This window comes from Euleptes europaea, chromosome 8, assembly GCF_029931775.1.
Source record: "Euleptes europaea isolate rEulEur1 chromosome 8, rEulEur1.hap1, whole genome shotgun sequence".
Classification (NCBI taxonomy): domain Eukaryota; kingdom Metazoa; phylum Chordata; class Lepidosauria; order Squamata; family Sphaerodactylidae; genus Euleptes; species Euleptes europaea.
Genome location: NC_079319.1, coordinates 92,098,197 through 92,242,375, shown reverse-complemented (window position 1 = coordinate 92,242,375; position 144,179 = coordinate 92,098,197).

Genomic DNA, 144,179 nt, shown 5'->3' with positions numbered 1-144,179 from the left:
TCCTATTATTGTTAGATGGATCTGCAACTGGTTGACAGATCGTACCCAAAGAGTGCTAGTTAATGGTTCCTCGTCCACTTGGAGAGAAGTGACTAGTGGAGTTCCTCAGGGATCTGTGCTGGGCCCTGTGTTGTTCAACATCTTTATAAATGATTTGGATGAAGGAATAGAGGGGATGCTTATTAAATTTGCAGATGATACTAAATTGGGAGGGGTAGCAAATACGGTAGAAGATAGAGCCAAGATGCAGGATGATCTTGACAGGCTGGAGAAATGGGCTAGAACTAATAAAATGCACTTCAACAAAGACAAATGTAAAGTTCTGCATTTAGGTAGGAAAAATCAAATGCATAATTATAGGATGGGGGAGACTTGTCTCAGCAGTAGTGTGAGAAAAGGATCTTGGGGTCTTAGTAGACCAAAGACTGAACATGAGTCAGCAGTGTGATGCTGTAACTAAAAAGGCAAATACAGTGTTGGGCTGCATCAACAGAAGTATAGTGTCCAGATCACGCAAAGTGATGGTATCACTTTACTCTGCTCTGGTTAGACCTCACCTAGAGTACTGTGTTCAGTTTTGGGCACCACAATTTAAGAAAGATGTAGACAAGCTGGAATGTGTCCAGAGAAGGGCAACAAAGATGGTGAGGGGTCTGGAGACCAAGTCCTATGAGGAAAGGTTGAAGGAGCTGGGTCTGTTTAGCCTGAAGAGGAGAAGACTGAGAGGGGATATGATAACCATGTTCAAGTACTTGAAGGGCTGTCATAGAGAGGAGGGTGCAGAGTTGTTTTCTGTTGCTCAACAAGGTTGGACCTGAACCAACGGGTTGAAATTAAATCAAAAGAGTTTCTGTCTAGACATTAGGAAGAATTTTCTAACAGTTAGAACGGTTCCTCAGTGGAACAGGCTTCCTTGGGAGGTGGTAAGCTCTCCTTCCCTGGAGGTTTTAAAGAAGAAGTTAGATGGCCATCTGTCAGCAATGCTGATTCTGTGACCTTAGGCAGATGATGAGAGGGAGGGCATCTTGGCCGTCTTCTGGTCACTAGGGGTGTGGAGGGGGGAGGTAGTTGTGAATTTCCTGTATTGTGCAGGGGGTTGGACTTGATGGCCCTGGTGGTCCCTTCCAACTCTATGATTCTATGATTCTACCTCATAGGGTGTCTGTTAGGGGGAGGAGAAGGGAAGGTGATTGTAAGCTGCTTTGATTCTCCCTTAAGTGGTAGAGAAAGTCAGCATATAAAAACCAACTCTTCGTCTTCTTCTTCTTCTTCTTCTTCTCCTCAAAGAGCCAATTGTTGTTTTCTTCCATTGGAAAAGGGGGTGCTTTTGAAGAGTCCTGGAGAGATATTGGTGTCTGCAGGGAGCACCATTTGGAAACAGTGGCTGCCAGCAAAGAAGGATGCTTGGCTTAGAACGTGTTCACATTCTGGGGCACCTTCCATAGTTTTGTGATTGGACTAGGGCTGTTGAAAAAAAAATCGGTATTGTTCGGCTTCGGCAAAATTCGGCCCGTTTTTATTTGGGCCGTGCTGAAGTCCGAACTCCCCCGCTTCGGATCCCCGGAAATTCGGGGGGATCCGGAGTTTGGGGAAAAATTCAGCCCCCCACGCACCTTCAGGGGGATTTCCTGAAGGCGCTCGGGGGCCCTTTAAATAGATCTGCGCCTCCCAGCTGGGAGGCGCAGATCTGTTTAAAGGGCACCCCGCGCCTCTCCAGGGAATCCCCCTGAAGGGGGGCGGGGTGCCCTTTAAACAGATATGTGCCTCCCAGCCGGGAGGCACAGATCTGTTTAAAGGACACCCCGCGCCTCTCCAGGGAATCCCCCTGAAGGGGGCGGGGTGCCCTTTAAACAGATCTGTGCCTCCCGGCTGGGAGGCGCAGATCTGTTTAAAGGGCACCCCACGCCTCTCCAGGGAATCCCCCTGAAGGGGGACGGGGTGCCCTTTAAACAGATCTGTGCCTCCCGGCCGGGAGGCACAGATCTGTTTAAAGGGCACCCCGCGCCTCTCCAGGGAAGCTCCCTGAAGGTGCGTGGGGTGGGGGAAAGGGCCCGAATCGGCCGAATTTATTCGGGAACACCCCGAACTCGGCCAATTCGGCTCCTCGGTTCCCTCCCCTTTTTGAGTTTGGTTCGTCCAAACTGAAAAACCGCCGAATTGAGAGAAATTCGGCTGTTTTTCGGTTCGGGCTGAACTGAATCAACAGCCCTAGATTGGACCCCTCCCTCATGGCAGCCATTTTGTTGGGGTGCTCTTTGCCAGTGATTAGATTGTTGGACTGTGGCTGGGGAAAGCCCCTCCTTTTCAGTAAAATCTTCTTCACAGAGTTGTCGGGTGAAAGAACTGAAAAAAAGGGAGCCTTTGTGTGACATCCCAGTCTTCTTGAAGGAAGGACAAGATAATGATTAGGTTTGTTGTAGTACAGAATTTGGCAGCCGTGCTTTCAGCCTTAAAATCCTCTCTGGGATAAGACGCAGTAAAAGAATCAAATGATCAGAAACACCTGGAATAAATATAGAGGGAAAGTAAAGGTATAATCAACAAAAAGAAATGAAGAAGAGCACATTTGCCCATCCCAAAGGGTTCTGCACCTGTCAGATCTGTAGCAGCAGCATCCATTTTGTAAAAGAAATTTCGGTAACAATTGTAACTTTGTGACAAAAACCTCTAACCATTGATCTAAATATTCAATAAATGTTAAACCCTTCCTCAGAGTGTCTCCCCCCCCCACAAGTAAATCCAATAACAATACAAATGGCGGTACAGAACTTTGGCTCTTTACCACAGAGAGCTTTAACTTAGGTGTGGTCCATTTATTTATGTGACCATGAAAGAATTATGTTGTGGGATCATGGAAAGGAAGAAAACATGAACACTGGAATGACACAAAAGGATACCTTTGTGAATCACACACACTCAGCTGGCATTTCTCTGAGAGGCCTTGTTAAGCTTCATTAGCTGAAGGGTTTCTTTCCCCTCTTGCTATTGGGGTAGAACACATCAGCACAGGGAGCAGTGCCCGTTCCACTCAGCTGAAAAGCTGGTGCTAATATAAATTTGATCAGACATCAAAGTCTGTGGCCATGGCTGTACACATATGTGAACCACAATCTATATTAGGCCTCTCCCTGATGTTTCACCAAAAAATAGTTCATAGAATCATAGAGTTGGAAGAGGCCACACAGGCCATCTAATCCAATCCCCTGATCAGCACAGGATCAACCTAAAACACCCATGACAAGAAGGGCTGTGCATATCAATATTCCATTTTTTTAAAAAAGTTGAAAAATACCCTTTTGGAATGCGGGGGGGGGGGGGTTTCCAGCAAAAATGGTAGCAAAAAATGGGTGTCAAAAAAGTGGCCCCGAATAATGCCAAATTTATTCAGCATTATTCGGCCACTTCTGCCCCACCACCATTCTCCGGACTCTGGAAAAGACCAGTGAAGACACCTGGGGAAGGCCCAATCCGACACACAGCTTGGAGAGGAGGGAGCATTCCTACTAGCCCCCTCTTACTGTCACTTCCATGGAGCTGGTTTCCACAGAGTTTTAGAAGGATAGTGCTAGAGTGTCCCATGCACTCCCAGACCCATCTGCAAGAAGCTCCCACCAGTGGTGAAGGAGGACTTGGCAACCCTACACATGCAGGAAGCACATCTTGTGTGATTGTCCTATTGTCTTTAAAAAATCTACTCAAAACCTGCTACTTTCTTGGTACTTAGACATTATCCCCACAAGTCACCTACACCACACTATATTAGACCATTGGGACTTTCAGACAAAAAAGTTATCAAGAAGTTCCTTGGATTTGGAAAATGAGAGGGATTTGTGTACCAGATTTGCTGCTGGGGTCCCCAGTAAGGAAGAGATTAAGACTGCCACCACCTAACAGGAGGTTGCATGTGGAAGTGTGGAAGAAACAGGCATTGCACTCACTGCTGGAGGGTGAGAGTAGTCCTGTCTGTCTAGAATACAGTCACCTGATGGACACCATGGCAGTAACCAAATCTGCAGATCTTCCTGAGGTGAAATCTTTCCACTGCTGATACACTCCCAGGCGCAGGCAACGAGGCTCCCACAGGAAGGTTAGACCAGTTCACCCATTAGGAGGGTGCCCATCACCTACCAGTGATGTGGAATTTGCCACTTACCATCAGACAGCCACCAAGAGGAGCTACAAGCCCAAAGACAAATGTGCCCTTTTCCAACTTTGCAATGGCAACCAAGGAGTTCATTAATACTTTTGATAATGGGCACCTCACACCAAAGAAACAAGTCTTGCTGATGCATTAGCAGCATGCTAGGACTGGTCATTACCCAGATTTTATTTTTTTTAATTCCTTCCTTACTGAATTTATATGTTATTCATACCTGAAGCAATGCTGAATGTAATATTAGTTTTTTATTTTTTATTTTTAATAAAGTTTAAAACAAACAAACAAAACATCTAGATGGAGGAGGCCTACCTTAATGTTTTCTGGGTTAATAATGCTTATGCTTTCTAAAGAAAAAAATCTCTAGTTATGTCAGCAAAGTCATAAAGGATTTATTCAAGGATTCATTGAGTGTGAATAGAGATATGAAAAACCATGTGGAGACAATTTTGCTAACCTTTTAGAAACTGTTTACTTTCCTTAAAATACCTGCTGACATTCTGCCCAAGCAAAACCCTCCATAAATTCACACTTGTGCATAGAAACAAATGATATCTTGAAGATTGAGTTTTTCCCTCCCCCAATTTCCTAAACACATTACCAGTCTCACTAATTCTCTTTTGATTCCCTTAACACTCATTAGGATTAGTATCCCCCTCCAAAGTTCCACAGTGTTCACTCTAGGTGATATTTTTTTGGGTGGGGGCAGCTGTATTGAGAATCGTCCAGCAAATCCACCAAGCAGCAGCATGCAATCTGAAACATGTGGTGAAGCAGCCTGGTTTCATCATCCAAGAAATAACAGCCTCAAGAAGGCTACTGCTCCCAATATGGGGAGGAAATAACTGGAAGGTATGCATTTACAGAAACTGTAGAAGAAAGACAGGAAGTGATTGGCTGCCAAGATCCCTGGTGAGCAGCTTGTGTTTACATTGACACCTTCATATTGTTAGCAGCAGATTTATGCCTCAAAACATTCCATGGAGATTCCCTGTCAGAAGACCCCCCCCACCCCAGATTCAACGAAGTGAGGGGAGGGGAGAATTTGGCTGCGGTAGCGTGAAAAGAGAGCCAGTCCTCTTGCATCTTCTGGCCTGACGTGGGAAGAGGGCGGGCCTGGGAAAAGGGCTTAATAGCGCCGGGTGGAGATTTCCTCCCTCTTTTGAAGTGGACGGAGCAGACATCCCACCCTCCCTCTCCTTGTTTCAGAGTAGGCACAAGCTGGTCGCCCATCTGGGGTCGGGTAGGAATTTTTTACCCCCCAGGCACCATTGGCAACTAGCCGAAGGGGTTTTTCCTACCCTGCTCTGAAAGTGATAGGTAGCATGCAAGAGCAGTGCGGGAAAAACGGTGGCTTCATGGTTCTTGTTACAACTCCGGTGAGCACCCTGAGGCATCACTTGGGAAGATGAAGGAGTAACCCTCAAACCAGGACTGGGGCCTCGGTGCCTGGCAGGGACCTGGGACAGGAACTCCTTGAGGGGTGCCGCTATCCTTTACCTATAGACCTCGCAGCTAGGGTGGATTGGACGCGGCACACCTCCCTCAAGCACTAAAAAGGCTTGGCAAGGAAGAGCAGGAGCCGTACCACATGTGACGGCTCGGAGCTCAGAGCCAGGGTGGGTCTCACCCTTAGAATGGGAATGCAAAAGCAAGAGGAGGCCTGACTCTTCAGCATCCCCGCAATGGCTCGCACGGCAGTCAGTTATTGGGGATGTTTTGGTTTTGTGCACTGCAGATCCCTCTTGAATGATTAAATAAAGTTGGCCCTTTTATTATCCCAGCTCTGGTGTCAGCTCTCATTATTTATGCATCCGCGGACAATAAACAGTGGTGAAATTAAGGTAACCCTGATGATGCTTCCACCAGACAAATAAGCATGAGAAACTAAAAGTCAGGAGATAATACAAGAAATAGAAGACCATGCTAAGGAAATGAGTAAAAGAGAAGGTGGATAGGAAGAAGTCAAAAGAACAAAGAACAGAAAAGGGAGAATAAGCATGTTAACAGTTATCACTTAAAGAAAAAACATTTTTAGGAGGGAGGGCGTTCTCGTGATTTGGGAGGAACCAAAGACAGCAGGCACAGATGAAGCATGGAAGATAGAGTTGCCAGCTCCAGGTTGGGAAATAACTGGAGATTTGGGAGGTGGAGCCTGAGGAAAGTGGGGTTTGGGGAGGGGAGGGACTTAAATGCCATAGAGTCTGCCTTCCACAGTGGCCATTTCCTCCAGGTGAATTGATCTCTATTGTCTGGAGAGCAGTTGTAGGAGATCTCCAGCCACCACCTGGAGATTGGCCACCCTAATAAAATATAATATACAAACCTAATGAAAAAATTAACAGAACAAAGGGTGTGAGGGAGGGAGGTTAAGGGAAATCAAGACAGATAAACATCATTTGCAACACAGGGTTGCCGGACAGCAATCATTTCTGCATCTTTCTAATGTAAGTACTAGATAAACAAGGTGTTCTTGGCAATGCAATGTCTGAAACAACAGGTATTGGGTTGGTTCTTGCCAGCTTTTCTGCTGATGGAAAAGGAAGCAGGAGTCCCCTTTGACCTTCCAAAAAGGCTATGCTGGGGATGATAAGCCTGTCTCATCGTATCAATATTCAATCACAATAAAACAGTCGGAAGTTGATGATTCAAAGCAGTTTTTTTTTATTGGCCAATACACAAAAAGCTGGTGAAAATTGCCTAAAGCGCCGAGCAATTTCCACACACATCAAAGGGTTGCAAGCATGAATATAGACTTTGATAATGGGTAGTTACAGAGGTGTAATACACACGTAAGACTCAACTGCCCAATAAACCCTTATAGACGTATAAGCAACTATTTGCATATCCAATAGAAAATGCTCTTCAAGGTGTTCCCTAATGGTTAGCGAGGAAACAAAAGTTTACATTCCAGGATGACACTTCTTGTCTTAAATCAAAGCTCCAGGCTTAATTAGGGAACTTGCCTGTACCAAGTGAGATCAGCTGACTTGCAAACTGCTTGCTGGGTCAACCTGACCCAGGCCTCACAATAGTGAATCTCTTTGACCAAAGATTGCTACTTTACCCATCATGCATAGTGATTCTAGATCTGTACATAAGAATGTATATATGTGTGAAAGAATATATGTTTTCCCCATAAACTAAGTTAATAAGGCATTACATTCCCCCCTTGATTTGAACATTTAAATTCTTTTAAAATAAAAATAAAAACACTTGAGGTGTGGGTGCAGATTAGCGAACTGCTTTGGGTAGGAAACATAGAACCATTACGTTCCCTGGTGCCTTGGGTGAGGGTTGATCAAGGGGCATTGTGACCATGGGTGAGCTTTGGAGAACAGCTCGAATGAGATACATGAAACAGGGGATACAAAAGGGCTAATCATTGGGGGGGGGGAGCAGACATGGACACAGGTGAAAAGGAGGCATCCACAACAGCAAAGCCGGTGTGGCGAGTTCCATTGACACATAGGAAGACCCATCTGTCCAAAGGACAAGTTCACAGTCAGGGGATAGGATCACATCAGAGATCGAGGTGCCCCCCCCCACCCAAGTGGCTTGTAAAACTTCCATGCAATCCTGAGCGGGGAGGGAATTCTGTGCTTCAGCATCTGGGGCTTCTGGCTGAGCTTGCATCGGGAAAAGGGTGGCTGGATTCAGGCGCTCTGAGTGGGTGAGGGAAATCCTTTCCTGTTCCATGAGAATTGCCATGTATTTGGAGAGGCGATCAGATGTAGCCCAGACGGGAGCCTTTCGTTCGAGGAGGGTGCGCACAGAGTGGGGGCAGTGGACTTCTAGGGACCCTCCTAGGGTGATTTTCCGAGCATCTTGCACCAGGAGGGCAGTTGCCGCCACTGCTCTTACGCAAGCTGGCCAGCCCCAGGCAACAGGATCAAGGTGTTTGGAGAGACAGGTGACTGGCCGGGGGATGGAAGCAAGGCATTGAGGGAGTAGACCCACTGGACACCCAGAGTTGTCAGTTGCAAAGAGGAGGAAGGGTCTCTGAGGATCAGGAAGAGCAAGAGCCACGGCTCTAAGAAGAGCTGAGAACAGGGAATCTCAAGCATCATGGTGAATCTGTGTCCATTCCCAAGCTTGATCTACTCTGAGGAGAGCATAGAGGGGTTGTGCTAAAACTGAGAAGGAGGCAATCCAGATCCTGGAGACTGTTCAGGATTGGAAGTCCAGAGCAGAGTCATCAAACCCAGCCATCTTATAGGAAAGTGTCTGCTGATAAGGAGCGCAGGCTGACTGAGAACCTATGCTTGAATAGGGAGCAGCATTGGAGATGAATGGGTTAACAGAGCCGGCAGAGGGATGTCCTCTCTGAGAAGCGCGGCCCCGAGCTGGGCGGAAAGAAGCGGGTGCTCCGTGAGGCCAAGAGGGGGGTGGCTGAAAAGAGTGAGAGGGGCCCAGGGAGGGATCCCAATCCGTGGGTGATGCTTACTGTGGGCAGTGATTTTGCCAGTGGCCACCGCAAAAGGAGCACTGATTTCTGCTGAGGGTGGATCCCCCCCCTTCCTCTTCCCCCTACTCTGGCTCGGATGGATGGGTCGGAAGGGAAATCGTTGTGGATCACGGCTGCCAAAAGGGTCGCTTGCTGCTGCATTGCCTTATCCTCTTTCTTCTCCCCGGCTTCCCCCCTTCGGTTATAAAGTTGATAAGTGGACTGCATTAAAGTTTGAGCTGTGGGAGCTTAGAGACGTCAATTTCTGCGGGGGGGGGGGGGAGGCGAAGGGAATGGGCCAAGCACTGGCAGGATCTCCACCCGCAGCGACTTTGTCTTCCCGTAGCTGCTGTTAAAACTTGTCTGGCAAAGTTGCCAGCAGGGCATGGAGATCTGAAACCGTGGGTTTGTGGGTGGCCATGATCCTTTGCGCCAGATAGTGTGGATGAGGACAAGGCCATCCTTGAATGGAACGTGCCGCAGCGGGGCTTGAAGACTGTAGGGTGCCCCAGAGCTAGTGGCTGTGGGGGAGGTGGAGGGGCTGCCAAGTGCCAAGACCTCCCAGGAAAAATGCGGGGTGGAGGTCTGAACGGGGGCATCTACAGGTGAGCCAGCCTCAAGGAGCCGAAGCTCTGAGCTCGAGCGAGGCGTCTGCTGAGGGGAGAGGGCCCGATCCGCAGACAGGCACGAGGAATGGTGCGCTCTGGCGCGGCTAGGCTGCTGCAGGCGCTCCGGCTGAGGAGGAGAAGAGTCGCCCCTTGGCATCCAGAGTCGCTCATCGTGCAAGGAAGCAGGGGAGGGTGGTGGAGCGTAGGGGGGGAAATCCTCTTCCTCTGCATCTTCTGGAGACATGACCTTCAGAGGTTTACAAATCACAACAAAAACTTGTGGTGCTCCAGAGGGAGGCACTGCGAGGCCAGAACGGGCTGCCAGTTGGGTGTTGTCTCGGAGAGCCCAAAAAGGGGCAAGATAGCCTTTTTCGCAGTACTTCCCTTGCTTGGACATAAAGAGATCTAAGAGGGGGGGGACAAGTAGGATCTAAAGATCCAGTAGATGGCGAGGATTTCCCCTCTGCTAGTTTATATTGTGGCCAAGCAACCTGACAGGAGAACACGAAGAACTTTATGGAAAGCCCATCATTACCTCTGAGAGTATTCCAAGTCTTACAAACACATTCTAAAAGGGGCCAGAAAGCTTACTCTGGTTCTGCCCCATGCTTTAACTCCAGAAATTTTCACACCCCGTCGGGCGGACACGAATGAAGTCCCGCTACTCTCTGAAAGGGAGAACGTGCCTTTTCTATCACTGTTAAAGCTACCTACCTAACTCTTCTCTCGTGTGCCCACAGTGGCCAGGGGCTGAGGCGACGGCACAATCACACAGACACGAGACACAGGGGAAAAGGATTGATGTGGAGTGGGGGCTGCACACCAGAGTCAAGGGAATCTCAGACAGCAGTCACTTCCTCTGCCCACACACGCCGCCGCCACATACAACAAGCACGCCGTGTATAAATTTCACCAAGATACTCACACTTGCATGACACAAAGGAGCTCTTCTCTTGATCGCACGTGCAGGTCAACTTCCAAGGGGCAGCGTTCAAGGGGCTTGCAGCGGAATCTGCCCCCTCCCTGGGGCGAGCAGACTCCGTCTCTCCCCGATGAAAGAGCAGGGTGCGAGCTGAGATGGGTGTCGCCCAAGGGAGGTGGTTTGAGCCCTGCTGGCCTCCGAAAGGCTCATGGGGTTTAAAAGCAACCCTCACGTCCCAACTTTTTGTGGCTTCTCAAAAAGTTCTGGTGGGATCCGGCCAGGAGACCGATGCCCTGAGAAACACACGCTGGGAGCCAAAATGATAAGACTGTCTCATCGTATCAATATTCAATCACAATAAAACAGTCGGAAGTTGATGATTCAAAGCAGTTTTTTTTTATTGGCCAAATCACAAAAAGCTGGTAAAAATTGCCTAAAGTGCCGAGCAATTTCCACACACATCAAAGGGTTGCAAGCATGAATATAAACTTTGATAATGGGTAGTTACAGAGGTGTAATTCACACGTAAGACTCAACTGCCCAATAAACCCTTATAGACGTATAAGCAACTATTTGCATATCCAATAGAAAATGCTCTTCAAGGCGTTCCCTAATGGTTAATGAGGAAACACAAGTTTACATTCCAGGATGACACTTCTTGTCTTAAATCAAAGCTCCAGGCTTAATTAGGGAACCTGCCTGTACCAAGTGAATTCAGCTGACTTGCAAACTGCTTGCTGGGTCAACCTGACCCAGGCCTCACAATAGTGAATCTCTTTGACCAAAGATTGCTACTTTACCCATCATGCATAGTGATTCTAGATCTGTACATAAGAATATATATATGTGTGAAAGAATATATGTTTTCCCCATAAACTAAGTTAATAAGGCATTACAGGGATAATGGGGTCATTCTGCATCTATAAAAGCAATGTAAGATGGGAGCTATAGTAAGGTGTGTGATTGGCTAAGACTGCATGAAAAAAGCTGGTGGGATCCAATCTATTGAATATAAACAAAATATACATTGCAAAACAATAGAACATGTTCTGCTGCAATGTCCCTTCTACAACAACATAAGATTGCAGTACATTCTCCCCATATTGTCATCCTTTCCTGGGAAATCGGAAGAAGCTAAAGTTTCCCTTCTCTTAGCAGACTCCTCTCAGGAGATAACCATTCAAGTAGCCAAATTTTGCCTCCAGTCTAGTGGGATTCGTAAATGGTTGATTGAAAACATTTCCCCATAGAAGATCTTTCCTCCTCTTCTTCAAATCATCCCTCCCAGAATCATCAATGTTTATTATTTTATTTTATTATTTTAACCTAACTTAGATCTTTATTCAGAGCTGATATTGTATCAAAAAAAAAATTTGATTGATTGACATTGCAAAATTATGTCATGGAAAAATAACCAAAAAAATCCAATCACAAAAAAAGCTAGACTTTGAAACAAACAATAACAGTAATACCTGCATTACGCATCAAACCTAACAGCACTTAAAAACATTTGCACGCAGAGGAGTAAAACAGAGATCAGTCAAAACCATATAATAATAAAAAAAAGTCTGCAAAAATCATCCTCTTGTGGTTCAGCCTCCTTCAAAGGCCATCTGGGAGTGAATAATCTTTACTGACTTCCAGACGTCAGGAGAACAGAGAAGACTGTAGCTCACTGATTGTTAAATGCGATTCACAAAGTGCTTGGGAAACGCAGTTTTGCTGCCTGGCCAAAACAACAACAACAACAAGAAGAAAAGGTGGACTAGGTTTGATACAGTGGATTGCAAGTTGTGCATCCATTGTCATTAGTGGGACTACTCAATTAATTAAGATAAGCATGGCTCACATTAACCTATACCTAGTAAACACCAGCTGTTAGAAAGTAATCCTGGTACATACTCTAAAGATCTCCCCAGAACAATTCTCAGCACCAACAGCTGGAAGATAGTTTCCAAGATGCTTGTTGCCTTTTTACATTCTGTCTCCTGCACATTTGTTGAGTTTCTAAAATGTTAGGCAAAGTATTGGCTGCTTTGTGTCTGTTTTCAATTTTCCCCCTTTACCTTTTATGTTTAGCAGATGTTAGTCAAAAACAATTAGGCAAAGAGCCAGAAGTCTTAAAAAAAAACTTCAGCAGTAAATTATAGCATAATATCTGTGAGAAAATGTACATTAGACATGTTCTTGGAATAATTGTGAAACAATTGTTTACTAATGACGGTTCTAAGTTTCTTCTGACAGATGTCCACAAAGTTAAAGTACATCAGATCATAGTTAATCAGCAACCTTAACAGCCACAGCATCCATGCTCATAAGTCTGTTCTTGTGCCTTGGAAGTTCAAGTTGATCCACCTAGGGTCAGATTTGCATTTATATTTTTCTAGTCTGGAATGAGTGGTTTTAGGGCACCACACTGTTAAAAGATACTGCTGAATCACCCTAAGAACTCAAACCACCTTACACTGATCAAGACCATTGGTCTGATTAGCTCAGCAGTTTCTTCTGATTGGCAGTAGCTTCCAAAGTCTAACACAAAGGTTTCGGTTTGGATAGATTCACCTTTGACTGAGCTGGGTTTTTTTTAATTGCTAATTTCCAACTTGATATTGTGCTGAGATAGGGTTGTCAACCTCCAGGTACTAGCTGGAGATCTTCTGCTATTACAACTGATCTCCCGCCGATAGAAATCAGTTCATGGCTGCTTTGGCAATTGGACTCTATGGCATTGAAGTCCCTCCCCTCCCCAAATCCAGCCCTCCTCAGGCTACGCCCCAGAAACCTGGCAACCCTAAGATGAGAACATTAATCCCTAATTAAAGCAATTAAAAAAACACCTGTTAACCACATGATATTGTTCTTGTTCTTTATTTTATTAGATTTCTCTCTTTCCCAGCCAAGGAAGACGGCATAACATGTCTAAACTTGGTTTACTTGGCTTGTACACTGAAGTTCCCCACCTTACAACAGCTTACCCATTCTACCAGAGTACTAATTGTGTTGGAAAGTACCCTTTACATAAGAAACCACAATACCTCATCTTCAGGCATCATTATCTTGAATTTCACATCCATTTATTGTAGGAGTGAAAAATTGCTCAGTGTAGGTTGTCATTAAATGTATGAGAGCTTGCTCTTATTTTACACAAACTTGCCTTACAATTACTCGGTGAGTAAACAATGTACCTTTCCTGCTCTGAAGGAAGGGCATCTTGATCTTTGGGATCTCCAAGAGCAATGAAATAACGGGTGGGAACTCAGTCCTTATCATCTTCCAACTCGTGCTGTAAAATACGTCTGCAGAATGCTGCTTCGGCGGATGCCATAGTATTGATTCGATAACGTCTAATGAAGGTAGTCACTTTGGACCAAGTAGCCGCTTTACAGATCTCTTCAGTCAAGGCTTGTTTGAAAAATGCAGCCGATGTGGCTGCGCTTCACAGTGAATGGGCTGTGATCCCATTTGAAACTTGGAGACCACTGGCTAGGCAGGCTTCTCTGATGCATTGTCTAATGGATGTGCTGATAGACTGTCGGGACATGTGAAGTCCCTTGTTGGGTGCAGAAATGGAGATAAATGGCTTCAGTTCTAGATATATAAATATGAATAGCTCTACGCAGGTCCAAGGTGGGCCAACTCCGCTCTCTGGGAGTAGAAGGATTAGGACAAAAGGAAAGGAGGTGAAGTTCCTGAGACTGATGAAACCGAGAACCCACTTTGGGGGTGAACGAGGGATCAGTATGTAGCATGACTTTATCTTTGTGAAAGATACATAAATCTTTGCGAATAGAGAGGGCACCCAATCCTGAAACCCTCCTGGCAGAGGTTATGGCAACTAAAAATACAGTTTTCATCCTTACTAATCGTAAGGGAACTTCTCTCAGGTTCGAAGGGACTTTTGGTTAGAGCAGAAAGTACAGTGTTCAGTCTCCAGGTAGGGAAGCAGTGAGTCACTGGAGGGGTAAATTTAATAAAAGCCTTAACCTGAGGGTGCGATGACAGAGGAATCCCATCAGTATCCGGACAGACTAAGGCAATAGCAGACACTTGCTTTCGTAAGGTTGCCGCTCTAAGGCCCTGCTGCACATCATTCTGTAAAAAGTCCAGTAACTGAGGTAGCTTAGGAGAGATAGGGTTGAACGTCTTCCGGTGACACCACCTGGAGAAGGCTTTCCAGGTGTATTGATATATCCTTGCAGTAGAAGGACGTCTGGCTTTAAGGATGGTCCCCACCATCTCCACGGAAAGCCCAAGGGCTAAGGCCCTTTCAGCCTCCAAGCCCAAGGGCTAAGGCCCTTTCAGCCTCCAAGCGGTCAATTGAAACCATCCAGGATCTGGATAAATCATTGGTCCCTGTTGAAGGAAATCCGAGGATGTCGGAATCTGCCAAGGTGCCCTGGTGGAGAGCTCCATGAGTGCCGGAAACCATGGCCGGCGTGGCCAATTGGGAGCGATCAGGATGACTTCCGCTCTCTCTGCCCTTATCTTCCTGATGACTTTTGGAAGGATAGGCAGTGGTGGAAAGGCGTATAGGAGACCCGGAGGCCACTGAGTCAGAAGAGTATCCACTTGCTCTGCTTCCGGAGAAGAACCTTTCCACCTGAGGATTCTGGACTGAGGTGAACAGATCCACTGTGGGCGTTCCAAACCAGCTGGTGATGGCTTGAAAGACTTGAGTATTCAGCATCCATTCCCCTTCCTGGAGGATCTGACGGCTTAACCAGTCTGCCTGAGTGTTGTGGATGCCCCGTACATGTTCTGCCCTCAGAGACAAAAGGTGCTTTTCTGCCCAGATCATGATGGCCGATAACTTCTGGTGCAGGTGAGAGGAGCAAGACTTACCCTGCTTGTTGATGTGTGCCTTGGTCGCCACATTGTCTGTCCTGATTAGCACATGTTTGTTTTTGACAAGGTCGTGGAATTTGATGAGAGCTAGGCGTACTGCCCTGAGTTCAAGGAGATTGATGTGGAGAGATGTTTCTGACTGGCTCCATACCCCCTGAGCAAAGGACTCTGCCACCGTGGCTCCCCATCTCTCAAGGCTGGCTTCTGTAAACACCTGGACTGGCTGTTCATGTAGATACAGTTGTCCGACTGTTAGATTGTCGACTTTGGTCCACCGTAAGAGGCTTGTCCTGGCCACCGGACTGAGGGAGAGGATCTTGTCTGTCTTGTGTGTGATGAACAGCTGGAATGGACGCAGCGCTGCTTGAAGTGGTTGGGAGTGGAATTGAGCCCAAGGAATCAGGCCTAGACATGATACCATGATACCATGAGGCCTAGGAGCCTTGTCAGAGCCATCAGTCGATGTCGTGGTGACTTTACCTTGGACTTGGCCACCGCCACAATTTTGTGGGCCTTGCCTGTTGGGAGGAATACTAAATTGGTGGTGGAATCTATGACCACTCCCAGATGTAGGATCTTCTGCGACGGGCTTAGCAAGCTTTTGGCTTTGTTTATAAGAAAGCCGTACGTTTCGCGTGCCATGATGACTTGAGTGGTGTGCTGAAGTGCCAGGTTGTATGAGGGGGCGCATATGAATAGGTCGTCTAGGTAGGGATGTACTTGGATTCCTTCCTTCCTTAACATCGCCACAATAGCCACCATCACTTTGGGAAAAACTCAAGGGGCAGATGTCAACCTGAATGATAGTGCCCTGAACTGAAAATGAAGGTTCATATAGTTGAATCTCAGAAAGTGCCGGTGGGACTGATGGATGGGGATATGCATATAAGCCTCTATGAGATCTATGGATGTCATGAAGGTGTTTGGACGCAGCACCTCTATGATGGTTCTCAGTATCTCCATGCGAAAATGTTTGGCTTGGATGAATCAATTGAGAAATTTGAGATCCAGGATAGCCCTCCAGTCCCCATTCTTTTTGGAGACTGTGAAAAATATGGAGTAAACTCCCTGGAGATGTTCCTGAATAGGTACTTCCTCTATGGCCCCAATCCGGATCAAGTGAGAAATGGCTTCCATAGTTCTCTGATGCTTTACAGCACTGCGGTAGCATGGCGATGCGACAAAGCGATCTGGAGGCTTGTGATGACATTCTATTAGCTATCCCTGCTGAATTATTTGTAGTACCCAGGCATCCGTCTGGGAGTGGCACCACTGTGGAAGGAAAAGTTGTAACCTTCCCCCCACCATTGGATCCCTGGCGTCACTGCTTATTTCCTTTGAATAATTTGTCAGGTTTGTCCACCCTAAAGGACTGTGGTTGTGAGGGGCGGTTGAATCTGTTGAAATGTCGAAAGGACCCTCTCTGAGGAGCCCAGGGTGGGCATCTCTGATCCTGTCTGAACCTGGATAAGGTATGGTAGCATCGAAAGGACTGAGAATTTTAGCCAAGACGGGGTCCTTTTTATGGGATTTAAGGATCGCCTTATTTTTATCCTTAATTTCGGAGAGCATCTTATCTAGTCTCTCTCCAAATAACTTTCCACCCTTGTATGGGTGACCCATTTACATGGTCTTGGACCTGTACTCAGCCGACCATTGCCTTACCCATAGGGCCCTGCGAATGGCCGTAGTGGAGGCGACTGCTCTAGCAGCGAAGATCACTGCGTCCAAGGAGGCATCTGCCATAAAGGAGAACACCTTTAGCACCCGAGACAGGCCCTCGGCTTTTTTTTTTTTTTTTACCTACAGTGGGTAGAAGCTGAGCGAGCTTCTTTATCCAGGCATTTGAAGCCCTAGCCATCAGTACTATTGTGGTATTGGCCTGAATAGACACTGCAGCTGCCTCATGCGCCTTTCTGGAAATAAATTCCATTTTCCTATCGAGCTGATCTTTAATAAAGCCCACTCCATCCTCTGCCAGGAAGTCAGAGGATTGAAGGGCAGAGATAGGAGCATCTACCACAGGCAATTCCAACATATCCATTGCATATGAGGCCATATCATATCGTTTCTTGGCATTGCCATATAACTGTTTATTATGTAGGGGTTTGTCCCATTCAGCTCTAATAACTTTCTCAAAGTATTCTGGTAAGGGGACCTTAATAGTCTGGGCCTCACATTGTGGGAAATATTCCTTGGAACCTTTAGGTCTGGATTTAGGCTTAGATTCCTCAGGAGCTTCAGCTTCATCAGATAGGTCTAAAGCAAAAAGTGCCTTGGCCAAAAGATGCTGGAAATCATCAGAACAGAACAGCCAAGGCTGCTGTTCTTGAACAATGGGGAGTTCTTTGTCTGAAACAAACTCTCCTCCCTCCTTATAGTCAGCCCCAGAATCCCTATCCACAGGGTAGGTTTAATTTCTCTGCTCTTGGTAGGTTTAATTTCTCTGCTCTCGGATAATTGGCACTGCTTTCGTAGCTGCCTTAGTGGGCCACTGCCTAGAGGGGGCACTTTGGCTGTAGCCAGGCTCCTCCTGCATGGGTTCAGATATGACTGAGGACCCAGGGGAAGATGTCCAACTATATGAAAACCCTTGAGGAAGTGGCTGAGGGAGTCTTTGAGGAGGGTAACCCTGCTGCAAGGGTAGGATAAGAGATTGGAGCCTCTTAAAATGTCTTTCCATGGAGCCCTCTATCATATTATGTACCTGTTCAAACGTGGGGTTCTTGGGGGATCCCCCTTCCTCAGAAGGGTGGGTTACTTTACCCTCTGTAGGTATCCTGGGCTCCACATCCAAAGGTGCAGCAGAGGATCGGGCAGAGACCTTAGAGGTCGAAGCGGAACTCTGCTTAAGCTGGCGCTTGCAGTTGCCGCCTTTCCCCCCGCCATTAGACTTGTTTTTCTTCAGCGATTTTCCAGCCAAAGTAGATGATGGCGACAACTTTCCGGTCTCCCTCTCCGATAGTCTGCCAGGGCGGCTAACGGCAGGAGCTGATTTTAAGGCCAATTCTTGATCTGCATCAGAAAGGAGCTTGATGTCCTCCGATGCAGATTCTTTGGCAGCCATTTTGTTTGCCGCATCTTTCCCGTGGCTTAACTGTTTCTCCCGCAACTCAGCTGATGGTCGGCAGAGCTGGGAGCATAAATTAAAAAAAAAAAAACTTACCCAAATGAGAGGGAGGGTAGGGAGGGAAAACAATTGGATACGGCAAGGTAAGGAAAAGAATCGATTCTAACCTAATTTCACTAGACCTAGGCAGCAGCTATGGCTGCAATGCTCTCACCCCAGCGAAGGCAAGAGAAGAACTGGAAGGGGAGGTGTTCCTCGCCAGGAGACAGGAAGTTGTTAGTTTAGTCCTGCCTACCCCTAGCAATGGGTGAGAAACACCCAAAGATCAAGATGCCCTTCCTTCAGAGCGGGAAATATCCTCTCTTCTCACAGAATAAAAGACATATCCTGTGACAAATGGAGCAGACCTAGCTCTTTGAAATAAATAAGGTACTTCACCCAGAAGAACATATGCAGCATTAATATGAGGCTTGTGTTGATTATAAAACATTAACAACTGAACAAAAATGCTGATATTTTTCTTCATTCACTATATAAAACTCATAACAAAGTGAGTACTAAAAATAATACAGACATCCAGTCATGAGGACAGAGCCTATATAAGTACAATTTGGTTAGCCAGTGTGGTGCAGTGCTTAAGAGCAGTGGTCTGGAGCGGTGGAGTCTGATCTGGAGAACCGGGTTTGATTCCCCACTCCTCCACATGAGCGGCAGAGGCTAATCTGGTGAACTGGATTTGTTTCCCCACTTCTACACATGAAGCCAGCTGGGTGACCTTCGGCAAGTTACAGCTCTGTTAGAGCTCTCTCAGCCCCACCTACCTCACAGGATGTCTGCTGTGGGGAGGGGAAGGAAAGGCGATTGTAAGCCAGTTTGAGTCTCCCTTAAGTGGTAGACTGTCAGGCCTGCTCTCTTCCCCCTGCATTTGGAGGTGTTTTGTCTTCTCGCAGATGCTTTGCTCAAGGATTGTTTATCTAACTGTTGCATTCCTCTCCAGCCTTTGATGCCCGTGGGAGCTGGCTTCTACCATAGAGTTTTGCCCAAATATCTGACCATCCCCATGCTTGTCATTGGTGTGATGATGTCACTTCCAGTGCACGCTGGAAATTGTGTCACCATGTTCCGCCACTGAAGGCCTCGGATGAAGTTTACTGCTGGTGAGTACCCCACGCCCCCACCAGTTGCTGGGGGTATCTGATAACCCTAGCCAGACCCCAGTAGGGAAATGCCCCCGCCTCTCACTTCCTGCTGCTGTTCGGAGTTGTGGTGGGGAAATATGTTAAAAAATGGCCACCAGGCTGATGGTGTTTTGTCATTTCTGGAGAAAACCTGGAAGTGATGTCAATCCTCTATAGGAATCGCCAGATATGCTACCTCCAATGTCCCTGCACCCTGGTCTCCTGCTCCCTGGCTGTGCCTGACAACCCTAGTCACATGTGAGAGGCAGGGCCAGCATACTTGCTCCTGCTTTCCCTCTGTGCATGTTGCCTAGGCTGTAAATATATCATAGGTGCAGGGCTATTGTTAGGGTTGGCAACTCCAGGTTGGGAAATGCCTGGAGTTTGGAGGTGGAGCCTGGGGACGGTGGAGTTTGAGAAAAGGAGCTCGGCAGAGATGTTACACCATAAAGACGGAGGGAGCTGCCATTTTCTCCATGGGAACTGAAGATCTGGAGATCAGTTCTAATTCCAGGATAATGCCAGGCTCCATCTGGAGGTTGGCAAACCTAGCTTTTGTAGTTGTGGTTTTTGTTTTGGATTTAGTTTTGTTTTTGAAACTTTGGTGAATGGCAGGACATAAGAAATTAAAAAAGGGGAAAGATATTAATCACCTTGTGCTCTTCATATGTGTGTGTTAAGTGCTGTCAAGTCGCTTCCTGCTCATGGCGACCCTATGAATCAAAGTCCTCCAAAGTGTCTTTGACAGCCTGGCTCAGATCTTGCAAATTGGGGGCTGTGGCTTCCTTTATTGAGTCAATCCATCTCTTGTTGGGTCTTCCTCTTTTCTTGCTGCCCTCAGCTTTACCTAGCATGACTGTCTTTTCCAGTGACTCTTGTCTTCTCATTATGTGACCAAAATACTATAGCCTCAATTTAGTAATTTTAGCTTCTAGGGTCAGTTCAGGCTTGATTTGATCTATAACCCACTGATTTGTTTTTTTGGCAGTCCATGGTATCCGTAACACTCTCCTCCAACACCACATTTCAAAGAAATCTACTTTCTTCCTATCAGCTTTCTTCAATGTCCACCTTTCACACCCATATGTAGTAATAGGGAATACGATGGCATGAATTAACTTAATCTTGGTGGCCAATGACACATCCTTACACTTCAGAATCTTTTCTAGCTCCTTCATAGCTGCCCTTCCCAGTCTCAAGCTCCTTCTAATTTCTTGGCTGCAGTGTCCTTTATGGTGGATGATGGAGCCAAGGAATAGAAAGTCTTCAACAATTTCAATTTCCTCATTGTCAACCTTAAAGTTGTGTAATTCTCCTGTGTGTGTGTGTGTGTGTTAAGTGCCGTCAAGTCACTTCCGACTCATGGCGGACTCATGTAGTCATTACTTTTGTGTTTCTGATGTTCAGCTGTAGTCCTGCTTTGGCACATTCTCTTTTAACTTTCAGCTGTCGTTGTTTCAGGTCTTTGCTATTTTCTGCCAGTAATGTAGTGTCATCGGCATATCTCAAATTGTTAATGTTCCTCCCTCCAATCTTCACTCCACCTTCATCTAAATCTAATCCAGTTTTCCTAATTATATATTCTGCATATAAATTGAAGAGATAGGGAGATAAAATACATCCCTGTCTAACACCTTTGCCAATTGAAAACCATTCAGTTTGTCCATATTCTGTTCTAACTGTGGCCTCTTGTCCAGAGTACAGGTTGCACATCAAAACGATCAGATGTAGTGGCACACCCATTTCCTTTAAAACCAGCCATAGTTTTTTGTGATCCACACAGTCAAAAGATTTGCTGTAATCTATAAAACACAAGCTTAGTTCCTTCTGAAATTCTCTCATATGCTCTAATAACCAACATATATTTGCAATATGATCTCTAGTGCCTTTTCCTTTTCTGAATCCAGCTTGAACATCAGGCATTTCTTGTTCCATATATGGTAACAGCCTTTATAGCCTTTCACTATGTAAATCCAATTCTCCCTCCTTCCTTGGTTTATAAACATACATCTGGCCTCTGTAAGGCAAGCATACATCTGGCCTCTGTAAGTGGAAGCTTTTGTAAAGGGGAATTAGAAATAATTTCCATGTTCCCCCAAACTGGTCCCCCCCACCTCTTATGAAGGAACTTAACATGTTTATTTACATATTATAAAATTCGGGCCTAGAGGCTCTAACTGCAAGCAACACCAGCTCCCAGTTCATCCTTCCAGACTCCACCAAGAGGCAGATGGTCTCTCCTCCAAACATGAATCATTGTGTAATCCTTCCATATACTCTTCCCCATCCCCTTTACCCTCTAGAATGGCTCTTTCACTACCTCACATGTTGGCATTAAGAAAACACTACAGAAGCATCTTGATCTAATCATACATTTATACACACTAGTTTGAAGATTAAAGAAGCAGCATTTCTATCCCAAATGTCCTATCAGCCACATAACATCCTCATTCATTACGGTACATTTTCAAGCAAGAGCCCTTTTGGGGGGAACATTCAGTTAAGTTACACTGCTCAAGTCAAATGCTGAGACTTCCAGTGAGATGTTCTAACAGTAACACAGCCAATTAACAGAGTGCTGGAGCCCCATCGGATAGCATGACCTTCTTAGTCATGTTTTATTGATGTGACAAGCACAAAGGCAACATGGCTGAGCATCCTAATGATGCTTTGACCTAAATCTATATAATTAAACTTTCAGCAAGGTACAATGCCAGGCTAAGACATGAATGCAATTGGAAAGGCACTTTTAACATAAAAAATACACAAATGTGAAGTTGCACTTCCAAATTCACATTTTGTTTCAAATCGAAACAGTTACAAAGCTCTCCTGAGAAATTTTTGCAAAGGTCACTTTAATTCTTTATATTCCTTATATGTTTCATTTGAGGGAGAACCTATAACTGGTATCACAATGTTATTTAGAATGTTCCGGGTGCCACAGAGCTCGAAGTGCGAGTCTAGTGATTAGCCACCAGCTCACTGCGTCACTGCAGATGCTTTTTGGAGGGGGAGCATCAGACAATTCCAGCTCTGAATCCTTTTGGTGGAGGCAGTCAGGTAGTCAGACTGTTCTCCCCCATCCTTCTAACTGCCTGTATTCAACTGCAGGCACGTCCCAAATTTCCGTCAGCTTCCATTGACTGCCTCTGGAAAAAGCAGTACTGGACCCATTGGCCAAAAGTCACTAACCGACTTCCTCTGTGCCACTAAACTGTAACTGCCACTAAACTGTAATTGCAACCTACCTGGCTACCTCTTTTGAGTCTACTTTCACTCTGATATTTTTCTGGAAGCCAATTTTGAGTCAGCTTTTTCCTAGTGTGTAATGTTTCTATCAGTTTTTTTTGTCTTGCTCACTCCCACCCACCTCCAGCCCCCTTTTCAATATTTGGACATTCAACCACTCCTTGTACCCTAGGGTTTCCAACCTCCAGGTAGTAGCTGGAGATCTCCCACTATTACAACTGATCTCCAGCTGATAGAGATCAGTTCACCTGAAGAAAATGGCTGCTTTGGCAATTGGACTCTATGGCATTGAAGTCCTTTCCCTCCCCAAATGCCACCCTCCTCAGGCTCTGCCCCAAAAATCTCCAGTTATTTCCCAACCTGAAGCTGGCAACCATACTGTCCCCACCCCCAGGACAGTGATTTCATTTTTTTAAAAATGGCTGTAAAATACTGATATAATGCTGTAGTGTTATGATGATAGTTTAAGCAGGTTTTCTGAATTCTCAGCTTACATTTTTTTTTAAAAGTTATTCTCTAGGTGCTTCCTTCTCAGAGATATAAGGAAAAAGGCATATCTCCAACAAGGAAGAAGACAGAGACTTATTTTAAACAAAGGAAAGAAAAAGTAAGCTGGGAATTCAGAACACCTGCTTAAACTATCATTACAACACTACAGTGTTAAATAGATACTTTATGGACATTTTTTTTTTTAAATGACAGCAGTCTCCTTTGACAAATCCACATTATTTAAGCCATGTGAAAAAAAAAATAAACTGGTTCCACAACTGTAAAAATATACAGGGAGGGAAGACGTGCGGAACAGCCCTGCCCAGACCGATTCCAATGCATGTGGATCAACTTCCAAGAACATCAGGAGTAAATCCAGCATGAGGAGAAGGTCTTTATCTTGCTGGCATTTTTCTCAGGGTCTTCTGATGCATTTCCATCATTCATTATCACATTGTCAAAAAGAGTACAGAGACCAAAAACAAAAGGTGCTCACTTTGTCATTGAAAATATTAAATACATTTACTCTCTCCCCTACTGTGTTCAAATTGTTCCAGCTCATAAACATCTTTTTTTGGGGGGGGGAGGAATAGGTTGAGCTCTTGGCATATTTAGCTCCCATTAGGATGAGTTGTCTCGTTTTCTGGCAGTTTATTTCATTATGGAAATGACGTGTGAAGAACACAATACAATGTATTAAACCATAAACAGTTTTCACATCCAGGAAATAATAAATATGTTTTTTTAATTGGATGTTCTAGACACTGATCTGCTGCTCAGAACTGGTGTAACTGGATTGACACCAGTAGATCTGTGCTGATCCATACAGAGGGTCCAAGCCATGCTAGATGTTCTCTGACAAGTTTTGTGTTTTTTCCATTGTCATTATTCACAACCTTTATATCATATTTTTTTCTGCCCTCACATACCAAAAGCAGTACTATCATCACTCTCTTCATATCTGTGTCTCAGGGAGCAAGTCTAAGCAGGTCTACTTAGAAGTAAGTCTCAATTTATTTTACTGCCAAGAAAGTATTTTTTTAGGATTGCAGCCTCACTCAGTGTGTGGCCCATACATTTGTTCCCATGTCATAAGATCTTTGGGCAGAGCATTTCTCACCCAATCAATGAGATTTGTTCAGCACGGGAATAGGCCTGCACTGTTTCTAGGGGTAAGCAAGCAAATTATTTTGGAGTTTGAGTATTTTTTCTTTTTTAAAAATTGAGTCACTTTCTTTCATGACATTATTAGCCGATTTGGTAGTTGTTTCCACATTTCTGGGTGTAACTTTTCTCCTTCTTCCAACTGGAATGAACAACAATAAACAAATTTTAATCTTTCCAATTGGTATGAAATTTTCATTGATTATACCCTCACCCAAGGGACCATCCCTGCCAAATTATTGATAGGAAAAAGTTTCCCCATTTCGATAGGAATTCTAATTTCTCTTGCAGAATGCTAGCATAACAACACTAACATGTGATTTTTTGTTCCTCTTTGGAAATATTCAAGCAAAAGGTTTAATATACAAAAATACTTGGGCAAAGGGAATTAAGCTCTGCCTCCCCTTCCACTCTCTTACTCTGCAGTGCTTAATTGATCAGCATGTTCTCCATCCTAGCTGAATGTGAATATTTGAGTTCAGATGGGAGAACATATGCTTCAAATACTACAACTCAGTAAGCTAAGACATGATATAGTACAAAGTTTAATCCCTCTCATCCATATGCTCATATTTTTTTTAAAAAAATACCCACCTGACTAGGGTTGTGCATATCGATAAACCCAAACCGGAAGTAAACCCAAAAAAATCCCTTTCAGCTTCTTTCAGATTTAAAGCCAAATATTAAAACTGGGAATAAAGCCAAAGCCAGATAGCCGATCACTGAATTAGCCGAATAGGTATTCGGCTTTTTTTTTTGCTTTGGATTTTCCCTATGGAATTTTTTTAAATGAGCTCTGGGGGAGGCATTTTTGGAGGTAGAGTTTCCAAATTTTCAGGGTAGCTTCAAGGGAGTCTCCTTGCATGAACCCCTAAGTTTGGTTAATCAGGTGTCCATGGCAATGTATGGCTTATAGCTTGAAAGTAGGGCTGCCAGCTCTAAGTTGGGAAATACCTGGGGATTTGGGGGGTTGAACCTGGGGATCAGCTCCCCTGGAGAAAAAGGCTGCCTTAGAGGTTGGACTCTATGGCATTATACCCTGCTGAGGTCCCTCCTCTCCCCAAATCTCATCATCCCCAGTCTCCATCTCCAAATCTCCAGCAATTTCCCAACCTGCAGTTCATAACCCTAGACAAGGGAAACATTTCTTGAGAGAACTATACCTAGAGAGTGAGGAATAAAAACAGTTGCTGTTTCACTCATAACTTTACACGTAGCTCTCCCTTCTTCTTTTGGAAAAGGAAAAACCATCTCTTTAGCTTCTAACATGCATAAATCTCTAAATTCTTGCAAAGCTGGAAATAATTTTAGTGAGCGATGTGTTAAATCTAATTAATGAACCAGGGCCCATCCTGATGCACACATATTCATTGGAGTAGACCTCTGTTTGTGATGCCACAAAAATTTGGGGACAAGAGTGGTTGGGACTCTAAAGCTGACTAGGTCAGAACCAGGGCCAGATTTAGGTCTGATGAGGCCCTAAGCTATTGAAGGTAATGGGGCCCTTTATATGTCCAGCTGTCCTTTGTCAACAACAAATTGTCGCTGTTTTTTGTGTTGAATATATGCTATATGGTAATTTATGGACCTAATAGGTATCTAAAGCCATTTGCACATTACAAAAGCTTTTGAGCTCCATTTTTGTAACTTCTGGTTGATATTTTATATAATTATAATATTTATATATAGTATTATAGTAGCAAGTGGGGGTAATAGGGAACTGTACTAGTAAATAATAATATAGGCCTACTACTACATAATAAAGATGAATATTTTTCTAAAGTAATTTTATAATGGGATCAAAATAAATAAATTATGTATTCCATGAAATCAATCAGTAGGCATAAGACTCATACCCTTAGTCTATGCTGCCTGATCATCAGTCTACAAGCACTCTTTAATATTAGATAACAGGTACAACAGCTTGACCTACATTCAACTGTGCTGCACTGCAGTCTGCAGCTGCATGCTACATGTTGCCATGCAACCAGTCCATGCTGAATGTAGTCACCCTATATATAGAAATGAGCAAACCAGTGATATTTAGGGAGCAGGCTAGCAGGCGGGGCCCATTACTTACATCATAGGAGCCTACACAACACAAAACACTGTTGCTGTACGTAGGTTTTATTTTATTTGTTCTTTATCTTATATTTTGGAAATGTACATCCAGGTTTTTTTCCTTCAGATTTTTTTGGGGCCCCCAAGAGAGTGGGCCCCTAAGCTATAGCGTGTTTAGCTTATACGTAAATCCGGCACTGCTCAGAACTGTGCAGTGTGATGCCTCCAGCATTGGTTGCCTGCTTAAATCATGATCCAAGCCCAATCACAGAGAAATATTATGTTCCTGGTCCCAGTCCAACCTTTCCTATCCATTTAAGTGACTTTGTGGTGGTGGATGCAACAACAAAGCTCAAAGAGCCAGGATAACAAGAGATTCAGAGACCTGAAAGTGTTCTTTTTTTCCCTTTTGTGTCATTAGGAATGATAGCATGTCAGATTCTGGGAGACAGGTGTTGCTAGGTCTCCCACCAACCCAGTATTTTGCCCGCCAACCTAGTGTTTTTCCCTGGGGGTGTGAGTTTTCACATATCTTAGAGTACCCTGTGATGTCATTTCCGGTTTTCACTGGAAGTGATGCCAGCATGCCAGCACAACACCAGCGCACCAGTCCGCACCCTTACATTGGCCTGGGGGTTGCTAGATGCTGCCTGGCATCCCTACTGAAACATGTAGTGTTCCTAGAATGCCAGAATCTATGATACCTTTCCTCTAGACAGACATGGTGCAAGAAAACTACATGTCCCAGAGTCCCTGGTACCTGGGACACTAGCATTCCAGTGTCTAGGGTTGCCAGCTCTGGGTTGGAAAAAATCTGGAGATTTTGGGGGCAAAGCCTAAGGAGGGCAGGGTTTGGGGAGGGAGGTCAATGCCATAGAGTCCAATTTCCAATGTGGCCATTTTCTCCAAGTGAACTGATCTCCATCTGCTGGAGATCAATTGTAATAGCAGGAGATCTCCAGCTGGTACCTGGAGGCTGGCAACCCTACATGTGTCAAGAAGTATGGATGGGGTCCTTTAGTCCTCCAGATCATTCTTTCTAGCCACTCCTTCCAGGTCAAATAAGTAAAGGGGAAGCAGGCAGCAGTGGTCATTATTTGAGGGTTTATGGGGATATTCAGAAATTCAATTGTGTACCTCAATGTTTCAAATGTTGCAGTTAGGCTCACAAAAAACATCTTTCTTTATTTGAGAAAATAGCCTGCTTTACTGAGTCCTATTCCACGTTGAGCCCAGGGGACTTTGCTCATTAGTAATGACTAAGTATTCAGGGTGACTGTCAAATATCTCAGGGAATGCAGTTGCTGAAATTAAATTGATTTCCCTCAATACTCTTGGGTTCTTGAGATTTTGCTGGAGCAGAACATGGAGGAGAAGTGCAACTTAATCTGTCTAGTGTGCATATCTCCTGGTGCTGCTTGACAGTGAATGGACATGTACTGTTGCAATATTTGTGGGCTGTCAACCCATTTTAAAAAGTTGAATTAATTAATTGATTACTTATATTTGCTGCCCAGCGCCAGCTGCTTGGCTAGTGACATTGTATCTTACTGTATTTTTATCGTAACTTTACAGCACTGTGATTCAGCAAGAAGTCCAGTTTCAATTTCCAGTAGAGTAGCAGTTACCTTTGCTCATCCTTCTCTTTCAGATAAGAAAGAGGTCAGCACAGAGGTCAGGTGCTTCATCTCCTTGGCCATTCAGGGGTTGTCCTGGGCCAGGTTTATATGCATGCACTGCTCCTTGGTCAGCATTTGTCTTTTGGATCTGACCCATCCTTTACAGATTGGCTATTGAAAAGGTCCTTTCCTCTGTTTCACTCTGCTGAGTATTTGGGTGATTATTTAATTATTTTTTTTGCTGCCAAGCACAGCCAATTTATGGCGACCATATAAGGTTTTCAGGGTAAGAGGCATTCAGAGGTGCTTTGCCATTGCCTACCTCTGCCTCACGACCCTGATATTCCTTGGAGGTCTCCTATCCAAATACTAGCCAGGGTCGAGGCTGAGAGTGTGTGACTGGCCCAAGATCACTCAGCAAGTTTCCCTGGCAGATTGGAGATTTCCCAGATCCTTGGTTTCCCAGATCCTTGTCTGACACCTGAATCACTACACCACACTGTCTGTCATTTGATTAATAGGCTTGGTTTAATGACTGGTTAGGACCTGACTGGATATGCTGGAATCACACACATTTCTGTTTAAGGATTTTGGGCAATCACTGTGAAGGGGATGTTTCTAGAACCAGCATTAATGGTTGATCAGACATGGGGTCTGTGGAAGAAACCCCACAGTTTTAGGACTTCACCATTAGCACTCTAGTGCTGTCCTGCTTGAATGAGTGGTAGATGATCAACTTCTCTTGAGATACCATTGTGTTTACAAGTGTGGAAAAGATACATGTAGCTGTGATGATTCTTGAAACTTTGATCCATGGTAGGATAGCCCATGCTCTGACCTGGATGGCCCAGGCTAGCCTGATCTCATCAGATCTCAGAAGCTAAGCAGGGTCAGCTCTGGTTAGTATTTGGATGGGAGACCACCAAGGAATGCCAGGGTTGGTGTGCAGAGGAAGGCACTGGCAAACCACCTCTGCTAGTCTCTTGCCATGAAAACCCCCCAGGGGTCACCATAAGTCGGCTGCGACTTGACAGCGCTTTACACACACAAACGCTAGCCCATAATGTTGGCATGCCTTCAGGCCGCCTTGAGCTAAGAGAGGATGGGGATAATTGCAGATCAGCTGTAAACTTACTAGGGTTGCCAGGTCCCTCTTCACCACCAGCGGGAGGTTTTTGGGGTGGGGCCTAAGGAGGGGAGGGTTTGGGGAGGGGAGGGATTTCATAGAGTCCAATGGCCAAAGCAGCCATTTTCTCCAGGGGAACTGATCTCTGTCACCCGGAGATCAGTTGTAATAGTGGGAGATCTCCAGCCACCACCTGGAGGCTGGCAATCCTATAGCTTACTAAACCTTGTTAAATCCAATTCTAGTGTGTGACGTTTATGATGATGTGCCATCAAATAATTGTTTTCAGCTCAGAAGACAGTTGTTGTTTCTTCTCAAAGACTCAGGAATAAGCAAGGTCTGAAACCAGAGGAAGAAGTAGAAAGTACAAAGCAAAAAGACTTAGCCATATTGTGTCCTGGATTTTCCAGACAGTGTTCAGGTAAATGAACAGGTCCTCGTTAAACAATAAAATACATTTTCTCACAACACAGTTAAGTATTAACTCTCACAATCTTAAGCTATACCACCAGTCAATTATTAGATCTTGGGGTGAAGAAGCTTGATTTGGATTGGGCTGCAGAGAGGGCAAAGAAGGGTTTGGCTTTTTCTTTTGTTCCATTTTTCTGACTGAAACTACCCGCCCCCAGTTACCTTCATTCATTCAGCCTCAGTGGGGAAAGGGGAGTGGCATCCCGTCTTTCCCTTGTTTCTTTGGTCCATTGGCATTCGTACCTGCCTGAAATGGAATGGGTTTGGGTGGGGAAATGACCTGGGGAGCAGGGTTACCTCCCCATCCCCTTGACACACACCATGACCCTGATGTGAATCAGGTCTCTCAAAGTGGTTCATTAGGGGGGATTGTTGGGAAGCCCATGTTGGTTTTTGTTTGTAATCTGAATTTAGCAGAGAGCACAAAGGCTATGGCGTGCAGCAAAGGCCATCTGTTCTGTGTGCTGTGCTAAGAACAAAGTTACATGGAGCCTCTACTATCTATTCAAACAAGGAGGAGGAGGAGGAGGTGTTGTTTTTCATAAGCCGATTTTCTCTACCTTTTTTAAGGAGAATCAAACTGGTTTACCATCTCCTTCCCTGCCTCTCCCCACAACAGACAACTTGTGAGGTAGATGAGGCTGAGAGAGTTCAAAGAGAACTGTGACAAGCCCAAAGTCATCCAGTAGGCTACATGTGCAGGAGTGAGGAAACCGGTTCATCAGATTAGAGTGTGCTGCTCATGTGGAGGAGTGGGGAATCAAACTCGGTTCTCCAGATTAGAGTCCACTGATCTTTACCACTACACCGTTGCTGGCTATAATATGCTTCTTTTATTATAGGAACTCCATTTCTAAATAGGATAGGGTAGAGATAGATTTCTTATCTAGTTTAGCTAACAAGGATGGGTGGAGATGCAGGATCCATGTCCTACTCTTATGGTGCCAAGATGGAGAAAAATGTGTGTGTGTGTAGGTGTGAAAGCAAGAAGGAAGGAAGTTTCCCAGTGAGTATCAGTCTACATATCAAAGGGATAGTGTCAGAGCAGCAAATAAAGGATTCCCAGTGCCTTGACCTCTCTATCTCTCTGACTCTCTAGTCAAGTCCCCCTCTGAAGTCTTAGGTTAAGAAACAGGGCAAAGTTCTTCATTTCAGCTGAAGTGAGCCAGCGTGGTGTAGTGGTTAAGAGCAGTGGTTTGGAGTGGTGGACTCGAATCTGGAGAACCAGGTTTGATTCCCCATTCCTCCACATGAGCAGCGGAGGCTAATCTGTTGAACTGGATTTGTTTTCCCACTCCTCCACATGAAGCCAGCTGGGTGACCCTCTCTCAGCCCCACCTACATCACAGGGTGTCTGTTGTGGGGAGGGGAAGGTGATTGTAAGCCAGTTTGATACTTCCTTAAGTGGTAGAGAAAATCAGCACAAAAACAAACTCTTCTTCTTCTAACAATCCACACATCTCCAGTGTAATATGTAGTCTGGCCCTGAGGTCTATCCACACCATGGTACCTGTGATACTTACTATATTGTAAGTCAAACACACTAATGTATCAGTAAAGAATAATACACCACCTCCTCTACAGCAAAATGGCTTACAAGAATGTTCCAGCATTGTAATGTTTCTCTTCTACCAGTCTTTTCTCTTAATGGTCTAGTATATATGCCAATAAAGGTATTGAATTGAATAATGGTCTAATGTCAGGCCTGTATCTCAGTTGATGTTTACTTTCGCTTTCCCGCCGACCAGAGCCAAGGACTATTGTGCCTACTGAACTCCGTTTGAAGCTCTGGGAACTCAGCTTTGTTTGTGATTTGTAATCTCTTGCCTTTTCTGTGCTTTTATATTACCAAGTTCAAGCCAGCAAGCTTCATTGCTGTCACCCTTTTCTTTATGCTCTGTTAACCTATTTTGACCAGTAAAACCAGCTTCTTTGGACCTGACTGTCTCTGATGTGGTTTTTGGTTCAATTGGGCCAAGGGCTTACATTGTGACAGCAAATCACCAATCCTTCATCTTCTGCCAGGCTGGAGCCCCGGAGGGTTCGCCTGCCACTCGGATGGGAGCGAGGAAAGAGTTCTCAGAGTGACTCGTGGCTGGAGCCCCGTGTGGTTCTCCCCAGGCCCGCTGGACCTGATCCCCGGGTAGCGGGTTCCGGCTGAGAACCCTGGAAGACGATCCCGACTTCGTATGGGACGTTGTAGCTGAGCTACGGAGGACTAGCATGGAAGTCAGTCGCCTACATGGATTAATACAGGCCCAGTGGCGTTCTCTGGCGACAGCCCCCTGTATGTCCGACGTTGAGGATGCCAACGCCTGCTTAGACCTCCAAGCACTTGATCGGTTGGTGGAGGATGCTCGGTTGGCGGCTGAGGATTTACAACTACTAACGGACTTGTTAGACAGGCTTATTGTTCGTGAGACCTCCCCTGATTTGTCCACGGCCCCAATCCGCCCAGCCGAATCCCGAGCCATGGCGGGATTGGAAGGTGTTTCATTGGTACCGAATGCGGCTGAGTGTCAAGCAGAGGCTCAACAGATCGCAGTTCAAATGGCGCTACTGTTTGTGGGACTACCTAAGGATACCACAGTAGCTGACCTATCACAATTGTTAACCCCAACTTTCAGAGCTGGGCACCCACGATAGCGGTCCAGGTTCAACCGCTACTGGGCGGGGAGTCTAAACCGCTCCTCGCCCTATTGGAAAAGGAACTTCTACCACTTGTTACCATGGCTGCTGCCCTGAAGCTCGAGGCCGCCCAAGCTCTCGCGGACAAAGAGGCAGCTGCGGCGACTGAGGCGGCGGCCAAAGCTCAGGCCGAGCGAGAAAGAGAGCAGCAGTTGGCTGCAGAACGGGCGCGGGCGGGTGTGCGCCCCAAAGACACCGGGCGAACCGGCCCCTCGTGGGGGCCAACATTTTATCCGGCTTTTGCTCCGTCTCGCACCACCTAACGCGTGCGTCGCCTCGCAGAACGGCTTTGGGGCTCCGACGATTCTGACGAGGAGGACTTGTATGGGGACGGCTCCCATTGGGCCACTGGTTTGCAGTCCAGTCGAGCGCATCGTCCGGGTGGTCCTGAGGAGGAAGTGCACCTATTGAGGGCTCAGAACCGAGAGTTATACGATCGTGTAGATCGCCTCCAGGATCAACTGGAACACTTGTTTCTAGACAACGAGCGCTTGCAACAGGTGCTGACAACTCCAGCGCAGCCAGTTCTCCCTGTTCAGCCGGGTATCCCTGCTCAATAACCTGCAGCACCAGTGCACCCCCAGCCGGGTGTACCCGCTCAACCACCTGCTCTCCCCCTAGTTCAGGGAGCCCCGGCTGCACCAATTCCCGGAGCACCCGTACTACCGGGTCAACCTATACCCGGTCTATGGAAGCAACCTTGGCTGAAGACAACATATGATGGTTCACTCAAAACTTTACCCTGTTTTCTTCATCAAGTGGACAGTTATATGAGAGAACAGGAGCAATACTTTCCCACTGAGGACAGCCGAGTCCGTTTCATAGCCTCTTTATTGACGGGGAAGGCAGCTGACTGGATGGTCCTCCAATTTGACACTAGATCCCTATCTATCCGCTCCCTCAACAATTTCATGCTTGCCTTGCGGAGACGGTTTGAGGACCCCTTTATGGGAGAACTAGCCAAGGCAGAACTATTACAACTCAGACAGGGCTCCTCTCCAGTCCGGGAATTTGCGGATGAATTCCAGAGACTGGCAGGCAAGATTGTGGATTGGCCTGAGGCCACCCTTATTCATTATTTCAGGGAAGCCTTACACCCTGACATTCTGAACTGGTCGTATATGCAGGGTGATCCTGAGACCCTAGAAGATTGGATTTTGCTAGCTGAGGAGGTCAAGATCCACCGACGTTTCATTTCCCTGGTCCGACAGCGAAACAGGGATAAGAGCGCCCAAAAACCCCCATCGAAAGCGCCGCTTTCCAGCCTACGTAAACCTACGCGGCCACCTCTGGATAGCGAATCGAGGTTCCAGAAAGGGGCTTGCCTTGTTTGCGGGGAATTGGGCCACTTTGCAGCGGCTTGCCCTCAGCATCCGGAGGCCACTCGCCCCAGCATACCACCCCGAGCTCGAGGGAGACCTCAACGCAGAGGCACCGCGGCCACCCGCAGCGCAGCGCCGGGACGACCCACACCCTCTGCACTTCCCGTTGAGGAATCGGCTAGCCTTTCTGCACCAAACGACCCCGCAGGGTCTCGGATTACAACTCTCCTTCTTCTGACGAGGATAACCAATGGAATGCTCCAGCTCTAAACCTGGAAACCCCTCTTGATCTGTCAAAAAACAGATTCGGTCTGTGGTGAGTGGAGCGTCTCCACAGACCCCTGCAGAATCTCCTGCTAAACCCAAAGCTCCCGTCAAGGTGAGTGAAGTGGAAACCACTGTTTATGTAGACGCAGTGTTGCAACACTATAGAGGGGGTCCCCAATTGCCTGTCAAGGCACTTATTGACTCTGGCTGCGGCCGCACCTTAATTAGTGAGGCCACGTTTGCAGCTCTCAAAGTCAAGTCCGAAGCTTTACCAGCTCCCGTCCAATTCGCCCAGATGGATGGGAGCCATTTTAAGGGGGGACCAGTCGATCGTCGCACATGGGGAGTAGCGATGGGTATTGGTTCTCATTGGGAACAAATCGACTTTACCATAGCCCCCATCCGGTTCGAAGTTGTCCTAGGGATTAATTGGCTTAAAGGTCATAGTCCCTGTATAGACTGGGAAACGGACACTATTACCTTTGCCAATCCCAATTGCGAACAGCACCAACAGGAAGTCGCGGTGGTGCCTCCACCCGCTCCGGCGTTAACCTCTGACCCCTCCTCGCCAACGCCTTTGACCGAAGCATACAGGGACTTTGCAGATGTCTTCGATATTAAAGAATGCGATGCCTTACCCCCCCACCGTACCACAGACTGTGCAATTGAGGTGGTAAAAGACTGCACACTGACTAAGAGCAAGATTTACCCCATGAGCGTTTCCGAACACGCTGTGTTACGTGACATTTTGGATAAAAATCTTGCTCGAGGGTTCATTCGGCAATCGAACGCTCCCAACTCAGCCCCGGCGTTCTTTGTCCGAAAAAAGAAGGGTGATCTGCATTTATGCATTGACTTCCGAAAGCTTAATGCAGTTACCCAAGCCAACGCTTACCCCATACCATTGATTTCAGATATTTTGGGACGATTACAGGAGGGACGCGTTTTTTCCAAATTGGACTTAGTGGAAGCTTATTATCGCATCCGTATCCGTGAGGGGGACGAACCCCTCACCGCCTTCTCTAGCTGTTTTGGAATGTATGAATTTCTTGTGATGCCTTTCGGATTAAAAGGGGCCCCGCGGGTCTTCATGCAACTGATTAACGAAATCCTCCATGATTTGCTATACCGCAGCGTGGTAGTTTATTTGGATGACATTCTTATTTATTCAAAAACCATTGAGGAACATGTTGCTCTGGTCAGAGAAGTTTTGCAACGTCTGCGTAACCACCAGTTCTATGCAAAACTGTCCAAATGCGAATTTCACCAAGAGAAAATAACTTTCTTGGGGTACATAAACTCTCATCGTGGTCTTAGCATGGACCCCGCTAAGGTCCAATCGGTACTTGACTGGACTACACCCTCCATCCGCAACCAAGTGCAGCAATTTCTGGGCTTCGCCAGTTTCTATCGCGGTTTCATTTCCAATTTCGCTCAAGTGACGCTGCCAATCACTGACCTACTGAAAACAAAAGGTAAAGGGGTTTCTGCAACGTTGCCCTCTGCCAAAATACTGTGGACTGATCAATGCCAATCTACCTTTGTAGCCCTCAAACGGCTTTTCACTTCTGAACCTGTGCTGCAGCATTCAAATCCGAACCAAATGTTTGTTGTGCAAGTCGATGCATCCGACGTAGCCATGGGGGGGGGGCTCTTCTCCAGAGAGGACCGGATGGTCTCCTTCACCCCTGTGCCTACTTCTCAAAAAAGTTTGCGCATGCCCAATTAAACTGGCCCATTTGGGAAAAGGAGGCATCAGCCGTCCACCATGCCCTTACTCTGTGGAGGCAATTCCTGAAGGGATCCGGGGTCCCCTTCGAAGTCTGGACTGATCACAAAAATCTAGCTGCCCTCACGGGGACCCATAAATTGTCCACAAAACAGCAGTGTTGGGCGGACTTCTTTGCTCAATTCCGTTTTGTTCTTAAACATGTGCCCGGAAAACAGAACGTGCTTGCTGATGCCCTATCCAGGTTGCCTCAATACCTAGTAAAACGTGATCGGCCGACAGACTCTTTATTCACCCCGGCACAAAGAGGAGCCCTGCCCCTGATGGCCGTGCAGACCCGGTCCCAAATCCGACCCCAGCATGGGAATCGCGCAGTGGCCGACAAGGTGTCCAGCTCTAACCAGCAGGCTCCCTTGCCAGCCCCCCTTGCGCCAACTGTATCCGGCGCCCCGCAGCAACCAGTTTCTCCCCCCCCAACACTACCAGCTCCTGGTTCACCCTCTCCCACGAAAGGAGGGGGGGGTGATCATCTCCAACTCCTTCCTGGACTCCCTTCAGGCTCAGTGCTTAGCCGAACGCACTGCCCAGACCCTGCCCCAAGGTGTACTTGAGCAAGGTGGTTGTTGGTACAAAGACTCAAAACTATACGTGCCTAGGATACTTCGAAGGGAAGTCCTGCAGTTGGCCCATGGAGCTAAAACTGCGGGACACTTTGGGTTCCTGAAAACCCTTCACTTGTTGCACAGACAGTTTTGGTGGGGGGAATGCGTTCTGATGTGGACTCCTTCATTCGCAGCTGCCCTATCTGTGCCACAGTCAAACGATCTCAAGGCAAACCCCCAGGACTGCTGCAACTGCTGGAAATTCCCAGCAAGCCCTGGGAAGTAATTGCTATGGATTTCATGACGGATCTCCCCCTTAGCGGGGGCAAAACTATACTATTGGTTGTTACTGACTTATTTTCCAAACAGGTACATTTCGTTCCGTGTGCGGGTATTCCCTCCGCCCCCAAGTTGGCCCGCCTCTTCATGTCACATGTTTTCCGTCTTCATTCGTTCCCGCGCAAGATAATCTGAGACCGCAGAAGTAGTTTCGTGGCTAAATTTTGGAAGGCTTTCCTCAAGTTGGTGGGGGTGGAGCAGGGGTTGTCGAGTGCTTACCATCCCCAAACAGATGGACAAACTGAACGTGTCAATGCTGTATTGGAATGTTATTTACGTTGTTATGTCAATTACCACCAGGATGACTGGGTAGAACTATTGCCTTTTGCAGAATATGCGTACAATAAGGCTGTCCATCAATCTACAGGGTTCAGCCCTTTCTATGCTGTGTACGGTCAGGACTTCAGTCCTATCGCCCCTATAAAAGTACCAGAGGGGGAGGGGGATCCCGATGTAGCCTCTTGAGTGCTTGCCCTCCGCACCACATGGCCCTGGCTGGTGAGCAACTTAGATAGAGCCAAGCGCAAATACAAGGTACAGGCAGATAACCATTGTTCCCCCAGCAAGGATTTCCAGGTTGGTGAATTAGTGTATCTTTCCACAAAAAACCTGCAATCCACTCGACCTTGCCACAAACTCAGTGCCAAATACATTGGACCATATCCCATTGCGCGGATCGTTAACCCTGTCACTGTGGAACTGACTCTCCCCAAAACCCTGAGACGTATCCACCCGGTCTTCCATGTCAGGCTCCTTAAACCTCATGTCGCCTCCTCGGAATGGCACCCAGAACCGCCTCCCGAGCAGCCCATGATGGGGGGGGGGGAGCATTTTGGTGTCAAAGATCTTAGATTCACATATACGGCATGGATCCCTGCAGTACTTAATTCGCTGGAAACTCTTCCCCTCTGCCTACGATGAGTGGGTGCGTGCACAGGATGTCTCTGCCCCACACTTAGTGAATGCCTTTCACACCGCCTACCCGGATAAGCCGTCCCCCTTGCAAGATGGGAGGGGGCCTTAAGGGGGGCAGAATGTCAGGCCTGTATCTCAGTTGATGTTTACTTTCGCTTTCCCGCCGACCAGACCCAAGGACTGTTGTGCCTACTGAACTCCGTTTGAAGCTCTGGGAACTCAGCTTTGTTTGTGATTTGTAATCTCTTGCCTTTTCTGTGCTTTTATATTACCAAGTTCAAGCCAGCAAGCTTCATTGCGGTCACCCTTTTCTTTATGCTCTGTTAACCTATTTTGACCAGTAAAACCAGCTTCTTTGGACCTGACTGTCTCTGATGTGGTTTTTGGTTCAATTGGGCCAAGGGCTTACATCTGGTGTGTTTTATGCTTCCCTCTGAACCCCCACCCTGGCCTGTAAACGATGTGGAGAAAAGTGTCACTGATGCAGCTGTGGTGAGGTACTCAATTGTCAGTGACAATCAAACTGAACTAAATTCTTCATTTTCCACTTTTAACTTTGGAAAGGTCTTCTTGCCTTTCTCAGTAAGACCCGTTCATCTTGCACAAGCTTCCTCTATATTACACTAATCCTTCTAAAACTAACAATGGGATTTAAAATTATCTTGCCTGAACCTAGTGACAGAGATATCCGAAGCCTCAAATTAGCCACAGGACATGGGAGATAAAAACTGTGACCTGTTCCCCTACCTCCAAATAGACTTTGAATCTGTCCCTGTCATAGTTTTATTATATTGTTTCTGACTGTATACTTTTGGACCATTTTTTAGTACCAAACTTAGTGAATATGACATTAAGAATTATCCATGGACCCCTTATTTTCCCTTTGCTCTAACTGGAGGAAGAAAACAGCTTCATTTGTATTGCCAGCCCCAGCATAGAGAGGTTGTCTCAAAACTGCCATGAGTTTGTTCATACCATTTGCCTTGGCACAGGGACGGGCTACGGTCTGGGTGTGTGGCAGGCTACTCAGAAACAAACTGCCTGACAGGGCAGGACAGGCCATTGAGCTCAGCAGCAAGACCTCGATGGAGCAGGGTGGGACCAAGGGCAGAAAGCTGAAGTCAGGATAGCCTAGGGTTGCCAACCTCCTGGTGGTTTAGAATTCAAAACAAACCTCATGGTGGCAGGAGATCTCTTGCTATTACAACTGATCTCCAGCCGATAGCGATCAGTTCACCTGGAGAAAATGGCTGCTTTGTCAATTGGACTCTATGGCATTGAAGCCCCTCCCCTCCCCAACCCCCCCATCCTCAGGCTCCACCCCAAAAACCTCCCACTGGTGGCGAAGAGGGATCTGGCAACCCTAGGATAGCCTGAGCAACAGGACAGCCTGGCCCAGGGAAGCTCAAAAAGTATATAGCCAATGAGCAAGCCTGGGTGAAAGAAAAATGGCTCTCTGGGCCCAAGTGTTTTGAGGCAGGGCAGGGAAAAAAGGAGAAGAGGGTGGTGCTTAACTCAAGGGCCAGGTGTCAGTCTAGGGCTATAAAAAGGGAGGAAGGGATGGAGGGAGAAATGGGAGAAGGCTAGCAAGTGAAGAAGAATTGTGGAACTCCCTGCCCCAGGATGTGGTGATGGCTGCCAACTTGGAAGGCTTTAAGAGGGGAATGGACATGTTCATGGAGGAGAGGGCTATCCATGGATACTAGTCATGATGCATACCTATTATCTCTCCAGTATCAGAGGAGCATGCCTATTATAGTAGGTGCTGTGGAACACAGGCAGGAGAATGCTGCTGCAGTCGTCTTGGTTGTGAGCTTCCTGGAGGCACCTGGTTGGCCACTGTGTAAACAGACTGCTGGAATTGATGGGCCTTGGTCTGATCCAGCATGGTTTTTCTTATGTTCTTCAGAAGGCAGAAGTAGGAGGAAGGTTGCAGTGTCATGGTTCTTCTTCTATGTGTAACCATGAGGTGAATGAAGTGAACCACAAATTCAGGGGTCTGGATTGATAAAGCACCCTGCATAAGGAAACAGTGCCTGGGCTCATGATCTTAAGACTCCATGGACTCCAGGTGTGATGTTCCCCTGCCCACAGAAGGCACTACAGAGTGCCCCAAAACAAGTAAAAAAATTGTCACTGGCCATCACAGAATGAGCCAGTTGAGGAAGCAGAATAACACCTCATTCAGTCATGCTAACTGAATAGTTCTTGAAAAATGTAGCATATCTGCCCATATGTTAAAAGAAGTAATTAGCTAATCAAATTAACTTTACAGCATCCTTACAATAATCCATGCAAATGATATAATTGATAAGAACAGACTTTCTAAAAAAGCAGGTGGAAAGAGAAGACAGGCACTGAGGCAAGAGAAGAGAAAACATTTCAGAAGCAATTTGAAATGAGTTGGAGAGCTGATGATCCAAAGAGATGCTGGAAGACTGTCTTGTGAGGTATAATGTGCCACTTTTGTTGGAGCAACATGTACTTTTTATTACACAGGGCTTGAAAATACATGTATTTACCCTTTGGCTATCAGCATGTTAGACAATTCAAGTACTGCAGCAAACTGTAAACTCAATTCTCTCTGGCTTCAGAAAGACTTGCAAGAAATAACTTTTTAATATTTGCTGAACTTTGCAAATGTTCAGGGTTGATTCAATTCCTAAAGATCCATCCCAGTAACAATTTGATCCATCTCCACTCCAGACAATTTGTTCTGAAGATGGTCTATTGAAATTCTGAAATTTTAGGCTGGATCCAGCCAGCTTTTTTTGCTCAATCTTACCAAATCCCCCTCCTTGTTAGAGCTTCAATCACATGTGGATTTGCTCCATGACCCGCAGCATAGCTGTTTGGGTGGCCAAAGGGGATCCCCTTCTTCCTTTTCAACAGTAGAAAAGCTGGTTGAATCCAAAGCTGTTAAATGGAAGCCCTGGAGTAGAGAAGGAAGGGGCGAGTCCACATGAGTGGTGTACTCTAATCTGGTGAACTGGGTTGGTTTCCCCACTCCTATACATGAAACCTTCTGGGTGACCTTGGGCTAGTCACAGTTCTCACTGAACTCTCAGCCCCAAGGTGTCTGTTGTGGGGAAGGGAAGGTGATTGTAAGCCAGTTTGATTCTCCTTTTGGTAGAGAAAATCAGGTATGAAACCAAACTCTTCTCCTCCTCCTCCTCCTCTAAAGGTTCCACTCCAAGCTTTGGAAAGCTCCCTCTGCTTTCACCCGCCAGGACCTATCTATCCAATTATCTACCCACTTCTCGCTCTCTCCTTTTTAAATTCTCCTCTTCTTGTTCATTTTTCCTTGATGGATCCTACCTCCAAGATTTCCAGTTCACAATCTGGTCTCACATGCAAAATAATATACTAAATGTTCTTCCAATATATTGAAAATGGAGTAGCAACTGATAGACTTATCCTCCATGACTGTCTCTAATCTCATTTTAAAGCTATCAGTTGTGGCCATGACGTAATCTTGGGACAGTAAATTACATATGCAAATGAAGTGTTGTATGTTGTATATACCAGCCAGTGCGGTGTTGTGGCTAAGAGCAGTGGTTTGGAGTGGTGGACTCTGATCTGGATAACCCGGTTTGATTCCCCACTCCTCCACATAAGCAGCAGACTCTGATCTGGTGAATTGGGCTGGTTTCCCCGCCCTCCACATGAAGCAAGGTAGGTGACCTTGGGCTAGTCACAGTTCTCTCCAAACTTGCTCAGCCTCACCTACCTCACAGGGTGTCTGTTGTGGGAAGGGGAAGGGAAGGTGATTGTAAGCTGGTTTGATTCTTCGTTAAGTGGTAGAGAAAGTCGGCATATAAAAAACAACTCTTCTTCTTCTTGTAAGGAGGAACTATTTTGTCTGTCCTGAAGCTACTTCCCATTGGTTAACCCAAGTATTCCATTCTGGGAGAGGGAGAAAAAGGGTTTCCCGATCCACTTTTTCCATTCTGACCCCATGTCACCATTTGTATAAGCAAAAAAGCTAAAAGTGCTTTAGCCCTTGTAGGGAAGGTTTTCCCACTATTTTTGTCTGCACTTTTCTGCACCTTTCCAAGTCTCTAATACGTTATTTCCCAGACTTAGTAATCATAACTATGAGAGGGAAGAGAGCATGGTATCTCATCAGATCTCCAAAGGTAAGCAGGCTTGGTATTTGGATGGGAGACCACTAAGGAAGACTCTGCAGAGGAAGGCAATGGCAAATTACCTGTGCTTCTCACTTGCCTTGAAAGCCCCTTCCTAGAGTTTCCTTAAGTCGGTTGTGGCTTGACAGCAGCTATATACTTACATAATCATAACTATAAATAGTATTCCAAATGTGAGCACCTCATAGATCTATATAAAAGCATTAGAATCAGAGTTATTTTATTTTCATTGACTTTAATCGTAATTCCTAGCATGGAATTAGCATTTTTAGCACAGTCGAACACTGTGTTATTTCCATTGAGGTATCCACCATCATCCTAAGATCTTTTTCTTCATTTGTGATTGCCAATTCAGACCTCATCAACAAGGTTTTTTGTACATTTTTCTGTAGAATTAGGTTTTGCCCCAATATGCTTCATTGTTTACAATTACTGTAATTCTCATTTGTCATGTTATTTCTCGCTTACCCAGTTTGGAGAGATGCTGTTGGAGGTTTACATACTCCACTTTGGTTTTTACCCTCCTTTGGTGTCATCGAAGAACTTAGCCATTTCACTGGACTTCATTCAGCCACTTCACTGCTCACCTTCACATGGAAGGTAGATCTATTGAGCTAGGGTATTAGACTTGATAGCTACATCATACCCTGAGATACCAGATTCTGGCATAAAAACATTTCAGAGAGCTTCTATCTGGCCACTCTTGGGAACCAGACGCTGGCCTAGATGGACTCTTGCTCTAATCTAACAGGGTTTGGCTTATGTTCTAGTAGCAACTGTGTTTCATAGACAACTCTGTTCCATAGACAACAACATTTTTTTCCCTGAAGGGTAGACAGCATGAAGATCAAGTTGTGGAATCTGCCTGTTTAAATCTTCAGAGGAATCTGTCATCGTGTATGTTGACTGAAGTCTGCGCCCCACATGGTACATCTCAGGAGTGACACCAGAGATCATATGCTAAAGTCAAATCTAAAGCTGAAATCAAACTCTTCTTGCCTTTGTCTCTCTCTTTTTGACAGCTGCCTGAATATGAAAGCGTAGGATACAAGAACAGTGTTCACTGATGCTGACAGCATGATAAAGAATTGCAATCGAGCACGTCAGACATTCTGAGCACTGGTATGATAACAATGATTGCTTGCTTCTCTGTCAATCATTACTAGAAACTACCTATAATTTTTTTGGGTACATCTATGCTACAGATTAGAAATTGGTTCTAGAGTTGCTGCTGACATTTATTCCCCCTGAAATCAAATGTAAAGTGGGTCTGAGGGATCCTCCTCAGGCAAAATATTTCAGCAGTTCCTAAAGTAGCCAGGAAGAGTTAGAGAGGTTCGTGACATTTTTCAGAGGATGCTTTGTTGGTCCCTCTCTCCAAGGCTGCTGGGAGCCTTACAAGGGCCTGATTATATTAGCTACAATCTTCTGTTTGAAAGGGTCTAGATAGTTTATCACCAGAGATAGTCTAAATATTGCAGAGGAAACAAGCAAGGCTGAATAAATGAGCTTATTATTCATAAGGAAATTTCAGAGGTGTTTTAGCAAACTTCAGCTAAGATGAGTCAATTTGTCATAAAGTGCTGAACTATGACAAGCAAGACCTGTGTTCAAATCCCTGTTCAGGTAGAAGGTTCATTGGGTGACCTTTGGTCAGTCACCCTTTTTTAGTCTAGACTATCTCACAGGATTGTGTGAGGATAAAGCACAGGAAAAGAGAGTCATGTCAATTACCCAAGCTCACATGAGCAGTGGACTCTAATCCAGAGAACTGGGTTTGATTCCCCATTCCTACACACGAAGCCTGCTGGGTGACCTTGGGCTAGTCACAGCTCTCTCTGAACTCTCTCAGCCCCATCTACCTCACAAGGTGTCTGTTGTGAAGAAGGGAAGTGTAAGCTCCAGCCCTGCGGCGAACCCATAAACAGATTTCAGCAGACGGCAAATCCACGAAAGCAGTTTTATTGGTTAGAATCGACAGGTTTCAGAAGCCATATTCAAAAGGACACTAGTAAGGGGCAAAGGCAAGGTGCACAGCATGTATGGAAAAGCAAAAGGAGATAACTGGTAACCTAGGCAACCTCCCTCCCAGAGGCAGGAAGGAGCACTTGGCGATTCCCACAGTATGGGAATCTATGAAGACTAAACACGGGGCAGAGACTGGCCTTGGACAGAATAGCACAACAGCACCTGGGAGCAGCACAATCGCACTACCGCATACCATCCTCATGGCTTGCTCCTGACAGGAAGTCAATTGTAAACTGGTTTTAGTCTCCTTAAAAAGATAGAGAAAATCGGGGTATAAAAACCAACTCTTCTCCTCCCTCTCCCTCTCCCTCTCCTCCTCCTTCTCCTCCTCCTCCTCCTCCTCTTGCTGATAGGGATGAGCAGATTTTCCATCCTTTATCTGTTACCTTTTAACCCTTTCTTCCTCCATTCCTCTATTTTAACCTCATAGCAAGCCTATGAAGCACGTTAGACTGAGAGAAAGCAATTGGCTCAACGTCACTGCAACAGCTTCATACGTAAGCAGGGATTTGACCCTGGGTCCCCTCAGGTCCTAGTCCAACACACTAACCACTAGGCAACATTTCTTCTGCATTTGTTTATTGTTTTGTGGGATTGGTATGCTTTGTGTCCACCCAGCTTTTGAATTCCAAGTGAAAAGGGGAATTGATAAATTATTTTCAACATTGGAGTATGTGCAGTTTCCTGCCACTTTGAATTGTGTTGTTTTCCTCCTCTGCATTAATGAGTCACAAATGCACATTAATAGAATACTGCAAAACAAACAAACAACACACACAAAAATATGCTAGGTTGTATCAAGATTATTATGATTTTTTGCTGTCTTCTGAACTGATAATAGAGGGGGAAGGGAAAGACACAAAGGCCACCATGGAAAGTCCTAGTGGGCTGATACCCTGGAGGGATACACCCCCTCTGGTGAGCCACCTAGGCTCCAGGGTTGCCCTGCTTGAGGTGCGGGGGGGGGGGAGCCACCGCCTCAGTAAACTGGCAGTCCCTGCCTCAAGTTCAGTCTGGAGAAGAGGAAGTTTATGTGGGACATGATTAATCTCTTTAAGTTTTTGAAGGGCTGTCACCTAGAGGAGAGCAGGGAGGTGTTCTTGTTGGTAGCAGAGGAAAGGACTCACAATAATGGGTGGAATATTGGCATAATGTTAGGAATCTTTTTTTTTTTTTTTTTTACAGTAAGAGTAGTTCATCGGTTGAATTGGTTGCCTAGGGAGGTGGTGACTTCCCCCTTACTGACAGTCTTCATGCAGTGGCTGGACATTTACTTGTCAGGGATTCTTTAGGCTGATCCTGCATTGAACAGGGGTTTGGATTTAGGGTTGCCAGCTCCAGGTTGGGAAATAACTGGAGATTTTGGGGGCAGAGCCTGAGGAGGGTGGGGTTTGGAGAGGGGAGGGACTTCAATGCTATAAAGTCCAATTGACAAAGTGGCCATTTTCTCCAGGTGAACTGATCTCTATTGGCTGGAGATCAGTTGTAATAGCAGAAGATCTCCAGCTAGTACCTGGATGTTGGCAACCCTAGTTGGATTCGATGGCCTGTAGGGCCCCTTCCAACTCAATGATTCTACATCAGGTGATTAGGAGCTGTTGCGGCTGTGGTAAGAATTTTAAATATTTGGGCTAAGAAGAACCACATACATATATATACATATATATATACATACATATACATACATACATACACACACACACACACACACATACACACACACACACACACACACACACACACACACACACACACACACAGAGTGAGGGGGAAAAGTATTTGATCCCCTGCTAAATTTGCCCGTTTCCCCTCTGACGAAGAAATGACCAGTCCATAATTTTAATGGTAGGTTTGTTGTAGCTGTGAGAGACAGAATAACAACAGGAAAACCCCCAGAAACCCAGAAGACAAAAGTCAGAGATTGGTGTGCATTATAATGAGTGAAATAAGTATTTGGTCCCCTGTCAACCAGCCAGGTTAGGGTTAGGGTTCTCCTGTTGACAGAAGCAATCAATCCAACAGATTCCAAACTAGCCACCATGACCAAGACCAAAGAGCTGTCCAAGGATGTCAGGGACAAGATTGTAGACCTGCGCAAGGCTGGACTGGGCTACAAGACTATTGCCAAGCAGCTTGGTGAGAAGGTGACAACCCTAACCCTAACTGTCAACCTCCCTCGGTCTGGGGCTCCATGCAAGATCTCATCTCGTGGAGTTGCAATGATCATGAGAACGGTGATGAAGCAGCCCAGAACTACACAAGGGGAACTTGTCAATGATCTCAGGGCAGCTGGGACCATCGTCACCATGAAAACAGTTAGTAACACACTGTAAAGAAAAGCAATCTTGCTCTTCTTCTGATCACCAAACTTTGGTTCATTCTGTGGCCTTCTATGTCTTCAATGTCTTGATATCAAACTGGGAGCTGATGACCAGATCTCTCACAAACCATTCCCGTGAGAAACCATTCCCATTTCCCATGGGAAGCCACTTCACTTCGGGGGGGGGGGGGGAGGTGTGGAGACCGGAGGCATTGCCACCTCCACTTCAAAGCACCTCCATTTCAAAGCCTTCCTATTGTAAATCAGCTATCTGTTCTTCTGGTGACAATCCTGTTAGAAGCCTGACATCTCAAAAGCTTGAAGGAGCCCAGATGTTTTGTATTGCTGCAGAGATGCAAATACATCTGTAACTTCAAAAGGCCTAGAGGTGTCATGCCAAATATCTTAGAAGTTTATTGCATCCCCAACATCTCATTGGGCGGAATGGCCATCACCCAATGAGATGGGAGAGATAAATATGAACTCTGTTCTAATCAAAATCATGAAGCTTGGGAGGAAGACATGCTGGTCATGTCTCCAAGCGATCATCATCTGGGAACCATGAAGGGCTGACACTCTGCGTGTTAGGACCAAAACTGGGTCTTAGTAACTATAAATCAACTAAAACCTTGCATTTGTTACTCTCTTGGAAACTTTGCCTATTTTGCCTGAAACTTAAAGAACTACTGTGAAGTTAGAGATTGCTAAGATTTCTTGTTTTTATGCTATCTGCCTCACAAACAATTTCCTTTCTGTAACAAGCACATTTTATTAAATAAACTTATAGACTTTATATTGAAGTCTGAGAAACCTTTTTTTTTTGGGTCTCAGGGCTAAATCCAAGTGCCTGAGTGTGTGTGTGTGTGAGAAACCACCTACCCTAGTGTTTTGTGGCAATAAGCCTCCCCTGGCAGAAGCTCTACTCTGCAGGGACGGTTTTTGCTTGTTTTTGACTTTTGGGAAACTGGCTGGGGAAGAGTAGCTCTCAGCTCATCCCTGGGAAAGCCAGCCTTTTGGAATTGAGAGCCGGTGGTAGAATCTACCTACATTGTGCTTTAGGGAGAATCCTGAAGCCCAGTGGGAAGTTTGGGTTTCCTTAGGGAAACATTTGGCAACTTTTGACCCAAGAAGGAACCGGTTTGCTGGAGGGCAGGCCGGACCTCCTTGACACACACTACGCCGTGAAGGACTGAGATCTTGCAGAGCCCACAAGGTCCCCTTGGTCAAGACAGCACATGTACAGGCCCGTCTGCAGTTTGCCAATGCACATCCAGAGGATGATCCAGAGGAGAACTGGGTGAAAGTGTTGTGGTCAGATGAGACCAAAATCGAGCTCTTTGGCATCAACTCAACTCGCCGTGTTTGGAGGAGGAGGAATGCTGCCTATGACCCCAAGAATACTATCCCCACCGTCAAACATGGAGGGGGACATATTATGCTTTGGGGGTGTTTTTCTGCTAAGGGAACAGGACACCTTCACCTCATCGAAGGGACGATGGATGGGACCATGTATCGTCAAATCTTGGGTGAGCACCTCCTTCCCTCAGCCAGGGCATTGAAAATGGGTCGAGGATGGGTATTCCAGCATGACAATGACCCAAAACACACGGCCAAGGCAACAAAGGAGTGGCTCAAGAAGAAGCACATTAAGGTCCTGGAGTGGCCTAGCCAGTCTCCAGACCTTAATCCCATTGAAAATCTGTGGAGGGAGCTGAAGGTTCGAGTAGCTACACATCAGTCTCGAAATCTTACTGACTTGGATAGGATCTGCAAAGAGGAGTGGGACAAAATACCTCCTGAGATGTGTGCAAACCTGGTGGCCACCTACAAGAAACGTCTGACCTCTGTAATTGCCAACAAGGGTTTTGCCACCAAGTACTAAGTCATCTTTTGCAAAGGGATCAAATACTTATTTCACTCATTATAATGCACATCAATCTTTGACTTTTGTCTTCTGGGTTTCTGGGGTTTTTCCTGTTGTTATTCTGTCTCTCACAGCTACAATAAACCTACCATTAAAATTATGGACTGGTCATTTCTTCGTCAGAGGGCAAACGGGCAAATTCAGCAGGGGATCAAATACTTTCCCCCCTCACTGTATATATATGCCTTATAACCTATAGCTTAGAAAGCCTGACTATGGCTTTTCTAAAGACAACTGACCCCAGCTCTCAACTGGGCCTCTGACCTTAGAAGGTACATTAAGTGTCTGAAAGTATGTTCAAGGATGGGAAGGCCATTTGGACAGGCAGCAAGATTTTCAGCTTGCGAATTGTTTATCTACACAGACGGACAGAACAAGCAATATCAGAGACTCTGAAACTTAGTAACTAATTTGGAAGAAAACATTATTTAGCCATTGGTTCTTGTAGCCTTCGACAATATTATTTAGCCATGATTTGTGAAAAAAGCCCATCTCCTGAACAATGTGAAAGGGAGGGGTCAGGCTGAAACCCTTTTCTCAGCGTTTAGTCAAACTTGACCAGCTCTTTGTCATTCTGGGGAAAGAGATCAGGCTTTCCATTGTGGTTGCCATCTTTGTCTTTCCTCAGGGTGATACAGAGTGCTCTGACTTATTGTTTGTCTGTCCGTTTGTTTCTGTGTGGGATTTGTTAAATCTGTCACGTATTATTCTTCTCTTTTGCCTTATAACATTTGTAAGTTCAAATAAATCTATCTGCTTTACTGCTATATGCGTGTGTGTGGATTGGTCCTAAGTCTATGGTCTGTGTTTCTACATTGTCTGGCTTTGCTTTGGTGAGTAGCAGGCAGAGGGAGATTCCAATGTAAAAGGACCGAGGACAGGGAAAGGGAAATTCTCCCCACAGCTGCCACCAGCATAGCACACCTCCCTGAATCCAGCAGCCTCTACCACACCCAGAGTGTGCAGAAGTTGCCACTGCCATGAGACAGGCACAAGGTGCTATGGCATACCAGTGATTCCCACCTGGACAAGACACGCAGGAGCTACCACTGTCCCCCTCTGGCATAAGGCAGTATGGATGAGCTAGGCAGGACCCAAAGTCAGCCTGATCCTTTCCATCCCCCCTCCCAGAGTGGGCTGTCATCATGCTTCCCACCCCTGGGGTCAGATCAGGGGCTAGAGTTGCCAGCTCCGGGTTGGGAAATATCTAGAGATTTTGGGAGTAGATTCTGAGGAGAATGGGGTTTAGAGAGGGAAGGGACTTCAATGCTATGGAGTCCAACTGCCAAAGTGGCCATTTTCTCCAGGGGAACTGATCTCTATCGCCTGGAGATCAGTTGTAATATCAGGAGATCTCCAGCTAGTACCTGGAGGTTGGCAACCCTACCAGGGGGCAGGGGCCTTTTCTAGAGCAATTTTTGCCTCCTGGTCTGTCTCGGCATATGCACAGTTCTCTTTGCAGCATTTGGAAATAAAACACAACGAAACATGAAAGATTTCTAACACATGCATTCCTCTTTGGAAACCAGGCCTGGTCATTTTGAATGTGAAAATAATGTCCTGTGATCTGATGATAGGTAGGGTTGCCATTGACAGCTCCAAGATGGAAAGTACCTGAAGATTTGGGGGGTGGAGCCTGAGGAGGGTGGGGTTTGGTGAGGGGAGGGACTTCAGTGGGGTATAATGTCAAAGAGCTCACCTTCCAAAGCAACAATTTCCCCCAGGTCAAGTACTCTCTGTCGCCTGGAGATCAGTTGTTATATTGGGAGATCTCCAGCTACCACCTGGAGGCTGTTGTATATAGAGGCTGGCTAATCTCCTATTAAGGAAAATATCCCAACACGCAGCCACTTCCAATTCTTTTGTTATTTTTATATTTTTCCCATGCTTAGTATCTCTTTAAATACCAGTTCACAAAGTTTTCATAACACGATTATCAATACTAAATCACCATAGACAAAATAGATAAATGTCCACAATGTCCTGCAATCCAAGTCCTCAAAGAGAAATTACAGATGTCTTGCTGCACAGTGTCGTCTTGCAATATGTCTTCTAAAAGTCAGCTGACAAGCTGACCAATAGGATTTCTCTTTTGCACAGCCGTTTAACAATCCATACTCAGTATCCACCGTAGTGAATATATGCAGACTAATGCAATGATATTATGACAAGCAACCGGTTATGCCTTGTTTCGCTGGATTTCTGCTTCTTCAGATAATTACAATTTCATCTAAAAATACATAATAGTATAGATAATATAATGCTCCTTACATTTATCAATTATAAAAAATATAATATAATTATATATAAGTATTATTTTACCAATATTAATATCCTCTTACCCGATCACAATTTTGTGATTCAAAGTTCCATGCTCATGAGCCTTATAGGCACCTTAGATTCCTAAGCTTAACTGTTCTATTTTAAAGATCACACAGCAAACGACAGGTGTATGCATTCAACTTCCTTGTAAAAGGTAAGTATTCTGTTGTACTTAACATTCACTACAGCCCTAAACTATGATCTACCCCATGGGATTCACAATTATAACTATGGATATGTTCCATAATATCTAGCACTCATTTACAAAGATGTCTCCATGTCACTTATAATGTCAGGCTACTTCTCTTTTGCATTGTATAAATTCATACAGGTGATATCATTTCATTTCACAGGTACACCAAGGGATAATTCCATCTTAATTGTGATTTTTCAAGGTTAACAACTATAATTCACTCCCCTTTGAATTACAACCTGTTATGTAATTTCATACATGTAATATCATTTCAATCTACAGGTACATCAAGGGATAAATCTTACAGTCAACTCTTTTACGAAAGGTAAGTACTATCTATGATCTACTCCCTTTGAATTACTGCCTGTTGTACACATTCAAAGTGCAGGTAATTCAAAGGATAATTCTTACATTCTACTACTCTTACACAAGAATAGTACTCTATTGGTATTGTAATTCCCTCTAGCAATCTATAGCATTCATTTACAAAGATGTCTCCATATCACTTAAAATGTCAGGCTATTTCTCTTATACATTGTATAAATTCACAGGTATAACAAGGGATAATTCCATCTTAATTGTGATTTTTCAAGGTTAACAACTATAATTCACTCCCTTTAAATTACAACCTGTTATATAATTTCATGCATATAATATCATTTCATTCTACAGGTACATCAAGGGATAAATCCCACAGTCAACTCCCTTACAACAAGTAAGTACTCTATATGATCTACTCCCTTTGAATTACTGCCTGTTATACACATTCATAGTGCAAGTAAATCAAGGATAACTCCCACGTTATCCTACTCTTGCAAAAGAATAGTACTCGATGTTGTAATTCCAAATGGCTACCACTACTTTCTCTCCCTTTAGAATTACAACCTGTTATGTGCAAAACCTACTTATTCATTATTTACAAAAAACAGGTGAGGTCCAAGGAGGAATTTAGGCCAAATGGCCGAACCGAATTGAACATATGGATAAAACGTGCCTCCTGCTGGCACAGCACTCTCTCTACATCAGTATGCATATCTTTGTGTAATTGCCAAATGGCAATAAAATGTAGATCTGTATCTTTATGTCCTTTCTCTACAAAATGTGAGACCATAGGGGCCTCTAAATTCAGATTACGAATACGGGAACGGTGTTCCCCGATCCTATATTTAAGAGATCTAATTGTCTTACCCACAGAGATGAGATTACATGCACATTTGATTATGTAAATTACCCGCTTTGAAGAACAATTAGTAAAGGATTTCAAAGTAAACTGAAAACCTGTTTGACTACAGGTGAATTCTTTTACAGGTAAAGATAGAGAGCAATTAATACAATGCCCACATGCAAAGTGTCCTATAGTACTCAATTGAGGATTTTGAATATTTCTAATATCAGAATGTATAAGTTGATCTTTTAAGGTCTTAGTCTTCCTTAAACCTATTCTAGGTAATTGTTCGCAACCCGGGATAGTGTGAACTAAATGCTAATTTCTATATATAATGCTTTTTATGGCTGGGGCCAAGTGTGTATACTCTAATGAAAATGTTAGGATCTTATGTGTTAATTTTGGCTTGTTGGTAATTATCTCCTTCCTATCCATATTCTGCACTTTATGTAAGGCTTGTCTAATGATTCTCTGTGGATATCCCCTATCCAATAGTGACCTGGAGAGGTCCTCAGCTGCTTTCTTAAAATTCCCTTCTTCAGAGGAATTACGTTTAAGCCTGATAAATTGGCTATATGGCAAGCTATTCTTGAGATGAGAAGGGTGGAAAGAGCCATAATTAAGTAATGAATTCCTATCTGTACTTTTTTATAGGGATGTATCCACAATTTCAGATCGTCACTAATATAAACCTCTGTGTCCAAAAATGGCACTGACTTTTCAGAAATCTGCCCTGTGAACTTGATATTATTATGACAATTATTCAAATGTTCCATAAATTGTCTGTACACCTCCTGATCTTTAATAATGATGAAAATATCATCAATGTATCTAATAAACTTATACACTCCCTGTTTGAAAATGTCATTATCAAAAATGAACCTCTTCTCAAAATAATTCATAAATATATTTGCAACAGATGGTGCACACAATGAGCCCATTGACACACCTCTTATCTGTAAAAAATATTCTGAATCAAAACTAAAATAATTCCTTTCAAAAATCAAATTAAGAACATCAAGGAGGAAGGAGGTAGGTGGATGTTGTATATCTCGTCCTCTTAATAATTCTGCTATTGCTACTCTCACCTCCTCTAATGGTGTATAATGAGCTGACATCTATAGAGGCCAGCATATATCCCTCCGGTATTGTTAATCCCTCAATTTTCTGTATAAAGTGTTTAGTGTCAAGCACATAAGATCTTGTATCAATTGCAAATGTATGTAGTATGTTCTCCATGTATTTAGCCAATGGTTCAAGGACAGACCCAGAGCCTGATACCAAAAATGCGCCCCCTGCAGCCACAGAAAGAGAAAAGGGGGGAGCCGATATTTCTGCCCCCACTGAACCCATCTTTACAAAACTTGGGTGGTCTCTTAAGAAGGATTGTCTGAAGCTATGATAAAAGTTTGGGGGCTGTACCCCCAAAAAAGCACCCCCTGCAGCCACGGAAATGGAAAAGGGGGGAGAGGAAAAGGGGTGGAGCCGATATCTCGGGACCCCCTGACCCAATGTTTACAAAACTTGGGGGGTCTCTTAAGAACCCTTGTCTGATGCTCTGCTGAAAGTTTGGGGTCGGCACACCCAAAAATGCACCCCCTGCAGCCATGGAAAGAAAAAGGGGGGAGCCCATATCTTGGGACCCCCTGACCCAATGTTTACAAAACTTGGGTGGTCTCTTAAGAAGGCTTGTCTGAATATCCCCTGAAAGTTTGGGGTTTGTACCCCAAAAAATACGCCCCCTGCAGCCACGGAAAGGAGCGAATGTGCACAAGCACCCCCGCACACACACACAAGGATTTCCCTCTCTCTCTCTCTCCCCGGCCGGGCCGCACATCAGCTGATTCTTCCAGTACTCAATCCTGACTGATTGGCTAGAAGAAGACCCAGCTTGGCCACCGATTGGCAGGGGGAGGAGAAAGCTGCTTACTGAAGGTTATGCTGCTTACTGACGGCCCCGAATTTGCCGGATTTATTCGTGAACTCCCGAACTCGCTGAATTCGGCCCCCACCCTTTCCCTGCCATTTTTGAGTTCGGTTCATCCCGAAATAAAAACCACCGAATCAAGGGAAATTCGGCTGATTTTCAGTTCGGGCCGAACCGAATCAACAGCCCTAGTCTGTTAGATATTCTCTGACATAAAGCTATGCTGAGTTTACAGTACATATATCAACAGTAAAGTGTTCATGTTCCCTTTGTTTATGGTATCCACACATTATGAAGCTAGTCATATGAACCTTTAGGGTGGAATGATCTGGGAATAGTTTCTGTAACTGCACAAAAGCACCTTATACTAAAGCAGAAGTTGGCAAATTGAGTTGAGATTAACTGAGTACTTACTGCACTGAAATGGTAATAACCATTCTAATTGCAGCTTTCAAGGGGCTGACTGACTGATCATGCCATTTCATTACTGTGCTAATGATTCTATCACTGCCAGATAGATGTTCGGTGGGACAAAATGTCATCACATTTCAGTTCAGGAAGCCAAGAGAGGTCGTCCTCATTCTGCACCAGCGCAACATGAAACTGTTGTAAGATTCTCAATCAGATGGGAAATTAGAGGTCATTTATGGGGATGATTGTGAACTCCAGTGAGAGAAGATTCCACACAAAAATGGAGCCAGCATGGTGCAGTGGTTAAGAGCATCTGCCTGGGATGGGACAGTGGTTAAAAGTGTGTGACTGGGATCTGGGATTTTAGTCTTCTGGATAGTGCATTGTTCCTCCTTGCAGAATTTAGTCTCCTTGCAGTGCATCCAGATACACTGTATCTCTATGGAGGCATGGGGTGAAATTTCCCACCATTTAAAGCCCGGCTTCTCCATTGAGATACATTGCAAAGATCACACTAAAGCATCTGAACACAGCCACTTTGCCAATGTTAAGCTGCTGTACTGCATTCAAAGCTCTGCTCATGACTTGAGTTTGATCCCAATGGAAGTCGGTTTCAGGTAGCTGGCTCAAAGTTGATTCAGCCTTCCATCCTTCTGAGGTTGGTAAAATGAGTAAAGTATAGATGACTGGGGAAGGCAATGGCAAGCCACCCCATAAACGTAGACCGACTACTAAATGTTGTGATGTGATGTTACCCTATGGGTCACCTTTACCTAGGACACAAAGGGTGTAATAGAGTCTTCTGTTGTTAGTATCTCATTCAAACATTTCCTTAGGGTTGAACAATTTTTCTTTTTTGCCTGGTTGTTGTTTTGAAAGTTTATGGGAAATGGCTACAGAGTTTATAACTTTATATACACTTCATCTGTTTGATATCCTTAAAGTTCTACCTGACAACTTTTCTGAGGCAATGGGCAGCCCATTGCTGACCCTTCAGCGGCCAGGGACAGCGTGGCCAAGGCACTGCCGTGGATCCTCCAAAGCCATTTCCCAACCACTGAAAGGCTTTAAAAAATCTTTCGGAGGCTTTTAATTTTTTAAATGGGGCGTTTTGCCCCATTGAGAACAGCGAGCCTGTGCCAGCAAAAAAAGCAGGAACAGCAACGCTGTTCTCCCCGCTGGCATGCCGGACCGAAAGGGGACAGGAAGCTGCCTACTAGAAGCTCCGCCCCCCACCCTGCCTCAGGAATGCCCCCCCCCCGGGATGCTGGTGGAATGCCCAGATGGTGTCCCTGGGTAGTGCTGCCGTGACAGTGCTGCGAGACTGGCATCCAGGTCCCCCCACCGGCCTCCAAGCCTATCTGGATGGCATTAAGTGGGATGCCAGTGCATCGCTTTTTGACCTCCAAAGGACTTCCGTTCTTTGAGGTCAGAAATGGGCTGCCAGAGCTTCCCCCAACATCCCTGAAGTTGGAGCTATTTTAACAGTACATCTTCCCCCATCCTGCACATTACTTTAACTGGAAGACTTTCTGAAGTTTAAATTAAGATTTTGAGTACTGCTGAACTTTGGAATTACATTATCAGATATATTATACCAGCAGGTCGATGCCAGTAAAAATGCTAATTATTACTTAAGTCCAAATGTAACTTGAGTTTTCAAAATGCAATAAAGTCAGATTTGCTAAGTATTTTTATAATGTCCTCTTCCAAATGTCATAAAATTTTAAGATACTAATAATTCTCCTTCTTCTGGCAGCATTATGAATTATGAACAAAGCAGAATCCCGTCTTTGACACAACTGTTGAAGGTTGCTTTTAGTGGAAGTAAAAGCAAAACTTTTAGTAACTTGTTTCTTTAGTTTGTTCTGGAAACATGGGATTTCCATTGTCACCTTAAGTATGAATGATGAGTATGCACTGAACATACTGGGGTGAAATGGAAAAGAAATGTTCAGATGAACATAAGAAGAGATAAGATACACAGGCCCAATAAATGCTATGTTTTATTTTCCAAAAATATCAAAAACATGGCAGAAAATGCAACTTCTGTGTATTTTAGATATTTGGCAATGATATACAAGCTCTTCTCCAAGTCTACGATCTTAGTGCCAAATCAGATTAAAGAAGCAGGAAATCCATGGATAGATCTCCCTCAATTTTTTAAAAAATTAAGTATTATCTTGAAGGGGTAACTCTGATTTGGACAAGTTTTTATTGTTATGCTGGTCAATGACTATATTTAATAGATGTACAATTTCAGGAGGTGAAAAGGGTTCAAGCCCCATGTCGGGTTTTGTATTCTAACCTTGCAACCCTATGCAGAGTTACTTCCATCTAAGTCCATTGAGGTCAGTGGGCTTGGAAGAGTGTAACTCTGCTTAGAACAGCACCGTAAATTGCTCCTCTGGAGGTACTACTTGCTCCAAAGGGAGAAGGGAGGTTAAGATGCCTGAATAGTTTCCCATGGAGCACATAGCAGTTATAGGGGGGTGGAACTAAAATGGTGAATATAGCCTGTTGGGGAAACATTAGCTGTCCCTCCCTCCCCACCACAGCCTCATCAAATTGCCCCCTGTCCTAAAAATCCAGCCTGAGCCACCTGGCAATCCTAGATGGCCATGTAGGGTTAACTTATGTTTGTATGCCAGTTTTTGGCAGAAACAGCATATACATTGGGGCCAGCACCTTGGTTAAAATGTGACATGTGATACTTGTGATCTCCATATCAACAAGGTTATTGTGCACCTCCTTTGCTTTTAAACTGAACCCAAAGAGAATAGTTATCTCTTACTGGGGAGGGGCCATGGCTCAGTGGTAGAGCATCTGCTTGGCATGCAGAAGGTCCCAGGTCCAATCCCTGGCATCTCCAGTTAAAGAAACTAGGCTAGTAGGTGATGGGAAAGACCTGAGAACCTGGAGAGCTGCTGCCAGTCTGAGTAGACAATACTGACTTTGATGGACCAAGGGTCTGTTTCAGTATAAGGCAGCTTCATGTGTTCATGTGAGTTCAACCCCTTCAGATTATTGTTGGTTGTTGTATCTGCTCTAACAGTTGCAGACTGAAGTTATTCCATAAGTGTGTATAACTGGCTAATAAAAAAAGAAGCTAAGGATAAAAGAAAAGGTAAGAGGTTGGAGCCCTTGGTCAACAGAATTATCTATTATTCTCACCTCTCATAACTTTCTTAGGGGCACAAGAGTGTATGAAATAGGTGGAATTGCTACCCTGGGTAGGTAGCCTGAGTCCGACTACTCACAGAATAGTTTCATACATATGTAAGCACTGTCAAGTTGCAACCAACTTATGGCTATCCCAGCAAGGGGCTTTCAAGGCAACTGAGAAGTAGATGTGGTTTGCCATTGCCTTCTCCTGCAGAGCCTTTCTTGGTGGTCTCCCTTCCAAGTACCAATCCTGCTTAGCTTCCAGGATCTCATGAGATTGGGCTATACCATGTTGCCTTCCTTCCCATAGTTCCATAGGCACTCAGTTAAAAAAAGAAAGAAAACATATTAATAGAAATGTTAGGAAATAAGTGAAATAGTTCCTCATATACTTTCTGAGCACATTAGAAGTCTGGTAGGAAACATAGGTGATATAGTATTCTCACTCTCATTATTCCAGTGGAATCTAGGAAATATTTATACTGTTTTACCATAGTAGCTCATGGACACTGGATTTCAAATTCTAAGGTCTTCTAACTCTGCTGCTGCTCCCAAAGCTTTCCAGCCCTCTGTGACATCAAAGCAACTGAGTCAATGGCAGCTAGAGATGTGATAATGTCACAAAGAATAAAATGCAAGGAGGAAATGAAGTATGAGAAGGGGGAGGCTTTTGTTTTAGGAGAACTACAACATAGATTGTCATGCTAATGGATTCTTAGAGCCCATTCCTGAAAGGTGGTGGTTAAATGGCACCCTGAGCAAGCCAAAAGAAAAAAGAAAAGAAAGAAAAGCGCAATTTAGAAAAAAAGCCTGTGGAACTCCCCTTAGAGTTCTGCAGGGCTGTGCCATGATTTTGCAGGCGTAACTGAATGCCTACAAAATGGACTGTTCCCTATCCGGGAGGGCTTAGGGAATGCCCCGGGAATGCCCCTGTGTGGGGGGAGATACACTAGGAACATTCCAGCAGGAGGCAGTGCTGGTGCCTGCGTACCAGGGTGGCTGGTATCAGTCGCCCTGCACCGGCATTCTATGAGGCTCCGCCCCCTTTAGGAATGGGCTGCCCAATGGTTTGTTTCAATGTAAATTAAAATGCTGAAATAATAACCTTGATAACAATAATAGAAAATGGTGTGTTGTTTCAAGGTGATGTTGGTAATCTAAATGCTTTCCTTGTATCTGATTCTTGTGACCACTTTTCATATCCATTTCCCCAAAAGATTAAGCATTGCCCTAATGCTGCCATATATAAAAGTATGTTTTAAAGAAACACTTTGCAGACATTTAAAGAATTTTAGAAAAGAAATGCATGGATCATTTGGTTTTGTAGTGGAAAACATAATTTCTACTCATGCTGCTTTCACCACCGTCTAAGTATACCTTACCCCTTGATCCATTTTGTATTATCTTTCATAATCCACAGTGGCTAACTTTCCATTTAGTCAAATTTATTCTGAAATTTAAACCACATCTCATCCCCAGGTGGCCAAGTGCCACCCCCCTCCCCAGTATATTAATTTATGACAAAGATTGTCAGCTTTAACTCAGTTAATTTCCAATCCCCAAAAGTGCCTTGAGATTTTGTATGGTTTTTCCCCTGGTGCTAATTACTGGATTTCTATATTTATAAGAGAACTGGCACTTTATGAATATCATATTGTACTGATCTCTCCATATGTACTTGTTATCTTTCTAAATATAGAAAAGTTGTAATTAGTGCAAAACAGACCCATAAAAATACAAAGGCTGATAAATAAGTAGGAACACATTGTTTATGAAAGTATAAAATGAAGTCGTCGTCCCCGCCCCCCGTCCCCCCCCCCCCCGTAGTTTGGTTCAGTTAACACTACTTGATTCATTAAATCCCAATTTAAAGGGGGGGATGTCTTGGATGGAACTGCCAGTTATATGACATACCATTCTAACAGTACAACCTGAACAGTTGCTCCCATTTAATTTCATTGAAATCAGTGGTCTTAGATCAGTAAAAATCTTTTTCAGACTGTACTGTGAATAGCTTCCCAAAATATAATGCCTTACCTTCCTTAAGCAACAGCACCTATGATAGAAATGTGTATGTACCAGTGTTTTTATTCAAGCTAAGTATTAGGCCATCCTATCAACTTTGAGGCATGAATGGCAAATAATGCATCTGGGGGCCTAAACTGAACCCACAGATGAGACTTCCTTATGCTCAATAATGTCAATCTAGCTCACTGCTGTCTACTGCAATTGGCAGCTGCTCATAGATGCCTTAGGAGGAAGCTCCCCTCCCTGAGATTCTTTAATCGGAAATGCCAGGGGTGGGACTTTCTGTGTGCAAAGTTTGTGTTTTGAAGGAGAGCTTCTGCCCTTCAAACCACAAGAACTCTCCTAGCTGTCTCTCCATCTCTTAGATAAGTTTGTGCTGTGTTCAAGGCAGCAGGAAAGACAGTTACTTATTATGTCTGGAGCAGTCAATTGACTTCAATTAAACTTTGTGAGGGCTATCTTGAAGTGAGTGGGTTGACAATTGCAAACTCAGGAACCAGCTTTATTTATTTTATTCTATTTATCTTTAGACTCGTAGTCCTCCATCCATCCAAGGCCAGGCTCAGAGCAGCTCACATCAAGTAAAAACAATACATAATAATATACAAAAAAATACAATCCTAAGTAAATATTAGAAGCCCCATGGCGCAGAGTGTTAAGTCGGTTTCAGGTAGCCGGCTCAAGGTTGACTCAGCCTTATATCCTTCCGAGGCCAGTGAAATGAGTACCCAGCTTGCTGGGGGTAAAGGCAAGATGACTGGAGAAGGCACTGGCAAACCACCCCACAAACAAAGTCTGCCTTGGAAACGTCGGGATATGACGTCACCCCATGGGTCAGGAATGACCCGGTGCTTGCACAGGGGACCTTTACCTTTAAGTAAATATTAATTTCCGAATTTAAAGAAATTTAAAAATTTAAAAACAATTTAAAACTGTGGCACTCGACTATCCACATACAGGGCTAGAAACAAGCTCAAGGGGGCAATCAGGGTTCCCTACAAAAGTCAGATGGTGGGGAAGAAGAGGGGGAGGCAGGCCAGCCATGATGGTAACCATTGCTGCCCTCAGCCGTAAGCCTTTAGGAACAGTTTGGTTACAGGTCCTGTGGAACTGTGTTAAATCTTTCAGGGCCTTAGTCTCATTAGAGAATAGGGTTGCCAAGGTCCCTCTTCACTACCAGTGGGAAGTTTTTGGGGTGGAGTCTGAGGAGGGCGGGGTTTGGGGAGGGGAGGGAGTTCAATGCCATAGAGTCCAATTGCCAAAGCGGCCATTTTCTCCAGGTGAACTGATCTCTATCTGCTGGAGTTAAATTGTAATAGTGGGAGATCTCTAGCTATTACCTGGAGGTTGGCAACCTTATTAGAAAGAGAGTTCTGCCAGGCGGAGACCAGGGCTGAAAAAGCCCCGGCCCTGGTCGAGGACAGCCAGACACTTCTTGGGCCAGGGACAACCAGTAAGTTGGTGTTAGATGAGCGCAGTGGTCTCTGGGGGCATACCAGAAGAGATGGTCCCATAGATACAAAGGTCCCAGACCGTGTAAGGCTTTAAAGGTTAAAACCAGCATGTGAGAAGTGGATAGTAGGAGGACTAAAGTGAAGTGGCCCAATAAAGTGTAGATAGTAGGAGGACTAAAGTGAACTTCCAACTTTGCTTTGTGGACTGCAAAACCTCCCCCTAGGGCAAATTCTTGAGGGATGGTGTACTGAGATCAGGAAAGAACCTGTATTGAGCCAAATTGGACCTCTTCATGGATGTAATTTCCTTTTTAAAGGATTTTGTAGATCCATGATTTCTTTCCCTTCTATTTGACTCTTATGCATGTGCCATCAAGTTGGGAGAGGGCCTTTTCAGTCACATGGCACCAATGCTCTGGAACTCTTTCCCCAAGGAGATTTGTCTGTTGCCCTCTTCTAACAGTGACTGAAAACATTTTTGTTTCATTTGGCATTCCCTCAATGACCCCTCCTTCCTAGCCAATCTTTTAAATGTTTTGTATGTATTTTAACTGTTTTGTATGTGTTCTAACTCTGTTTTAAAACTCTTTTAAAATTGTTTTAATGATGTATGTTTGGAAGGGGGATGATTTTAATGGTTTTATAATGTAATCATATTGTGTATGTTTTAAATTGTTAGCTGCCTTGGTGGCCCTTGTAAGGGCAGAAAGGTGGACTATAAATTTTGTAAATAAATAAATAAAACCAACTTATGGCAACCCTAGCAAAGGGTTTCCAAGGCACGTGAGAAGCAGAAGTGGTTTGCCATTGCCTTCCTCTGCACAGCCTTCCTGGGTGGTCTCCCTCCCAAGTACCGACCCTGCTTAGCTTCCAAGATCTGACGAGATTGGGCTGTACCATGCTACCTTCCCTGCCAACTGATCTGTGCACGTAAAGTGCTGTTCAATTGCAACTGACTTATGGTAACCCCAGCAAGGGGCTTCCAAGGCAAGTGAGAAGAAGAGGTGGTTTGCCATTGTCTTCCTCTGCAGAGTCTTCCTTGGTGGTCTGCCATCCAAGTACAGACCTTGCCTAGCTTCTGAGATCTGATGAGATCAGGCTAGAGCATGCTGCCTCCCTTCCAGTTTAATCCTTTGGTGGGGTGAAAGAGAGTTAGAAGTAGAATGGTGCACCCCCTTGTTTCTATGTCCAAAAGGACTATAAATATCCTACCCTAATAATGTCATCAACATCCTTCTTCATTGGTTTCTACATACATCACAAGTTAAGGCTGCCATGAGGACTTTGTATCACTTGTACACTGGAAGTTTCATGTCTTTGAGGCCTGCAGGGGCTGTATTCTGATCCTGAAATGAAAAAGAAGAGTTCCTTCCTCCCCCGTGCCATTTTCATGAACTGACATTATTTATCATTTAAGTCATTTAGAATGCATTCCGGGGGCGGGGGGCTTTACAGGAGCCAACATAGGACACCTTACAGGACACCAACATAGGTGTCACATTATCACAGAATAAGGTGCCACTTATACTGCTGCAGGGGTAAACATGGTGGCGTCAGGGAGCCATGGAGCTCCACTGACCTCTGCCGCCAGCACAGATACACCAGCAGGGATTTCCCAGAAAGAAAACCCCGTTCCGGCATCGGGGGGGGGGGCTTCCTGGGGCATTCCAAGGGGCAGAGCTGATGTTAGTCAGCGTCCTAGCCCTTTCACCCTGGGAACGGCCCCTTGAACTGTAGTGAAGCTGCACCACCTTTTTTGGTGGCACAGCCTCACTCTTTGCTATGGGGCATTTCTCCCTTTTAATTTTTTTCCTTTAAAAAAAGGTTTTTTCCCTCCTCCACAGCAGCCAGAAAGCCTCTGAGGAGGAGGCGTGGCTGCACCACTCCCAGCTGCCGTGGATACACACCTTCTCTCAGGAATGGGCTGAGAAGAACAAGAAGAAGAGTTGGTTTTTATATGCCGATTTTCTCTATCTTTTTTCAGGAGAATCAAACTGGCCTACAATCTCCTTCCCTCCCTCTCCCCACAACAGACACCTTGTGAGGAAGGTGGGGCTGAGAGAATTCTGAGAGGGCTGTGACTCAGTGGTAGAGCATCTGCTTGGCATGCAGAAGGTCCCAGGTGCAATCCCTGGCATCTCCAGTTAAAGGGACTAGGCAAGAAGGTGATGTGAAAGACCTCTGCCTGAGACCCTGGAGAGCCACTGCCGGTCAAAGTAGACAGTACTGATTTTGATGGACCAAGGGTCTGATTCAGTATAAGGCAGCATCATGTGTACTCATGTGTGTGACTAGCCCAAGGTCACCCAGCTGGCTTCAAGTCGAGGAGTGGGGAATCAAGCCCAGTTCTCCACATTAGAGTCCACTGCTCCTAACCACTATACCATGCAGACACTCTATCCTTCTATGCTACCTTTCAACCCAGTTCAGGGTCCCTGAGATGAAATTGTCCCCAAGAGCCATTATTTGTTTAGTTGGGAACCTTACATATAATGACATACATGTAAGTTTCCCAGTTTCCCTGGGGCTGTTTGCAAAAATGGCATGGGGATGGGGGAGAGCTGTGCCCCTTTATCCATGTGCCCTGTGGTCATGATCAGAATATGGCCCTTGCTTTCTTGAGCAGCACAAAACTCCTGGAGCATGTGACTAAAAAGTCCTCAAAGTAGCCATGAGAACTTTGTGTCATCTGAATTGGCCCTCACGTTCTGATTTACTGCTCCATTTTGAATGCTCCACAAATCCTAATTTTCTCTCTTTTTTGTTTTTCTTTGTTTTGCTTTCTCTCACACACACATACACAAAGGTGACTAGATGTCAAAAATGATACATTAGAACTAATACTAATGTATTCATATAGAATAAATGAGGGACAGTTAGTTGAATACTTTGTGGACTGAAATAAAATAAATGACACAATGCTCAAGAAGCATCAGTTAGAATTACATGATTGTCAGTCGTGTATGGTGTTCCAGGAGGCAGGTCTCCAATTATATGAAAAATTCAAATGCATCTTTTTACATTAAAACGAAGTCAGTTGCTCTATTAATTTTTTAACCTTTGTTGAAAGATGCATTGCTATATCCATTTCCTGTTGCAGAACAAAGGGCAGGGCTGCTCAGACCAGGGGGCCGGGGAGAGGTTAAGTAAAAAACAGATAATGAGTAAAGATTGTTACAGCTAATTTGCAAGTCTGAGAAAAAGATTCACCCAACAAGTTGTGATAATGAGGCTAATTGGTATGTTACACAATTCATTTTTACATTCTTAATAGATGCCAAAGTATACCTGATGGATCTTCTGCAATAATTTTGCAGTATGGACTAGGTGTGGAGTGGTTAGAGTAGTGGTTATTATGCATAGTGGTTATGCATAGTGGTTATTATGCTTAGTGGTTATTAACCACTACTGCCCCTTAAGTATGCAACATTATAATTGATACTATTTGGAGGATGGCTAATCTATAGATTCCACATTGGAAGCAAAACCATGCAAATTGGAGTCCCCCACCCCCCGAAAATGGAGAGAAGTTTGGATGAGAATGTCAAAAATCTCTCTAATGCAAAATTAGAAATCTGTTGCAAAAACAACTGTTAGACAGTCTGACATGCATAGATGCAAACTTATTTATGAGAAAGCATCTTTGCAACAAAGTGATCAGCAACTAACAATGATACAGTAGTGTGTACAAAAATAGACACTGATTACGGAGCTGTAATTACAGCTTTGAAAAGTGTATTTGCAAGTGAAATTTATGTAGCTTTCATCCGGCTGCAACAACGTTCAAGTATAAAGTCATTTATTTGATTTGTAGCACATTTATTTTAAAGGGAAATACAGTATTGTCAATCAGATGCCGGTTTTCTCTCCTTTTTAGCTAACTAGAACATTGGGAAAAAATACAATGAAGTTTACATAAAGGAGACTAAATTAGTTACAGTTAGTGTCATAAATTAATTTTAAGCCATTATCTGTTGAAGACATATCACTTTGGCGAAGATCATCATGATAAACCTCAATACCGTGTATTTGCCCTTATATAAAAATTTATATTTATGCCTCATCTTCAAATTAGTTGTCATGCATTGGCAATTCATCTCCCTTTCATGAATGTACCTGTCAAACACAGAAAAAGGTACACATTTTACAGAATAGCAAGCAAATAACTCTGGAAGAGCAATACATTTTAAAGAGAGAGTGTCATTTTAATACATCTTATTGGATTACTATAGTTAAGCATGTACACTTTGAGCCAGGACAGGGCTAAAAGAGTTCAGAGGCAGGCTTCTATAAGCATCTTTCTAGCTGGTTGGGGAATGATACATACAAGCAGGCACTCTGGATAAGGGATGCTGGAACCACCTGCTAGTTTGGCACACAGCCTGTTTGCCAGTGGTATACTGACTGACAATTTTTTGCTGTACCACTTGGCTGTTCGTTAACAGCTCAAGCCTGTTTTCATGTTGTCAAAAGTGCAGCATAGTGCATCAAACAGTGTTTCATGCATGTGCATTCTCAGCCCAATGGTGGTCTTAATTTCTTCCTCTCTCCCTTCTACCAGAAACCTGAGTCTCCGTGTGCCTTTCAATAGCCATATAAATAAACAGTGAGCAATCTGGTTTCAAACCATGCCAACAGCTTTGCTAGCTGGACGTTACTCCCAAACACCATGGGCCTCTCGTCTATGCATCTGTGGAGCTGCGGTTCCAGAGGACCCAATGCATTATATTTTATTCTGTCATCTTTATACAGAGCCCAAATCTAAATTTCTCACAGCACTTCTAAGGGGCCTAAATCTCCTTTCAGATTCAGAGAAGCTGCTCTTTCTCCTCTCTGATGCTGATCCAGTTGTCTCCTATAGAGTGTCACTCTTTGCCCAAGCAGCTAAGAAAATTAGGGCCAAAGCTGTTTTTAATCAGGGTATTTAGTGCATTTTTGGTCAGATTGTTTTACCGTTATCATTTATTACTAGCTTTATTACCAGATTGTAATGGCTGGCCACAAACAATAAACTTTATCATATTGTATCATAATAAACAGTGAGCATGCCAATCTGTTAGATACTGATTAATAAACACTATTTTTAAAGTGTTACTGTTTAGTGTTAGTTTATATCTGTTGTCAACATTATTTCACATGTGCATTTTCGCACAGCCTTATGGGAGGCATAGTTACCCCCCATGTCATTTAATTACCTGATACAACCACTCCTGTGATCCTGGATAGCATCATCTCACCTTCTGTGCAGTTGCAAAGGCCCTGGCAAGGCAAGGAAATGAAACTCCCACATCAAAACTACCATGCAGCTACAAAATTGTCTGATAACCACATGAGACAGGCAGTAGACAAAGAGCTCAGACATTCAGCTCATGAAAGACTGTGGGTGTCAAACATGGTAAGTTCACCTGTTGGATGTGTTCACCATGTGTGGCATTCTTACTCTGGATGTGATTCCCCTTCCTGCTCCAACAACTGGGGTCCTGTGTTGCCCAGCAGTAAAAGGTTCTTTTTCCCCACAAGGGATTTTAAAAGCGATGAGCACACCGATGACAGAAAAAAAGCAGGCCTATTATTTACAAACTGTATCCATAAACATAGAAAGATAGAGTATTATACCCACACCCTTTTCTGCTTCTGGAACACCGATGATTGGCAGCAGGTAGACGCCTGGGTGTCTGCCAAAGTGCTCAGCACCATTCTGCAGCTTGGTCTGAGCTGAGGTTACAAAGGGAAAAAAGTAGACCTCCTTAATATATAGACTATAACATGTGCGTTAGGGCTGCACATTCGGTAAAACCTGAATAAAAAATATACCGAAAAAAAGCCCTTTCTGTAAATTTTGGGTTTACTGAGTCCGCAAAACCACGGAGATCGGCAAAGCCAAATTTGCAAACCCAAAAAAGCCAGGTAAATACCCGGCTTTTTGGGGAATGGCTTTCTTCGGCTCCTGGGGTTGGGCATTCTTGCAGGTAGAGCCCCCACATTTTCAGCATGTCTCCAAGAGACTCTCCTTGCAAGAACCCCCCAGGTTTGATGAAGATTGGATCTGGGGGTCCAGAGTTATGGGGTCTGGAAGGGGTTGCCCCCATCCTCCTCCATAGAAAATAAAGCGCAAAGTGGCTGCATTCCGATCCTTTAGTGTGATCTTCGCTATGTATCTCAATGGAGGAGCTGGGCTTTAAAAAGTGGGAAAATTCCCCCTGCTCCTCCATAGAGATACAATGTATGCAGAGAGACAGGGGGCCATGCGGACAGGTCCTCTATCCTCTCTAAGGAGGGCTATGGAATAGTTTAAACAATTAGCACCATCAACGTGAATCAAAGACATGGTCTACACATATGCAGCAGTATGGCAATATGGTGGGCAGAATGTTATGGCAGTAAAATGGACTGTACCATTTCAGACTGAAGGGGGAGTTATGTTTTTCATATTTCAGATGCTCTCCCACTGAGCCCCACCTTGCCTTAGTCAAATGATTGAAAATAGTATTCTTCACAAATTTAAGAAAAGGAAATGAGAGGGGTCAAGTGGTATTTGATTCTTTAATCCCATTTCTCTGAAAAAGAGATCAGTGCCAACAGTTTGGCTGGAGCTGTTTGCACAAGGCACTTGCTGCGAGACTGAGATTGCCAAACCGTGAATTGGAGCATAGCAAAGGATACACGATCCGAAGCAAGCTTCCACACGTATAGCTGTATCAGGGGAGAATGAGCAGCATGGATTTGACATGACGCTCACAGTGCAGTTCTTGCAATGTCACCCAGGTGACATGCTACTCTTTCTTTTGCAGGCAGGAGCCAGATAGATAATTTAGTTGGTATTAAAGTACATATTTTCCTTTGTAGCTCCAGTTGCTAATCACAATAGGGAGCAAAGAACTAAACAGCTGGTGCACAATATAGTGGTTATAATTAGCACCCTGTGTACCTGATCAGAATTAGGTAAAGAAAAAATCGTTACTCTTTCTTACCTGGTATCCAAGGAATCCAGAGGGAAATGAAAATGGGACATTTGGCTGGAAAGCTATACAGAATAAATGGCAAAGTTTTAAAGGTGCCTGAATTTGAGCACGGTAATCAAAAAGTCATTTAATGCAAATTTCCACAGCAGTATCAACACAGAATTAGAAATTTGACAGTGAAGAGCCTTTTATAAATAAATAGTTAAAGGGAGGTTAGGATATCAGTGTCTCTTACTTTGCATCTATTTGCTTGTCAAACTCCTTCCTCTTTCATTCAGAGATAAAACTAAGGGTGTCAGAGCCCATCTGTTGTGAATGTTATTGTAGCTTGTGAATTTTTTAAGCATTTCAAACTTATTTCAGCCTGTCACTGTCTCTTTATAAGAAAGCAGTAGTCATTAATATAAAAGAAATCTATTTATCTATTTGTCTGTCTTTCTGGATTCCTGATCTGGATAGCCCAGGCTAGCCCAATCTCTTCAGATCTTGGAAGCTAAGTAGGGTCAACTTGGAAAGTACTTGGATAGGAGATCACCAAGGAAGTTTGGGGGTTGCTACACAGAGGCAGGCAATGGCAAACCATCTCTGCCTGTGTCTTGTTTTAAAACCCGTATGGTGTCATCATAAGTTGGCTGTGGCTTGATGGCAGTTTCAGACCAGTGGTCCATCTAGTCTAGCATTCTGGACACCTTGAATACCTGGATGTTTCTCAGCTACTTAGAAGCAGGACATGAATGTGACCTTCTGATGTTCACTCCCATTATCCGCAGCACATTCCAGGATAAGACTAGATTTGGTCATATAGTCATATGAAAACATCCACTCTCCTGGAGAAATTTTACCAGTCTTTATCCCCTTTTTGCTGCCCCCAAACTCCCAGGGTTGCTACACAGGGGCAGGCAATGCAAACCACCTCTGAACATCTCTTGCCTTGAAACCCCTACAGGGTTTCCATAAGTCAGTTGTGACTCGATGGCAAAATAAATAAATAAAAATGCCTTACTTTTGTTTTCATCTAAGCATGGGGGGAGAGGTTGTTTGTTTGGATCACAACTGGAACATGATTCAGCCCTGAAGCCAGTGATGTTGGTCTTTCAGCCCTTGCTGGAAGTAAAATATGGTCTATTTTAAAATGACTTGCTCGCCAAGGCATTGAATTTTCCAGACAGGAAACCATTTCATCAGATTTTCAAGAATATATCTTTCAAAAATCTCTCTTCCCCCCCACCCCCACGTTTTTAGAAACCTGTTGCAGAAAAATAAGTATATTACATGGTCTGGGGTTTTGCACATTTCCTAATATTTGGATTCCACTTTCCCCCAGTATACTGAACAGATGTGGTGTCAACCATCTACAATTGTGAAATTTCCCCAAATGCTGGGAAGAATATTGGGGAGTCAACATTTATTATATAGGGCACCTTCACACATAATGCCCTTTCAATCTATTGTCAATGCACTTTGCAACTGGATTTTACTGTTTGAAATGAAACCATCCCCTTGCAAACAGTTGCTAAAATGTATTGAACGTGCATTAATCAGCACTTATGGAAGTATTTCTCTCAGTTCCACCCGACTGTAAGCTGGTTTGAGACTCCTTAAAGGTAGAGAAAATCAGGGTATAAAAGCCAACTCTGCCGGGTATAAAAACCAACATCATACCAACCTCCAGCAGTAACTGAGTTGATTTTAATAACGGCATGTGTTGCAAGTGGCCAGTAAGGTAATGCTGGGTACATGTGTATATAATGCATAAAATAGGTACAATATAATTCTAACAATAAAATCTACCAATAAAACCAGTTGGTGCCTATTAATAGCACACAGGTCCATGGCAAGTCTGGGGAGAGGTAGTCGGGACCCCCTTAAAATGCAGTAAATTGGAAACAGAAGTAAAGCAGGGGGGAGGCCAGTTATATTACACACCGTTGCTACCTTCAAGCGTAGGCCTGGTGGAACATCTCTGTTTTACAGGCTGTGACAGATACAGGGTTAAACTCTGAGACTTGATAACCTTCAGCCAATGTGAGGAAGCAGTGGGGGGAGTCTGGAAAGTTGAGAGGCTTCTTTTTGGAGGGAGAGAAGAGATTTTGAGGAGTTAGCTCTTTGGAAAGGAGATAGCACTGAGCTCCTGAACTGTGTGGTGGTGTGGAGAGACTCTGAGAACACTAGTCCAAATATTTCCTAGCTTGTTTAGAACCAGACCTGAGTAGTGACCAGGGGAAGATTGTGGCCGTGTGTGATGATGGCCCCTTTCTTCCGTCCCTTGGTGGGAGGGGGCTTCTGAAACAGGAAGACTCCTGACTCTGTGTTTTGGGGAAGAGAGATTTGTTTCCACAGGAGGTGGGCAAATCTAAGGAGTGGGAAAGGTTGTAAGCCCTTGGTCCAAATGAACCAGAAACCACGACATAGACAATCAGGTCCAAAGAAGCTGGTCTTTACTGGTCAAATAAAATAACAGAGCATAAAGGAAAAGGTGACCGCTATGGGGCTGTCTTGCTGAAACTCGGTAATATAAATGCACAGAAAGGGTAAGAGATTACATATTGAAAACAAAGTAGGTTCCCAGGACTTCATACAGAGAGTGGTAGGCATAACAGTCCTTGCAACCTTGGCTGCGGTTCAGTAAGGACAACATTCCTTGAGTCTGGATGACAGGATGTGAAAAGGGTGAACAACACTGATATGCCTGACATTCTGCCCCCCTTAAGGCCCCCTCCCGCCTCACAAGGGGGACGGTCTATCCGGGTAGGCGGTGTGGAAGGCGGTTACTAAGTGCGGGGCGGAGACATCCTGGGCCCGCACCCATTCATCGTAGGCAGGGGGGAAGTGCTTCCATCGAATTAGATACTGTAAGGATCCACTCCATATACGTGAATCTAGGATCTTTGACACTTCGAAATGCTCCTCCCCCCCACCATCACGGGCTGCTCAGGAGGTGGCTCCGGATGCCAGTCTGAGGAGGCAACATGAGGCTTAAGGAGGTTGACATGGAAAACAGGGTGGATACGCCTCAGGGTTTTGGGGAGGGTCAGCTCCACAGTGACAGGATTGATGATCCGGGCAATGGGATAAGGTCCAATGTACTTGGCACTGAGTTTATGGCAAGGTCGGGTGGACCGTAGGTTTTTAGTGGAAAGATACACTAATTCACCGACCTGGAAATCTTTGCTGGGGGAGCGATGCTTATCTGCCTGCTCCTTATATTTGCGCTTTGCTCTCTCCAGGTTGCTTATCAGCCAGGGCCAAGTGGTGCGGAGGGTATGTGCCCAAGAGGCTATATCGGAATCCCCCTCCCCCTCAGGTACTTCTACCGGAGCAATAGGACCGAAGTCTTGACCGTACACAGCATAGAAAGGGCTGAACCCTGTAGATTGATGGACAGCATTATTGTATGCATATTCTGCAAAAGGTAATAGTTTTACCCAGTCATCTTGATGGTAATTAACATAACAACGTAAATAACATTCCAACACAGCATTAACACGTTCGGTTTGTCCATCCGTTTGGGGATGGTAAGCACTTGACAACCCTTGTTCCACCTCCACCAGTTTAAGGAATGCCTTCCAGAATTTGGCCACAAAACTACTTCCACGGTCGCAAATTATCTTGCGCGGATACGAGTGTAACCGGACCACATGTGACATGAAGAGGCGGGCCAACTTGGGGGCGGAGGGAATACCCACACACGGAACCAGATGTACCTGTTTGGAAAATAAGTCAGTAACAACCCAAAGAACAGTTTCCCCCCCACTAAGGGGGAGATCCGTCATGAAATCCATGGCAATCACTTCCCAGGGTTTGCTGGGAATCTCCAGTGGTTGCAGTAGTCCTGGGGTTTTGCCTTGAGATCGTTTGACTGTGGCACAGATGGGGCAGCTGCGAATAAAGGAGTCCACATCAGAACGCATTCCCCCCCACCAAAATTGTCTGCGCAACAAGTGGAGAGTTTTCAGAAACCCAAAGTGTCCTGCAGTTTTAGCTCCATGGGCTAACTGTAGAACTTCCCGTCAAAGTCTTTTAGGCACGTATAGTTTTGAGTCTTTGTACCAACAACCCCCTTTCTCAAGTACACCTTGGGGCAAGGTTTGGGCAGTGCGTTTGGCCAGGCACTGAGTCCGAAGGGAGTCCAAGAAGGTATTGGAGATGGTCACCCCCTCTCCTTTCGTAGGAGAGGGTGAATCAGGAGTTGGTGGAGGTGGAGGGACAGGAGGGACTGGTTGCTGCGGAGCGCTGGAAACAGGTGGCGCAAGGGGGGCAGGCGAGGGAGCCTGCTGGTCTGGGCTGGATACCTTGTCAGCTACAGTATAATTTTCCTGCCGGAGCCGGGTTTTGGCTCGGGTTTGCACGGCTAGCAGGGGCAGAGCTTCCCGTTGCGCCGGGGTAAATAAAGAGTCTGTCGGTCGATCACGTTTTATTGGATATTGAGGCAACCGGGATAGGGCGTCTGCAAGCACATTCTGTTTCCCGGGCACATGTTTGAGAACGAAACGGAACTGAGCAAAGAAGTCCGCCCAACGCTGTTGTTTTGCGGATAATTTATGGGTCCCAGTGAGGGCAGCTAGATTCTTGTGATCGGTCCAAACTTCAAAGGGGATCCCGGATCCCTCTAGGAATTGCCTCCACAGTGTAAGGGCATGATGGACGGCTGCTGCTTCCTTTTCCCAAATGGGCCAGTTTAGTTGGGAATGTGCAAACCTTTTCGAGAAGTAGGCACAGGGATGCAGGAGACCATCCGGTCCTCTCTGGAGTAGCCCCCCCCCCATGGCTACGTCGGATGCATCAACCTGTACAATAAACATTTGGTTCGGATCTGGGTGCTGCAGGACCGGTTCAGAAGTGAAAAGCCGTTTGAGGGCTACAAAGGCGGATTGGCATTGATCAGTCCACAGTATTTTGGCAGAGGGCAACATTGCGGAAACCCCTTTACCCTTTGTTTTCAGGAGGTCAGTGATTGGCAGCGCCACTTGAGCGAAGTTGGGAATGAAACAGTGGTAGAAATTAGCAAAGCCCAGAAATTGCTGCACTTGCTTGCGAGTGGAGGGCGGAGTCCAGTCAAGTACCGATTGGACTTTAGCGGGGTCCATGCTAGGCCACGATGAGAGATTATGTATCCCAAGAAAGTTATTTGCTCTGGGTGAAATTCGCATTTAGACAGTTTTGCATAGAGCTGGTGGTTACACAGTCGTTGCAAAACTTCTCTGACCAGAGCAACATGTTCCTCCATGGTTTTTGAATAAATAAGAATATCATCCAAATAAACTACCACGCCGCGGTACAGCAAGTCATGGAGGATTTCGTTAATGAGTTGCATGAAGACCCCCGGGGCCCCTTTCAATCCGAAAGGCACCACAAGAAATTCATACATTCCAAAACAGCTAGAGAAGGCGGTGAGGGGTTCGTCTCCCTCGCGGATACGGACGCGATAATAAGCTTCCACTAAGTCCAATTTGGAGAAAACGCGACCCTCCTGTAATTGCCCCATAATATCTGAAATCAACGGTATGGGGTAGGCGTTGGCTTGGGTAACTGCATTAAGCTTTCGGAAGTCAATGCATAAACACAGGTCACCCTCCTTTTTCCAGACAAAGAACGCTGGGGCGGAGTTGGGAGAGTTCGATGGCCGAATGAACCCTCGAGCAAGATTTTTATCCAAAAAGTCACGTAACACAGCGTGTTCGGAAACACTCATGGGGTAAATCTTGCTCTTAGTCAGTGTGCAATCTTTTACCACCTCAATTGCACAGTCAGTGGCACGGTGGGGGGGCAAGGCGTCACATTCTTTAACATCAAAGATGTCTGCAAAGTCTCTGTATGCTTCGGGCAAAGATGGTGGTGATGCGGCATCGGAGGTTAAAGCCGGAGTGGGTGGAGACGTTACTGCAACTCCTTGTTGGTGCTGTTCGCACATAGGATTGGTAAAGGAAATAGTATCCATTTCCCAGTCTATATAAGGACTATGGCCTTTGAGCCAATTAATCCCTAGGACAACTTCGAACCGAATGGGGGCTATGGTAAAGTCTATTTGTTCCCTATGGGAACCTATACCCATCGCCACTCCCTGTGTGCGATGGTCGACTGGTCCCGCCTTAAAAGGGCTTCCATCCATCTTGGCAAATTGGACGGGAGCAGGTAGCGCCTCGGACTTGACTTTGAGAGCTGCAAATGTGGCTTCACTAATTAAAGTGCGACCGCAGCCAGAGTCAATAAGTGCCTTGACAGGCAGTTGGGGGGCCCCCTTATAGTGTTGTAACACTACATCCACATAAACAGTGGTTTCCACTTCACTCACCTTGACGGGAGCTTTGGGTTTAGCAGGAGATTCTGCAGGGGTCTGTGGAGACGCTCCACTCACCACAGACCGAATCCGTTTTTTGACAGATCAAGAGGGGTTTCCAGGTTTAGAGCTGGAGCATTCCATTGATCCTCGTCAGAAGAAGGAGAGTTGTCCCCCATTGGGGCACTTATAATCCGAGACTCTGTGGGGTCACTTGGTGCAGAAAGGTTAGCCGATTCCTCAACGTGAAGTGCAGAGGGTGTGGGTCGTCCCGGCGCTGCGCTGCGGGTGGCCGCGGTGCCTCTGCGTTGAGGTCTTCCTCGAGCTCGGAGTGGCACGCTGGGGCGGGTGGCCTCCGGTCGTTGAGGGCAAGTCGCTGCAAAGTGGCCCAATTCTCCGCAAACAAGCCCCCCTCTGGAACCTCGATTCGCTATCCAGAGGTGGCCGCGTAGGTTTACGTAGGCTGGAAAGCGGCGCTTTCGGTGGGGGTTTTTGGGCGCTCTTATCCCTGTTTCGCTGTCGGACCAGGGAAATGAAACGTCGGTGGATCTCGACCTCCTCAGCTAGCAAAATCCAATCTTCTAGGGTCTCGGGATCACCCCGCATATACGACCAGTTCAGAATGTCAGGGTGTAAGGCTTCCCTGAAGTAATGAATAAGGGTGGCCTCAGGCCAATCCACAATCTTGCTTGCCAGTCTCTGGAATTCATCTGCAAATTCTCGGACTAGAGAAGAGCCCTGCCTGAGTTGTAGAAGTTCTGCCTTGGCTCGTTCTCCCATAAAGGGGTCTTCAAACCATCTCCGCAAGGCAGTCATGAAATTGTTGAGGGAGCGGATAGACCGAGACCGAGTGTCAAATTGGAGGACCATCCAGTCAGCTGCTTTCCCCGTCAATAAAGAAGCTACAAAACGGACTCGGCTATCCTCTGTGGGAAAGAAGTGCCCTTGTTCCCGCATATAACTGTCCACTTGATGTAGGAAACAGGGTAGAGTCTCGAGCGAGCCGTCATAGGTCGTTTTCAATCGGGGTTGTTTCCATGGACCGGGTATGGGTTGTCCCGGTTGTATGGGTGCCTCGGGAGCTGGGGCAACTGGCGCTCCGGGGACCAGTGGTTGAGCGGGGAGGTTAGCTGGTGGTTGAGCGGACACCACCGGCTGAACTGGTGGGTGAACTGGTGCGGCGGGCCTGGGGAGGATGGGCTGCACCGGAGTTACTTGCGCCACTGTAATCGTTCGTTATCTTGGAGCAAACGTTCCATTTGTTCTTGGAGACGGTCTGCACGATCATATAATTCTCGGTTCTGCGCTCGCAACAAGTGCATCTCGTCCTCAGGTCCCCCCGTACGGTGCGCCCGGCTGGCCCGGAAGCCCGTGGCCCAGTGGGAGCTGTCTCCATACAAGTCTTCCTTGTCAGAATTGTCGGATCCCCGAAGTCGTTCTGCGAGGCGCCGTGCGCGTTGGGTGGTGCGGGGCGGGGCAAAAGACAGGGAAAATGTTGGTCCCCAGGAAGGGCCGGTTTGACCGGGATCCTTGGGGCGCACACTCGCCCGTTCTCGTTCCGTAGCCAACTGTTGTTCCCTGTCCTGTGCGGCTTGAGCTTTGGCCGCCACCTCCACCGCCGCTGCTGCTTCTCTGTCCACGAGAGTTTGAGCGGCCTCGAGTTTCAAGGCAACATCAGCGGTCACAAGCGGTAAAAGTTCCTTCTCTAAGAGGGCGAGGAGCGGTTCGGACTCCCCACCCAACAGCGGTTGAATCTGGACCGCGAGCGCAGGTGCATTAGTCCCGAAAGTTGGGGACAACAATTGTGATAGAGTGGCTACCGTAGTATCCTTGGTGAGATCCACAAATAGAAGCGCTGTTTGGATAGCGATCTGTTTTGCCTCTGGCTGACAGTCGGCTGCATTCGGCACCAAAGAAAAACCTGCCGGTGTGGCTCCCGCCATGGCTCCTGTTGAGTGAGTTTCACGGGTAATAAGTTTATCCAACAAACCGGTTAGTATTTGTAAATCCTCCGCTGCTAGTTGGGCATCATCTACCAACCGATCAAGGACTTGGAGGTCTAAACAGGTGTTGGTATCCTCAACGTCAGACATCCAAGGAAAAGTCACTAGAGAACGCCATTGGGACTGTAGTAATCCATTCAGGCGACTAACTTCCGTGCTAGTCCTGCTCAGCTCAGCTACAACGTCCCGAAAGAGATTGGGGTCGTCACCTTCCAGGGTTGGTCCAGACACCCGTAGTCCGGGGATCACAACCAGCTGGTTTGACACGAATCGCACGGCGCACTAGCCCCTGTGGGATCCCTCGGAGAGCGCTCTCCTCGCTCCCATCCGAGTGGCAGGCGAACCCTCCTGGGCTCCAGCTTGACGGAGGAAAGTAGATAGGTGGGATAGAGATAGCTGTCACAATGTAAGCCCTTGGTCCAAATGAACCAGAAACCACGACATAGACAGGTCCAAAGAAGCTGGTCTTTACTGGTCAAATAGAATAACAGAGCATAAAGGAAAAGGTGACAGCTATGGGGCTGTCTTGCTGAAACTCAGTAATATAAATGCACAGGAAGGGTAAGAGATTACATATTGAAAACAAAGTAGGTTCCCAGGACTTCATACAGAGAGTGGTAGGCATAACAGTCCTTGCAACCTTGGCTGCGGTTCAGTAAGGACAACATTCCTTGAGTCTGGATGGCAGGATGTGAAAAGGGTGAACAACACTGATATGCCTGACACTGGATGAACCTCCACTCACTGGTATTTTTTGTGCGTGCTAGGTTAGTCTGAGTCTACACCAAGTATTTTGAGGCTATGAGTATTTTTAATAACATCTAAATATCCTGAAGAAACTGAACTTTGAATTAAGAACTGTGCCTGAAACCATCTAAGATTTTGAACCGTCTGTAACCATTTAAGTTTTTTGCCTCTCTGAAAGAATAACCAACAATCTAAAAACCTTTCTGTTCATTTTTATTCATTCTTTTAAATTCAGCTCCAGCCTCCAAGCCTTTCTATTTCTACTGGGGGGAAGGAAAAGGAAACTCTCCTCATAAAATCAAAAGGTGTCAGCCTGTTGGGCAGAAAGAGCATTAAATCCTCCTCTCAGCTACTGGTAACAGGGAGAAATTTGTGAGGGTCCATAAAGGTGGGGAAACCAGAACAGAAACTCTTCCGTGCTCCCTCACACAGGCCCTGCGGAACTGCACCAGTTTCTGCAGGGCCCTCATCTCAATAGGCAGAGAGTTCCACCAAGCTGGGGCCAGGGCCAAAAAAGCCCTGGCCCTAGTTGAGGACAGCCAGACACTCTTCAGGCTGGCAACCACCAGTAGGTTGTTATTTGCCGAGCATAGTGCCCTCTTGGGGGCGCCCTGAAGATACGATCAAATGATGCCCTGAGAGCCAGCATGGTGTAGTGGTTAAGAGTGGTTTGGACTGGTGGACTCTGATCTGGAGAACTGGGTTTCATTCCCCACTCCTCCACATGAGCAGCGGAGGCTAATCTGGTGAACTGGATTTGTTTCCCCACTCCTACACATGAAGCAAGCTGGGTAACCTTGGGCTAGTCACAGTTCTCTTAGAGCTCTCTCAGCTCCACCTATTTCACAGGGTGTCTGTTGTGGAGAGGGGGAGGGAAGGTGATTGTAAGCCAGTCTGATTCTTCCTTAAGTGGTAGAGAAAGTCGGCATGTAAAAACCAGCTCTTCTTCCTCTTCTTCTTCTTGCTTTTTGAATGGGCCATTTCACAATCCACCATCAATGAACCTTTCATTTCAGATCACATCACTTCAAACATAATAGAGTTTCTTCAGAGTCATTACATGTACAGAAATCAAAGGAAGAACCACGTTTGAGACATTCCACTCCCCAAACTGTCCGGAGAAATGGCATTCTCCTCTGAAGCTGCTTTACTAATAAATATCTGGAGTTTGACCTCCCACTCTTTTGACTCACTCACTGCATGACAATAACAGATTGATGATCCAGAGGCAAAGATTACGCAAGGCAGGTGGCTTGTATTCTAGAGAGATACAGTAAATACTAACAGATGGTGAAGACGCTTACTCAGTGGGAATTAGCTTGTATGTAATACAACCCATCTGACAGCTGTTAAATCTCAATTTTTCTATTAATAATTAATTAATACTTAATTAGCAGATTGATTATCCTTAACATTCCAAGTGGATTGTGTAGTTAAAACCTATTGCCATGCTTGATTTACTGTGTTTACTTAATTAAATTGTAGATTTAAAAAAAATGGTGTCATTTTCCGATCATATAAAGACAAGAGAACCTCATGAGAGCAAGTAGATGTAGGGTGACATTTTTAAGCATGCTGCCATTTATAGAATCATAGAAACATAAAGTTGGAAGGCACCTCAAAGGTCATCTAGTCCAACCCCCTACACAATGCAGGAAATTCACAACTACCTTCCCCTGTCCACTCCCCCAGTCAGCCCAACTCTATGCCCAGAGGAAGGCAAAAAACCTCCAGGATCTCCAGCCAATCTGGCTTGGAGGAAAATTGCTTCTCCACCCCAAAGTGGCAATCAGCATTACCCTTGGCATGTAGGAAACGGTCACGAGAACCAAGCACTGACTCATCCCTTCCTGCCCTCCCTCTCATGATCTGCCTATGTTCACAGAATCAGCCTTGCTGTCAGATGGCTATCTAGCCTCTGCTTAAAAACCTCCAATCAAGGCATCAATACATCTCTGGATATAAAACTGGGTATACAAACTTGGGCATATGTTGCCATTTTTAACTGAAATGTTTCTTTATAATCAAAACATAGTTGGCTATCATACTATTAATATATTTTCTTGCACAGCAGTTAGATACCGTTCTTTGAGCATTCTCTTCATTCCACTCATTCTACAAGCAGTGACTTGGATTCTGTGATGTGCAAGCCAAAAAGTAAATGAACTTAGCATGGTCCTGCTTGTGCAAGCTGCTGTGCAACTCCTAGTCATTTCCTTACTGTATCTAGTTCCCAGGAATTGCTTGCACAACATTTTGTGCATGTGGGGAAATGGCTCAGGATACTCTATGCTCAACTCCATGTAAAGGGCCAGCTTGATGTAGTGGTTAAGAGTGGTGGACTCTAATCTGGAGAACTGGGTGTCGTGTCCCAGGGCCAGAGGCAGGGAAGCAGGGTCAGGAGCTGTCCGAAGTCCCGCTTCTTGCCTGAACATATTTTCACAAGGGGGGTAGTGGGAAGAAGAAAGGTTTCACTTTAAAAGGGGCCACCTGGGAAATCTGGGGAAGACCTGTGAGAGAATGTGTATGACTGAGAGAAGAGACATACTAGATGGAGAGAAACGATAAAACTGACATGAACACAGACTACCCAACAAACCAGGAAGCGGTAAGAAATGTCTGCCTATATCTTTAACATCACAGAGGTAGGTTTAGATCTAGGCAAAGAGGATTGTGTGTTTACATTTATTTCATTTATTTTTTTGCCAGATGTTTTAGTTGCAGTTCAACTGTACTCTTTTGCATCTAGGGAAAGCTGGTACATAGGGTTGCCAGGTCCCTCTTTGCCACTGGTGGGAGGTTTTAGGGGCAGAGCCTGAGGAGGGTGAGGTTTTGGGAGGGGAGGGACTTCAATGCCATAGAGTCCAGTTGCCAAAGTGGCCATTTTCTCCAGGTGAACGGATCTCTATTGGCTGGAGATCAGTTGTAATAGCAGGAGATCTCCAACTGGTACCTGGAGGTTGGCAATCCTAGTTGTACTCATTTTTTCTTGGCATTTTCTTCTGAAATGGGAATTACTGGATTCTTGTGTAGCCTCATGCCTTGGTGCATGATTTACAAAGTATGAGAGAGAAGCTGGGAGCACCTGCTCAGTTGAGAATATTTCTACAAGTGAGGTTTTGAGAATTTCCCCCCTGCCATCACACTGGCTGAACAAAGGAGGGGATTCTTATAGAAAGTTTGATGGCTGGCGGACAGATGGGAATTCTATTAATGTCAGTAGGGCTGTCAAAAAAAAAATTCGGTACAGTTCGGATTCGGCCGAATTTGACACTTGTGGGGTCGGTACGTGCCGAAGTCCGAACTCCCCCACTTCGGATCCCTGGTAATTCGGGGGGATCCGGAGTTCGGGGGAAAATTCGGCCGAAGCGCGCCTTCAGGGATTCCCTGAAGGCGCGCGGGGGCCCTTTAAACTGATCTGAGCCTCCCAGCTGGGAGGCGCAGATCAGTTTAAAGGGCAGCCCGCCCCCCTTCAGCGGCCTCCGCTGAAGGGGGGCGGGCTGCCCTTTAAACTCATCTGAGCCTCCCAGCTGGGAGGCGCAGATGAGTTTAAATGACAGCCCGCCTCCCTTCAGCGGGCTCTCCTGAAGGGGGGCGGGCTGTCATTTAAACTCATCTGCGCCTCCCGGCCGGGAGGCACAGATGAGTTTAAATGACAGCCCGCCTCCCTTCAGCGGGCTCCCCTGAAGGGGGGCGGGCTGTCATTTAAACTCATCTGCGCCTCTCGGCCGAGAGGCGCAGATGAGTTTAAATGACAGCCCGCCTCCCTTCAGCGGGCTCCCCTGAAGGGGGGCGGGCTGTTATTTAAACTGATCTGAGCCTCCCAGCTGGGAGGCGCAGATCAGTTTAAAGGGCAGCCCACGCCTTTCAGCGGGCTCCCCTGAAGGGGGGGCCAAATTGGCCGAATTTATTCGCGAACTCCCGAACTCGCTGAATACGGCCCCCCCGGTTGCCCGCCAGATTTGAGTTCGGATCCGTCCGAATTGAAAATCACCAAATCAGGGCAAATTTGGTTGATTTTCAGTTCGGACCGAACCGAATTGACAGCCCTAAATGTCAGTGGAGTGTAAACCCTCTTTGGTGAAAGGGAATGAGTGGATAATCTGGGAGAGGTCCGTTCCTCACTGTGGCCTAGCTGCTTGTTGGCTGGGCCAAAAGGTTGCCAACTTCCAGGTAGCAGCTGGAGATCTCCTGGAATTACTGCTAATCTCCAGACAAAAGCAATCCCCTGGAGAACATGGCTGCTTTGGAGGGTGGTGTCAATGGTATTATACCCTGCTGAGGTCCCTTCCCCCCTCAAACATCCTCAAGTCTCCAGGAATTTCCCAACCCGGAGTTGACAACCTTACCAGGCCAGCTGAGTAAATCCCTCATTCTCTGTGGTAAAACCAAAAGATCTGAGCAGTCGTTTTACCCAGTTTGCCTCATTTTCTGTGCTGCTGCTGGTGATTCTAATGTTTCTTTTATGCCACTGGTCCCATGTCACCATGTATATACAATCCTTGCAAAAATAACAATGTGTTCATTTCCAATGGAAAGTTTGGTAAAAGGAATAAGAAAGGGTTGAGAGAGAGAAAAAGATTTGTGGCTTTCTTTCTTTTTTCTTCTCACGAGGGATAAACGGAAACAAAATGGTGATATACAGACCAACTCAGATTTCAAAACTTAGCCTCTCCCCTATTTCTGAATGCCAGACATGTTCTCCATTACTGAGTGAGAGCTCATTACTCTCCCTAAGGAACGAGGGAAGGTAGTGATCTTTTTCACAACTGGCTCTCTCTTGAGTTAAAAATAATATACTCTTGTTTGTCCAGTACTGTAATTTTATGTCTCTGAGAGCAGCTCTAAATTTAATGCAGACTTCAATATAAATCTCATGGGTGATGGGGCTGGTATATATTTCTATTTAGTATGCAAAGAGATCCAAGGGAAAAAAGTGTTCTGAATTTTCTAGTATAACCATGAGTTAGTAGAAAGGAGAAGAAGGGGTTATTATTTCCCTAAAGACTTTTAACTTGTCTAATTGAACTCAGTTTGAAAGTAAATGCATAATTAAATCACAGGGCAAATGATTGCTGAGGAATGCCAGTTAGGGACACACACACAACTTTGAAATAAGTGCCTGAAAGCATAAACATAAACCTGTCCATAATGATAGAACATTTATAGCTGACAATAAAAGTGGTAGGCAATACATTTTTGTGGGATAACAGCTCCAGATCTAAAAAAGTGTGTGTGTGTGGGGGGGGAAGGGGCTGGTAGCTTCATTTACAAATACATTTAATATATTCAATGATTTCTACTTTTCTGAGGTGAACATTACATTGCAAATAAGTGTCCCAAATGCAGTAAAGGTTTTAAAGGATACTCTCCATTTGATGCATGGGTGAAAAGGGAATTCACATTGCAAGAGAAGTTGTACCCTAGGGTTGCCAACCTTGGGGTGGTGGCTGGAGATCTCCTGGGATTACAGCTGATCTCCAGAGCTCCATGAACCTTTAATCCACACAAAGATTAAAAAATTCTGTGTAAGACCCCCTAGCTTGGAGGCTAGGGAAATCTAAGAACTTCCAGTCCATAAGGACTGGAGAGCTCTTTGTGATAACCCACGAAAGGGCGGGAGAAACCTTAATCCATGCAAAGATCAAGGAGATCTCACTTCACTGCCTATTTGCCCCTCTTTTATATGTTTCCAATATCAATTTCATCTGATTTGCACTCCGAGATGCACACAACTGCATGCTCCTTCAGCTGCATACTCCCTGGATATTACCATGTAAGCAGTTCCTCTTCCAAAAGGGTCATTTGCTGGTCAAAGCAACATCTACAAAACGGTCAGTTTTTAGTGTCAATTCCATACATTTATAATATTAACTCCATTAACATTCATACTACAAGAAAGGTGGTTAAGATGAGCATATTATCAATATTCTACGAAAACTTTATAATGTTTAAATCTTAAGCACAGTATAACCCTTGTGTAACATTCATTTTATAAGAAATGGGTCAACAATCTCCATCACAGAATATTCTTAAGGCAAAATTATACAGCATCGCATTTAAGGTGCCTCTCCTCCATGAACATGTCCACTCCCCTCTTAAAGCCTTCCAAGTTGGCAGCCATCACCACATCCTGGGGCAGGGAGTTCCACTATTTAACTATGTATTGTGTGAAGAAATACTTTTATCTGTTTTGAATGTCTCACCCTTCCGCCTGGCTGGGGTGGGGGGAGAGTTCTCCCTTTTCTTTCCACCCAGCCTGGGCTGGGCAAGAGGCAGGAGCTGCCCTTTACTCAGCCCACACGAGAGGCAGGCACTGCCCTTGGCTGGCTTGGGAAAAGGGATGTATTAAAATGAATGAGAGGATTGCCCATTTGAAACAGTGGGAGTGGCTGCACAGCCCATTGAAGATAATGGGAGCCAGGATTGCCCATTGACTTACAAGGGCCCCATTGAAATAGATTACAGCACAAAAAGAGTTGCAAAGAAAAAGTGGCATGGATATTCCATTAAGGTCTCTGGGCCTAACTACATTACTCTGGGCCTGGAATGACAGCTCCCAGAGTGCAATGACAGCCCCCAGGACTAGTAGAAGTGTTCTGGGACTGGAATGACAAGCCCTGGAGTGGAATGACAGCCAGTTCCTTCCCCAGTCATCTTCCCTTTACCCCCAGCAAGCTGGGTATTCAGCAACCTGGGTACCCCCAGCAAGCTAAGTACAATAGTCTTATAAAAATCATGCTGATTTATTGAAGCACAATTGATGTTGAAACTGCACAGTGTTTACAGGAGAAATGTGGCACTAGGAAGCAGAAAAAAGGTGCAAAAATAATCACAGGTTTGAGTAATACAACTGAAAAGCAAAACAGAAAGGAAAAAAAATACATAAATAGTATGCAATGATTTCATTGCCTTTAAATGTAAGACAATACCCAAGAATGCTGTGATCTGAATAATATGCAAAAAACACATATCAATTTTTCCAGAAAAATGTCCTCAAAGCAAAATTGTGTTTTTGGGTGATGTAAAAGATTTCATGCAAATAATAAGTAAATGTTCTCAGAACCTTATTTTCAATAATGGAGCTTAACTTGAAACACCAAACCACCTCTTAAAGAACAAAACAACACGTTTTTCTTATAAAGTTTTTTTTTAACTTTGGAAGACCTCTGCTCATTTATGTTAGTTAATTAGAAATGATTGATTAGTTCTGATTAACATAACCAAATTACGGCATAGCAAGTTAACAGAAAGATGAACTTTTTGTAGACCTAACAACAACTACTAGCTGTGATTTCATGGTTCTGTGACCAAGTTCATCATACAGTTTTCACTGAATTAAATTAAACCCCTACAACTTAATATTAAGTACTGACTTCAGTATCATGGTATTCTGAGAACTTAGTCGGCTAATTAAGTAAACAATTAAAATCCTGCTATAATGATGAGTTAATTATAACAGATATCACTGGGATTGATCCATAAACCAATATTTTCTATACTTAGAGCAATTAATTCTCTAATTATACTTAGATGTTGCACAAATTAGAATTATATCAAAGTGTAAAAGAGTCCTAGACAACAGCTTCTTAGCCATTTATGTCCAATCTAAATGACCTTTGATGTTTATTATGTTTGCTGTTCCTCTGTGTGCCGTCAAGTCACAGCTGACTTATGGTGACCCCGTAGGGTTTTCAAGGCAAGAGATATTCAAAGGTGGTTTGCCATTTCCTGGCTCCATATGGGCTGAGAGAATTTTCATAGGTCCAAGGTCACCCAGAAGGCTTCATGTGGAGGAGTAGGGAATCCAATCTGGTTCACCAGATTAGAGTCTGCCCCTTTTAACCACCACACCACACTGGCTCTCGTTGTGCTTGCTACCTTACCTAAATTGGAAAACATGAGGTTTGATCCCACAAGCTTTTCTGCTGGTGAAAAGAGGTCTCCTTTGGCCATCAAAAAGGCTATTCTGGGAATTATGGGATCTGCAGGTACAAAGGCCAAGTGGCATGGGCACTGTAGAAGGAAGGGGAATCAGGCGAGTGAGTGAAAAATTGTACTGGATCCAGCCCAGCCCTGCAGCCTGAATAGTACATGCCTTCCAGACATCTTTTTATTCAAACATGTTGTACAAATTATTGCTCCTTGTAGAATGTTGCTGGATTGATATGGAATGAAAACTGAGCAACTAGTGTTGTGTGCCCTGTAGGCACCACAGAGATTGTGCTAGAGTCCATGGTGATTCTACTATGTCTCCAAGATACATCATCTTTACTTACAACAAATTCAGCCAAATCATTGTATTAGATGTCCCAGTTCTTTTCCAGTATAGGCATTGGTTTCCTCACATATATTTGTATTTGATATATTTTCTTTCCCCATCTCTAAATCTCAATGGATAAGCAAGTTCCAAACAGCTTAATCTGGCCAAGGCTTTAAAATCTCATGGTAACAGAAAACAATCAAAAGTCAGGGAGATGATTTATCACAGTAGTCCATGGGTAATAGTTGGTAGCAATGCAAATATGCTGAATTCAGTTCTAAACATTATGGCTCTGATCAGTCAGATCACTGGTGATAATTCTGACCATCTATTCAGGGGAATAGCAGGGACTGAATTCAGCTTCAGGATTTGAGTAAATGATCTATTGGGATCTTAGCAAGTGAGATAAAAGTGTCTAACTCCATGAAACAATGAATAATGTCCCAATGGAAGAGGTGAAGGGCTTCTCTGCTTTAGCCTATTTAAAGCTGGACTATAACAGTTCTTCAGAGAACAATCCCACAGAGGTATGGAACTGGATATTTATTAAACGTTTTGCATCCATGATTATTAAGATTCAGCCCTATATAATAAAGATTACCTTCTGAGCTTTACCTCTCAGATCAACAAGACTCTGAAGAATAGTCATTCTTCTTATTAACATTAAATGCCTGCGAAAGCTAAGAAGTGTATGATGAAATCCCCAGTGGATATAAAAAACATGTAAGCTCTGAAGGGCTCAAAAGGGGGATCCATTTAGCCAATATCCAGTGAGGTAGCTGTGTTAGTCTGCTACGGAGAAATCAAAAGAAGGGTTCTGTGACACCTTAAAAATGAACATTTACTGTAGCAAATGCTGCTTTGGCAGTCTTCGGTCCATGTTGGCAGATGCAGTGGTTGTACAAGAGCAGTGAGGTGATTTTTGACAATACCAACTTCCCATGGCAGATCCTGACACTTTCCCCAAGGATCCTTCAATCCACAAGAGCTGCTGTTTGTTGATGTATCATATCTTTACTTTGTACAGGGCAGCTAACAGTCATGTATAATAATAAAAGGAGCCATCCATCTGCCTGTCTGTGGCAGGCATAACTCAGAAAATAGAGCTTTGGTCCTCAGCATTGAACATTGGCTTCAGGATGATCACGAGAGGTGAGAGCCAAAGAAGACAGGAATCGGAAGATCCCGGCCCTCGCAACCCCCAGCCACCCCCACCCTCCGGTGTTTTTGCTTTGAAAACTATGGTTCTCTCTGGAAGGCATAACTCATCATAAAGTAAAGCTAGGAGTCCAAAAATTGCCCACCATCTTCAGAATGATGGTGGAACTTGCAGTGTCAAAAATGAAGAAAATTGGATCATCCTGGCACAGATTAGCTCCACAACACCTCTCTGGTATTTGCAATAGATGCAAATATTTACTCACAAGAAGCTAGCCAGGGCAGGCAGCACAGACAGGGAGAGTACAAAATACACCTCTCTGTCAAAACAAATAGACTTCCCTGATCTTTCAGAGTCTCTGTGGTGTAGTAGTTAGAATGTCAGGCTAGGATCCAGGAGATCCAAGTTCGAATCCCCACTCTACCATGAGAGATTGCTGGCTAACATAAAAACAACCAGCAAGCAGGCTAGAATTCGTGGTTGTGCGCACTGAATGTTTCAGTTCTCATTAGTAAAAGACTTCCAAGAATACCATCATAATGAAATGTGATTTGGAGTACAGAGAAACTGAGTGGGAAGAGGAAAAAAGTGTATCTGCTCAATTAAGGAACAAAGAACTAAATTGGATATATGAATTTAAAATTATGGGTCTTGTGAATCTAGACGAGACTGACTTTGTAAAAGTTGTTTTTAGGATGCTCTTCTGGATGCCACCGAGATGCGGGCACGTACTGTTTTAATAAACTGACATGAGTTCGCCTGTCAAATTCCAATCAACAGACGTCCAGACAGAGTCGTCTAAGAAGTAGTTTCTTTGGGAAGCATAAGGTGTATAGCAGTAACTTACAGGAAAAGGTACGAGGACTCAAGTGGGAGGAAGCGGGCAGGTTGAAACATATACATCAGAAAGGCACCGTTGGATACCAGGCTGAGCCTGGTTCCCATGATAGATTACAGTTATCGCGCCGGGGCACAGGCCATCATAACAAACCTCTGAGCTACTTGACCTTGACTTCAGCTGCGCTCTCAGTCTGGAGCTCACATTCTGCCCCCCCTAGGGCTCCCCCCTCCCCACCTCAGCCGATGGGGCGGGTTTATCTGGATATGAAGCATGGAATTGACGCAGTAGGCGGGCAGAGATGTGACGATGTTTAACCCATTCATCATGGGCGGGACTGAAATGTTTCCAACGGACTAGGTACTCCAGCCCCCCCCCCATGAATGTGGGAGTCAAGGATCTTGGAAACCACACAGTACTCCTCCCCCCCACACCATTTCGGGAACCTCTGGAGGCTCTTCTGGATGCCACTGAGATGCGGGCACGTACTGTTTAAATAAACTGAAATGAAATACTGGATGGACCCTTTTCAACTTCTTGGGGAGTTGCAACTCCACCGTGACTTCATTAATAACTCGGGTGATAGGGAAAGGTCCGATGTATTTTTCACTCAGTTTTTTGGAGGGTCGCAGAGACCATAGATTTTTGGTGGACAGATATACCAAATCATCTGAGAGTCCAGCTGGGGGACTGATGCTTGTCCGCTTGAGCTTTATATTTTCTTTTGGCCTGTTCTAAGTTTTCAGTTAACCAAGGCCACGTAGACTGGATGGTTTGAATCCAGTCTGACATCTCCGCACCCCCCCCCCTCCCCTGACACATCCACCTGCCTGATGGGGCCAAAATCTTTGCCATACACAATGCGGAAGGGACTGAAGTCTGAGGATTGATGAACAGAATTATTATATGCATACTCTGCAAAAGGCAAGAGATCAACCCAATCATCTTGGTGATAATTCACATAACACCGGAGATAACATTCTAGTACAGCATTAACTCTTTCCGTTTGTCCATCTGTTTGGGGGTGGAAGGCACTTGACAGACCTTGTTCAACTCCTACCAGTTTGAGGAATGCTTTCCAGAACTTGGCTATAAATATAGATCCGCGGTCTGAAATTATTTTGTGTGGGAACGAATGATATTTGAAAACATGTGTGACAAATAAGTGAGCCAGTCTCTGAGCGGAGGGCATGCCTGTACAAGGGATTAAATGCACCTGTTTGGAAAAAAGGTCCATAACCACCCACAGGACAGTTTTCCCCCAACTTAATGGTAAATCAGTCATGAAATCCATGGCAATTACCTCCCATGGCCCTTGAGGCACCTCCTCAAGTAGCCCGGTGGGCTTGCTTGTCAGGCGTTTCGCGGTGGCGTATATTGGACAGCTGCGGATGAAGGAGTCCAGGTCAGAACGCATACCCGCCCACCAGAATTGACGACGGAGCAAATGTAGCGTCTTTACAAACCCAAAGTGTCCAGCAGTTTTTGCTCCATGAGCTAGTTCCAATACCTCTGCTCACAAAGTTTTAGGTATGTATAATTTAGTGTCTTTGACCCATATTTCCCCCCGCCGCTCAAGACCCGAAGGCAGTACATTGTTATTCATCTCGGTTAGGCACTCACGTATCAAAGTGTCATGGAAAGACTGGGGCAGTTCTTCTGGAATGACAGGGTTGCCCCCCGCTTGGGGCTAGGTTGAAGTGTCACTGCTAGTGTCCCCGGGCGGCGGCGGAGGAATAGGAGGGACAATTCCCTTCGTGGGTTGTGGGGAGTCGCTCCCGGCTTGGGCTTGCCGTGCTTGGGCGCGCGTTAGGACTGCTAAGGTGGGGAGGATACCTCTTTGTTCTGGAGTAAACAGGGACTTGGTGGGTCGTTCCACCTTAACAGGGTATTGAGGAAGCCGAGAAAGAGCATCAGCTAAGAGGTTTCTTTTGCCCAGAATGTGTTTGATTAAAAAACGAAAGCGAGAAAAGAAGTCCGCCCATCTAATTTGTTTTGCGGTGAGTTTGTGAGTCCCAGTTAAAGCCTCCAGGTTCTTGTGATCCGTCCAAACCTGGAAGGGAGTCTCAGAACCTTCTAGGAAGTGACTCCAGACTGTTAAAGCGTATTTTATTGCTGCCGCTTCTTTTCCCCAAATGGGCAAATTGAGCTGAGATTGGGAAAATTTCTTTGAGAAATAGGCACATGGGTATAACCCTCCCCCTCTTGCATGAGGGCCCCTCCCATGGCAACTTCAGAAGCATCCACCTGAACAATGAATGGGCTGTCACAATCTGGATGCTTAAGTACCGGTTCAGTTGTGAACAAACGTTTCAAAGTCTCAAAGGCTGCCTGACAGTCTGGGGTCCATTCTACTTTTGCGGAAGGCTGGGTAGCGGCAACTCCTTTACCCTTGGTTTTGAGTAAGTTAGTAGTCGGAAGTGCAACTTGTGTGAAGTCTCTGAGGAAATTGCAGTAGAAATTAGCGAACCCGAGAATTCTCTGTACTTGCTTGTGAGTAGTTGGCAGCTCCCCGTCAACTACTGCTTGTACTTTGTCAGGGTCCATGGTTAATCCTTGGTGTGAAATTCTATAGCCTAGAAACGTTAGCTCCCTTTTATGGAATTCACACTTGGAAACTTTAGCACAGAGGTGGTTCTCTCTGAGCCGTTGCAGAACTTATTTGACTAGGGTGATGTGCTCATCCAAACTCTTGGAGTAGATGAGGATGTCGTCTAAGTAAACCACCACCCCTTTAAACAACAGGTCATGGAGGATCTCATTGATCATTTGCATGAAGACCCCTGGAGCTCCTTTTAATATGAAGAACATTACAAGGTACTCAAACATCCCAAAGCAACTAGAAAATGCAGTTAATGGCTTATCCCCCTCTAGAATCCTTATGCGATAATACGCTTCAACCAAGTCCAATTTGGTGAAAATGCATCCTTCTTTTAGCTGGCTTAGGAGATCTGGAATGAGGGGAATGGGATAGGCATTAGTCTGGGTGACTGCGTTAAGTTTGTGAAAGTCTATACACAGTCTTAAGTCACCTGTCTTTTTTCGCACGAAGAAGGCAGGAGTGCAGTGGGGGGCTGTGGAGGGGCGGATGAAGCCCCATGCCAGATTCTTGTCAATAAAGTCAATACTGTTTTTTCTTTGGGATTCATAGGATAAATCTTACTCTTAGTTAAACTCCCCCCCTCCACTTCAATAGCACAGCCTGCTGCGCGGTGTGTGGGGTAGTACATCACACTCTTTGACATCAAAAACATTTGCAAAATCTCGATATTCGGGAGGCAATTGCGGATCAGCAGCTCCTGCCATCAAGGCGGAGCCTAGGACGGCTACCTCTTTTTGGTGCTGTTCACATTGCGGTTGGACGAATTCAAGTGTTTGGGCTGCCCAGTCTATTATGGGACTATGCCCCCGAAGCCAATTCACTCCCAGGACTACTGGAAAGCAGATGCCAGGCACTATAGTGAAGCGGATCTGTTCCCAATGGTCCCCCACTCCCATGGCGACTATGCCCGTTCGCCTGTCAACCGGGCCCCCTTTAAAGTCACTCCCATCCATCTGGGCAAATTGGAGGGGTTGCGGTAAGAGACTCGCTTTTATGTTTAGGTTTTTAAAAGTGTCCTCACTGATTAGGGTACGAGCACATCCAGAATCTACTAGGGCCTTAACCATTACTTGGGGACCCCCCCTTATAATGTTGCAATATTACATCAAGAAACATAGTGTCTTCCACTTCTCTCACCATTAGCAGAGCTGTGGGGGGTGCAGTCACTTTGGTCTGCAGTGGCGCTTCGTTCACTGCAGACCCTGCTCCTTTTTTGTCTGCTCCTGGGTGGGAACGAGGTTCAGGGCTGCTAAGGATTCCCAGGTCCCGTCTCCTTCTTCTTCCGATGTATCCGTGTCGGCGGGACTGGAGGTGGTTGTAATCCGCAACCCAGATGGGCCTTTATTTGTAATTCAAGCTCCTGACGGGGTAGGAAGGAGCACTGGCGGCTCTTTACGAGCAACCTCGTTGTTCATGTGGAGGGCAGCGGGCAGTTTGCGCCTGCTTGGCATAGCGCTTTTGCGATGGCTCTCCCCACCACTCCGGGGATGACCTTCTGCTTGTGGGTCCGGTTTGAGACGAACGGAACATGCAGGGCAAGTTGCAGCAAAATGGCCCATCTTACCGCAAATGAGACATGCTCCCTTTTGGAAACGTCTGACCCAGTCCGAAACAGGAGTGGTTGGTCTCCGTGGAGGTGAGGTGGCACGGTCTTGCTGTGGACTGATTTCCTTCACTCTGCATCTGGAGAGAGTGAGGGATTGCCGACGGCTTTCCACCTCCTCCGCAAGTAGGACCCATTCTTCGAGATTAGGTGGATCTCTTTGCATGTAAGCCCAGTATAGAAACTTCAGGGTGCAATCCTTCATGAAAGTATTGCACTCGAGTAGCTTCACTCCAGTCAGTAACTCTGTTGGCCAGACATTGAAACTCCCCGGTGTATTCTCAGACAGACTTGGTGCCTTGGAGCAATTGAAGGATGGCTGCTTTAGCCTTGTCACTTCGGAAGGGATCCTCGCATCGCCTTCTCAGGGTCCACATGAAGTCATTCAGGGTTCGTATGGATCTGGCCCGTGAATCAAACTGTTGGATCTCCAATTCGCCGCCTCTCCCTGTAATAGGGAGGACACGTATAGCACCCGGCTGTCCTCAGTGGGGAACCACTGCCTTTGCTCTCATGAAGCTGTCTACCTGATGCAAAAAAATAGGGTAGGGCTTCCGCAGAGGCGTTAAAAGTCACTTGTAAGTCTTTTAAGGATGCATGCAGACGGGGTGGCAGATACTGCCAATGCACAGGGAATCCCCCCGGCCACCCCGGCGGGACTTGCGGCAGTGCTTGTGGCGGCGCTTGTGGGGGGACTTGAGGAGGAACACCGGGTTGCAGTGGCAGTGGCAGCAATCTCACCGGGGATTGTTGCCTCCATCTCCATTAGCAGCATAGAGCAGCCATTCACTCTTGCATTTGGGCCATCTGCTGCTGTAGTTCTTGGTTCTGGAAGCGTAAACAAGAAACTTCATCTGCTGGTCCGCCTCCGCCCCAGCCTTGAGAAACGCCAAACTGGGCATTCCAATCCTCAGCTGCTTCTCCACCCCTGAGAAACATCGAAAGGAGCATTCCAGTCATCAGCATCCTCTCTGTCTGAATCCCCCTCGCCCGGGTATTCACAGATATCTTGGGTAAGGGATAGTGTATGGTAGCTCGTTGACGACGAACTAGGTGTCTTGGGAGAGCCATAAAAGACCGATCAGAAGAGAGCGAAAACATGAAGTCCTCCTCTCCCGATCCTGGTCCCGAGCTCAGCCGTCTAGTATCCTTGGCTTGTGCTCTGGGGGCTTCTGCTGTGGTTTTGGCGGTTTCGGATGCCCGGGACATGACCAACTCCGTCGTCCGGGCCTCGGCTTTGGCCACAGCCGCTCCCAATTCCGCCGCCTGAGCTGCGGCAGTGTCTTGGAGAAGTTGCTCCAACAGGGGAGTTAGAAACAATTTCACTTCTTCCAGGTTGGTAAGAAGCGGCATCACTTGCCGCGCCACGTCTATCGTAGCTGACACAAAATCTGACAACAACAGTTCTTGGATTTGGGCTTCCAAAGCCGATAGTGGTAGTTCCATGATGCGTAACACAATTTTGGCGGCGGCGTTACTCGCCTCGAACTGAAAGTGGTTGCCTCTGGAGCCTTCAGCCATAGCGGCCCGTAAAAAAGGACTGTCCAATAAATCCTCGAGAGCCGCGGTGCGCGCGACCCACTGCGTTAGTAAGGAAGTCCCTTCTTGGGTTAGAAGGGCCTGCTCCTCCATACCCCCAGCGGCACCGTTATTAAAGTGACGGAATTGCTTCAAAAGGTAGGACCTGGTGGCCTTCCTCCTTTCCTCACACCGATGCCGGTCGACCTCTCTCTGGGCACTCCGAATTCGATCCTCAGTCTCCTCTTGCAGGAGCTGTCGGAGGATTTCTCGCGCGGTGGAGGCCTTCAGTTGACCTCCCCGGTCGTCCTCTTCCGAAGAGGAGCCAGTGAACCCAGGTGCTGTTGCCATGCACTTTAGGAATGAGGCAATAACCACATTCCTTAAAATAAAATAAGAAACTAAAATAAAAAAGGAGAAAAGGACTTGAGTCCTATTGTAAGGTCTAAGTTGACCTGTCAAATCCCAATCAACAGACGTCCAGACAGAGTCATCTAAGAAGTAGTTTATTTGGGAAGCATAAGGTGTATAGCAGTAACTTACAGGAAAAGGTACGAGGACTCAAGTGGGGGGAAGCGGGCAGATTGAAACATATACATCAGAAAGGCACCATTGGATACCAGGCTGAGCCTGGTTCCCATGATAGATTACAGTTATCGCACCGGGGCGCAGCCCATCATAACAAACCTCTGAGCTACTTGACCTTGACTTCAGCTGCGCTCTCAGTCTGGAGCTCACAGGTAAATGGTAAGGATGCAGCTATTGATCAGGAATGGGCAACATGAACACAATAGAATTGTTTATCATGAATAATACATTCTCCAATACAACGACCAGTTTTAGATAAACGTTGGACCTCTTCATAACATCCACGATATCTTTCGTATCTAGCATTGCCCCAATACAGAAGAGTGTTTATGCTGGCTATATTAAATGTCTTTCTGTCAATGGTCACCTAGGGTCGTTATGCAGGTATTTCTTATTCAGATAGAATATGTAAGTGTGGAGATGTGTCAGGCCTGCTCTTTGCAGAGGCCTGCTCTTTGCAGAGACAGAGACTGTTTTGGTTTCACCAGGTGCTGTTCAAGGTCAAATTCCTATTCTGCTTCTGCCTCCTGTGGGAACAGTCCTCCTTGGGAGGGGGGTTGCCATGACTGCCAAACCTATCGTGATATGCTCTACGCTCTTTGATATAGGCCTTGTACCGTGCCTCTAGTTCTCATTCGTGCCAACTTACCTGTTAGCTCTGTAAGCCTGTAGGTTTTCTAATAAATCAACTCTCTTTTGGATTACTCGTCTGTGGATGTTGTTTATATGGACTACCTAAAATTCATAAGGATTCCGTCCCACTCCGACCCATCGTGAACGCCATTGGTTCCCCAACATATGAATTAGCTAGATATTTGACCACCCTCCTACAGGACCAGATTGGAAAAACCACTTCTTACATCAAAGATTCAACTCATTTCATCAACAAAATCAGTCCGTTGAGACTCAATCCACAGGATATATTAGTCAGTTTTGATGTTGTATCCCTCTTTACCAAGGTTCCAGTAAAAGACAAAATCTCATTGATTAACCAGATTTTTCCAGAAGATATAACAGCCTTATTTCACCATTGTTTGTCAACAAGTTATTTCCTATGGGATAAAGAATTTTATGAACAGATTGATGGAGTAGCTATGGGAAGTCCACTCAGTCCAGTAATAGCAAACTTTTACATGGAATATTTTGAAAAGACAGCATTAGAATCGGCACCTTACAAACCTACAGTCTGGTTCAGGTTCGTAGATGATACATTTACTATTTGGAGCCAAGGTGAAGAAAAATTAATGGACTTTCTAAACTATCTTAATAATATCCATCCAAACATTCAGTTTACCATGGAAAAGGAAATTGAGGGTAAACTCCCATTTCTTTATACCCTTGTCATCCATAAAAAAAACTTTCAGTTAGGTCACAAGGTCTTCCGGAAACCAACTCACACAGATCACTACTTACACAAAAACTCCAACCACCACCCCCGACAGAAAAGAGGAATAATCAAAACGTTAATGGACCGTGCAAGACGGATCTGTGAACCACAGTTTCTCAAGGAAGAAATTAATCATCTAAATCACACACTGCTAGCAAACGGCTATTCCAGAAATGAAATCAGAAGGGCCATTAAACCAAACAAAAATCAGAAAACTCAGGAAAAACAGTCTCCCATAGGAAAGGTATTATTTCTATTTATTAAAGGAGTCACTGATAGGATGGAGAAACTTTTGAAAAAAACATAACCTACAAACAGTGTTTAAACCCACCAAGAAAATACAGCAGATGCTACGATCAGCAAAAGACAAAAGAGACCCCCTCACCTCTGCAGGAGTATACCGTATACCTTGCAGTTGTGGACAAGTTTACATCGGGACCACAAAACGCAGCATACAAACAAGGATAAAAGAACATGAAAGATACTGCAGACTTGGCCAACCTGAGAAATCAGCAGTGGCTGAACATGGACTGACCCAAACAGGACACAGGGTCTTATTCCAAGACACTGAAAGACTGGACAATTCTACCAACTATTTTGTCAGATTGCACAGAGAAGCCATTGAAATTCATAAACATCAGCACAACTTTAACAGAAGAGAGTTTAAGAATGAATAAGGCTTGGCTTCCTGTCCTGAAAACCTCCAGATTAACAAAGACTACAGTCCACAATAGCCATGCAGATTAGCTTTGGATTTCACACATTAACAGATCACTTCAGGATACAATGGTTCCATATTAACATACCACACCTTCATTAGCACATTATCTTGATACTTACAGGACAATGATTCAGCTCAAACCCAACCCCTTTCTGACTCTATATTACTCTTCCTACACCCTTGACACTGAGAGACACTGTCCTTCAGTGTTACTCCTCTGAAGATGCCTGCCGCAGCTGCTGGCGAAACGTCAGGAAAGAAAATGGTCACACAGCCCGGATAACCTACAAGAACCAGTTGTTTATGGGATTACTACGGGAACAAGTGCTCACAGGATGCTCAGATTGAGACTTCGGAACATATTCTTTTGTTCTTTTGCTATTGAAAGCATTTGAGGAAGAAATTTGTAGGGCAGTTTCTATTTTATAAATCATATCTTTCTTCGCAGAGACTAATTCAGACGTTACTATTTGATAATGATAAAAGGATTACGTTAAAAGCTGCACAATTTTTGTTGGCAGTAATTAAACATAAAAGGGGGGTAATCAAGGGTTGTTTCAGTGTGATACTGCTTGTGGCCAGTTGGCAGTTAAAACAATATAATTTAAGTAATTAAGAGCCCATTCTTGAAAGGGGGGGCGAAGCTCCTTAGGAGCTGGCAAGAGGACAAACACACGGGCGTCTGGGTGCCGCCAGCCCCCTCACCAGCACAGCCATGCTGGCAGGGCTTTCCCAGAAGGGGGGGGGCATTTCTGGGGATGGAGCTCCCTTTAGGCAGCTTTTACAGCCTTTTTGCCCCAGGAACGCCCCTTTGAACAGCGGTGGGGCTGCGCCACCTTTTTTGGTGGTGCAGTCTTGCTGTTTGCTGTGGGGTATTTCCCCCCTTTTAAAATTTTATACTTTTATAAAAGGCCTTTTTCCCTCTCTGCTGTGGCTGGAGATCCCCCCCCCTTTGAGGCCATATGTTTGCTACGACTTTGAATAATATGTGAATGAAAGTTTTGTATATATTTAGAACTGTCAAGTAATAGAATAGTATTGTAATGGATTGTATCCTACCACTCTGCTCTGCAAATTTAGAAGCCTTTCTTTGATGGAAGCAGCTCTTCAGCCATTGAAAAACTCCTTAGGGTAAAGGAAGGCACCCACCTTTGCTGAACACAATGGTAGGTTACAAGCCAGTAGCAGGACAAGAAGAAAGTTTGTATTAGGGATGACATGGGACCTCATTATTTTAAAAATGTTTGGGGCTGGAGCTTGAGGTGGAGTGCTGGACAGGAACTAGAAAAATATTACCCTGTCTCTGCTTGGAGAGATGTATTGCCTCCTCTCCCTTCCTATTTATATAGTGAAAAATTATTTTGCCTCAAAGAAGTTCACCTGTTAAAAAAACAACAACCAGGAACTTTAGAAGCTAAGAGGTGCCCTGCTGGATCAGATCAGCAGCCCACTTAGTACAGTATCCTCTTTCACACTGGCCAACCAGTTGCCCTGGAGGGCCAACAAAGGGGGCACAGAGAGGCCAAGGCCTTCCCCTGATGTGCCTTCCAAGCACTGGTAGTCAAAGGTTTGCTGCCCCTGAACATGGAGATTCTCTTTTATTACCATGACTTGTAGCTATTAATGGACCACTCTTCCATGAACCATTCCTTTTGAAAATCATCTATGCTAGTGGTCACTCTGTCCTAGGGTTGCCAGCTCTGTGTTGGGAAATTCCTGGAGATTTGGGAGTGGAGCCTGAGGAGGGGAGGGTTTGATGAGCGGAGGGACTTCAATGGGGTATAATGCCATTGAGCCCATCTTCCAAAGTAGCCATTTGCTCCAGGTGAACTGATGTCTGTCACCTGGAGATCAGTTGTAATCCCAGGAGATTTCCAGCTACCACCTGGAGGTTGGCAACCCTACTCTGTCCATTGGTAGTGAATTCCTCAATTCAATCACTCTGTTTTTCTTTATGCATTCATGTAAATTGTCACATGAAAAAGAATAACCTCACCACTGTTTCTTGTCTAGTCTTACCCTCCCTACCTCATGCCTTAGGCCAAAGTTACATGTGCTAGAGTGGAACAGAGTGTACCATGTCTGAGTACCCATGGAGGATCACATTTTGGAATGTTTCTCTATTTTAAGCCCCCCCCCCTGCAGATAGAAAACCAGCCCAGCAAGCATAGAGAAACTTTCTCCCTGCTGTGTTAATTTTCTATATGCTTCTTTCCATTTGTTTGTGCAAAAGAACACTGAGGCCTTGTATGCATGGCTGTTTCCCTCATGGTCACTCCCCTCCCCTCTACTTCTGGGCTTTGTTTTGATTATGCATGCATTTCCCAGCCTTCAGAGGTCACCTCACTCTTCCTGCACATTTCTGTGTGTTTTCAATGCGTTTTCTGGATGCTGGCTAAACAGCATCCAGAAAATGTGGGGGAAATGCACGGGGAGAGCAAGGCGACCTCTGGAGGTCAGAAAAAGCATGTATAATCAAAACAAAGCCCCAAAGTAGTCAGGGGTGACCACGAGGGAAACAGCCATGCATTAAAGGCCTAAAAGTGGAATCCATCAGATGGAAACGGAAGTGGTACAATTCATTCTAGTGTTGCCAATCTCCAGGTACTAGCTGGAGATCTTCTGCAATTACAACTGATCTCCAGGCGACAGAGATCAGTTCCCCTGGAGAAAATGGCTGCTTTGGCAATTGGACTCTATGGCATTGAAGTCCTTCCCCTCCCCAAACCCCACCCTCCTTGGGCGCCACCCCCAAAATCTCCAGGTATTTCCTAACCCAGAGCTGGCAACCCTGATCCATTCCCACATTCTACTACCTGATTTTCCTGGTTATGGAATCCAGGGCTAAGAAAACAGCCTCAGGAGAAATCACTGCTGCAAGAGTTTGCTTTATGAGCCATTGTGGGAATGTAAGACAACTGGCATAAGAATTGACTTTTGAGACCATTTTCTTTGCTTGCATCCAAGTACAAAAACTTGAACTAAACAGAGTTTTAAAAGGTGACCATCTGATTTAGTATTGACCTCTGAATGAGGATTCAGGAAATGTTTCTCTATTTCAGAAGCAAAGATGATATGTTCTGCTCCCTTCAGAGTGAGGGCAATGAACGTATTTTGTTTGTTGTTTGCAGGATCAATAGGTTGGATCGAGACTAATGTTTCTGCGGGTGCCAGGACTTCCACTGGTGGAATATTATTTTTTTCTGCAAACCTGGGGGTCCCTCAATTTTTCAGAATTGTCTGTTTACAGTAAGTGTAGGCCCGATCCATGGATTTAGCTATCCACAGATTTGGCCACACTTGACCATTAGAATATAAGATGACTTTCAACTGAACTTATAACAAATAGCATTTGGGGCCTTGTTTGTTCATCTAGACATTCAAAAATTGCATTTGAAAGAGTGGAGAAAGGCTTGTGTAATAAAGTAAAACCTATTCCATAAGCAATTTAAGTTTGTATACAACAAATGAAATAACACACTCTCTCCATCATAGTCCACAATCAGTACGACGCCTATGTGTTTGTTAATGCTCCAGAAATTATTAATTGAAGTTAATAGATGGAAACAGATTTAGACTGCATTTGCATAAGATATATAATTCCCTCAGTGTGGCAGTATATTAACTTCTTGCTTCTCCTGGCAGAGAGTTGATGGAAATATTTAAGTATCTTTAGTCATCAACCATGAACAAATGAGCTACACATTATATTAATTAAAACATACTCATGTCCAGCTGACTACCTCTTTTAGCTGGGCTGCAGAAATTAATCAAAACAGAAAGTCATCTTCCTAATCTCTTTTACCTTTTGTTTGACAACTTTTTCACAGTTGCTATTAGATGCAAACCAACTCTGAACGTCGCTTGCCTTGAAAACCCCACCAGGGGGTAACATAAATCAGATTTGACTTGATGGGGGTGGGGGGAATAAATAGATGCATGTGGAAATTCTACATTCTGAAATTAGTGGTTAAGAGTAGTGGAGTCTAATCTGGAGAACCAGGTTTGATTCCCCACTCCTCCACATGAGCGGCAGACTCTAATCTGGTGGACCAAGTTGGTTTCCCCACTCCAACACATGAAGCCTGCTGGGTGATTTTGTGCTTGTCACAGCTCTCTCAGAACTCTCTCAGCCACACCTTCCTCACAGGGTGTCCGTTGTGGGGAGAGGAAGGGAAGGAGATTGTAAACCAGTTTGATTCTCCTTAAAAGGCAGAGAAAGTTGGCATATAAAAACCAATTCTTGTATTAGTAGTAGTAGTTGTTATTCTACTGAGTGAGGCCTTGGTCTATCGAGGTCAAATCTATCTTCCCTGACTGGCAGTGGTTCTTCAGGGTCTCACACAGAGGACTTGTACTACTAGGTCCTTTGAGCTGCAGATGCTAGGGATTTAATCTGGAATCTTTTGCATGCAAAGCAGGTACTCTACTATGGAAATGGGTAGGACTGTGTGATCATATCCTTAAAGATTATGGTTGGAATCCAAAGTGCTAGTTAACAGTTTCTAATAGCACAATGAAATCATTATTTTTTTAAAAAACAACAGCATGCTCTCATTTGGAATCGTTTGTAAACCCCCTCCCATAATGTGTCAATCTCTAGAATCAGAGAAAATGACGCCATTTGATGAATCCTGGTTCAACAGTTGCATGCTGGAACCTCCTTTTGAAGTTATTTGTTGAAGAATTGTGACTTGAGGTCAGCCACGGCATACTTAGCAAGAGGTTTCACATTCTCCCCATCACAGATAAAATGGGACCTGGTATCTCTTAATTGATATAGATATTAGAGAGCTAGTGTCATGTAGTGCTTAAGGTGTTGGACTAGGACCTGGAAAACCCAGGTTCAAATCCCCACTCACACCATGGAAGCTTGCTCATTGACTTTGGGCCAGCCTCGACCATAGAAAGTATTTGGATGGGAGACCTCCAAGGAATACTAGGTTTGTGACGCAGAGCCAGACAATGGCAAACCACCTCCAAACATCTCTTGCCTTGAAAACCCTATGGGGTCGCCATGAGTCTGATGTGATGGCAAAACAAACAAACAAACAAACAAAACAAATAGATATTTACTATTTTATCACAAACTTGGATTCCCCAGCCATTAAAGATGTTGTCTAATTTAGCATCACTGGTTAATGGTCTTTATATTTACTTGATTCAATTTGCATTTTACTTAACTACCATTCAGCCCATACTCTCTGTATTGCATGGCCCCTTGACCATACCATTCATTACCATACCATAAATGTATGCATAGTGAGAATCCACTCACTGGATCTGAAGAAGTGGGCTTTAGTCAATTAATTAATTGACTTTAGTCAATGAAAACACACACTGGATGAGATCAGTGGTTCATCTAGTCCAGCACACTATTTCTTGCCCTTGAAACATGCCCTGTTTCACGGCATAGCGGCCAAGGCCTTCCTTTGATGCTGAGGAGGAGGAGAAGGAGAAGAAGAGTTGGTTTTTATATGCAGACTTTCTCTACTACTTAAGGCAGAACCAAACTGGTTTACAATCACCTTCCCTTCCCCTCCCCCCAACATAGGGCTGTCGATTCGGTTCAGCCCGAACTGAAAAACAGCTGAATTTCCCCTGATTCGGCTGTTTTTAGTTCGGGACAAACCGAACTCAAAAATGGCGGGAAATCGGGGGAGCCGAATTCAGCGAGTTCGGGAGTTCACGAATAAATCCGGCAAATTCGGGGCCGTCAGTAAGCAGCATTCTCCTCCCCCGGCCAATCGGTGGCCAAGCTGGGTCTTCTTCTGGCCAATCAGTCAGGATTGAGTACTGGAGGAATCAGCTGCTGCGCGGCCGGGCCGGGGAGAGAGAGAGAGTGAGAGAAATCCTCGTGTGTGTGTGTGTGGGGGGGTGCTTGTGCACATTCGCTCCTTTCCGTGGCTGCAGGGGGTGCATTTTGGGGGGTACAGACCCCAAACTTTCAGTGGAGCTTCAGACAAGCCTTCTTAAGAGACCCCCGAAGTTTTGTAAACATTGGGTCAGGGGGTCCCGAGATATGGGCTCCCCCCTTTTCTCTTTCTGTGGCTGCAGGGGGTGCATTTTTTGGGGTACAGACCCCAAACTTTCAGCGGAGCTTTAGACGAGCCTTCTTAAGAGACCCCCAAAGCTTTGTAGACTTTGGGTCAGGGGGTCCCGAGATATGGGCTCCACCCTTTTCCCTCCCCCCTTTTCCATTTCCGTGGCTGCAGGGGGTGCATTTTTTGGGGTACAGACCCCATAATTTCAGTGGAGCTTCAGACAAGCCTTCTTAAGAGACCCCCCAGGTTTTGTAAACATTGGGTCAGGGGACCCTGAGATATGGGCTTTCCCCTTTTCCCTATTGGGATGAATGGATCACCCGATCCTGTATGCATCTCCAGAGCAAAACGTCCCGTGCTTAAATGGAATCGTCTTGAATTACCCAGTCCTCCTCCCAGCCCCTCTTGATGGAACAGAAGACAGCCACAGTAAGACCCCTTTGGGGGCTTTAATCTATACTTTTTCTCCTGTGTGTGTGTGTGTGGGGGGGGAAGCAATCTGTGTGTGTGTGGGGAGGGAGCAGTTTCTGTGGGTGGGGGGGAAGCCAAAGGGGGCTTTCGCCCATTCTGCCTGGGGTGTGTGTGCCCCCTCGAGTCTTTCTCTCCCTGGTTTGAGGAGGGGCTTCAGTTTTATGTCCTCAGGTTTTCCCTCATTCATACGATGGTTAGGTCTATTTTCATGCTTGCTAAAACTGGTTTTCAAATGGTGACTTAAAGAATGCATTTCCTGGTCACGAGTCCCATGCAAAAGGGGAAATTCCACCCCCTCCTGCTCATTATGCATAGCTAGCTGCCTCTGTCCCTTTCCATGGTTTGCAAACTCCCAGGTGTCAGGTGTTGCTTTGCATGTTTGCAAAGGTGTTGCTTTGCAATTGTGTTGCTTTGCAGTTGTGTTGCTTTGCAAACTTCTTAGCACCTGCCCCGCCCTTTGCATGTTTGCAAAGGTGTTGCTTTGCAGTTGTGTTGCTTTGCAGTGTTGCTTTGCAAACTTCTTTGCACCTGCCCGGCCCTTGCTCTCATCAGCTGTTTGTCGGGGCTGGGAGCTTTGTGCGTGGGCGGCAAGATCTGCTCAGAGATGCACATTAAGGGTGGGGGGACCCCTTTCGGGGCCCATATCTCAGCCCCCCCTGACCCAATCTTTACAAAACTTGGGGGGTCTGGCAAGAAGGGTCCTTTGAAGCTCCGCTGAAAGTTTGGGACCTCTACCCCAAAAATGTCCCCCCAGAGCCGCGGAAAGGCACGGTTGTGTTTTTAATGGCTTTATTCGGCCGAATTTCCCCCCCCAAACTTTGAATTCCCGCCGAATTGCACGGACCCTATGTGGGGGAGTTCGGACTTCGGCATATCCCGAATCTAAACGGGCCGAATTCAGCCGAATCCGAACTATACCAATTTTTTTTTTAATTCAACAGCCCTACCCCAACAGACACCCTGTGAGACAGGTGGGGCTGAGGGAGCTCTTAATAAAGCTGTGACTAGAGCAAAGTCACCCAGCTGGCCTTATGTGTAGGATTGGGGAAACCAACCCACTTCACCAGATGAGCATCTGCCACTGATGTGGAGGAGTGGGGAATCAAACCCGGTTCTCCAGATCAGAGTCCACTGCTCTTAACCACTACACCATGCTGGCTCTCTAGCACTGGTACCCAGAGGTTTACTGCCGTTCAGTGTGGAGTTTCTGTCTAGTTAATACAGCTGGTAACTATTGCTAGACCTATTCTTCATGAATTTGACTAATGCCCTTTTAAAGCCATCTATGCTAGTGGGTTATCGCTGTGTCCACTGGCAATAAATCCCAGTAAATTAATTCAGTAAAGAACTACTTCCTTTTCTCTGCCCTGGATCTATTTTCTTTGGGTGCCCCTTAGTTCTAATATTTTGGAAGGGAGGATTCTCTTTCTCTTTCTCTCTCTCTCTCTCCCCCCCATTTCCACTAACCAGAGATGAGTCCAATCAGATTTATCATCAGAGTCTGTCAGATTTTCTCTCTCTCTCTCTCTCCCCTCCCCCCCATTTCCACTAACCAGAGATGAGTCCAATCAGATTTATCATCAGAGTCTGTCAGATTTTACTGTGTTTCTCAACCATTCTATACCCTCAGATAGAGTAAATAGCAACATTTCTACACTTGAACTACAAATACCAGAAATTGAAATTATAGTTCAACTGGCTTCAGTTGTTGGCGATCATTGGGGGGAAAAGTGCTCCTATATGCAATATATCTTTAAATGCCAAGTTGTACTTTTCTTCCTAACCTCTACCCCATGGTTTACAAGGGAAAAATGGGCCTTCAATAACTGCTATGAATCAATGTTTTTAAAACATCTGTAAATGAGAACTGAGAAGCAATAAGCCAGGAGCTCTTAACAGAAGGTTTGCCTGTTGGTAGAAAATTGTAAATCATATCAAGTGTTAGCAGGACAAAGTACAGTAAATTGTGGTTAGATTGCTATGAAAGCTCTGCATTCAGTCTAGGGAATTTATTGCCGCAGGAAGAGGAAATACATTTGACTAGAAGCAAAAGGGTTGCCTGGGTCAGAATCTGCAAGACCCTCATACAATAAACCACCATGTGCTCCTAGCCATACTTGTTCGATGAGATCACATTAAATCAAGCCAACACAACTTGGGAACCACCAAGCTCAACGCAGCCGATAAGCTGTACAGCTGCCCTGTGAGGGCTCAGCAAGTCTTCTGTTTTAGCGGGCTGCCTCCCTCCTAGGACATACTGTATTGCAGTGTGCGTGGAACAGGACCATGATTATGTCCAGTACATGGATTAATTGTAGATTCCCACACTCTGATGCCTATTCACATCTTTCAAAACCACAAAACAACACTATAAAATGAGAGCTGGGCCCTGAGGGACCAGGCTCAATTCCGCAGGGCCTGCAAGTAGGGTTGCCAACCTCCAGGTGGTTTTGGAAATCAATACAGAACACTTATGGCTCATGCATGCTATTAAGCCCAATACAAAAATTAGACAATGCAGTGTTATGCAGCAATTTATGACAATTCTTGATGCGAATTTATAATCGCTTTTAAAGTCCACAGAAGCCGGATTCAATGGGTTTCCGGTAAAATCCCCATTTCACGTTTGCTTTTTCAAGCCCGGCAATCCTATGGTGTCTTAACAATGGAACCTTTGCTCTGTGAAATTATTAAGTTACAATTTTACTGACAAGCACACCAAAAACATATTTACAAACTGAGTCTAACAATGACTAATTAACATACCCGTTCCAAAGGAGTGTACCTTCCCTTTTTCAAACAGATGGCTGTATGAGTCATCTAACTGGGTAAACTATCCCACACATTTTGAAGCCACAGATTCCTTTCGCAGCTGTATCTCATTAAGATCCCATGTTGCTAAAGCTAGTGTTAAAGTAACCATAAACCACTAATCGTCCTCTCATTTTCAAATAAAGCTTGAAAGGTCCAGATTTGTATTTAAACCATTTGGACTAATTGAATTAAACAAAAATATGAAACAGGATTTCTGCTGTGCTAAAATCCAGTCTTCATATTCATTTTGAACCTTCTTCCCCTTGTATTTCCAGATAATAAAACATTGCAATTTGTGATCTTGATGTTTAAATTGTTTATAATGAGGAGTTAGGGGTGCTTCCATATTATTATTCCCTATCTGTGAGCAATGCTCACCAATACGCAATTTAATGGGGCGTTTCGTTTTGCCCACATATAAAAATCCACAGGGACATCTGACAATGTAAATAACTAATTTACTGTTACAATTACTGTAATGTTGTAATTTAAATTTAAATCCTGTGCGCGTGTCCTGAAATTCTTTTACCTGTAATCGTTGGGCACATGCTATGTAATCTCCCCAACGAAAATGACCTATTGTGCTTAATGGTGCCGGTTTCTCCAGGATGTCGGAATGGATCAGTTTGTCCCTCAAAGATCACCTGGAGAAAATGGTCACTTTGGAAGGTGGACTCTGTGGCATTGAAGTCCCTCCCCTCCTCCAAACCCCGCCCTCCTCAAGCTCCACCCCCAAAATCTCCAGGAATTTCCCAACCTGGATCTGCCAACCCTACCTACAAGATAGAGATGTTCTACTAGGCCTATGGTTGAGGACAGTGATGGTTTCACTTCGTCTGGCCTCCCTGTTCTGGTCCCTTTTCTTCTAGGATTGCCAGCTCCAGGCTGGAAATACTTGGAGATTTTAGGGGCAGAGCCAGAGGAGGTCAGGGTTTGGGAAGGGGAGGGAGTTCAGTGGGATATAATACCATAGAGTCCACCTTCCAAAGTGGTTCTTTTCTTCATGTGAACTGATCTCTTATCGCATGGAGATCACTTGTAATAGTGGGAGATCTCCAGACACCACTGGGAGTTTGGCAATCCAATTTTCCTCCCCTTCCTTTTTTCTCTCTTCCTTCCCCTCCTGCCTCTTTTCCTTTTCCCTTTCATTTTTTCCCTCCTCCATCCATGATCGTTCTCCCCATAATTCTTATTAGTACTAGTTTATAAGAGGGCTGTGTTGAATTTTAACATTTGATAAGCATTTTAAATGTCTGTATAGGGTAGTTTATTTAACTGTATATTTTATTGGTTGTCAGCCTCCCTGAGCCTGACTCTGGTCGGGAAAGGGCAGGGTAAAAATCAAATGAAGTAATCTAAACTAAACTAAGAGCTTCATCCAATAATTTTAATGGAGGTGATAGTTACATATGGACATATGTGGGGCTCCCTTTGAGACCTGCCCCACACCAGCAAGAGGGCACCACTTCTATGTTCCGTAACCCAACAGAAGTTCTTCTGCAGTGTTATAGTTAGGCTTGCCAGCTCCAGGTTGGGAAATACCTGGAGATTTTGGTGGTGGAGCTTGAGGAGGCCAGGGTTTGGCGAGGGAAGGGACTTCAGTGCCATAGAGTCCTTCCAAAGAGACCATTTTCTCCAGGTGATCTGATCTCTGTCACTTGTAGATCAGCCGTAATAGCAGGAGATCTTCAGCCACCACCTAGTTATAGTGACTGGTGAACGTCCCATCTGCTTTGTGATTAGCTCTCTTTTCAAGTTTTGTTGGAACACTCTCAGGGGAAAATCTTGTTTTTATTCTAGCAGGAGTTCTCCAGGAAAGCTCAAAACATTGGTGCATTTAAGTGAGCTCCTTGCCCCTACCCCTGGCCCGATTATTTGAGCTAGGGCATTAACAAGTACTATTCTCATACATCCAAGTACACTCCTTACATGCTGATAAGGCTTACAACTCACCCAACACCACTAGTTAGACATGCTGATTAGTGCCACCATTAATTAGCCTTTCCTCCAGAGAAGCAGGGTTGCCAACCTCCAAGTGGTGTCAGGAGATCTCTCGCTATTACAACTGATCTCCAGGATACATAAATCATTTCAGCTGGAGAAAATGGCCACTTTGGATGGTGGACTCTATGGCACTATACCCTGTTGAAGTCCCTCTCCTCCCCAAACCCTACCCTCCTCAGGTTCCACCCCCCAAAACTCCAGGTATTTCCCAACCCAGAGCTGGCAATTCTAGAATCACTAGATGCAGCAACTTTCCAAACTCTTTTGGACAACTCTTGGACTATTTTTTTCTGAGTCTTTCTGAGAACTGTGGAGACGTAGGCTAATCATATAAGTATGGAATGGGGTGACATTTCAGTCCACCTGACTCTTGCCTCCCATAGTATTACCAAGGTGCATGTGCCCATTGATAAAACACAGCAAAAATGTAAACCTGATGCAAGCACCTGCACTATTATGTCAAAATTGCTTATTTTGCTGTGTTTTATCAATGCCTACAAATGCACGTAGGCATAAGTAAAGCAGTGGACCCAAACAATTTTGACCAATCATGTTTTACTGCATCAAATTTGCTTTTGTGCAGTGTTTTAACATGTGTGCCAATTATTACCGTACTGTATTGCAAGGGAAAAGAGAGGCAAACCACACTTTCACAAGATTCAATATAAAATTAACAGCTACCACAAAAACAATGGTAGATCCCCCAGTTTCATATCCTCCTATTCTAAACTTCAGGGGTATTATTAATAAGGAGGGCACCTTAGAGATCACCCCTGGATGAAGCTTAGAGCTCATCCCTGAGCCTGGGGGCCGATCGGGCTCAGGAGGAGGCATGACCCCATTGCCAGCATAAGTGCCTCTTATTCAAGGACCTTGCTTCTTTCTGAGTCTACATGTTGATCATGTTAATAGAGCTTTGCTATACATGTAATTATTGGGCTGCTACAATGCTGCATACTTTTAATAGGATGCTCTCTCCCCGACCCTGAATAAGAACAAGAAGCAATCCGCCCCAACCATCTGAGGAAGGGCTTCACAAGTGGGAACATGGCTTGAATCTCATCTTCCCAAGCCAATCAAGAAAGGCAAGCAGCAGGCATCAGGCATTTGACCATGGTAGATGCATGCCTGCCCAGGTTTTACTTGTCAGTGTGGGAATAACTCATTGTTTCAGGACAGAGTGGGAATTGGCTTGGGCCTCTACTTGAATTGGCCATGGGAGGGACAATTCAATTTAATTCAGCCTGATCCTTGCAGGACTGGTTAATCCTTAACTAAGGGGAATATCTAAGCTGAGGAGTTTGCCCCTTCTTTTCAGCTGCAGCCTAGATTTATAGCCTAGATGTGGCCGATAGGGTTGCCATTTTCCATGGTTGGAGGAACTTCTACCAGCACTCCTACATTCCCTGCTGTCACTATATGGAATGGCCAGAGGGAAATGGTGGGGAAAATGGTGTCATGCAATGCCACTTCATTTATGGCCCAAAAAACTGGAAATGACATCACCACATTGTATGACGCTCTAGGCATCTTATTAGATGTGTATTCATCTTGGTTGATTTCTAAGTTATCTTTAAGTCTCTGTAAGAAAGACAAGCTATAAATATTGTAAATAAATATATTCAACAAAGTATCAGCACCAAAAATACAGAGAACAAAACTCACAGTGAGTACATAGGACAACAAAGAGAATTTAAAAGGTGTATCTGTACATCTCTAGTTGGGAATGTTTTGCATGCATGAGTCCTATAAACGTTCCTTAAATACAGGAGGAGTACACCAAGATATTTTAATAAGAATAATTTCATTATTCTGGTTCTACTACATCTGAAAAACTCATCTAGAAGGTCACCAAGTCACATTCATTCCATCATTTATCATTAAGGATGTTTGTCACCATGCGGAACAGATAAATACTAATAATTTATTTTCAGTGCGCTTGGTAGAACATTAATTATTTTCTGCAATTAGGGCACCCTAATGAGCAACAAATATTAATGCATCTAACAAAGTTCACTTTTATTTTCAATGCTCACCGAGGTAATTAGTAAACTTGCTTAATTCATTAACAGTTCAGATCTCATTAAAATGCAAATGGTTGGGAAAGGTTTTTGTGTATTAGAGGGTATTTGTTGACATTCATCATGCTAAACAATTTGGTTGTAATTAATTATTCTTTTAGGGGGGAAACCTGTAGGTTGCTGGTTGCATTCGTGGAAGCAGCTGGTGAAAGGTTATCATTCACATTGTATGCAAGTTGAAAAACAACAATAATCATCTTTGCCCTCATTGTTCTTAACTTCATTCGCCTGCATTGTTGAGGGATTTGGGAACACAGATGATTTTGTAGATGGCTGCAAGGATGCTTGGAAACAAATCACATTGTTGGCAGAATGAATTAGATTCAGTGGCAATATGGGCAAATGATGTTGAGGACAGTGAGGGCAAAGAAGGGAGAAAATCATGTAAAAAAAGCCATTTTTTGCTGCCAAGTGACATCTGACTTATGGCAACCCCTGCTGGGGTTTTCAAGGCAAGAGACTTTTGGAGGTGGTTTGCCACTGCCTGCCTCCACGTCACAACCCTGGTATTCCTTGGAGGTCACCCATCCAAATACTTGCCACAGTTGGCCCTGCTTAGCTTCTGAGATCTGATGAGATCAGGCTATCCAGGTCAGGTCAGAAGTCATAGCAGAGGAATAAAAAGGAAGCAGCATTATAACAGCATGAATGGTCTGTGAAGTGTCGTGTCAATAATCCATTCAGCTGCGACCACAAGCTATTTGCAAAGCCAACACTGGAGTTAAAGAATTCTTTATTTATTTAGGATATTTCTCTGCTGCCTCTTCAGAGTCTGCTCAAAGAGGCTTACAATGAAAATAATATAATAATTTTAAAACAAGCCCTTAAAAAAAATCATTGGGCACCCTGGTTGAGAAACACTGGTCTAAACCCTCTTTAAATATTACCCAAGGTAACAGACATCAGCCCAGTTTATAGTGGCATGTTTGGTAAAGAAGGCTGGGCTCATTGCTTGGGGGGGGGGCAGAGGAAGCGGCCCCCAAGAGCCCCCCCTCCAAGCGTGGGACCAACTTCATTGACATTGCCCACTCATTTGTCCCCTCTCTCTCTGGGCCCAATCTTCCCAGCTGCTCAAAGGGAGAGAAGTGAGGCAAGTGGTGGTAGCTGCTCCTTCTCCTCATTCCTGTCATTGTTCGCTTGTTCCAAGGGAGTAGGGGCAAGCAGGCAGCAGTAGCAAAGAGGAACAGCAGCAAGGCCCAGTCTCTAGAGACTGGCAGTGGGCTCCCTGAGCATGGGCCTAGGTAGGTGCTAGGGATGCCAGCCTCCAAGTGGGAACTGGGGACCCCCCAGAATTACAGCTCATCTCCAAACTACAGAGATCAGTTCCCCTGGGGAAAATGGCTGCTTTGGAGGGTGGACTCTGTGGCATTATGCTCCACTGTGGTCCCTGTCCTCCTCAGGCTCCATCCCAAATCTCCAGGAGTTTCCCAATCTAGATATGGCAACTCTACCCCCATCCTCCGCTGGTGGCCAGGGGGGACCTGGCAACCCAAGTAGGTGCTCTGCAATGCATATCCTTGAGGGTTGCCAACCTCCAGGTGGGGCCTAGAGATCTCCTCAAATTACAACTGATTTCCAATTTTACTGAGATCAGTAGGGTTGCCTCTTTTTGGGGTGGACCCTGAGGAGGGCAGGGTTTGGGGAGGGGAGGGACTTCAATGCCATAGAGTCCAATTGCCAAAGAGGCCTTTTTTCTCCAGATGAACTGATCTCTATCAGCTGGAGGTAGGGTTCCCAAGTCCCTCTTCGCCACCGGCGGGAGATTTTTGGGCGGAGCCTGAGGAGGGGGTGGTTTGGGGAGGGACTTCAGTGCCATAGAGTTCAATTGACAAAGCAGCCATTTTTCTTCAGGTGATCTGATCTCTACCAGCTGGAGATCAGTTGAATTAGCAGGAGATCTCCTGCTACTACCTGGCAGTTGGCAACCCTAGCTGGAGGTCAGTTGTAATAGTAGGAGATCTCCAGCTTGCACCTGGAGGTTGGCAACTCTAGGGATCAGTTCCCCTAGAGAAAATGGCTGCTCGACTGTTTGGTATTATACACCAATGAAGTTCCTCCCCAGGCTCCACCCTCTAAATCTCCAGGAATTTCCCAAACCTACCCCTGATATCAAATCTGGAAGAAGAGTGACCATGAGCAAGGGACCAATTTACATTGCAACCCTACGAATACTTTCTTGGAAGTAAACTTCATTGAAGAGACTTGAGTAGGATTCTGAGCAGACCTGCTTAGGGTTGCTCTCCTTCCTTGTATTCCAACACATAAGGCCAGTCCGTAGCTCCTTCCCCGCTATCACAATCACAGAACTTTTGCCAGCTGAAAATGAGGCACTAGGCATGTTTTTAGAATCTTTGCTCTCTGTATTGAAGAAAAGTGAGAGTTCTTGATTTAGCAGTGGAGAATATTGTAATTTGGAAGATGCAGCCAAGAGGGGCAGACATATTTTGTTAACTTCACTGTGATAGTGCAAGGACTCTCAAACCAGCCAGATACCATTTTCTTTTGTTGTTGTTTACTGGTCAATAAATTGCTTTATGCCCATTTTATTTCCTCACTCTCCAGGAGAAAAAAATATGGAACGATTTGTTTTAAAACTAATAGCAAAAATACTTCCTCACTTCAATAGATTTTTATAACTGGGGAAAGATTTAAAATGTATTCCAATCATTGCAGTTGACAGAATTTGTGTGTTTTTCTTCTTCTAGCTGCAGTATGAGGGAGATTATTATCACTCACTATATATTTGTATAACCACCATGACTCTTTTTACCTTAGCGTGAAGAGGGAAATAGATAAAGTCAACAAAAACTGAATACACAATAGCTTTAAGAAAACTGTTTTCAAATGCTGACTGAACTGTTCTTCCGACGTTCCTTTGATTCTCTCAACAGGAGTTTTTGTTAGCTTTACACTTTTGAAAAGGAAAGGTTGTAGGTTTCCATTTTTATTTTATTTTTCCAATATCCAAATTACACATTGCCCTGAGCCATGCCGAATGTTTTATTTGAATTCTGCTGTCCTTTCCAATTCATGCTAATGCCCTACTCCAGCTAAAGAGAAATAAACATGCAGATCAAATATTCCTTACTGAATGAGGGATTCTGCATACAAATAGGTGCTGTGAATGTGATGCATGAAGTCAACACATCAGATAATGCAATATTTAAATCAATCAGCTATTCATAAGATTCGACTACCAGACTAAACCCAGGTTCGAATATTTAGGTCTTTTATGCATGGCTGTTTCACTCGCTGTCACTCATCCAATGACTTTGGGTCTTTGTTTTAATTATGCATGCTGTTTCCAAATGTCAGAGGTCGCTTCACTCTCCCCCTGCATTTCCCCGTGTTTTGCCCGCGTTTTCAAATTCATGATAAAACAGGTCTCTGAAAATGTGGGCAAAATGCAGGGAAATGCAAGGGGACAGTGAGGTCACCTCTGACAGTCAGAAACGGCATGTAATCCTATACAAGGCCTTCAAGTTCTTCACAAGTAAGGAAGAACATTGTTTTAATTTTGGGGTAACATGTTCTCTGTGCAACAGGCACTGCCAAAATTAAACTTTTAAAACCTGTTGTGTTGAATGAGAAAGACTGAGGTCATTTACGCATGGTTGCCTCCTTTATTCCCAGTTTCAGCCAGGATCAAAGTAACCTGGGTTGGGGGAAACTGTTTGCATTGGCTGGAATGATCAGGGACGAAACTGTGTGCTAATGGAGGCATGAATACAGAAAAGCAGTCTCCCAAGTTCAAATCAAGTCCCACCCCTTTAAATGCTGCTCTGTAATTGGCTTACCTTGCGAGAGAAGCTTTCCTTCCCCCAGACCCAACTGCCGCATAAAAAAGCATTTTAAGAACAAAAAACAAACAAACACAGCAATCTGAATGAAGAGGGGGGGAGAAATCCAAGTCTCATTTTTTAAAAAGCCTTTCTTTGCTCAGAAAGAGCTCCGAGGTAGCAGGAAACAGGAAGCACTTGAATCCCTGCCTGTAAGCCCTTGGTCCACTTGAACCAGAAACCACGACATAGACAAGTTGATCCTAAGAAGATGGTCTTTACTGGTCAAATAGAATTACAGAGCATAAGGGAAAGGGTGACAGCTATGAAGCTGTCTTTGCAAAAACCTGGTATATAGAAAGGGTAAGAGATTACACATGGAAAACAAGGTAGGTTCCCAGAACTTCAAACAGAAAGTAGTAGGCACAATAACCCTTGAGAGAGAGCAACTTCAAACAGAGAGTAGTAGGCAAAACAGCCTTTTTTGGCTGCGGTTCAGTAAGGATAACATTCCGAGAGCCTGGGCAGCTGGATATGAACGGAGAGAACAATACTGATATGCCTGACATTCTGCCCCCCTTAAGGCCCCCTCCCACCTCGTGAGGGGGACGGTTTATCCGGGTAGGCGGTGTGGAAGGCGGTTACTAAGTGCGGGGTGGAGACATCTCGAGCCCGCACCCATTCATCGTAGGCTGGGGGGAAAAGTTTCCATTGAATTAGATACTGTAGAGACCCATGCCTTACCCGTGAATCAAGGATTCGTGATACTTCGAAATGTTCTCCCCCCCCCCCCCACCATCACAGGCTGCTCAGGAGATGGTTCTGGATGCCAGTCAGAGGAGGCAACGTGAGGTTTCAGGAGGCTGACGTGGAAGACTGGGTGGATGCGTCTTAGGGTTTTGGGGAGGGTTAGCTCCACCGTGACAGGGTTGATGATTCGGGCAATGGGATAGGGCCCAATGTATTTGGCACTGAGTTTATGGCAAGGCCGGGTGGACCGTAGGTTTTTAGTAGAAAGGTATACTAATTCCCCGACCTGGAAATCTTTGCTGGGAGAGCGATGCTTATCCGCCTGTTCTTTATATTTGCGCTTGGCTCTCTCCAGATTGCTTACCAGCCAGGGCCACGTGGTACAGAGGGTATGTGCCCAAGAGGCTATGTCAGAATCTCCCTCCCCCTGAGGTACATCCATCGGAGCAATAGGACCGAAGTCCTGACCATATACAGCATAAAAAGAGCTGAATCCTGTAGACTGATGTACAGCATTATTGTACGCATATTCTGCAAAAGGCAACAGCTCCACCCAATCATCTTGATGGTAATTTACATAACAACGTAAATAACATTCCAATACAGCATTGACACGTTCAGTCTGTCCATCCGTTTGGGTATGGTAAGCACTTGACAACCCTTGCTCCATCCCCACCAGTTTAAGGAACGCTTTCCAGAATTTGGCCACAAAGCTACTTCCGCGGTCGCAAATTATCTTGCGTGGATACGAGTGTAGCCGGACTACATGTGCCATGAAGAGGCGGGCCAACTTGGGGGCGGAGGGGATACCTGCACACGGAACCAGATGTACCTGTTTGGAAAACAAGTCAGTAACAACCCAAAGAACAGTTTTCCCCCCGCTGAGGGGAAGATCCGCCATAAAATCCATTGCAATCACTTCCCAAGGTTTGCTGGGAATCTCCAGTGGCTGCAGTAGTCCTGGGGTTTTGCCTTGAGAATGCTTGACCGTGGCACAGATAGGGCAGCTGCGAATAAAGGAGTCCACATCAGAGCGCATTCCTTTCCACCAAAATTGTCTACGCAGCAAGTGGAGAGTTTTCAAAAAACTAAAGTGTCCTGCAGTTTTAGCTCCATGGGCTAACTGTAGGACTTCTCGCCGCAGTTTTTTAGGCACGTATAGTTTTGAGTCTTTGTACCAATAACCCCCTTTCTCAAGTACACCTTGGGGCAATGTCTGGGCAGTGCGTTCAGCCAGGCAGTGAGCCTGCAGGGATTCTAGAAATGTATTGGAGATGGTCACCCCCTCTCTTTTCGTAGAAGAGGGTGAATCAGGAGTTGGTGGAGAAGGGGGAAGAGACTGCTGTGGAGCGCCAGGAACTGGTGGCGCAAGAGAGACAGGTGAGGGTGCCTGTCGGTGTGGGCTGGACACTTTGTTGGACCCAGGACGATTTCCCTGCTGGTGCTGGGCTTGGGCTCGGGTTTGCACTGCTAGCAGGGGTAGGGCTTCCCTTTGTGCCGGGGTAAATAAAGAGTCTGTCGGCCGGTCACGTTTTATGGGATATTGAGGCAACCGGGATAGGGCGTCTGCAAGCACATTCTGTTTCCCGGGCACATGTTTGAGAACGAAACGGAACTGAGCAAAGAAGTCCGCCCAACGCTGTTGTTTTGCGGAAAGTTTATGGGTCCCTGTGAGGGCAGCTAGGTTCTTGTGATCGGTCCAAACCTCAAAGGGAATCCCGGATCCCTCCAGGAATTGCCTCCACAGTGTAAGGGCATGGTGGACGGCTGCTGCTTCTTTTTCCCAAATGGGCCAGTTTAATTGGGAATGTGCAAACTTCTTTGAGAAGTAGGCACAGGGATGCAGGAGACCATCCGGTCCTTGCTGGAGTAAAGCCCCCCCCCATGGCTACGTCGGATGCATCGACCTGTACAATAAACATCTGATTTGGATCAGGGTGCTGCAGAACCGGTTCGGAAGTGAACAGCTGTTTAAGGGCTACGAAAGCGGATTGGCATTGATCCATCCACAGGATTTTGGCTGAGGGCAACGTAGCGGAAACCCCTTTACCCTTCGTTTTGAGGAGGTCAGTGATTGGTAGCGCCACTTGAGCGAAATTGGGAATGAAACCCCAGTAGAAATTAGCAAAGCCCAGAAATTGTTGCACTTGCTTGCGGGTGGAGGGCGGAGTCCAGTCTAGTACTGATTTAGCGGGGTCCATGCTAAGGCCACGATGGGAGATTATGTATCCCAAGAACGTTATTTGTTTTCGATGAAATTCGCATTTAGACAGTTTTGCATAAAGCTGGTGGTTACGCAGTCATTGTAAAACTTCTCTGACCAGAGTAACATGTTCCTCCGTGGTTTTTGAATAAATAAGAATATCATCCAAATTAACCATCACCCCGCGATATAGCAAATCATGGAGGATTTCGTTAATGAGTTGCATGAAGACCCCCAGGGCCCCTTTCAATCCGAAAGGCATCACACGAAATTCATACATTCCAAAACAGCTAGAGAAGGCAGTGAGGGGTTCGTCTCCCTCGCGAATACGGACGCGATAATAAGCTTCTACTAAGTCCAATTTGGAGAAAATGCGACCCTCCTGTAATTGCCCCATAATATCTGAGATCAATGGTATGGGGTAGGCGTTGGCTTGGGTAATGGCGTTAAGCTTTCGGAAGTCAATGCATAAACGCAGGTCACCCTCCTTTTTCCGGACAAAGAACGCTGGAGCTGAGTTGGGAGCGTTCGATGGCCGAATGAACCCTCGAGCAAGATTTTTATCCAAAAAGTAACGTAACACAGTGCGTTCGGAAACGCTCATGGGGTAAATCTTGCTTTTAGTTAGTGTGCAATCTTTCACCACCTCAATTGCACAGTCAGTGGCACAGTGGGGGGGCAAGACATCACACTCCTTAACATCAAAAACATCTGCAAAGTCTCTGTATGCTTCAGGCAAAGTCGGTGGAGATGCGGCATCGGAGTGGGTTAAAGCCGGAGTGGGTGGAGACCTTACTGCGATTCCTTGTCGGTGCAGTTCGCACATAGGATTGGTAAAGGAAATAGTATCCGTTTCCCAGTCTATGTAAGGGCTATGGCCCTTAAGCCAATTAATCCCTAGGACCACTTCGAACCGAATGGGGGCTATGGTAAAGTCTATTTGTTCCCAATGGGAACCTATGCCCATCGCTACTCCTTGTGTGCGATGGTCGACTGGACCCCCCTTAAAAGGGCTTCCATCCATTTGGGCGAATTGGACGGGAGCGGGCAACGCTTCGGACTTGACTTTGAGAGCTGCAAATGTGGCTTCACTAATTAAAGTGCGGCCGCAGCCAGAGTCAATGAGTGCCTTGACAGGCAGTTGGGGGCCCCCCTTATAGTGTTGTAATACTGCGTCCACATAAACAGTGGTTTCCACTTCACTCACCTTGACGGGAACTTTGGGTTTAGCAGGAGATTCTGCGGGGGTCTGTGGAGACGCTCCACTCACCACAGACCGAATCCGTTTTTTGACAGATCGAGAGGGGTTTCCAGATTTAGAGCTGGAGCATTCCATTGATCCTCGTCCGAAGAAGGAGAGTTGTCCCCCATTGGGGCACTTATAATCCAAGACCCTGCGGGGTCGCTTGCTGCTGGAAGGTTAGCTGATTCCTCAACGTGAAGTGCAGAGGGTGTGGGTCGTCCCGGCGCTGCGCTGCAGGTGGCCGCGGTGCCTCTGCGTTGAGGTCTGCCTCGAGCTCGGAGTGATGCGCTGGGGCGGGAGATCTCCGGTCGTTGAGGGCAAGTTGCTGCGAAGTGGCCCAATTCCCCGCACACGAGGCAAGCCTCCCTCTGGAACAGTGTTTCGCGATCCTGAGGCGGTCGCGTCGGTTTCCGTTGGCTCGGGAGCGGTGCTTTTGATGGGGCTTTTTGGGTACTTTTATCTTTGTGTCGTTGCCGGACGAGGGATATGAAACGCCGGCGGCTTTCAACTTCCTCCGCCAGTAAAATCCAATCTTCTAGGGTGTCAGGATCGCCTCGCATATATGACCAGTTTAAAATGTCAGGGTGTAAGGCTTCCCTGAAATAGTGGATAAGAGTGGCTTCCGGCCAGTCTATAATTCTACTGGCTAGTCTCTGGAATTCATCTGCGAATTCTCGAACTGGGGAAGAGCCCTGTCTGAGTTGTAAAAGTTCAGCCTTGGCTCGTTCACCCATAAAGGGGTCTTCAAACCGTCTCCGCAAGGCAGTCATGAAATTGTTGAAAGAGCAGATAGATCTAGACCGAGTGTCAAATTGGAGGACCATCCAGTCAGCTGCTTTCCCTGTCAAGAGAGAGGCCACGAACCGGACTCGGCTATCCTCTGTGGGAAAGAAGAGCCCTTGCTCCTGCATATAACTGTCTACTTGGTGTAGGAAGCAGGGTAGGGTTTCAAGGGAGCCATCATAGGTCGTTTTCAACCGGGGTTGTTTCCATGGACCTGGTATGGGTTGTCCCGGTTGTATGGGTACTCCGGGAGCCGGAGCAACAGGCGCTCCGGGAACCAGTGGTTGCACGGGGATGTTAACTGGTGGTTGGGCGGGCACCACCTACTGAACTGGTGGGTGAACTGGTGCGGCGGGCCCGGGAAGGATGGGTTGCGCCGGAGTTACCTGCGCCCGTTGCAAACGTTCGTTATCTTGGAGTAAACGTTCCATTTGTTCTTGGAGATGGTCTACACGATCATATAACTCTCGGTTCTGTGCTCGCAGTAAGTGCACCTCGTCCTCAGATCCTCCCGTACGGTGTGCTCGGCTGGCCCGGAAGCCCGTGGCCCAATGGGAGCTGTCTCCATACAAGTCCTCCTCATCAGAATGGTCGGACCCCGAACCCGTTCTGCGAGGTGCCGTGTGCGTTGGGTGGTGCGGGACGGAGCGAAGGTCAGGGAAAACGTTGATCCCCACGTAGGACCGGTTTGACCGGAATCCTTGGGGCACACAGTCGCCCGTGCTCGTTCCGCTGCTAACTGTTGTTCCTTCTTCCGTGCGGCTTGAGCTTTAGCCTCTGCTTCTGCCGCCGCCGCTGCTTCCCTGTCCGCGAGAGCTTTAGCGGTCTCGAGTTTCAAGGCAACATCAGCGGTCACAAGCGGCAACAGTTCCTTCTCCAAGAGGGCAAGGAGCGGTTCCGACCCCCCCCCAACAGCGGTTGAATTTGGACCGCGAGCGCAGGAGCATTAGTCCCGAAAGTTGAGGACCACAATTGAGATAGGGTGGCTACCGTAGTGTCCTTGGTAAGATCCACAAAGAGAAGCGCTGTTTGGATAGCGATCCGTTTTGCTTGACAGTCAGCTGCGTTCGGCACCAAAGAAAAACCTGCCCCCGCCATGGCTCCTGTTGAAGGAGTTTCACAAGCAATACGTTTATCCAGCAAACAGGTTAGTATTTGTAAGTCCTCCGCTGCTAGTTGGGCATCATCCACCAACCGGTCAAGGACTTGGAGATCTAAACTGGCGTTGTTATCCTCCAAATCAGACATCCACAGGAAAGGCACTAGAGAACGCCATTGGGACTGTAGTAATCCATTAAGGCGACCAACCTCCGCGCCAGTCCTGCACAGCTCAGCTACAACGTCCTGAACGAGATTGGGGTCGTCACCTTCCAGGGTTGGTCCAGACACCCACAGTCTGGGAATCACAACCAGCTGGCCCGAGACGAATCACACGGGGTACTCGGAGAGCGCTCTCTTCGCTCCCGTCCGAATTACAGGCGAACCCTCCAGGGCTCCAGCCTGACGGGGAAAAGTAGATAGGTATTGAGATAGCTGTCACAATGTAAGCCCTTGGTCCACTTGAACCAGAAACCACGACATAGACAAGTTGATCCTAAGAAGATGGTCTTTACTGGTCAAATAGAATTACAGAGCATAAGGGAAAGGGTGACAGCTATGAAGCTGTCTTTGCAAAAACCTGGTATATAGAAAGGGTAAGAGATTACACATGGAAAACAAGGTAGGTTCCCAGAACTTCAAACAGAAAGTAGTAGGCACAATAACCCTTGAGAGAGAGCAACTTCAAACAGAGAGTAGTAGGCAAAACAGCCTTTGTAACCTTGGCTGCGGTTCAGTAAGGATAACATTCCGAGAGCCTGGATATGAACGGAGAGAACAATACTGATATGCCTGACACTGCCTCTTTACACACTGCTTCGTGATTGGTTGTGAGAGAAGCCAATCTTATTGGGTTTTTTAAGAGGCCCAATGAATCGTGATTGCAGTTATGAAGAATTCAGGTCAAGCACACAATAAACAGAGTCAAAGACTTGTTTCTTATTCAAACAAAAATTCATTTACTTTCCTAAAAATCAGGGAGGGTAACATGGAATAAAACAAATAATATTTTCTACATAGCTAAATTTCCTAAGCTTGCCTGAAGCCTCTGGCAGGCACTAAGCTTACTCTCAAGTAGGCTTTCTTAAATAGCAAGAAAGCCTCTCCATCCTAGCAGACTGGCATCCAAAAAGTAACTGGCTGTCCTGCCCCAAAGTTTCACACCTTTAACAAAGGAACAGGGTAACAAACAATTCTGACTCTGTGCCTTCCTGCACGTTTGCAATGGCGATTCTCTAGCCAATAGAATGGTTACATCTGTCTTTTGCATCATCACCTTGAGACTCTATTGATGTAAACAAGTTAACCCTTTAACTGCCCTGACAGAAATGGAACTCACACTGAATCCCTAACAAATCTTCTGTGCTTCCCCTGTTTGGCTTTCTTCATGCTGCCTTGAAGAGGGGTTTGGAGAAGGGTGGGGTGAAGTTCAACCCGAGAAAGTTGTACGCTCGCTCAGTGATTCTGGAATGATCCAGGAGGAACGATTTAAATTGGGCCAGGAGAAAAATGGGAAAAGCTGGGTTCATTTTGTGTTGAGACAGGGTTGAGCCGACAAGGAATGAGGTAAGGTGCATTCAGAAAAATTTGATCCTGGCTGAAACAGGGAATAAAGGAGGCTACAGCGACCATGTGTAAATGACCTGAGATGTCTCACAATGCAGAGGCAATCCAGGATTGGCACTGAACATATGCAGCAGTGACTCAAGTGTTTTTCCACTGAGGACACCAGCGACAGCTGCCTCTGCTGCCCTGCAGACCCGGAGACAGATGTGATAACATTCTAGTGCAAGATTGGCAGGGCTTAACAATGCATTATGTTTAGGGTTGCCAATCTCCAGGTGGTGGCTGGAGATCTCCCGTTATTACAACTGATCTCCAGGCGATAGAAATCAGTTCCTTTGGAGACAATGGCTGCTTTGGCAATTGGATTCTATGGCATTGAAGTCCCTCCCCTCTCCAAACCCTACCCTCCTCAGGCTCCACCCCCAAAATCTCCAGGTATTTCCCAACCCAGAGCTGGCAACCCTAATTATGTTTCCTTGAGGACATTGAGGGTGCGGAGTCATGTTCCATCATTTTGAGCTTCCCAAGTACCTGTGGGCCAAACCCAGATTGGGAACAATGTTGCATGGAAAGAGCTTCATGCTCTTATCCTGACCCGCAAGAGCCCCCGGGGGCAGTATTTGCCCCACCATGGAAACAATGTGCAGCCCATCAGTACATATGCAGCACCCAGTGGGGCAAATTATAGCTCCAGGGCCATTTCAAGTCAGGAAAATGATGTAAGGGGGAAACATCTAAGCTCTTCACATGCCATAGCCCCAGGCCAAATCAGTCCTGCACATGCCTGGGAAGTGTGGAATTTCAGGATAAGCCTCTCCAACTGACCATGGATATCCCCAGGAAAACATAACATGTACCTTTAGCTGTCCATTTAATCCAATGGGACTTAAAAAGGCTTCTCTTTTGATGAATTGTACATAATCATAAAAGAAGTTGTTCTTTTATTATTTGAACAGTTATCAAACAGATGGGCTTTCCGTGGAACTGACAAACCAGAACACATTATACACACACTGCACCACCATACTGATACAAATAACCATTATGTACAACACAAAAATTCCACCCCCTCCCTTACCTTGCTCTAGCCCTGTTCACAAGTTACAATGAATGCGCACCCAATCCATGGACAGTGTGCATATGCTATTTCTGTATACATGCTTTGAATAATTATCATTTTACCTTCAATGCATATACAGCTGAATACGTGATTGAAAATGTACATTTATCCAGGTCACACAATCCAGGTCTCCCATTTCATTTGACAAGTGAATATACATTGGCTTTTCTAGCAAACAGCATGTACATGCATTCACCGTGACTGTTTGCTACAAATATCAACTGACCTGCTAATGAATTTGTAATTGAAGTAAAATAAAAACTGTCATGATCTGTATGGCACACATTGTTCATCGTTCAAAAATTGTGGGTTTATTGAGACAAATAAAATGATCATTTCCTCAGTCTCCCCCTCCAATTATCCCATATTAAAATGTACAAGAAGTGACACTAATATGCATGTTATCCTTGAAAACTTGCCCTACCAATTAACACAACAGGGAACTAATATGATTAGATATCCTCTTGTGAGTTTTCTTCCAATCTATGTATTTTAAAGCCATATCCCCTTTAATTCTCATCCAGTGCAGACTTGATGAGTTTTTGGCACTAGTGAATATATTCTTGTTCCTTTAGAGTTTTGCCTGAATGGCTGGATCATGGTTTATTTTGTTGCTTTACCTGGGGTTTCACTGCTATATTGCGTCAGTTCATTAATTCAGATGTTTAACCATATTGAATGAGATTCCTGCTCTGTTCTTTTACTTATGGCAAATTTTTCTGCTTCATTTTATGCTTATTATCAGGTTTGTAAGGGATATGCTTAAGCTGATTTTGTTTTAATAGGGTTGCTTTGCTTTACACTGTTTCTGCTGTAGGGCTGCCAGGTCCTCCATGGCTACTGGTGGGGGTTGGGTGGTAGGGTTGCCAGCTCCAGGTTGGGAAATTCCTGTATATATGGGGGTGGAGCCTGAGGAGGAGAGGGACTGTAGTGGGGTACAATGCCATAGAGTCCACCCTCCAAAGCATCCATTTTCTCCAGGGGAACTGATCTCGGTAGTCTGGAGATGAGCTGTAATTCCAGGAGATCCCCAGGTCCCTGCTGGAGGCTGGTATCCCTATTCTACTGCGAGTTTTGGTGGGTTCAACATTTATTGTATTTGAGGCCCCTTTTCTCTAGAAACCATTGCCTCCTAAGCTTAGAACTTTCTCGCCATTGCAATAGGTTCAAGTAGGGTTGCCAACTCCAGGTTAGAACATAACATAAGAAAGGCCATGCTGGATCAGACCAAGGCCCATCAAGTCCAGCAGTCTGTTCACACAGTGGCCAAGCAGGTGCCTCTAGGAAGCCCACAAACAAGACGAGTGCAGCAGCAGCATCCTGCCAAGGTTCAGAAATACCTGGGGATTTGAGGGTAGAGCTTGGGGGGGGGGGATTTAGGGAGAAGAGGGACCTCTGCAGGATGTAATGCAATGCACTCCACCTTCCAAAGCAACCATTTTCTCCAGGAGAAGTGGAATAAATATTATATATAAATAAGTCTGGCGATCAGTTGTAATTCCAGGAGAACTCCAGGAGATCTCCAGCTCCCCACCTGGAAGTTGGCATCCCCAGGTTCAAGAGAATTTGAACGGGCAGCCTGCTCCTCCCAGGCCTTTGACATCTCTTCTTGGTGTCCCCTTCTCCATATCATTTTGTGCCCCTTACCCTTTTCCTTATCATCTGTGAGGGACTGCTCTGTTCTGTTTCTGAACTGCCCGTACAAGCGGCGGGTCAGACCTGTTTTCAGGCTTTGGTTCAGGCTTTGGCTGGACTGTTCCCTGTGTAGGCCCCTGCTGGAATGTCCCGCTCGCTTTCCTTTCCTCGTTCCCTCCCTCCTCTGACCTTGGCTTTCGCAGGCCTGAGTTAACGAGCTTCCCCGATGTCTTTGATGCTTTGATGTCTATTCAGTAGCTTAGCCCAGTGCTGTTATCACTTGGTTCCCAAAATATGTAACCGACATCTGCAATGTAGAACTGTTTATAATCTGACTCTTTACTAATGGCTAGCACTTGCAGCTTTGACCGTGTAGGCCCTGACTATACCTGATGCTTTCCAATAAACTTACCTGCTTCTGAATGGTCGTCTGAGCGAGTGATTTTATGGAAATAGCCCAGGGAGGTTGGAGAACCTTACATCATCTCCTTCTTATAGACTGTAAAAGGCTGTTCTTTTAAATTCTGTGAGCGTACAGCATCATATTTTAAAGATATTGTAATAAATACATCCTTTTACTTCTTCTTTTCAGCCCACTTCTGCTTTTCATCCCACCTGATACCACAGGGGTGGATGTTTGTGGATAGAAACGTCTGAAATTGCCTCATCGGTGTTCATCTCCTTATGCAGTGACCTCAGCATTCAGAGTTCAGCACATCTCTTCTTTTGCTACCTGTGGTGATTATGCTGCCAAGCTCCCTTTCTTTATAGTGGCAGTTTCTCATTTTATCTGTGGCAGATAAATTTTGTCCATAACGACATACTCAATTAGATCTCTTATTTCTGGAGTGTAATTCTGGACTATTGGCATATTACTTTAAAATAGTAACAGTGTTGGCTTTCCAGGGCCAAAGCAGAATGGAGGAGGAGAGAATTACTACTGTTGTAAATTATTAGTGAGGTTGTAAGGGAGGGATAAATTGTCTTGTATATAAATTTTACTATTATAGAGAGATAACATTCAGTTTAATATCAATAAAATTGATCATATATTCTCGCCATTTGGCAAGAGGCAGAAAGTAAAAACAAAACAAAAGCTCACACAGTATGGCATCAGTATGAATGGAACAGTGGCCGCCATAATGGGCCAGCCCAATTCAGGCTGTAGAGATGTGCATCTATATGCCCTGGCCTTAGCCTTACCAGTAGGGTTGCCAACCTCCAGCTGGTGGCTGGAGATCTCCTGCTATTACAACTAATCTCCAGGCAATAGACATCAGTTCCCCTGGAGAAGATGGCTGCTTTGGAAATTGGACTCTATGGCATTGAAGTCCATCCCCTATCCAAACCACACCCTCCTCAGACTCAACCCCCCAAATCTCCAGGTATTTCCCAAACCTACTTACCAGATTGCCCACTATGGCAGGCCCTGCTCACTGCCTCCACTCTTCATTACAGTGGGAGCAATGATGGGGGCTGGGAAGTAAAGTAGCACACTTGGAAGGGCCCAACCACTCATAACCCTGCCCCCCAAAGGAGGTTGGAAAAGAAGACAATGAGTAGGATCCAGCCACCACTGGTACTTGCCCCATTTGCGCCTAGGGTTGCCAGGTTCCTCTTCGCCACTGGCGAGAGGTTTTTGGGGCTGAGCCTGAAGAGGACAGGGTTTGGGGAAGGGAGGGACTTCAATGTGATAGAGTCCCATTGCCAAGGTGGCCATTTTCTCCAGGTAAACTGATCTCTATCACCTGGAGATCAGTTGTAACATCAGATCTCAAGCTACTATATGGAGATTGGCAACCGTATTTGCGTCTCAGGCAGTAGGCTTCTAGTAGCAGTGTTGGTTCCCACCCACCTTGCATGGGGTGAGGGCATCCCTTGCTGGGCCCTGGTGGGAGGGGGCTATTGGGTAGCAGTGATCCTGGGACCCCATCCTGGAATTTTGCCAAGAGCCTCAGATTCAATAAGACTGCCCCTAAACAAGGACTTGAATTTCTACAGTTGCTACAGAAGAAGTAGTTTAGGTTTGTGTACCTCACTTTTCTCTATATTAAGAAGTCTCAAAGAAGCTTACAATTCCATTCCATTCCTCTCCCCACCACAGGCACCTTGTAAGGTAGGTGCGGCTGAGAGAGTTCTGAGTGGCAGCTTGCCCATCAGTATTTTAGTGGGGAATCGATCCAGTTTTCCAGATTCATCTGCCACTGTTAACCACTACACCATGCTGGCTCTCCAGATGTTAAGGAGCTTAGCAAAACTAAGGCAATTGCCAATTACTGCTATTGTGAATGGTGTCTGGTATTATTATTGATTATATTTGAATTTTCATAATTGCATCTTACTTTGTATTTCCTGCATTTCATGGTCATTTGACCTGGCCTTTCACTATTTTTTTTTCCTTCCTAAGATGCCAAAACCTTCCTGATTTTCCCTAATTATCAGAACACAAACATTTGGTTTTTGGAAAAGCCAGAGAGTGGAGTGGGTTAAGGTAGCATTTTCAGGATATATGGACTGGGGAAAATCTTTCTTTGTGGTGCTGTTATTTACTTCCCTATTGAAAATGGAGGGGGGAGTGTCCATAAATATTGATGTGCACGTTTTAGTACCCTTCTCCAGAACTGGGATTTCTTTTCTCCTTTGTAACAGGTTACTCAGCATTGCCCCTAAACCTCTTTTGTTGTCTTTTAAATGCTTCTTCAAACTATTTATTTTTAGCCAAGCTTTTTACTTAGGGGGTTGATCTTTTAAAAATTGTTTTCACTGTCTGCTTGTAACCTATGTGTTAGGAAGATCGTTTTATTTATCTCCTTCACTTATACCCTGCCTTTCTCCCCAGTAGGGACCCGAAAGCAGCTGACATCATTCTTCTTGCCTCCATTTTATTCCCCAGCAACTTTGTCATATAGATCAGACTAAGATAACCCAGTCCGCTTCTACAGCAGAGCAGCGAATCAAACTTGGGTCAAACTAAGTTTAAATGTTAGGTTGCTAAATGTTTTATGTTTGTTTGTTTTTTTGCTCTCTAGGTTGTTAATGTTTTTATGCTATTTTATGACTTATGAGCCACATTGGGAGGTTGATATGTCCTTGCCTCATCCTTCTTCGTCTCCCAGAATCGTTGAACACTTGTGTGCCAGTGGCAGCTTGCCCATCGGTATTTTAGCAGAAGAGGGTAGTGTGGCATTGTGGTTAGAATATTGGACTAAGATATGGGAGACCCAGGTTCAAATCCCCACTCTGCCTAGGGTTGCCAGCTTTCAGGTGGTACAACAAATGCAGCACACCTGTGCCAGAATTAAGATAACTTGAAGAAATTGGCAGCACGAGGGCTCAGATACAATAAACATAAATTATGTCCTAAACAATTTATTGTTAAGCATTAACTCCATGCCATACAGTAGAAACTAACAAAAAACCAACTAGTGAAAATATATACAGAATCCAGCAAATAATGATACAAGAAAAAATGCTGGGAAATACAGTGAAGCACAAATGCAAAGTAAACCAAAGGCACACAGCCTTAATACACAGCAGCACCCCACCCGTTAGGTACAAAGGAAATTCAAGGCAGAAATAATCCGGTGATGGGTATGCTCAGTCCAAGAAAAGCCTGCAGGCAAGGGTCCAAGGAACTTTAAAGCAACGTGTGGCTAGTCGTACATCCACGTTTCAAAAGGTTTCTTCAGCTTAATGTGCTTTAATATAACCAGCAACAAATAAAGACAAATTGTATCCAGTATTGCCGATATAGGACCGTCCTTTGCATAAATTATAAGTCGCACATTCTTTCCTCCTAGGGCAGCTCTCCTAACCGGAGCCTCGCCTCGAGAGCATATAAAGCCAGTGCTTTACCATCTGCACTGGCTCCAACTGGAGTATTGGATCAGGTTCAAGGTGCTGGTTTTGACCTTTAAAGCCTTACATGGTCTGGGACCCTCGTATCTTCAGGTATTTCTCCTGGTACCGTATATACTCGTGTATAAGCCGAGTTTTTCAGCCCAAAAAAAGGGCTGAAAAAGCCGGCCTCGGCTTATACACGGGTCAATACGGTAGAAGGGGGAGGAGGGAGGAGGGAGGGGGGAACTTACCGCCGCCGCCGAGCCACCGCCATTTTCCCCTGCCGGGAGGGGCCCTAGGCAGCCTCTTTGCAGCCACAGAGAGACTGCCCTGGCCCCCCCAGGCCCCCGCCGCCATTTTCCCCCGCCGGGAGGGGCCCTGGGCAGCCTCTCTGCAGCCGCAGAGAGACTGCCCTGGCCCCGCCAGGCCCCCGCCACCATTTTCTCCCACCCGGAGGGGCCCTGGGCAGCCTCTCTGCAGTCGCAGGGAAGCTGCCCTGGCCCCCCCGGCCCCCGCCGCCATTTTCCCCCGCCAGGAGGGGCCCTGGGCAGCCTCTCTGAAGCCGCAGGGAAGCTGCCCTGCCCCCCGGCCCCCGCCGCCATTTCCCCCCGCCGGGAGGGGCCCAGGGCAGTCTCTCTGCAGCCGCAGGAAGGCTGCCCCGGCCCTCCCCGGCCCCCGCCGCATTTTCCCCGCCGGGAGGGGCCATGGGAGGCCCCTGCCCGTCGCGCCACCACCGCCCACGCGCCTGGGCGCCTTCCTCCGGCCGGCAGCGGCCTGGAGGGGCCTCCTGCCGGCCCAGGAAGGACGCGCCACCGCCGCTTTGCCGCCTCTCCAGGTAAGTAGTGGGTTCAGGGGCTTTTCCCCCTCCCCCCCTTGGATGGCACTGGGGTCGGGGTGGGTCGGGAGGGCCTGGGAGGCGGCGGGAGGGCGACCTGGGGCAGGGGCCCTGCGCTCTAAAATGGCGGCCGCCATTTTAGAGCGCAGCATTGCGGGTAAAGGAAATTTCTTATTGCCCCTCGGCTTATACGCAGGTCAATAAGAAATTCCCTTTTCTGGCCTCTAATTTGGGGGGTCGGCTTATACTCGGGTCGGCTTATACCCGAGTATATATGGTATACCCCCCGAAGACATTAAGATCGTCTGATGAGAATTTACTGGTGGTCCCTGGCCCTAAGAGCGTGCGGCTGTCCTCGACAAGAGCCAGGGCTTTTTTGGCCCTGGCTCCGGCCTGGTGGGATGCTCTGCCTGGTAACATCAGGGCCCTGTGGGATCTGAAAGGTTTCCGCAGGGCCTCCAAGACAGAGCTTTTCCACCAGGCCTACAATTGAGGACAGCCGCCTATATTTGTTCATATTATTTATACCATCTACTGGCCTCCCCCCCCCTTTCCCCTTAGTGGAAACAACAAATAGCAAAGGGTTGCCACCTGTACGGTCCCCTACAGCTTTTAGACTTGTGCGCCACCATGTTAGGTTTTTAGAATTTTATTGATGGTTTTATTATGGATTTTACTGTATATTTATATTGTATATTGTTGTATTTTTTAAATGATGTTTGCTGGGGAGGGTGGGTTATAAATCTAACAAACAAACAAACAAACAAATAATGTACCCATCCCTATTTATTTCAGTTCACTTCAGTATTTATTACTGGGCACAGGCCATTGAGGAGCAGGAAAAAGAATACTTCAATAAAATTAATTACTTGTGTAAAATCTCAGTGTACAATGTTCATCTTACAATAACTAATAGTTTACAGGTTAGAATCCTAGTAGATTATACACAGGATGTTAACTCAGCCCATATTTTCATTACAGGGAACAGAAAGTTAGCCACAGATACAGTAGATCCCCTATTTAGAATTCTGCCTCATCCCTAGAAACTCGTAAAAAAGCAGGGGAGGGGGAATAATCAAGAAGTTCCTGTGATGTGTCTTTCATTTTCTCGAATCAGTGAAGAGTTTCTCTATTAGCTCACCGAGCTCATCAGCTATTGCTTCACAGAGTACACACAATCAAAAAATCACACCAAGTAATTTAGTTCATGCTTCTCATTATTTTAAGAATTTATTTTACCTACCTATAGCATAAGGAATTATCTCCCCGCCCTGCTATGTTCCACCTCCAATTGGTTGGAATTCCAGCTTCTCATAAGGGAGGGAAAATACTTCTGGCAAATCTCTCAGCCATTTTCAATATTTAATTTGCTATCATTAGCCTTTCATTTCCTTAATGCATATCATCTATAGGCAGCCTGCCTGAATCTAAAAAAAAGAAATAAAAATCAAATGGTAAACCAAGGGCAGGGAAAGAAATGATCAGTAGCTTTCATCATCAGCCAGCTTTCTTATGTCATTTATATTCTTGTCTCCTGAATAATTCAGTTTCAGCGACAATATCTAAAAAAGCAGTCAGACTGCAGGCGCTTCTGCTCCAATCTGCAGTGCTTTCTTCCTTTTATAAATATAGAAAGAAATTCTGGCTGAGATTACTGTTTCATGCTTCTCCAAGTGTCACAAAGTTCCATGGGCAGGTATCAACCAAACCGATGTCCTTGTGATGGGAGAGCATGGACTTACAAGTTGGGATCCACGGAGATACTGTAGGGTTCGTTTATCATTATTATTTATAATTATTTATTATTATTCATGTATGCCCTCATTTCCTGCAAATGGGCTTATAAAATGGACTTACAAACTCCGAAGTATACCTCTGTCCCTGAATAGGGACAGATGGAATACAGAAATAATAAACAAACAGTGCGAGATTGAGATTGTATAGCAGCAGTAATGGAAGCCAAAAGAAATGGCCATGAATAACATTAAGGGATATTTGAGGTCAGTAGGTCATTTTCACACTGGTAGACAAGTATTGACACCACTGATCCCCAGCTTGGTATCTGTGGGTGGCATGGTACCCACCAATGTGGGATGGTGCCCACCTGGTACCCACTTGTTTCATGCTCAAATCATGTATTTCCCAAACCACAAAAAGCCAATTCTGGCTTTCCTCCACCTCTGCACCTCAGTGGATCAGGAGGTGCTGAAGTATAGCCCAGGAAGAAGAAGAGTTGGTTTTTAAATGCCAACTTTCTCTACCACTTAAGGGATAATCAAACCAGCTTACAATCATCTTCCCCTCCCCACAACAGATACCCTGTGAGGTAGGTGGGGCTGAGAGAGTGTGACTAGCCCAAGGTCACCCAGCTGGCTTCATGTGTAGGAGTGGGGAAACAAATCCAGTCCATCAGATTAACTGATGCTTCAGAAATTCGACAGAGCATTTGGCTGCACAAAAAGCCCTGAATACTAGGGGCGCTTTCATACATGCGGTGCTTTCAATCCACTTTCAGTGCACTTGAACAATCATTGGCAAGTGGACTTTGCTGTTTCACATGGTCAAAGCCATCTGCAAAGTGCTTTGAAAGTGGAATGAAAGCAGCCCTTAGGAGCACCCTTATCAACCCTCAGCTTTTTTGATCCCCAATTCCTATTCTGATTTAGTATCAGCTCTTTGATCATCAAGCATTCTATATAATATGAATGCAAGGAAGATTTTTCCCCCTTAAAAATTGGGATATTTTATTCTATTAAGTTTTAATTAAAAGATGCTTTTCCCTGAGAATTCTTTCTTGGATAAGTTGGCAGGATTCTCCCCGTTTGGCAGGACTCTCTGTGGCTTCGGCTAAATTGACTTTTCCTTCTTTCTGGGACTTCAGCCTAAATTAGCTTTATTGATCATTAACTAAATCTACCTTTTCAGAGATCTCTCTGGCTTGCTAAATCAGCTCTAGCCAAAAACATAACTAGATAGCTTAAAATGCCTGATGTGGTATCATTCTTCCTCCTTCCTGTCCATCTGTCTCATTTTTATACTTTGGCATGAGGCAGAAAAATTTCACCTTTCCCTTTAGGCCTTTTCAGGCTTTTGTGTTTTCCAAGTCTTTAATGGCTTCTTTCCTTTTCAATGGCTAAGGTTGCCAACCTCCAAGTACTAGATGGATAGCTCCCACTATTTCAACTGATCTCCAGCAGATAGAAATCAGTTCACCTAGAGAAAATGGCCACTTTGGCAATTGAACTCTATGGCATTGAATTGCCTCCCCTCCTCAAACCCCATCCTCCTCAGGTTCCACCCCAAAAATCTCCAGGTATTTCCCATCCCGGAATTGGCTACTCTATTAATGGCCTGCAACCCAGTCTAAAAATTGTATAAGACATGATCTATCTACACATGCCACAAATCCAGCCTAAAACAGTTATCCATGCAATAACTCTGCATCTACTTTGTTCCTTTTACTTAAGTGCTGGCATTGTTAAAGGAAGTCAGCAAAGGGCAGTGGTATAGCAATAATACAAGCTCAAATTTATGAGATAACATCAACCGTAAAAGTCGCAGAGTAGGGTTGGACATAAATCTTTCCAATCCATAGCCCAAGAATGGTGAAAAGGAATATATTTGTTTTCCTAAAAAGTGGTAATAGAAAACAATTCATAATACGTATATATTCATCAGGCAGATAGAGATCTACCTGTGGGCAAGTTTGTTCTTATTGAAACCTGTACCTATTATTAAACTGGCCAAAAATTTGGATCTCTTAACTGTAGATTGATATTTAATGCCAAACCTCAGACTACTGGCTATAAACTGGGAAATGTACACATCGATAAGCAGACCCCACTTCTCCATTATAGCACAGGCCATCAAAATTGATATTTTAATTTCCAAAAGGCTTTACAGTCTTATGATTTTTTCACTTACAAAAGTCTATCACTTTTTCCAGTCAATCAAACTAGCATTTTTTAAATCAAAGAGCAGTCCTGCAGGATCAGAATAATGGTCTATTTAATCCAGCATCTTGCCAGTGGCTGGCCACATGCTACCAGAAGGCTTATAGGCAGTACGCAGAGGCAAAAACCATCTTCCCATGACCTGCCCCCTAGCACCTCCCAAGCACTAGTATTAATGCCTCGAGTACGTCACTGGAAAGGTGACATATACTCTAAATATAACACTGGTCTTCAGTACTTTTTTCCTGTTTCAATTAAGGAGTGTGGCACATGAGATGTTTACAGCAGAACAGAAAATAAAATAACCAACGTGTGAGGGAAGCAAAGAAGAAGAAGAGTTGGTTTCTATATGACAACTTGCGATATCACTTAAGGAAGAATCAAACTGGCTTACAATCATCTTCCCTTCCCCTCCCCACAACAGACACCCTGTGAGGTAGGTGGGGCTGAGAGGATTCAGAGAGACTAGACCAAGGTCATCCAGCTGGCTTCATGTGTAGGAGTAAGGAATCAAACTTGGTTCTCCAGATTAGAGTCCACTGATCATGTGGAGGAGTGGAGAATCAAACCTGGTTCTCCAGATCAAATTCCACCGCTCCAAACCACTGCTCTTAACCACTATACCATGCTGGCTCACAAAGAAGAAAGAAGAGGTAGAAAAGTAAGAAAAGCCTTCTTGAATAGCTAGTGTTGTATAGTGGTTAGAGCCATGACCTGGATGGCCCAGGCTAGCCTGATCTCGTCAGATTTCGGAAGCTAAGCAGGGTCAGCCCTGGTTAGTATTTGGATGGGAGACCCCCAAGGAATACCAGGGTTGCTGTGTGGAGGAAGGCACTGGCAAACCACCTCTGTTAGTCTCTTGCCATGAAAACCCCCCAAAAGGGGTCGCTATAAGTCGGCTGCGACTTGACGGCACTTTACACACACACATAGTGGTTAGAATATCTGACTAGGATCCGGGAGATACCGGTTTGAATTCCTACTCTGACATGGACGCTTGCTGGGAGACCTTGGGCCAGTCGCTTTCTCTCAGCCGAACTTATCTAACAGGATTGTTGTGAGGATAAATTGGAAGATGGGGAAATGATGCTGTGAGCTGCTTTGGGGAGAAAAGTGGGCTATTTCTCTCTCTATATATCTAAATAAAATCAACTGTAAAGCATTAAGAAAAGAGCAAAGGAGATCTACTAATTGCTGTTCTAGTAATTAGTACCATGTAGTGGAGAAAGTAAAGAGCCCCATGGCGCAGAGTGGTAAGCTGCAGTACTGCAGTCAAAAGCTCTGCTCATGACCTGAGTTCGATCCCAATGGAAGTTGGTTCCAGGTAGCCGGCTCAATCAAGGTTGACTCAGCCTTCCATCCTTCCGAGGTCGGTAAAATGAGTACCCAGCTTGCTGGGGTTAAAGGGAAGACGACTGGGGAAGGCACTGGCAAACCACCCCATAAACAAAGTCTGCCTAGGAAACGTCGGGATGTGATGTCACCTCATGGGTCAGGAATGACCCAGTGCTTGCACAGGGGACCTTTACCTAGTGGAGAAAGCATTTTGTACAAGGGAGAACTGAGATTAAATCCCCACTCAGATAGCAAGCTCACTGGGTGATTTTGCACCAATTAATAGTGTCTGTCAACTTAATGTATCTCAGAAGTCAAAGTAAAATTGAGCAATCCACATGGAAGCCATCCTGGGTTCTTTGGAGGAAGGACAACATAAAAAAAAGATGCTGTGAAAGCAAATTGATAGCCATGATACTATCAGATGTAGGGTTGCAAGCGCCAGGTTGGGAAATGCCTGGAGATTTTGGGGGTGGAGACTGAGGAAGGCAAGGTTTGGGGAGGGGAGGGACTTCAGTGGGGTATTATGCCATAGATTCCACCTTCCAAAGTGGCCATTTCCTCCAGCTGAACTCTGTCACCTGGAGATCAATTGTAACAGCGGGAGATCTCCAGCCACTACATGGAGGTTGATAACCCTAGTCAAAGGGCAACCAAGTTGGTCTGCAGTAGAACAGTTAGATTCGAGTCCAGTAGCACCATAGAAACCAAGATTTTTGAAGTGTATGTTTTTGAGAGACAAAGCTACCTTCGTCAGATGCCCTAAGGGAGCTTTGACTCTAGAAAGCTTACACCCTGAAAATCTTGTTTGCCTCTAAGGGGCGGCTGGACTCAAATCTAACCATCATGCTATCTTTCCAGTCAATATGCTCTCCTTCCTTATCTCATCTTACCCACCCTGCCTCCTCATCTTTTACGTGACATATTTAACAATGATCTTCAGTAACACATGTGAAGAGCAGTCAACATATTCAAGGTGAGCAATTTTGGACAGAACTTATCAGTCTTGACTCCCGTCAGCTAAATTGTGTTCCATAAATGCAATGTAAGGTGATTCCTTTTGGCGCAAAGAAAATGGCTAATGTCAAAATTGGATTGTGTAACAATTCATTGCACAGGCAATCAGCAGCCTGTTAGACTTGAATGCTGTTTCCCCCCTTTGAAATTTCTTCCAAGCTGGCAATGGGGGTGAAAAGGCTGACTATATTATATATATTAAGACATCCTGGAATGTGCACCTTTAAAGCCAATAATATCTCACATCAAGGAGGTATGAAAAAGAAACTGCATGCAAGGATCTAAGTTTTGATGTAATCAATATGGAACTAAAGTGCAATTGCTAATTCCCTTTTCCAAAGTGTTTGTTTCCGTAGGGCTGAAAGAGTGAACCAGATAATCATTACCACAATCTGGGAATACAAAATGTATCTATGTTAGAGTATATATAAACTGTGAAATATATCCACATCATTCTCATTGCATAAAGGGAACATTGGTATTTTTTTCTGCTTCTCTAGACTGTGGGAACACATACACATAGATAGAAGTTGTGAACGCTAGGTTAAAATACCTTGACATCCAAAATGTATCTTTTGTGACATTTCAAAATGCAAATATATACCAGATAAGCCAACAGACTGTTCATATCAGATATAACTGGTGAAGACAGTTTACATAATCAGTGAAATAACAAAAGCCAATTCCTTTCATTAGGACCCACCAAAATGACACAAAATAGTGTGCAAGCTTTCCAGTTTTCCAGTGTTCCTCATCAGGATAGATATTTTTAAAAGGGATGGGGATGTTTATCCAGTCTGCTGAAGAGGTCTAGAGCACTTGAAAGCTTGTGTTCTGATTTGGGTAATTTTGGGTGGCCCTAATATAAGTTGTTGCCCTGACGTGGATGGCCCAGGCTAGCCTGATCTTGTCAGATCTCAGAAGCTAAGCAGGGTCAGTCCTGGTTAGTACTTGGATGGGATTCCACCAAGAAATAACAGGGCTGTTATGAAGAGGAAGGCCATGGCAAACCATGGGTTGCCACAAGTCTTCTCCCACTTGATAGCACTTTACACACACAATATAAGTTGTTAGGTGGCTTTTGTTTTCAGATTTTGCCTTGGACCAATGCAGCCATCTGCAACCTCTTTGTAGGTGTGAATTGTCACTGTGCTTATCTTGTCTAGGGTAAGATGGATTTTGTTAATCAGAGATGTAAGGAAGAAGGATATCAGGAAGTATCACCTAGTATGAAACATTAATTTGTTTGATGAGCTCTTGGCCAAGGGAGAGCATCTTTGAAAATAGCCAACATGGTCTTCTGCCAGCATCTTTCAAGTAAAGGATGATAGTGATGGCCAAGCTGACTTTCAGAGAAGGCTCTTTATTGAATGGGGGTATCACGATCCCTCATGTGTGCTGAGGGAGAGACTGCTTGTCAAGATGTTTGATTGGAGTTTTTAAATTTTCTCCTTCTTAGTCCCCTTTCTTTATTTTACCTCAGAAAAAATGAGACACCAGAGGCTTATTTCAAGTTAACAAACAAGAAACAGAGATGTATTAAACACTGTACAAGGGATAGTTTTGGAGGGGAAACTGTATGTAGGACAAGAGTAGAACTAGAGCTGTTTTATAAGTTTCACTTCAGAGAAGGCATGGTTTAGTTGTTACAGAATTACAGTTCTTAACTTAAGTTCACAATTTCAGTTCAGTTCCCAGAAGTTCTTATTGATGTTTCTGTTCAGACTCTGCTGACTAGCTATTAAGAAAGGTGGAGACCATACAATCTAAACCCAGAAGTGTGGAGATTTCTCCTCAAATCTCTCTTCCTGTTCTCACTAAAGATATACCCCACCTCTGTGGCAGTAATCCCTAAACAACACCCTGTATTTGGAATATCTCATTCCCAGAGCCTATCCCCTCTTAGCGACCTGAGAAAAGGCCCTTTTCCTCCCAATCTCTTCCTGTCACTTCCCAGGATTTGTTTTACACCAGCTTAGACAAAATTGAACCCTCAGGTTCCCGAAGTCATACACAGCTACTATTCAGGCAGGTTACCAATATCAAAATTCCTTTCTTTTCCTCAGAACAGAGGAAGTCCCTTAACTCCACCCACTCCCTGTCTCTGAGCTTCTCTCAAATATTAGCTCTTTGTTCGTCATAGGGATTCATTGCCATGGGCATGACACATGGAAGGGGGCACATCAGCACCGGCAAACAAAGGCTGTGGGCTGGATCCAGCCATCTTTTTCACTCTGTCACATTCAATTCCCCTCCTAACTACAGCTCCCATCCCACATGGATTTTGTTGACACACGTACCGTGATCCCCAGCATAGCCTTTTGGATGTTCAAAGGGGACACACTCTTCCTTTTTTCACCATTGGAAAGGCTGGCTGGATCCAACCTCACATTTCAGTGTTTGAAATGATGAGATCTTACCACCCTTCAGTGGAAATATAACTCCAGGACTCAGAGTAAATGCAATACTTTGAGTTTACCTCCTGTGCTCCATTTATTGAGCCATTGATCAGGGAAGAGATCAACTTTCATTCACCTGGCTGACCTGCAAATTTAAGCAATACCTTCCTGCCCCCTCTTCCACGCATCCCCAGGTAGATCAATAGCTTGATTGATAGCATGGGTGAAGGTGCATTGGATTGCACATATTGCAATGGATTGCAATGGTGCATTGGATTGCACATATTGTGCACTTAACGGGGCTTCCTTTTTCAGTTCACTGTATGCGTCCATTAATGTGGAATCCAAAACAAATAAAAATTCAGGTCTGGAAACATCCAAAATGTATACAGTAATGACAGAATATTATTTGCTCCTCTCCTAATGACTCACTGGACACATTAGCTCAGTGACCTGATAGCATTTGCTCCCCAAAATTGCATATATAACCTACTTAGTTAAAAAAAGTTGGCTTAGTGAGCCATCATGCTGCAAGAACTAAGAGTCAACTTTGTACATCCTTTCATTGTCCAATATCACCATTTCTTACTAAAATTCTCAAAATATATTCCTCTCTAAGGTAAAGGTCCCCTGTGCAAGCACCAGGTCATTCATGACCCATGGGGTGACGTCACATCCTGACGTTCCCAAGGCAGACTTTGTTTGTGGGGTGGTTTGCCAGGGCCTTCCCCATTCCTCTCTAGGAACCACTAAAAAATGTTAATATATACATATTGCTTTGCATGACAGATCGCATTTCTGGAGATTAATTTTTTGTTAGATCCAATTTGTTCATTTCTAGTGCCCCCCAACACATCCTCTGACGATTTTCATCCATGCTAAAGGTTAGATTTGACCAGCTTCTTTCTCCCTCGAATGCTTGGAAGGAAGTAGCCATGTGTTTGGGTGACCAGATGGATGAGGGAGCCATTTTGCCATATGTAATTAAGCTTGGCCTTCTGTTTCAATATGTTTGGCACCATAGATGGATTAAGAGTTCAAACTCCTAGAGAACACTTCTGCATTTTGCCATCTCCAAACTCCAGACACAATGTTTAAATAAGAAGGCTGCAGTGACCTTGAAAATATTCCAATCTCTGAATCATGTCATGCATCTTTGCTCCTTCCCCTCAGATGCACTAAACTATATCCTCAATACCTGTAAGGAACAAAAATACACTGTATAACAATAGTTTATGCCTTGTATCAAGTTGGTGTAGCCTGTAGCTTGACTTCTCTGGAACAGACTGTACAATATTTCATTTTGGCAGTGTTACCTGCTCCTTTAAAACCAAATGTTTATGCACAATAGCTCTCGTGGTTTGCAAGCAGCAATAGTGAGGTAGGTCTCTAGGGACCGCAAGCCAAAGCCCAGCTATAATGAATAATTAGAGTCTCAATTATATTGTGGGACAAGTATTTCCATGCTGAAAAATAAGGGTTCGGAGAATGGGAAAATGGAAGGCATGGCTGTGTACAGAAAATAAAAACTGCAAATGGCTTGTTTGTTCCTTTTCCATTTGCAGAACGATCATAAAAATGCCAGACAGATTGATTTTGAGGCAAACACTAACGCCGCACTGCAGTCAAGATAAATTCACGATATTCTTCGTGCAACCCTGCCTTTTGACCACATTTCCTATTCTGTGCAGATCTGTGTATGCTTTAATTTCAGTGGAAGGGTGGCCATTCCAATCCTGTGTTTAAAGGGAATGGCCTTTTTTTTTTTCCAGGACAAGAGAAAAGAATGCGGCTGTGCTCATTCATATGAGGATTGCTTGCTGGGATAATTAAGGTTTTATCACCTGGAACATTCCATACAAGCTGAAGAGGAAATGAAATCTAGTATATTGCGGCAAACTGACTGCCAGATAAATTGTAGTACACCTCTGTTTAGGGGAGGGATTTTTTTTTTTTAAGGTGTTGTGAATTGAAGGCTGCCAGCTTGGGAAAAGAAATAGAACTGTTACTTTGTCTAGTTGAACGGCTGTGTTATGACTATCTGGCGCCCAAACTAGCCATGAAGTGTAAAACACAATCATAAAAGCCACCATAGAATATTTTATATGGCCACCATTTCAATGTCATTGTAAAGGGCATATCTATATATTTGATATATTTCACTTTTCATTATCCATAAAATATAATTTGGGCTGAAATGTAGCCTGTATAACCACAGCTATCTTCGGATTCAGCAGGTGAATGAGTATTGCAGCACATAGTTTGATTCAAAAATTGCAACTTTAATGCTGCCCATCCACCTTTCGAAAAAAAAACATATTTAGCAGAATGTTTCCTGATTGACTACACAAACATGCTTTTGCAACAGAGATGTCAGCGATCGCTAGATAGCAACAGGTGCTGCATGTCAGCTGTCAAATATCATCAGATATTGATTGCCTTGTGTAAGAGACTGACAAATGTTGACCGCTATTGAGAAACTATTTGATGTCAAATGCCAGTGCTGAATAGCAAATATTTGCTAAATATTCATATATCCAGAGAGCATTTGGCATCAAAACTCAGAGGGGAATTTTGAGGACAAGTTCATTTCAGAAACTTGAGCTGTGAAAGAAACTGTGTTCTTCTTGGGCAGCCCAATCCTGAGGATGTGTGTGTGTGGATACACAGCAGCCAGGAATGGTACAACTGCACCGCCTGCTGTGAGGCTCCACGACCACAAAAGAAAAGAATAAAATGAAAGACAAATGGAAAACGGCAACCCCCCCCCCCCGGGGTTTAGTGAGGCTGTGCCACCTACTTTAGTGGCGTAGCCATGCTGTAGCACAAAGGGGTGTTCCCAGGACAAAAGGGGTCTGGAAGCTGACTAATGTCAGCTCTGCCCCTGGGAATGCTCAACCCATGCTGGTGTGGTTTTTCCTTCTGGGATTTCCCTGCCAGCATTGCAGCGACAGTGGCAGAGGCTGGCACAGATCCATGGCTCCCTGGCACTGGTGTGCTTGCCCCCATGCTGGCATCCCTGCCACTTTGCACCATGGTGCAGGGTCATGCCAGCTCCTATAGAGCTTTTCCCTTAGGATTGCAGCCTATGTACCACTCATTTAATTAGATCCTGGTTTGCATAAGTAGCAGAGTGTGGTGGAAGAGTCCTGACATACTAGAATGGTCTGTACCACTTCAACCATACTTCACTTTGAGGATCACATATTTTAATGCTCTAACATGTGGGGGGGAGGGGAGAGCTAAGAAAGCCTTCCTCCAAGTGAAGTGGTTAAATTAGGTTCCAGAAACCCAAGTATGAATCCCCACTCTGTCACAGAAGCTCACTGATTGACCTTGGGCCAATCTCCATCTCTGAGCCTAACCTACCACATGGGGTTGTTGCTGTTGAGATGATAAAATGAAGGCAGAGAAAACCATGCTGTAAGCTACTTTGGGTCCCCATCGGAAAGAAATGTTGCTACATAAGTGCTGTCAAGTTGTAGTTTTCAAGACAAGAGAGAAGCAGAGATGGTTTGCCATTGTCTTCCTCTGCAGAGTCTTCCTTGGTGTCTCTCATCCAAGTACCAATCCTGCTTAGCTTCTGAGATCTGACGAGATCAGGCTATACTATGCCACCTTCCCCTCATCGGGTGAAAAGTGGGATATAAATATCTAAATATTTATGACTGGAGTGGGTTGTAGGGACCATATCACTTCACTCTTGTTCCATCTACACTGGCTCCCTATTTGTTTCTGGGCCCAATTCAAGGTATTGGTATTGAGCCAGCATGGTGTAGTGGTGAAGAGCAGTGGACTCTAATCTGAGTTTGATTCCCCACTCCTCCACATGAGTGGTGGACTGTAATCTGCTAAACCATGTTGGTTTCCCCACTCTCTCACCCTCACCTACCTCACAAGGCGTCCGTTGTGGGGAGAGGAAGGGAAGGAGATTGCAAGCTGGTTTGATTCTCCTTGAAAGGTAGAGAAAATGGGCATATAAAAACCAATTCTTCTTCTTTATATGGCTTGGTGCCAGCATATTTTAAGGACTGCCTACTTCCATATGAACCTACTCTTCTACTCTGGCCATCTTTGGAGGCCTTGCTTTAGGGTGCCCCTGCCATCTGAGGCTAGATAGGTGGCTAGCCAAGAGAGGGCCTTAATGATTGCAGTGCCAAAACTTTGAAACTCCATCCCCAGAGAGATACAGGTGCCTCCATCTATGATTGTCTTCTGCTAGTAGGAGAAGACTTTTTTGTTTCGTTTGGCGTACCCTCACTACTTTGCTCTTTGTGTTTTTTATGTGTTTACATTTGTTATGTGTTTATATTATGTTTTACTTAATTATTTATATGTTTTAATGTTGACCACCTTGGGGACCTTCAATTGAGTGGAAAGGTACCATAGAAATGGTTTTAATTACTTTATTAAGCTGTCTCTTCTCAATAGGCTAGTAGCTTAAAATAGAGAAAGTATTTTTTCATAGTGGAAATAATTCAAAGATTACATTGACCTCCCCCTGAAATGGTACCGTCCATTTCTACCACCTCAAGTCTGTGCCATCTCATTCTTACACATGTGTAGGCCAGGCCTTGTTTGATGTAGAGACTTCAAAAGGGACTAAGGCTACTTCGGAGAACAAACAGTCATATTTGCACTTAAGACATTAGCCATTTCCGTAACAGTTCATACTTACCATTTGTGGGATTTTGACTCACATATTCATGGTGCCCCATTACTAAAGGTAGTGTGACCATTTTAATTGCTGGTGCCACACTGTTTGATGGGATCAGATTAGGCAGTCAAGGAGAGACATTACAGTTACTTATGGAGGGGGGGGAAGTATATGTAGTATGTAATAACTCAAGCCAACTTGAGTTATTTAATAAGGACAAGGAAAAATGAATCATGCCCCCGCTTTTTCACTTAAGCATAATGAAGGGCTCAAGGGAAAAAAATAGTGTGAGAGAGCTTTAATTAATTTCCACAAGAAAATCCTCTGAGATACTGAAGTGCACATGGAGTTGGGAGTCTGTGGCATGTGCTGTTGATAGTAATCTACGGTAGAATAGAAGGTGTCCACAGTGATGCATTTAATGGGATGTTAAAACAGTGTGTAAATTGTAGTCTATAACTTTTTTAAAAAAAACTGGTATTCATTCTACATTCTAAACTTTGCTAAAGACTGATTTTTTTTACATATATACAGTAGCACCATGTGCGCTCAGAGCTTTGCCTACTTCTTTTCAGTAATCCATACAATAAGCTTGGTTTGTCAAATCCACTCAGACATCTTTTCTTTGTGCATTTTTTTGGAGTGTCCAGTTGCAGGGTCTGGTTGGTTCTCTGTCTAGAGGAAGGAGTTAAACAACTAGTGACTTTATCTTCATTTGTTGCCATAAAACTGAGGCTAGCTCTTCTTGTATCACAATTATGGAACTCCCTGCTCCAGGATGCGGTGATGGCTGACAACTTGGAAGGCTTTAAGAGGGGAGTGGATGTGTTCATGGAGGAGAGGGCTATTCATGGCTACTAGTAAAAATGCATACTAGTCATTAGTATGCCTACCATATTAGGTGCTGTGGAACACAGGCAGGACAATGCTGCTGCAGTCATTTTGTTTGTGGGCTTCCTAGAGGCACCTGGTTGGCCACTGTGTGAACAGACTGCTGGACTTGATGGACCTTGGTCTGATCCAGCATGGCCTTCCTCATGTCCTTATGTTCTTAATCTGCTCCAACGTCTTGGGAAATGGTTCTGATTGGATCCTTTCATCAGTGCTCAGGGTTTGGACGTTGGTGCAAAAATTACCAATTTGGGTCTTTTAATGCCTCTGTTGTCTAAGCATGGGTTGCATAGAGCCAGTGAAGAGAGAAGATGGCTCAGTACATTTGGTCGGCAATATCTTATGTCAGCTGCTAAGTACGTCTTCTCACCACTAGATTTAGGATTTTCACTGTCAGTTCTTTTTGCTGGTAACAACTATTTATGTTATCTTTCAGTCCCTGTCTACCATTACGTCTTTTCACTAGTGCACTTGAACACTAGGGCTGTCGATTCGGTTCGGCCGAACCGAAAACAGCCGAATTTCCCCTGATTCGGTGGTTTTTAGTTCGGGACGAACCAAACTCAAAAATGGCGGGAAACCAGGGGAGCCGAATTCAGCGAGTTCAGGAGTTCATGAATAAATCAGGCAAATTCGGGGCTGTCAGTAAGCAGCATTCTCCTCCCCCTGCCAATCGGTGGCCAAGCTGGGTCTTCTTCTGGCCAATCAGTCAGGACTGAGTACTGGAGGAATCAGCTGATGCGCGGCCGGGCCGGGGGGGGGAGAGAGAGAGAGAGAGAGAACTCATGTGTGTGGGGGTGCTTGTGCACATTCGCTCCTTTCCGTGGCTGCAAGGGGCGCATTTTTGGGGGTACAGACCCCAAACTTTCAGTGGAGCTTCAGACAAGCCTTCTTAAGAGACCCCCCAAGTTTTCTAAACATTGGGTCAGGGGGTCCCGAGATATGGGCTCCCCCCCTTTTCTCTTTCCGTGGCTGCAGGGGGCACATTTTTGGGGGTACAGACCCCAAACCTTCAGCAGAGCTTCAGACAGCCTTCTTAAGAGACCCCCCAAGTTTTGTAAACATTGGGTCAGGGCCCCCCGAGCTATGGGCTTTCCCCTTTTCCCTATTGGGATGAATGGATCACCCGATCCTGTATGCATCTCCAGAGCAAAACGTCCCATGCTTAAATGGAATCGTCTTGGATTACCCAGTCCTCCTCCCAGCCCCTCCTGATGGAACAGAAGACAGCCACAGTAAAACGCCTTTGGGGGCTTTAATCTATACTTTTTCTCCTGTGTGTGGGTGTGGGGGGGAAAGCAGAGTCTGTGTATGTGGGGGGAGGGAGCAGTTTCTGTGGGGGGGGGGAAGCCAAAGGGGGCTTTTGCCCATTTTGCCTGGGGGGTGCCCCCTCGAGTCTCTCTCTCCCTGGTTTGAGGGGGGGCTTCAGTGTGTCCTCAGGTTTTCCCTCATTCATAAGATCGGTTAGGTCTATTTTGATGCTTGCTCAAAACTGGTTTTCAAATGGTGATTTAAAAAATGCATTTGCCTGGTCCCGAGTCCAATGCAAAAGGGAAAATTCCACCCCCTCCTGCTCCTTATGCATAGCTAGGTGCCTCTGTCCCTTTCCATGCTTTGCACTGTTGCAAAGGTGTTGCTTTGCAGGGTTGTGTTGCTTTGCAGTTGTGTTGCTTTGCAGTTGTGTTGCTTTGCAAACTTCTCAGCTGTTTGTCGGGGCTGGGAGCTTTGTGCATGGGCAGCAAGCTCTGCTCAGAGATGCACATTAAGGGTGGGGGGACCCCTTTCAGGGCCCATATCTCAGCCCCCCCTACCCAATCTTTACAAAACTTGTGGGGTCTGGCAAGAAGGGTCCTTTGAAGCTCCGCGGAAAGTTTGGGACCTCTACCCCCAAAAATGCCCCCCAGAGCTGCGGAAAGGCGTGGTTGTGTTTTTAATGGCTTTATTCGGCCGAATTTTTTCCCAGAAATTTGAATTCCCGCCGAATTGCACAGACCCGAAGTGGGGGAGTTTGGACTTCGGCATATCCCGAATCTATACGGGCTGAATTCAGCCGAATCCAAACTATACCGAATTTGTTTTAATTCAACAGCCCTATTGAACACATTACCTACAGCAGAGCTATATGGTAGGTTCTCTTGCATTCCATGCAAATAGAGGACCGACCTTTGTGGGCTTCAGATGGGGAAAAAGGCTAATTGCATTTCTTCTTTTCCTGTAGGCTCTATGCTAAGCTAAGAGAGGCTTTGATTTGATTTCCCCTCTCATTGCAACATTTCCAGATTATTTTTATGATTACCACCTTTTAAACGTGCTGTCAGGCAATGATAAGGGTGTTACACTTGCAGGTGCTAAATATATTTCATTTGCATTAAAAATAAAAGCTAATGCCTTTTATATGGAATAGTTTTCACTATTTGGAGGTACTCTCTTAGCCCTTTTAACTACTAATAGGACACTGTTTTGGGCTTTATTCTGCACCCAAAACCTTAACTATATTGGTGAGCTTGTAAATCATAAAATATTCTATTATTGTCATTTCCCTACATTAATTTGTGTTTTGAAACCTTTCCCTTCCTTCTTTGTGGAATCTTTGGTTTGGAATCTTTGGTTTGTTGGTTGATTAACTTTTTGTAACTTGATT